Genomic DNA, 144,179 nt, shown 5'->3' with positions numbered 1-144,179 from the left:
TTTGAAGTGGGATTTGACTTGTCATCAAGCTAATTAAGGAATATGAAGTGTTAGAATATGGATTAGAACATGTTGGAATTTGAGTGAGATTCTTAAATTCTATAGGGAATACTGGATTTTTAAGTTTTAGAGGTATTGAATGGATAATAATTAATTTAAGTAAGTGTATGCAAATTAGGGATATGAAAGGAGGTGAATTATGTAGTGTTGAGGGGATTATGAAGGGATTTCGTGCTAAAAATAACATTTCTGGGCTATGTGTATCGATGCACATTCAATGTATACCAATGCATCAAGGGTAAAATCTCAAAAATTGTTCAAGGTGTATCGATGCACATGAAGTGTATCAATGCACTCCTTTAAAATAAAAACATTGAATGCCATCAGTGTATCGATGCACAAGTAGTGCATCGATGCACCCCCTTAAAATACAAACATCGAATGGGATATACCGATGCATAGATAGTGCATTGATACACCCGTCAATGGATGCATCGATACATGGTGTAGTGCATCAATGCATGTCTTCATTAAAAGATGAAAATAGCTTTTATTTTAGCCTAAGAAATGATAGTTTAGAATATATTAATTAGTATACTGATAAGTATCAATGAATTACTATGTAGATACAGAGCCTAAACAAGTTCCAGAATAATTGCCCAGTAAGATCGATCGAGGGAAAGGCAAAGAAATATAGGTGAGTGCATATGCATAACATGATTTTCGTAGTGTATCCAGTTCTAGACTTGTGATAAGTCTAGATTCAATACATTGATGCATGATTCATTTCATAGTGTGAAGCATGATATGAATTCATACTTATGTAACATGTTTTAAATGAATATGTATGCAAAGTTATATGAACTATGATGAAGGTAAGGAAAAGGATATGTCTATGTGATATACTATGTAGATTGAGAAAAGCCCATGTTATGTAGATGAGAACTACACGTATAGTTGGCATGTCAAGAGTAAAGGGTTTACGCGGTCCTGCGGGACATATATGTATTCCTTGGAACATGTGTGATGTCTTTTAAGACACGTACTTGATCATTGGCATATGTATATGATTTTTAAGGGATTTTCTACGTGGTCCTTAGGGACATCTTATATGTGCAATTCTACACGGCACTTCGGTGTAATTCTACGTGGCACTTCGGTGCATTTATATGAGCTGTGGTGATAGCATAGTGCACAACCTCACTGTACTCACATACCTTAGGTTCTCAGTATGGTATCATGGACCAATAAACTTATTAATACGAATTCATAATGTTAATCTAATATGCTTATAGGTAAGGAACATGATGATATAAATTGCATTGTTAAGTATAAGATTTCATCTCATTCCATCTTATTATGGCATTTTTATTATATTTCCTTGTTGTTATTATTATTATATTACCTCACTAAGTCGATGAATTAGCGTGTGAGTGTTTCATACGTAGGATCCGAGAAAGTAGACGAGACAGGTTAAGCAGCTGGACAACATTACTCCTGCAACTATCAGATCAGAGGCAATTTAATCAGTAGGTCATTTTGTTATGTAAATGAATGTTGGCATGTAGTCAAAGGGTCAAGTTGTGTATTCTCTGAGTATTTTGATAAACTTGTATTAACATATGTATATTATTGTATTTTAATAAAATAAGTTCAAATGTTTTATTGTTTTTTTATAATATTGTTTTTTATAGTCAATGTGACATCCTGGACTCGTATCCGGATCGGGTATGGGTTGAGGGTGTTACAGTATCGATACCAAGAGTACTGATACCATAAGGTCAGTATCAGTACCCATTGCTGTAACAAGGATTTTGAATGCAAAAAGGGTATCGATACCCAGGCTGGTATCGATACCACAGCTAGGGAAGTATCGATACCCTACGGGGGGTATCGATATTACTCCAAGTAAAAAATCGAATTAAGCCCTTCTTTTGGTCTAAGAAATTAAGGATCGAATTATGATATTTAAAATGTTGATATGTATATAATATGTATGATTGTGTAGATATCGATCGAGAACAAAGTTCGGACAAGTCAACAAGTAATAGTCATCAAGAAGAGATAAGGGATCGGTATTGACTAGTGAGGCCAGGTGAGTGCATATTAGATAGTATATGATGTTTAATGGAAATAAGACTTGCGACAAGTCTATTTCCTATAGTAGTATGCATGAAGTCATGAACATGAGCATGTGTTTGATATGAGTATATGTGTTATATGTGATTATATGTATTACATGATTTGTATGTATGCATGACAAAATAAATGTGATATATAAGAATGTAATGTATGCTACATATAAGTAGTGAGTCATGTAGATATGTGTCTATGAGAATATTTAAGAGAACAAAATATAAACCATAAGATAATGAATTATGAGACTCTATGAGAATAATATATAAATTAGGGGACATGAACATAATGATGATACGAACCTACAGGATAAGTGCTATAGGAAAGTTTTATATACTTAAAGGAAACTATGATATATGAGTTATAGAATGAAGAACTATAAAACCCTATGAGAATGTTATAGGAGTTATATGAAACTGAATTTAAATAAATAAAGTAAGCTAGTATTTAAATAATATGAGATAAGTGATATAGGTTATATGTTATTGTAGAGGTTAGTGTAATAAACCATATAAACTGGTATAAAGAGAAATAAGATAAGATAAGTAGCACTTACCTATAAGATTCATATAAGATTATATGAATATGTAGAATAAATTATATAAGGAAGACTTAGGTGTTATATGATTTAAACATAGAAATGAACATAAGATATAGTCAGGTGAAATTATTATGTGATATGAGTATATAGCATTACTATAAGGTATTGATAGGACATATAAGATTATATGTCTGTGTGCTAACATAAGAAAGTGAACTAAGTTCAACGATATTGAACTATGTAAGTTTAAGTAAATGTGATATGTAACATGTGACAATGAGATATATGAAAATAAGTAATGTGCTTACATAATCACAAGATATGAGATATGACATGAGATATATGAAAGAAAGTTTATGTTATAAGTTATATGATATGTGAAAGTGAACCATATGTCTATATGAATATGGGAAATTATATGAAAGAGAATGCCCATGTTATGTGAAATGAGAGCTAAAGGTATAGTTGGCATGCCAAGAGTTGAGGATTGCCTATTTTCTTCAGGACATATAGATAGGTCCTTCGGGACAGGGTTACCTATGTTCTTCAGGACATATGGATAGGTCTTTAGTTCTCACATGTGTACATGGGCTAACAAATAGATAACAATAAACATATTTCGTGTGACGTAAATGCTTTTGTGATAGGAAATGTGTTACAGAAATTATATGATGATATGTATATGTAAGTATTTATGTTTTGATGCATAATGCATTCTATAGTTTATTATGATTACATGAAGTGTGCATACTAGGAATCAGTAATGATATGTTATAGTAAGTTTATTTATGCCTCTCTAAGTCATACAATAAACATATTTCGTGTGACGTAAATGCTTTTGTGATAGGAAATGTGTTACAGAAATTATGATGATATGTATATGTAAGTATTTATGTTTTGATGCATAATGCATTCTATAGTTTATTATGATTACATGAAGTGTGCATACTAGGAATCAGTAATGATATGTTATAGTAAGTTTATTTATGCCTCTCTAAGTCATTGACTTAGCGTGTGAGTGTTTCACACGTATGTTCCGGAAAGCGATAAGAGAAACTAAGAGGAGCAAGACAGGTCAACATCTCCTTTACGAAGTTCAGATCAGAAAAGAAATGGATATGATTATGTATTTTGTTATATTGAATATAGTTGGCATGTACTATTAGAATTGAGTTAAATATGCTCTGATAGGTTTATTAAAATCAATTGATTTTAATTAATGAAAAAAAATCAGTTTCTTGAATTGTGAATTTAAATTTTAACCATTTTGTAAAGAAAAACGTTTAAATAGTTAATGTGACACCTCGGATTCGTATCTGGGTCAGGTATGGCTTTGGGGTGTTACATAATTGGTGGGGAAATTTAGTATTTAGGGTTATGTTTGAGGTGTGATCATTTATATAATTTACCCTAACGGTAGTGAAATGGCCGTTACGTCGGGGACCATATTGCAAACGAACTATATGTTTGTTGACTATATTACAAGTTTTAAAAGTTGTGCAAGCATCTGAAAAGTTCAGTGACCATTTATATACTTTACCCCTTTTTTAAACCACTCAACATAATCTATGAACATCTTTATTACAAATAAAAATAAACTTGTATATTAACTATATTAATAATACATATAACTGTTTTTTATACATTAACAAAATATTAAAATGTAAAATGTAGATAATGAAATGAAACGGGTTTTATAAATTTTCTTATAAATATTTTTCTAATTTAATATTAAAAATAATTCAATAAAATGTATTTTCAAATAATCCTATATTATGTCGATCAAACCAAGTAATTTTCATTCCTCCTTGAGAAATAATCGTCTTTACATTTTTAAACTAAAAATCCATAAATCAAACACGCTCTAAGACCACCACCTACGCCTCTAACGGGATAGTACCTAAAAGTTTGGGTTTGTCTTGCGTCAGGCAGGGACGAGCAAAAACGACGCCGAATTTATGAATCAGTATACAACTTGGAATCCAGTCCATTCTTATATTCTCGGGTTAGATCTCTCTTATCTTCTTCTCTTTATTCTCATTCTCATATATATATTAGTCACCCAACTATTAGGACACGTTCATTACAAGGTAATAAATTTGAAATGAAAAAGAAAAAAGCATGGGTAAACTAATCCAACTATTAGGACACATTCATTTTTGTCACCCGATTGCTCAAACAGCACGCGGATGTTTTTAACCAAAATAAAGCAGGCAAAATGATGCCAAGGAAGTTCCAAAATCACACATGCCAATGCAGTGGATATCAAATCAAATAGTATGTAAAACATACGCTAAGCTAGTGGTACTAACAGCAAAGAAATAGCTTAACACACATTAAAAGGAGTTCGTACTACGGGGATTTTGCTGCGCCTAAATATTAGAACCTCAGAAAGCAAAACTATAATAGCTATGTTTGGGCGAGAAAGAAATTTTGCAAACATGTAAGCAAAGACAATTATTGTAATGAAATCTGCAGTTCCTGTTCTTCCTTTGAACATGGAAAACACTGGATATCTGGCGAGGGGATGAGATCAATAACCCTTCATGCTGCAACTTCTGTTTTGGCTTCCTTCTTCCTGCCTTTTCTTTGGCTGCCACCTTGCTCTTGCTCCTCAGCTTTCTTTTGAGCTCGAATCAAGGCTCTTCTTGCACGAGGCCTCATTTCTCGTACTTTTCGGGGAGGCATCACATACGGTTCAACGGGCCTATCACCAAAGGGGTGCTCACTATCAGCAAAAATCCTCAATTTTCGATCTCTATCCTGCATTCATCAGAAGCAATCAGAAATCCAAACCATGGCAAACCATTTTTTTTAATGAACTAACTGAATTAACATGAGAATCTGAACATCACAAAGCAGAAGTCTGTTTCTAGGAAGCATGCATAGCACAGCTTGTTTTTGCAGGTAAACACAGGTCATAGTCTAATCAGGTTCAAAATACTTACATCCCGCAGTTTGTTTCTAGGAAGCATGCGTAGCACAGCTTTGCGTATGACTTCTGTAGGATCCTTTGCCATCTGGTCCTTTAAAGTTCTTTCTTTAAGGTGGCCGATATAGCTGGAGGAGAAGTATGATTCATAAATAGAAGTATATTAGAACATCACCAACTGAAGCATCCAATCTAAAAAACCAAATATATAGGGACTGCTAAAGAACTAGAAAGATGGAAGCTCAAAGCGTATGCGTGTTTTGATAACTGTAGTTCATAATAACAATCTTAAACTCAAAAAGGTCAGTAATTTTCATGTAATTGCACTATGCAATCAAACTTCAAATCATTAAAAAAAACAGCTGAGAACAGTATTACTTGCCCTGTATGCCAGTAATAAACCTTGTCTGTAAGTTTTCTCCCTGTAACACATACATCCTTCGCATTGATCACAATGCACATATCCCCATCATCATGATTTGGGGCGTAAGTAGGCTTGTCCTTTCCCTGAATTACAGTAGAAATTTGGGAAGCTAATCTTCCAAGAACCTGTAAAAATTTATACGCAAGTTATTCTAGTTACTTTCAACCTCAAGCAGAAAAAAACTGTTAAAATAAGGGGTTCAACTTTACTATAAAATATGTAAATGAGAATTGTATTGAAAACCCGGAGTTTGTTTTATCATTATAGCTTCTCACAAGAGAGGTTCAGGGATGGAGGGCTTCCAAGCCTCGCATCTCTGGTTACCAGAAAACAAGTTTCACAAACTAGGTGCTCTCTTTGCGATACAAGAAAGACTTCTAGATTAATTATCTCTAAAATAATCTGGAAACGGATTAAGATACCTGGCCTTTAGCATCAAAAACCCTCCATCTCAAACCTTCTAGATTAATACGCCTCAGACCAGAAAGTGCTTTCTGCACAAGTTAAAACAAAATTTATAAATAAAAGGTGTAGGTAACAACAGATATGGTGCAGTATATCAATTTGCATTGACTTCAATCAGAAATCTTCATCTAGAATGTAGGAATACAGAAATTTGTAAGGACATTTTTATATGTTTATCATATAAAAGTTAACGACTACTGGATTAGAGTAAACCTCACTCCATGATAGGAGGTAAAAAGCTCGAGAACCTGAAATAAAAAGTCCCCAAAATTACAAAACCACTCATTCATCTAGAACTTTTTGCATAGTTGAGAAGTTAATGGGACCAGTGCAAAATATCATTAAATCCTGAAACATTTTTTCATGTTTTCTCTTCGAAGCATATTTACGCAACTAAGCACACTCTATTTAAGTTGAAAACATGACAGTGAAGGTCCTCTCTTCCATCCATCACGTCCATACACCACTTACATATAAACAATCACAATAAAGTCGGAACTTTTGCAAACCATAACTCGAAATAGCTAAGCACATCATGTTTCCAAAGTAAATGATAACTAAGTAAATTCTACAAACAGTTAGTGTGCACTGCAATCGAAAACTAATTTATCCTTTACATGTTGATGGGTTATTAGATTGAAAAGGAAAGGATTAACCAATATATGAAATGGGTAAATTTGAAAAGATGGAAGAAAAAACTAGCCTTTAAGTTCCCACTGAAAGTGGTAGCTGCTGCTTGGGCTGCCATTTCTGTGTAGTTTTCACTTTTCTTTCCTGTCAACCAAAAGAGAAGATCTTGTTTGGTAAAATCAAATGTGTAATCGAAGAAGAATCAAGAGAGGGAATTTTAGATGAAAAGGAAATCTTTAAACCCTGATCTAGGGTTTGTGTTCGAGATGACAAAGACGACGGGATGTTTGCGTTTGGGATGACAAAGAGGAGGTGATGCGGAGTTGTTACATATTGGGCTAACGGGTTTGACTTGGACTATAAGATATATTTTGCCCAATTCTAATTTCTCTATGTGACAAAATTCATTGAATAAAATAAACATGTATGACAAACTTTAATTATTTATGATTAAATAAAAAAAGACTATAAGGCGAGATCGAAAATATGTTTATGTTTATTTACTTTTAATATAGGTTTCTTCGTAAATCTAATTGGTTATTTTTAATTACATAAATCAATAGTTTAAACCGTATTCAAAGATCACGGGACTTTTCGAAATAAAAATAATAACTCTATTTTTATTTATTATTTTAGGATTAGAAATTAGAAATTTGAATGAAAAATACAAAAATTCAGGCTTCTCCCACATTTGAATTATCGAGACAATAAATTTATGTGCAATTTATTTCTAAAAATGCATGTATAACCAAAAGTGAACTGTAGACACCCCTTTTTATCCGGGTCTACACAAAAATATTTATTTATTATTATTATATTATTATTATTATTATTATTATTATTTAAACCAACCACCAACTCCACTACCCCACCATTATCTCAACCACATTACATACCCACTAAACCACTATCACCACCTCGCACGTATGTTTGCTTCCTTTTCTCGCAAAAAAAGGGAAAGTGAAAATCTGGCCTGGACTTTAAATAAAGTTGGGGGGCCGCGTGAATGGGGGACCTGTACAAAGAAAGGATACAAAAGGGGGTCTTCTTTTTGGAAGATAAAAAACAAAGTGGTTTTATCATTTACATCATTCAAAAAGGTGTTTATCTACTAAAACGTGTTTATTAAACCAAAATAATTTGCATTAATTGATAAAGGGGTTGTAATACAATAGGTGAAAAAAACACAGAGGTCTGACTATGGTCAGGGAGACAATTTGCTAGACAATTCAACCAAGAAGTCGTGGTACCCGCAATCGAAGTATATGCCACTCTGATGCATTATAAAGGATTCAGATCAAAAGTCGACATTTTGAGTTAGTAAAATTTGCAGGGGCAAGACGAGAAAAATGCTACTGACTTGGAGAGTCCTTTCAAGGACAACAAGAGTAGGATGAAAAAACGACAGCTTAAAATGGAGGCTATTGTTGACGAATTCAAAAAACAAGCAGATAAACTTTAATGGAGGGCTTAAATTGTGTCTCTGTCAGAGAACAAGTTCAGCAAATGATGAAAGCCATAGATGTAGTCATTCGATACTTTTGGGAACAAGTACAAAAAGCAACTCAACACTTGCACGGTTCAGCCAGAGAGGCCGGAGCGGTTCGACAGGGTATTCAATCAGTGATAGACAAAGGCAGAGGACTAGTCAACCTGTTAGAAGTCGTTCGAGGTCTAGAGGATTTAGTCAGAATATACCTTTGATATTTTTGTCTCTTAAAAGATAAAACACTTTTGTCCCAATAAAGATTTTTTATAATAACATATATGTTTTCGGATCAATGCCTCGAACATTTCATGCATTTTTTACATTTTGCATCTACATTTCATTTTCATAAACATGAATTTTTTTCATGGAGGATTCAATGAAGTGGTCTTAACCACATGACACCACATGAAAGTAAGATTTTAGCAATTAAAGAAAAGCTGAAATTTGTACAGTGAGAGCCTGATCAGCTGGTTGTAGGATTAAGCATACCAGTATGATCTGAGAAAAGAGTATCCATATCCTAAGGGCTACGACGTTGAAGTTGTGCGCAGTTGCCACATAGGAAGCTCCAGACATTCCTATGAGAACTGTAAGACACTGAAGAGCACTATCCATAACCTGATGGTTTCAGGGGCATGGACAATCGAAAAAGGGGGCATTGCACCTACCATTTGCACTAAGAGTATTGTTTTGTTTGAACGCGTTTTTAATCTTTCATGATTGATTAATCTTTAAAACGACTGAATTTATGCTACCTTCTTAAGAGGAATATTTGAATGAGTTTTAATCTTTAGTTCTTCGAATATTAAATGAATTAAATATTCTTTTAATTCTTCAAGAATTATAGATTTTTGACATATGACAAGATCATACCTCTTGTATCATGTCAAAAACCCCAAAATAAAATACCTTGATTCTTTACTCAAAATGCCAAATTTGGACATTACCTCCCTTTGAAACTTTTAAAAATTGTCTTTATCTTTTATATACACAAAGAGTCATACTCATGCCTTTCTTTGTGTCAATAAAGTCACACAATTGTATTTTTAAACTCAAAATTGACATTTTTCCAATAAAATCTAAGGCATTGAGTTGTTCATTTAAGCATTCTTCTAACACACAACTTGGGGCATCTCGCAAGGAGCCTGAACATTGAGACATGTTGGGAACAAGAAGCAGAAAGAAGAATTCATTCGAAACAATTCTATCATGCATTAATTACACTGTTTTCATGTGAATAAAATTAATCTTGAAAATATATACCCTGGGGATACCTCTTCTATGAGGACTTTTGTGTATGATATGATGAACGACTTTGTTTCATTTATCCATATATGTATATATGTCCCTTGTTGTCCCCTATTGAGCCTATAATATTTTTCTTCTGATTCAACCCTAACCAAGGATCACCCTCCACACGAGGGGGCAAGGTGGAAGAAATCTGCTCATATGAGTGAAGACATCAATCCAAGGAGATACCAAAAGGTGAACCAAATGCCAAGTGTGAAGATCCAATAAGAACAAAAAGAGAAAAAAAAACAAAGAAAAAAGTGAAGTAAAAAGAAAATGAGACACATATGCAAAGATTCTCTCCATTCAAATGACGCGTAGAGATTCAAAGTATGAGATCGATCAAGCACAATCATTCCAGAATCACTTCACTCGAAGATCATGGAGCATCCAGAGAAAATCAAGAGGAACACATACGAGCAGATTCAAATTGATCAAGACAAGATTGAAGGCTTCAGAATAAATTGATCCTTGGTTTAATACCCTAAAACCCTTGTTTGGGCCTATTTATCATTTTCTTTCATAACCATGAACCATTTCCTACATTACGTACCTTAAAAGTCCCTTCTAATTATATATGGATTTCTGAACATAAGAGACTATCTTCAGATTTCATCCCGCCCATCAAGATTAATCTTTATTTGCAAAAAGCTTTCTAAAATCTTTAATACATGATAGAGAAAAATAACAAAGGGGGGTTCAAGACGTAAATTCTGATTACGCCTTGAAACCAAAAGAGGATTCGAGTTGAAAACCTGAAAAGGCAGCTCGAATATAAAAAATGTGCAGCTAAGACGATCGCACAAATTCCTTGATAAGGCACCACACAATCCGAGCGTGACCATGAAAACTGGGAGTCGGAAAACACTTCCAGTAGAGGAGCATACAAGCTACCCCATCAAACCATTGAACATCAAATAAATAAGAAGGCCAAACCATTGACCAAACACAATAACCTGAGACTTTTTTATCCTTTCCTTACTTAACCATTTCCCAAATATAGCTTTGGTCTTGACACTTGTCAAATAGCTATAATTTATTGAAGGATTAACAGTGTAATTAATTCTTTAATATCTGATGAACTCTAGTTTTATGATTCGTCTCAAATATGAAATCGAGAAAGGGGCAATATTTTCAAAACTTTTTTATCAAACATTTTTCAAAACTCTTCTAATTGATATTTTCATATCTCGAAAATAAAAGAAGAAGAAAATTACTTTTCAAACAAGACAATCTCTCTAGAGTGGATCTTGGTATTTGACATGTGACTCTCAGACATAAAACTTATGCTTAGAATCAGTGATGAAGCAATAGATGAGGAACGATGAGGGCATTTTTGAATCATCAAATGTTGGGGCATCTTTTGAGATTCAACATCGAATATCGAGGCATATTTGGGAATTCAATATCCTGGTACGAATTATCAGATCTTCTGAAGGTCTTTCATTCATATGCAGGAACAAGAAGACAAAGCACGAGACTCCACCCAGGAGATAAAACAAGAGTTAATTCATATTGCATGCATCTTAGACATATTTAAGAGAATCACATTCATCATTTTTGCATACATAATCTTCTTCAGCTTTTAGAGTCAATTTCAACTTCACAACGAAGGATATTGGACTCAACAAACAACATTTCAGTTTTATTCAGAGTCAATTTCAATTTCAGAGCGAAAGATATTGGACTCAACCAACAACTTTCCAGTTTCATTCAGAGTCAATTTCAACTTCACAACGAAGGATTTTGGACTCGAAACGATGCCATTTACTAGAGATTGGATTTCAATTTCATGACGAAGGATATCCAATTAAAAGCTCAATTTCACAGCGAATGAGCCATCCAAATTTTAACTTCACAAAGAAGGATATCGTGCCCGATGAAGTGATTTAGTGTCACATCAAACATGTCATCCACAGATTTGACTTCTTTAAGTCAATGATTAGAGCTTCTGAAATGATTTCTTTAACAAGCAAGAACGAGCATACTTCGATCGCCTCTGAGATTGTTTCTCTCGAAACAAAGTGTCGTCTCGCTAAAGATAACTTTTCTTGAAACATATTTTGTCTCGCTTGATACAATCTCATTTAATACAGAGGATTTATCTCATTTGAGATTGTTTTTCTTAAAACATACTCATTTAAAACAAACTTTGTCTCACTTGACACAGTTTTTACTCGAAAGAAGACATTTCATTTCACGCAAAATTATTTTTTAAAGAAAGTTTTGTCTCCCTTGAGACAGTTTCCCTTGAAACAAAATTTTGTCTCCCTTGAGACAGTTTCTTTTGAAACATAAACTTTGAAAATGTTTCCCTTGAAATGAATTTTGTCTCTCTTGAGATAGTTTCCCTTGGAACGAATTTTGACTCTCTTGAGACAGTTCCCTTGAAACAAATTTTGTCTCTCTTGAGACAGTTTCCCTTGAAATATATTTTGTCTCACTTGAGATCGTTTCTCTTGAAACAAATTTTGTCTCCCTCGAGATCGTTCTCATGAAACAACAACCAAACTTTGAGATGTTTCTCTTGAAACAAATCCTATTATTTTTTAGAGTGTTTCTCATGAAACAACAAATATCTTTGAAACCACTTCCCTTGAAATGAATTTTGTCTCTTTTGAGACATCTTCTTTCGAAGCATCATCTGTGAGTCGATTTCTCTTGAAACCATTATCCCTAAAGATGGCTTGTCGTCCTCATCACGTAGGAACCATGTCATCCCTCGACCAGATATCCTCATCACATATGAGTCGTGTCATCATTTTTTAAGATAACCGGTTGTTCTTATCACGTAGATATCGTGTTATCTTCCTTAGACGACCCGAACTCTTCATCACGTATGAGCAGTGTCGTCCTCCAAATCAAACACTATCAAGTCTCAAAACAAAAAAATGATCGGACAAAAACTGGTTGTCTTTTTCGTCTTTTCCCTATTCTTATTAACACAAAAATGTATAAAGAGGGGCAGCTGTAGACACCCGTTTTTATCTGGGTCTACAAAAAAATATTTATTTATTATTATTATAAAAATAATTATTATTATTTATTTTTAAAACCAACCACCAACTCCACTACCCCACCGTTATCTCAACCACATTACATACCCACTAAACCACTATCACCACCTTGAACGTATGTTTGCTTCCTTTTCTCTCAAAAAAAGGGAAAGTGGGAATCTGGCCTGGACTTTAAATAATGTTGGGGGCACGTGAATGGGGGGATCTGTACAAAGAAAGGGACACAAAAGGGGGGTCTTCTTTTTGGAAGATAAAAAACAAAGGGGGAACACTGGGGTCGGTTCTTCCATATTCTCCTTGGTTCCTCCATTACATTGCTGCAACAACTGCAACCATTGCCATCGTTCCTCTCCAAAGTTCCCTCTTCCATACTAAAAGCTCTCAAAAACCATTTTAATGGAAGTAACAAAATTCCCAGCAAAGATACCTTGTCATCTCCATTTACCCTCACCAAGAGAAGCCTTAATTCCTCAACTTTATCCCTCGTCTTCATTAGGTTTTCGCCTCGCAATCAGGTGGATTTCATTTTCCAACCCTTTTATCAAAAAACACCTTCAACTTACGTAACACCAGTCTTGTATTTCTCCTCGTATCATTTTCTTAGCTTTAACTTTTGCAATCCCACGGTTCAGGTTCTTGCCTAGTTTCCATACAAGTCGTGAGACCTCTGGAACGTTGGAATGGATAATGGATCTGATGACCTCTTGAGATCACCCTGCTGAAGCATTTAATGGAAGTAACAAAATTCCCAGCAAAGATACCTTGTCATCTCCATTACCTCACCAAGAGAAGCCTTAATTCCTCAACTTTATCCCTCGTCTTCATTAGGTTTTCGCCTCGCAATCAGGTGGATTTCATTTTCCAACCCTTTTATCAAAAAACACCTTCAACTTACGTAACACCAGTCTTGTATTTCTCCTCGTATCATTTTCTTAGCTTTAACTTTTGCAATCCCACGGTTCAGGTTCTTGCCTAGTTTCCATACAAGTCGTGAGACCTCTGGAACGTTGGAATGGATAATGGATCTGATGACCTCTTGAGATCACCCCTGCTGAAGCTTCTAATGTAAAACCTCCTGCTACCGCAGATTCAACATCACATGATGCACCATCTTCTCTTCAGCCATATACTGTCTGACACGGGGACACCAACAGGAAATGCGGGGACTTCACCAACCGCACAACATGTTTTGCTTTTGAAACAATTACAAATTGCATCGTCAACACATCTAAAAATGTCGAGGAAACTGTACAGGTCGAGTCTCGGCATGTTGTTTCAAAGAACAAATTGAGAGTCCTTTGCAGCATAACAGCCTCGATTTCTCCATCCAAACACCTGCAAATCACTCATACAAAGCTGGCGAGGAACATAAAATGACTACAAATTATACTTTAGGGTTCATCTTCATAGTTAAGTTCTTGAGCTTGTTCTTGATCTTTGGGATTGTTGGTTCGCAGTCAAATGATGAATATTGGAGAACAACCCATGCAACTTTCTATGGTTATATGAATGGGACAGAAACACTGTATGATGCTTGTGGTTATGGTGATCTTATACAACAAGGTTATGGTCTAGCAACGACAACATTAAGTATTGCTCTCTTCAACGACGATTTAACTTGTGGAGCCTGTTTCGAAATCCAGTGCTATAACTCGAGACAGTGGTGCCTAAACCAGATCATTGTCGTGACCACTAGCTTCACCGACGTTAAAATCGATTCATTCCAGAAATCTCTCGTTGTTTCCTCCCTCGGTGCTTTCATTTGCGCTCAACAGGTACTTCCTGAGATGGTGGAAAGTCGAAGGGGAAGGATTCTTTTCACTGGTCGGTCAACTTCACTCCATGGCATCGTTGGTTTCTCTTAACTATGTTGTGTAAAGTTCGCCCTCAGAGCTTTATCTCAATGTCTGTCGAGAGAGTTCCAGTCTCTTGGTGTTCATGTTGCTCATATTATCATTGATGGGGTCATTGGTCAATCTAGTATTGAGTGGGAGTTTTCTTTTCCTCTCCGCAATTCATTCTCAATGTGGCCGATGTTTACGGTTTCTTCAATGGCAACGATCGGTAACGTGTCTTTGGTTGAGATCTTTGATAGTATCGGATTCTTTCGCTACGATCGCTTCTTTCTCGGTCTCTCCGGCCTCGCCACTGTTGCTCAAACCTTGTATCAAAGGCTTGTATTTCGGCACAAGCAGTACCAGCAAAGAGAAGAAAGGGACATGAAATCTGAGACTTTTGCTCACCTTGTTTCTGTTATTCTTTACGAGAAAAGATTTGGTCCATACTTCTGTCAACCTGTAATTGCTGGATTAGGAGATGAAGACAAACCCTTCATTTACACCATGGATTCCACTGGAGCCAAGTGGAAGACCAGTTTTGCTGCTAGAGAGGCGGCGACATGAGGGCCTAGGGACCCTAGGTTTTTTTTTGTTATGATCTTAATTTTGTTTATCTTCATTTATTTATTTATTTTATTCCCTTTTTATATTTATATATTTCATCATTTAATATTCATCTTATTTTTTTAAGGGAATCCAATTAATCAAAGGTAAGCAATTCGAGTTAAATTTTTAAATTTAAATTTAATTTTTCGCAATTAAGACAACCGACAAATTAATTGGTACCGAAAGGGCAGTACAAGGGTACTAATCCTTCCTTAACTGTAATCGACTCCCGAACCCGACACATTTAGGGTAAAACGCATACCAAATAAGGTATCATGTCAACCTATTTATTTTTAAATAAATGATCGGTGGCGACTCCTAATCCATTTTCCTAAGTCGAAGTCCAATTCCGGACCCACCCGAAAGACGGTTCCGACATGAACCACACCGAAAAACGGTGTGACAATGGCTTTATTTGTGATATTTTTATCTATTATTTTAAAGATTTATAATTCTCTCGTTTTACTGGATGTAATTTCACTAAATTAGATACACAAGAACCATGAAGTTTTGAGTCGGTCTTGAAGACCTCTCATAACGTAGGCCTTCACACATTGCAATATAAATGATTAGTCCATCAAATAGCAGATAGTCTAGGACTCCAGAATATCGAACCTTAAACGAAAAAAGACGTGTGAATCAATATTTATATTTGAATATCATATTAAAAAAAAATTAATTATTATTTGTTTGTTATTTATAAATAAATTTCTTAATTATTTACATAATGTTAAATTATATGTTTATGAATATTATCATATAACATGTTCTTAAATACTAAATAAATATGTTCATGAGCATTAGACAAACAAATATATATTTAAATAAATTAACAAACACATGAACATGTGTTTACTTGTTCAGACTTAATTCATTTATAACTCCGCTACAATATTCAATTGTTAATTATATTTGTACATATGTGTGTGTGTTAAAATACAAATATGGATAAAAATATTATAAAAATCCGATGAACATGGCATTCTTCTTCGGCAAATTTTTGCACCCATCTTTACTTGTCTCTGATAATACTGTTACATGGTGCCTGTCAATTCATAAATCAAGTGATTTGAATTCACGTGCCTTCATAACCAAATCATCTAGCAGAAGCGACGAAACAAATGAAAACCCAAAACTGAGAAGATTCAAAAATTACCAAACAAGCCCCCATCCCATGTTAACAAATAACAACAGTTATTTACAAAAGCTTTTCACCACCATTTATTCTATGTATAGTTTGTTATATGTACATAGAATAAACCTTTAGATTTATAAACTATACACAGAATAAACCCAGCTTGTTGATAGGTGCAATGCCTTGGCTGGCCTCAACAACTCAGGGACTCAAGAGCAAGGGCTTTCTTGAACCAGTATTGCTTAAACCTCTGTCTTGCATACTCCTGGTAGTCAAACTCTATTTTGTTCACATGACCCTGCGCACACAACACCGCCGAAATTAGTCCACCAAAAAACTCTCAAACCTGGAATAAGATAATCTAAAAGATGGTGCTGGAAAACTTACCGAGATAATTCCCCATAAGCCCCAGAACAGATGATTAGCAAGAGTGTATTTCTCCGCATCACCAAGCAGTTGCTCCACTTCAGCATCACTGGGTTCATTCCCTGCATTCAAGTATGTTAAAACCAGTTACAATATGTAATTGTACCCAATGCTCTTTTCCATACACAGAGATTGACATAATTAACCTGGAGATGCTATATATGCACGGATGAATCTTCGGCGCTCCTCTGTATCTGTTGTACAAAATGCAGAAGGAAGAGGTAAGGTTAGACCCTAAAATGGCGGATGTTTCAAAGTCAATGAACGTGAGTTGGTTCTACATTGAAACAGTTACTGACCAGGGTATAAGGTGTAGTCCAAAATATGGGGTGTGTCAGAATGATAATTTGCTGCCATTTCACAGAAGTGATTTGCAAGATCATAGGCAACAGGATTGTAACTTGCATACTCATAGTCCTACAAGAAAGGAATAAATAACTCCTTAGATCATGCATAGTCAGTGCGAAAAATCATTTAACTATCCTGCAAATGTCATTTTTAAATAACAATATGGAAGTGAAACAAGATAAGCTAAAATTATGTGAAATATATCAACAGCAAAGAACGTGTCTCGAGCGAAGCAAAAAAAGGGAAAAGATTAGAGGAGAGAATCAGAAAATCAGTACTATAAAAGCACACCCCCTTGGCTTCTCATCTTTTGCTTTTCTTTTTGCTTCATATACTAAGTGGAGTTGAAGCATCACCCCATGCAGACCTCATCTGCAATTTCAGTTTACAAAAATCTAGAAAATAAACCATGATTTTAAGATAGATACTAACTTGATGTTTTTGAAACATGAAGTTAAGAAAGAAGAACTGCTCAATTGACTAATTTCAACTTGGCTGACCAGTATACACAATGACCAGTTCAGAGATGTCAATCAATCGAAGCAGAAATATTGCCAAAGAATGTACAGACATAAAGGTGGTGGGTTATAAACTCAATTCATATGCAAGTTTTAGCATTCTCCCTTTTGACAACAGGCCAAACAGCAAGAAAGTCGATACCGAAAGAATGATATGGTAACCTCTAGAACTGAAAGTGCTGTATAGAAGTTGCATTCACAAAAGATAAGAACCTAATCAGATACTCACGATTAGGGTGATCGCTCTTGTTTCTTCATCCATCATTATGTTACCATATTGCAAATCATTGTGACAAAACCGGATTTCCTGATAGCCCTGCGATAACTCTTTCTCCAGGATGTTGATTTCATCTCCAAGAGCATCCAAGCCGACTTCTTTTGCAGCTTCCGGGGAACACAATTTCTTTGCTTGACCAAGCCAGGTCCTGGTAAAGAACAAAAAGGGTTTAGATCTTTCAACTCAAGAGTATAAAAGCATTGATATTAAATATACATATTAGTACCTCAATCGCTTCCAAAGTAGTACATCCTTGGGACCAGGCATGTCAAGATTGTGGAACTCTCTCAATTTAGCTGCTACAAGGGGAGATATTTCAGGGTCACGGAGGTCTGCGGCGGAGAGTGTCTGGTAAAGACCGAAAAAAGAAACAGATCAAAAATTGCAAAAATTAAACCTCAAAATGATAAAAGAAAATGACTTTGTTAAGAGAAGTTATGACATACCCTGGCATGAATGAACTCCTCAATCCTTCCATCTGGAAACCGACCAAGAAGCTTAGGTCCTTGACCATTCTTGGACATGCACTCAAAGGTCCTAATCTCTCATCATACCTGTCGAAAAACACTTCCACGCCTTCACCATAAACCCGGACCAACACTTTCTGATGAAGATCGCCGTGTGTTGTCGGCCAGTTTATCTGATAAACCTCGTTAGTCATCGCTCCCTTCAATGGAACCACATGAAATTCTTCCATATCTTTTATCACGTCTCCCCATTCGGATGCCACTGCTTTCAAAACTGCCTTCAGTTCTTCTGGTGCAGAGCTTGGGATGAACCCGTGTTTCTTTATGGCCATTTGTTTGTGTATCAATTGAAAGATCTCAAGATTGACTAGTCTTGACCTGTAACCAAAGATTACTACTCAGTCAAGAATTGAGAGAAAAATTATAATGGAATTATATTCATTGGAAAGAAAGCAAACAAACAATTCAACCAAGAAAGAAAACAGAATATGACCAGAAATATTAGAACAGAACTCTAGCGGAAAAAGTAAAAAAAGCTACAGGGATCTAAGCAAAGATGATCTAATGGAAGTGTTTTCCAAACAACCTTAGAGATCCAATCAAATCAAATCTTTAAGCATCGTCATAAACAATTAATGGAGTTTTTCATTGACCACCAATAATCAAAGAACTCATTTCAAGGGGAAAAACCTTAAAACAATTGACGAGAAAATAACACAGAAATTCCCAGAAAGAAACATAAGAAAAACCCACCAAATTGACATAAACCTCCAAGAAAAACAGCTGCAAACAGACACTCCAAAACTTTCCAAGAATCTTTGGAAGCAAACAAAGCTAATGAAAACTGGGAACGATGGTATGCGTTTTTTTTTATTGCGGCGAAAACCGTAAAATCGTTTACTTTTTCTCTTTGTGTGCTGTATTGGAAAGCGATTGCGCGGAATCTACACAGGATGGGGACCCTTCAGAACAGTCTTCTATCTGTCACGCCCTTGAAATGCGGAAATTACACGGACTAATTATCGGTGGACACGTGGAACAACCAGCTGGAATTTGACCAGTTTAGTCTTCTCTCGCTTTTCTACTCGTGTGTTTGAAAAACTGGTATAAATTGCGAGCGTCATGGCGGTTGGTTTTATCCTTTGCTCCCTAACTGGAATATGGTCAGTTCATCCACCTTTTTACTGCAATACGGCTAAGTCAAAGTCTCCTTTTTCTTTCGGTTCAAAGGTCAACTTAATAAATCAAAAACACGTTCTCGGTATTTTTACTTAGATAAATTTATCTATTTTTAAGAAAAATTGTTAGATAAATAAATGAGCTAAGACTGTTGTTCTCCGCTGCTTTAAAAGAATATTTTTAAAATAATATTTTATATAATACTCAAGTCATATACATAAATACTAAATTTATAATGATATAATAGGATAAAGTATGCAAATGGTCCCTCGACTATAGGATAATGCTTTGTTGAGTTCGTCGACTATTAAAAGTTATAAAATGGTCCCTCAACTATAGGGAGTTGCTTTGTTGAATCCCCTGACTATTAAAAATTACAAAATGATCACTCGACTATTCATTATGCTCCAAACTTTTACGTTAAAAATTTATCAGTCGTTTGAGCTTGATGTTAACTTGTTGACTGAGATATGATAGTCGTTTGAGATTATTATATCAGATTTTATCATATCTAGACAGGAAGTTAACGTTCAACTTAGAATGTCGTCAATTTTTTAACTGAAAAGAATGAATTTGGAACATAATGAACAATCAAGTGATCATTTTATTACTTTTAATAGTCGATGACTCAACAAAATAACTCCCTATAGTCGGAGACCATTTTATAACTTTTAATAGTTGATGGACTCGATAAAGCAGTATCTTATAATCATGAATCATTTGCATACTTTACTCAATATAATATGATTTACACATAATAAACATAGAACGTTGAATCATAATTTAATTAAAGTACACTCCAAAACACGTACAATAACAAATAAAATAGTTAAATATGTGATAATAAATATTATTATTTAAAAACAAACAATATAATAGCCTCCAAGGTTGGTGAACTTCATCCTAATCCGACGCGAAGCTAATTTCGTTGCTGATTTCTCAGCTAAAATGACCCCAAACACCGATGACTCCCCACATACTTTTCAAGCTCCCTCGCAGCAGTTGTGACCTCCTCTCCAAGGACTGTTATGGTCCCCATTACTTACGACACTAGCTTTATAATTATTGCTGCAATTCAATAATGCATACATGATCTTCACTCCTTTTCTTTTAAGTCCATAAAATCTTTACCTTTATATATATATATTTTTTAAAAACAACATTCATCACATGTTAGTAATATTTTTAACACCAAGCATTTAAATTAATTAGTATTAATTGTTTTAATTTAATTAAGGCATTAAATTTTTAAGAATATAACAATATTAAATGTTTATGAAAGACTTTTATCATTTTATAATCTAATCTAATTTAATAAATTTATTGTTATCTAAATCGTTAAAAATTAATAGATGAAGAAATGCAAAATTCACATAAAACTTGTAGAATAATATTAATACCGGAGATCATAGGCATCGGTATTTAATATTTTCAGTATTGATAACCGGAATTTAAATAATTTATTAAAATTTATTGACTTGAGACGAAAAGGTAATTAATTAAGAAACATATTACCTACTATAATTATCGCATAAATTAAACCTTAGATAGAGAAAAATATCTCTTGTTAATTAGAGATAAAGATGGAAAGCTGGTTGTCAGGGATAAATCGAGGGGATGGTCAGATCAGGGTCAGGATTAGGACGTTGGAGGTTCTGGGATAAGACATTAGAGGTCATGTGCAAATTCTTAAAAAGATGTCTTTTTTTCGTAAAGTGAGTTAGACAAAAAAATGAGATAAGCTTTACAGCTATAACGTAGTACTAATTATTGATATTTCTCATATATTCATTGGAACAAAGCTTTTTGGGCTCATTTTTTATAATTTAATCATCTACGGTAATACCTGTGAACTTTTTGAGGCCCTTGTTATTCCGAGGCCCTGTTCCATCGCGTACATTACGCATGCCTACCCTCGCCTCTGAGTCAGATAATTATTCTTTGAAAATTTTAAATTATCATATATTTTAGATATTTTTTATTTTTTATTTATAATTTACTTTAAACCCCTAAATATCTAAAATTTTAAAATTATTTTATAATATAAAATCTTACGTCAGTCATGAGAAGAAACAACAAAAGTGTACCATTGGCTGAAGTCGTAGCTGTTGAGGATTACGTACGTCGGTCGGTAGTATTATAGCCGCATGTAGCTCAAGTTGGTTTCAAGTTGAAGCATTGTCCGAAAATGCACTGCCCTTTGGAATTATTGATTGATATTGTTTTTTGCACATAGGTCCCTTTCTCAATTATTCAAATATATTCCAAGTTTTCTTGTACAACTTGTCAATATACAAAATATGGCCGAAACAATCATTCAATCCTTCAACACAATAAAGAGATTACATCCTCACGTTAAACTAAACTTGAAATAAGAGAATCTTTACGTTATAATCAATGACGAATTTTAAAATATTTTTTAAAATAAACACAAATATAATAATAATATAAAATTTTATGTAGAAAAGATACAATTAAAATCACATAATAGATACTATTAATAAAATGAATAAGTAAAGTAAAAAAATAAGATTTCAGAATAGATAATTATCCACCCTGACATATACATAAATCCGCCTGACTCAATTTAAACCAATCATTAATTATTTGATTAAAGGTGTTGAATGAAGAAGAAATATGGGTCCAAGTTCATGAATGGTCAATCACCATCACCGACTGCAACTACATCCGCATCCACTGCTTTTACACGGAAAGCTTTATTTTGCACCCCACGATATTTTCTGATGATTTATTTATCATATTTTTGTATTTATAGTAGTAACTTTTTGCTATTATATGATCCTTTTGCGGCTTATAATTTATTCAAATTAGATTTGTTCAAAGATTCCTTCAAGTTCATCTTTTGAAATTTGTATTCAATGTTTGGTCCACTATAGATCCCTAAGTTATATGACTTCATTGTTGAAAATTGGGGGGGGGGGAATAATGTAAATTTCATTCGGTTTTGTTATTCTAAACAGATACCAGCCTAATTTACCCATCTAAGAAATGTTTTAGCCCAACCCAAAAGTTTGCACAAGTATCCATGCTATTGTCTTGAAAGAAAGAAAAACACATGAACCTATATATATTATGTAAATAAAATAAAACATTCCATAATAAATACTATTTTATGAGTGTTAGATTATTTTAAAAAATTAAAAAAAAATTTAAAAAAAATTAACATCTCTAAAATTCTTTAAAAAGAGCTATATTTTAATAAATATAAAATAGATGAAATTAATAATACACAAACTCTAGATCTAAAAATTTCAATAAAATATGTATTATTGTCTTAAGGGAGGAAATTGACTAATATTTAAAAAAGGAAGAAAATGATATTCCCGAGAAAATACTCCAAAATTACTATTGTAGGGAATATTTCATTATCCCATGAGGGAATTCTCTTAAACTAAACGTGGCTATGTGATTCCGGAAAATATTATTCATTCTGGTAATCATCTTTTAAGTGAACCAAACACCTCCTCAGTAGTTAATTTATCGTGTTAATGATTATAGAAAAATATTCTTATTATCTGTTCTAATTTACAATTATAATTGTAAACTTTCATTATAATTTAAATATTTTTTTAGATAATTCCATTTCATTACCCAAGAAAAGTAGGAAATCTGATACATAAACAACAATTTAACTCCATCCATTACAAACAACAAAGGAAACAACCATTACAAGTGGACCCTTCTAACCTTAAGAAATACCCCACTCCACAGTAAGGAAATCGTTCCTAGGATCAGCTTTGCTGATATCCCATCCTTTCAACTGAATCTAGATAGCTTCCTTGATATCCTTCAACACATCACCCACCAATCTAGCTTTGCCCCAAAAAAATCTAATAGTTCTCTCATTCCAAATGCCAACTCCCTTTAAAGCAAGCTAAACACCCTCACATAGAGATATTTCCCTTTAAAGCAGTGAACAGCCCATGCCAACTCCCTATCCCAACAACTAACCCTGCGAGTTACACCACACAAAGTAAGAATATCACCCCACAATTCCCTCACAAAACCACAATCAAAGACCAAGTTATCCCTAGTCTTAGCCTCAGCACCACAAAACACACACTTATCATTCTCAATGCTTAATCTCATTCTCAAAAGTCTTACTTGGGTAGGAAGCCTATTTAAAATAACCATCCACACAATGATATTGTGTTTGGGAATACGTCCTGGAAACCAAACCAGGCTATGCCATGGAACCTTTGGAACTTTAACACGTAAATCCTCCCAAATCGGCCATGTTTTAAGATCACTACCTGAACAATAAATAGATGAGAAATAACAGGCTTTAGTTTCAAAATGCTCTTAAAACTCCAACTGGAATTAATATGAATAACCATCTGCCAAAAATCTGCATTCCTGATTACGTATGAATGAATCCAAGCCACCCAGAGGGAACTTCACTAGCCAAAATGCTTATAATTAACTGCACAATACAATCTCTATTCCAGTCGCCAATATCTTTTACACCCAGCCCTCATTCAGATCTTAATAAACAGACATGTCTCTAGTTGACTCGAGCACCCCTAGCAGTCAAATTAGAACCCTTCCAGAAAAAATGAGAGCATAATTGTTCGATCTTCCTAATTACCAATTGAGGCAAAATTAATTGGCTACACCAGTAATTAGTTATACTGAATAAAACAGCTCGAACAAGTTGCAATCTGCCAACAAAACTAAGATGACGATTAGCCCATAAATTCAACTTTAACTTTATCTTTTCAATAAGACTTTGGCAATCCTTTTCAAGAAGTTTTCTAGTCACCAATGGAACACCCAGATATCTGATAGGGAGATTTCCCAACTTAAAACTAGTAAACTCCTTTATAGCAATGCACTGATTAACAGAGACACCAACCATGAATATCTCACATTTACTAGCATTTAATCTCAAACTCGACATGAATAAAATATATCTAAAATGGATTGCACCCTAATAATAGAATCAATAGTACCCTTGCAAAAAATGAGCAAATCATTAGCAAAACATATATGCGTGAGACCAATCTTCATAGTTAGGATGGAATTTAAAAAGCCCCTTTGCAATAGCCACATTAAGCAGACTAGAAAGAATGTTCATAGCAAGAACAAAAATATAAGGCGAGAGAGAATCCCCTTGTCTTATACCACGAGCACCCCTAAACTAACCAACTAGACTACCAATAAACACCACATAAACCTGGGATTTGTAAAGCAAACCAAATCCATCCAATGAATTTCTCAGGCAACCCCAAAGCAAGCAAAATGACACCCACAAACTCCCAATTAAGAGAATCAAAAGCTTTTTGCAAATCAATTTTTAAGGCACGCCTCGGGGAAATATTATTCCTAGCATAACCCCATACAATCTCTTGAGCAAGTAAAGTGTTGTCTACTATACTCCGCCCTTTCACAAAAGCAGTCTGATTCATGGAGATCATACCAGGAAATACAATAGACAATCGACTCACTAAAATTCTTGTAACAGTCTTATAAATCACAGAGCAACAAGATATAGGCCTAAAATCCTTAACCATACTCGGGTTAGGAACCTTAGGCATAAGAACTACAGTCGTTGCATTAAAAGTAGAGATAATAGAAGAATCGGCAAAACAAAGCCTGATGGCAGTCTTAAAATCATCACCCACTTTAGGTTAAGCTCTTTTGAAAAATAGAGTTATAACCATCATGTCTAGGAGACTTGTTATTCCCCTACCCCTAAATGGCCTCTTTAATCTCAACATCAGAAATATCCATGCATAAAGCATCAACAACACCCATAGGCAAGGAATAACGAAGAATGTCTTCTAGCATCACAACCTTGCACGTCTAGATCAACCACACCCAACTAATTTCTAAAGAAATCAACCACCTCATTAGACATGCCATCAAAAGAATCAAGTCTAGTACCATAATTATCATAGAGAACCCGAATAGTGTTATATTTCCTTTTACTAGCCACCATATAGTAAAAAAACGAGTCTTTGATCACCATCTCTAATCCAATTCACCTTTTTTTGCTTATAGAAAAACAACTCTGTATCTTCAAGAATTTTCAAGTCACATTGCACTTGCAACTCAACATCAATACTGCTACCAGCAATATCTGAATCCAAATTAGCCAACTCCTCTCTTTTACTTAACCTGACCCAAAATATCACTAAATTGAGCCCTATTAAGCTCCTTAAGACAGCTCTTCAATCTTTTAAGCTTTTGAAATAACACTTAAGTCGGATTACCTATAGTCGGGGCCTGCCAAGACTCCTCAACAACAAACATAAACTCAAGATGCAACATCCAGAAATTAAAGAATTTAAACGGCTTAGGTCTAGCCACAAGAGCTTCTTTGTGCAACCAGACTAAAGCAGGGCAATGATCTAAGTCACCTAGGGCTTGGAACTCTACAACTGAATCAGGAAATGCTCCAATCCAATTCGAATTCACAAGAACACGATCTAATTTATGAGCCAAATAAGACACTTGCTGCTTGTTCAACCAAGTAAAAAGAGGATGAGTAAACAGATGATCAAAAAGACATAGATCCTCCACACAACTTTGAAAATCATGAATATCAGCATTTACACCAACACCAACAGGGACCGAACTTTCAGCAGAATTCAAGTTGACATTGAAGTCTCCCCCAATCAACCAAGGCAAAATATCCACCACACTTTCCACAGAACGCAACTGATGCCAAAGCTTCCTACGAGCACAACCCTTATTAGAACCATACACCGCAATGATCCAAACATCCTTTCCACCAAAAAAGCCTTTGATAGAAACACTTTGGTCATACACAAAACAAGCAGAAAAGCTCAAACCCTTCTGCCATAAGACCCAAATATGACCATTTACAACATGACTATAATTGCAACAAAATTCCCAATCACTAAACCTATTATTCAAAATCTCCCCTGATTTGCCCTCCTTAACCCTTGTTTCAAGAAGACACAAGACATTTATTTGACAACTAACAGCCCAACATAGCACCCTAGCCTATTTAAGATGATTATTAAATACCTTAACATTCCAAAAACAAACTATTAAATCCCCTAACATTCCAAAAACAAACTAACATGACAAAACAATAGAGGAAGATGCACCCCCAATACCCAGGCTACCATCCAGCTTTTTAACTTTATCAACATGCTCATTCTTCTTCAATTTCATATCTTGGACCAATTTTGCCACTCCAAGAGAAGAGCCTCTATGCTTTCTACCAGAACTATCAGTATGCATCACCACCAAACTATAAGGATCGACAGAATTAAAAACCTCAAACTTATTCGTCGATCCACCCAAAACAACTTTACAACCATATTTAGCAGGTCTCTCTCCATCTCCTATGAGGAGGATTACTTCCTTGCTCAGGATTCGAAGTGACCACCTCAACAAAATCATGACCAGCCACCCCACCAGAACAACCCACATCCCCACCAGAGCAAACCACTACAGCAGAAACATCTACTACAATAGTAGAAACATATTCATTACTTAGAACATCTTGCACAACCTCACAACCACTAGCAGGAGCACCCAGATTGACCTCCTTCACAACACCCTTAACCCTCCAGACTTGTTCAACCTTTTTCCCCTGAGGACAATACTTCCCTATATGGCCAAATCAACCACATCAATACAGAAAACATGCATCCAAGGCACAATAACCTTAATTCGAACCACTGATCCATCACACAAAAGAATATCAACATGATCCAGGATCTTAGAACCTGCAAAAACCTCAATGCAAATGTGAGCATATTCAAGTCGCTCTCGTGTAGTTGTGATCGAGTCCATATGAAGAGGCCTACCTAAGGCACTTGCAATGTAACTAAGTCATTTATTCGAAATAACTCCAAATGAACATTATACAATTGAATCTAGACTGGAATTCGAACCAAATCAAAATGTAACTCCTTCAAATTTGGCTCCCACTTCCTTATGAAAATTGGTGTATGCTGAACATGCCAAGGACAATTCTTTAATGCCCAGTCCCGAGCAATTGAATTGACAAATGAAAAAACAAACAAATTTGAACCAGCTAAACTGACCTTAACCGGAGAAGACTTACCCCACATTAGCTCAATAATCTTCTGAAGAGATCCAAAATTCGGAGCCAAGCCAATGAATTGCCCAACCAACGCATATCTCCACTCTGAAATCCCTTCCTCAAACATAGATTGTGGTGGCTTCACCACAATAGAACCTTCAACCTCCGACGGAGGAAAAAAAATAAGCTCCTGCTCATTCCCCTCCGCAAACAACTTCCTCCAATCAACAACTACCTCACCAGACATAGCCTAGCAAAAATCCCCAAGAAAATCACACTAGAAATCAACAGAAAAAATGCAAAGAAAGAATAAAAAATGACATCGCCTTCAATCGCTATTAGCCCAGCTAATAAACCGAGAGAGAAGACTTAACGTGCACCATTTTTCTAATTTAATTTAAATATTTTAATATTAAAAAACAGTTTTTATCTTATAAAAAAATTAATTTTAAAAAATATAACCTGTATAAAATTAGAAGTTTCGAACGGCTCGAGGCACGTTGGTTTACGGTATTTTTTACCGTCTCTAATTGAGGTTATAATATTCAGTAACTTCAGAATTTTATTAATTTTTATTTTGAAATTTTCATTATTATCCTGAATAAAACACGTGTCTACAACCAGACAAAACAAGGGCGATTCCATAAATTCACTCATTTTGTAATAAGCCCCAGGGAAAACCCTCTGATCAGTAGCTTCGTTTCTCCCTCGTTGCCGGTTGCCCAGTCCAAAACACACAAGCAAACCTATCCATTGTTATCGCCGCCACTGAAAAAGTTGTCAAATAAAAGCAATTTGAGCTAATGGATCCTCAATCTCTATCGTCTAACGTGTCAACTTCTCACAAAATCTCATCTGGTTACTCTTTTCTTTTTAACTATCTTCTAAATCTGAATTGTTTTGTTATTTGTGTTTTTTCGTTTCTATTTCGATTCTAATTTATCAACGATAAGTTCAGATACTTTAAGAGTACTCAAATCAGGAAATTTTGTTATCTTTTGACTATTTGTTTTAATTTTCATTCTGGGTAAGTTCCTATTTGATCAATGATAAATTTGAATCCTCTAAGAGAACCCAGATCAGGGAACCTTGTTCTCTTCTTAAAATGTGTTAATTTTTCATAAAATCTATTTGGTTTTTATGACTTTTTAAGCTGTTTGTTGTTTTGCTAGTTTTGAAACAAATGTTATTGTTTTGCAGATGGATTGAAATATAAGAAATGTGATTTTCCGAAAGAAGAGAATAGGTTGTTGGATTCAGTTCGCGCAAGAGAGGAGAATCCATTTGATATTGTTCGTGTTTTTTATGGTAATCCCGATCGATAATTACTCATATTTTCTTTGGTTGTTGTTCCCAGTCTCTTTTAATGCTTGAGATTCATCAATGTGTGCTACTGTTAGAACTTCGTCTTAAAGCAAACTGTAATTGGTGCTCTTTCAGACACGTGTTGTAATTTATAATTAGGAAAGTAAGGAAAAGTTGTTCAAGTGGTTCGAAAATTGAAACATGAATGAGGACGAATGTAATTTCTTTCTAAACTTTAAAGCCAATTAATCTAAGGAATTTTTTGTATATAAAATGCTTGCTATAGAACTTTCTTCCCACTGACATTAGATGTTGAATTGATTAAACCAACTTGCATTTAGTTCAGAAATACCAAAAAAAAGTTATGAGATTGAAATTTAAGTGCAAATAGAATTTTGATTAGTAAATTCTCTCGTCCTATAGAAATATTCAGATATATTCTTAAGTGGGAGATAAAAAGCATGGTTTTTTTTCATCTATGGATGATAATCGTAGGACTATGCTAACCAGTGAAAGCGATTTTGAGATCCATAAATATTGTCCTGGTAGTCGCAACTCTACTGATTTAAAAGTTCCGATCCTTTGTTTTTGTCTGGTTACATTTCTACAAGGGAATGGAATTACTAGATTGAATACACTACTGTATATGGAAACTAAAATTATTAGCTGTTTACAATGCTCTTGGGAAGTCTAAATGATAGTCTAATCAAACAAAAGCTATTTTTCGTGCTAGTAATTTAGAATGATTTGCTCATTTTGGCTCTAAGTTATTTAGAATGAAAGTCTAAATGAAGTTCTGCAAATAAGTTACTGTAGTTTGCTTATTTTTCATGATAATGCAGCTTCTTTATAGCTAGCCGTTGCTAAGCGGTCGAACTGTTTCCATGAAAATATAGATTGTTAAAGAAATCATCTGCAATGCAATTTTTGGTTTTAATGGAAAAGCACGGCATTCATTTGTCCCATTGGCAATATTTTTCTTGAAAATTTGGTCAATATTTTGTTTTCTGTTTTTGAGAAATCGCCGATTGCTTGTTCTACATCTTGAGCTAGTGTCATGAATTCCTTCTATGGAATTGAATCTGGTCCCTGCATTGCGGGATTTTCCCCAACTTCTTGGTCAGTTGTGGGAAACACCCTTATTTGTTCTTAGAGAAAAATCTTTCTTGAACTTTAGCATGGTTGGAAGCAGATCTTTCTAAAGATTTTTTATGCATTTTTGCAGAAAGTATCATAGCTGGAGCTACTGCTGGTGTTGTAGTGGAAGCAGCTCTGTACCCAATTGATACAATAAAAACTCGACTCCAGGTAAGTTGACTTAATGGTTCATTATTTAATCATTTCCTGCATTTGTTGTGAGACAAATCCTCATTCATATTTTCAAACTATATAAACTTTTGAGGGGGAAAATTATATCTTAACGCTTGATTATGAAGTTATAGGGATGGTACTCTTGAAACTTAGCCATTCTTTAACATCTTAGTCAATCCAAAATGTCTTATAGTGCTAATGCTTGGCTGTTAAATACATGTTCTACTTAATAATTTTGAATGGTGAAGCACCATGTCTTCCATATTTACTGTTTTATTACATAAAGTTGTTTTGTTTGACTGTCTATTGCTATGACTCTAGGTTTTACTTTACTGTAAATTTTTAATTTTTTTCTTTGGAATCGATTAGATAGAGAATAATATCAAGGGCAGAAGACAAAAATGGTTTTTATTTAAGGACTGTTCTTACATGATGTTTTTCCTTAGTTTTTTGTCAGCCTTCCTTCTGTATTCTCTTTAACATCTGGCCTTACTTATTTAACGTTTACTTACAACACCTGTTTCCTCTTTGAATACCTGTGATTAAGTGTCCGTAATCCACTGTTCTTATGGTAGGCAGTCCGTGGCGGAGGAAAAGTTATTTTAAAGGGTCTTTATTCTGGATTGGGTGGAAACCTTGCTGGCGTTTTGCCGTAAGTATCTTTGTTGCAAATTGTATAATCCTTGTTATTTCATGCACAAAATGATTGTTTATGTTCCACATACCATATGTACTTTGCTAGTGTAGTTCCGTTTACATTTCTTGTGAAACTAATAAATGCTTTGTCAGGTAACTTCAACTCAACAAACCTTGATTCTACAATTCCAGAAATCTTTTTTCTCCTAATGGATTCGCCACTTTTGCACTCTCAATTTTGCAGCTCTTATTAGCTCTCAACTGTTCTCACAAATTTATTTTTGGTTGACTGACATTTGGCTGATAGACTTTCTTATCCACAGGGCTTCCGCTATATTTCTTGGTGTATATGAACCTGCAAAGCAGAAATTGTTAAAAACCTTTCCTGAAAACCTGAGTGCTTTTGCTCATTTGGTAAGTTTTATTATTAACAAACAGCAAATTGGTGGATGAGTACCAGTAAAATTTGATTCACTGACTCCACAATTTTAAACTGTTTTTTTGTTCCTTTGAGGTAATTTCTTTTAGCTTCTTTCTAGTTTTTATAGAAAAAAGTACTATAGAACTATTCTTCTTTTCCAAAATCTTCTCCGCTAACTTTTCTTATCATGTTATATATATCCTTACTTGAAATGTATACACCTGCATTGGGTCCATTATTCTTATGCAAAAAGGGGATTTGGAAATATCAGAATAGAAAGAGATTCAGAGGTTGGGCTTCATGAGCTACTTTGTTAGTCCAATGTTGAACTCATCTGCTGCCAACATCTTTGCAATTTTTTTTAACTAACCTTCATGAATTGGTCTGCCCGGTACCAATATATTCCATCTAGTTGCTTAATGGGTGGTATGGAATGTAACCAGCCCACATTGCCCAATATTAGACCCTTTCTATTTAAATATTGAGGGTTATCAGATTTTGATCTACTGATGGTGCCTTTTTGGTACATAAATTGTTGAGAATTTATTCAGACTGCAGGTGCTCTTGGAGGTGCTGCTTCTTCTCTTGTTCGAGTTCCAACAGAGGTAATTAGTTTCACTTATTTCTCACCATTCAGTTCTCTCTCTCTCTCTCCAGCTCATTGGATGTTTTCCAGGTTGTTAAGCAAAGGATGCAAACTGGGCAATTTGCTTCTGCCCCTGCTGCTGTACGTCTTATTGTTGCCGAAGAGGGATTTAGAGGCCTATATGCGGTATGGAAGCTTATTTCTCATATTAAGCATCGATCTTGAGATTCAACTTGAAATGTCATTCTTAAAGTTTCAGCTATGCAAAGGTTGTGATGTTGCAAATCTATTATGAAGAGTGTTTCCTAAGAGTTGTTTGATATTGTGTTTTGATGCATTGCAATTATTGGTTTCTAAGGTTTTTTGTATCTTCTATGCATGTGATGGTTGCTTGCTGGTATCTAGTTGTTAATCTGATGTACATACAATATTCTGTGGGTTGAGCTTAGTGTGTATGTCCTGACCTTGCTTTCTAAAATTTTAGGGATATGGATCCTTCTTATTGAGGGATTTGCCGTTTGATGCAGTCCAGTTTTGCATCTATGAACAACTCCGGATAGGGTATAAGTTGGCGGTGAGCACTATTCTCTTAGAAATTCTTATAAAAAGTGGATACTTCTAAATCTCACTCAAAGTAAGTACAGTTTGCAAGAGCATCCATGTTTTAATGGAATTCCATTATTGTGTAACTGAGGACACCATCTCTCTGCAAAGCAGGGTTAAAGGTGAAGCTGGGAAACCCCAATGCTGTTCTGAGTCTGACACTGAAATATTACTCTTACTCTTAGAGCTTCAACAACTTCATTTTACTCTTCATGTTCTTTGATTTCTATCATTCTTGGTGTTGTTCAAGTCATGCATCTAGATGCGCTTAGGCAATGTGCCTTAGACAACAAATGCACCTCATATCATTTAAAACAAGGCACGTGTATCATGTGCACATCTAGTGTGCCTATGCTCCCTTTTATATTAAGCGATAGGCGCAGCTAGAAAAACCTCGTTTGATTGAAGTTCTTTTCAATGATTTTTTATTATTAATTGTACTTCAATAGTGAAAAAAGGGACAAAATCAAACTCTCTACTTCTCAGTATTTACATGTTTTGTTCATTATCATAAATATTATACATCCTGAGCTTATTTTATACGCACAAACTCTTGTACATATTGCACCTTATTTGGGCAATTCTAGCGCCTATGATCTTGCGGCCATTACAACTCTGATTATTTTGTTTCTGATCAGCATTGACTAGTTTACCCGATTAAGCATCCTTTGTCGTTTTTCACTTGTGGTGAACTATTTTGAAAAAAAATTCTCTTTACCTTTTACAGGCACAAAGAGACCTGAATGATCCTGAGAATGCCATAATTGGTGCTTTTGCTGGTAAATTGTATTAGCAGAGCAGTTGAAGATATCTATTTTATTATATTTATATTTTAAGTTGTCTTACATTTAGAGTTGGTAGTAGGCTATATTATTACTGCCAGCTTGGAGTAGATGTTGATCATAATTCCAGAAAACATACATTCTTATTTTCTTATTGCTAGAATTATGATGTTGATCATAATTCCGTATTCAGGTGCAATAACTGGAGCTGTGACGACCCCTCTTGATGTTATAAAAACTCGATTAATGGTCCAGGTCAATTACCTTTTCCTTCTTGATTGGTGAAAGGCATTCGAGTTGCATTCTACTTCAAATCTACACCTCTCTTTTTTATTCTTTCAGGGATCATCAAAGCAGTATAAAGGGATTCTTGATTGTGTAAGGACTATAATGCAAGAAGAAGGAAAGCATGCATTTTTTAAGGTTTGACATTTATTTATTCCTTTAAATCATTTATCTTTCCTTTTACTTTTCTCGTCCCTGCACCCTGCTGCGCCTAACAAAACTAACAATCTTTTCGTTAACAAACACTGAAAGATCATGTTGGAGTCAAAATATAATTGTCTTGGCGACCGGAATTATGAAAGCTGCAGCATATTCACTTCTATTTCTTTCTTGTGTTCTGCCATTCGTTTCGTGCAGGGTATGGGACCAAGGGTATTGTGGATAGGGATTGGTGGTTCTATTTTCTTCGGTGTTCTTGAAAAAACGAAGGAAATGCTGGCCAAAAAGCGCCCGGAAAATCAGAAGCCGTTTTAACTCTAGCGATATAACTTCGTCTGATGGATATGCATCATTTTTGTGTTGCCTAGGTGACTGCTATAGTATGTTGATAAATTTGTCCAAATTTTTAATCTTTTACTTTATAGAATGCTCCACTTAATTTTTTTTTGAAGTGCTATGCAGTGACCCTATCTTTTTCACTTCTGATTGTCATTTTGATTAGAGTAATATAATTCTATCTTGACCTTTTTAGAAAGAAGATGAATCCTACCTTGACCTTTTTAAACTAGGGTTTTCTTGCCTTTCACGCGCTTTGCTCCTCTCGTTCTCATCCATGATTGCTTACGTGACCTATGCTTTAGCCCTCATTCCTGTTGTCTGGTCGATGGTTTTCAGGGACGCGTGTCACGTCCTGATAGGTGATCCCTTATGACGTAAATTTGGTTTTTTTTTTCTTTTTTAGTTTCTTCTAATTTAATTTAAATAATTAAATATAAACAAAGTTTGAGATATACAAATATACCAAAATAAAATCCTTAAATCTTATAACAGAATAAATAAATAAATATCCATCTCGGTATATGTAATAGCAAATACTCCTATGGTTCTATATAAGAAAATTTATTTGTTATACAAATCTATTTATTTTAACGATATGTGTCATGTTTAGTGTTTAGGTTTTGAGATTTAAAATTTAGCATTTTAGGATTTAGATTTCAGTAGTTTACCTTTAATACAAAAACAGTAAAATCTATTTTCGTATGTCATGGGATAAGGAGAGGTAGATAATAGGTTGTTCTAACACCAGATTAAGAGTAACTTTTATGAAAACCTCCGATAATAAAAAAATTAAAAATAAATATAAAATACAATACATATGTAAATAAATAAATGAATACATAGTAGTTTGTTTACCTTTAATATATATATATATATAGAAGGAAAGAAAAAAAAAACAAGCCAATTAAAAAAAGCTGCGCTTCGAAGTATCTAGACAAGCTCTCACCGAATCTCCGCTCCTCTTGTCACATGGATGCGATGTATTCATGTATGCATTCGTGGATGGGTAATGGGGGAATAAAACAAAATGGCATTTGGCAATCATAACATGTGCTGGGACCCACAAGATAAAAGAAGGCGGGCAAGGCAGAGTGGGAATAAGAGCACGCTATTCTGCCACGTGTATAGATCTATTGCTTTGTCCTCATTGGCTGGTTCGGGTTTGGTTTGATCTGATTGAGGAACACAAAAATATCTAGAGCTGGTCCGTCTGGCAGCCAGATATTTTCGGATCTGCCCGTTGAAGCTGCCCCTTAAATTTTCCACCACCGAAACATTCACGTGGCTTATTCCTAATGGTCCGATGGTTTCGGGCAGTATCTACACTAGAGAGCGTTTGATTTTGAGGCCCCACCTTCGATGGAATCTGAATTCTGAAGTATCTGATTTGCTTTGGCCTTTGCCTCATCTTTTATCTATCTAAATCAGTGAATACAACTCGGTAATTCGGTTTTATTCTACTCAACTCAACTTGATTGTTTTCTTTTTCATTTTATAGCTAGTGATGCAATGCACAAAGTGCATCTTTCTACCTCCATGTTGATCGACTCCCACAACAAAGAACTTATATTTGAAAACGAAATATTATAATGCAAATATAAAATAAAAAATTAGTTGTAATAGGCTTTTTTTAATTGAAATATCATCATCAAAAAACATTTTTTGAATTAATACTCATTATAGATTAATTCTTAGATTGATATATTTTTGATAAAGGCGTATCATATAAGATGTGTTTTTTTATCGTTTTTACTTACGTGACATGAAATCAGTTAAAGTTTTTAAAGATTAAACCAAATGAAAGAAATGTAAAAAGGGTAAAAATTAAAAATTATATGAATTATGTATATAAAGAAAATACATGTAGTATGTGTCAAATACACGTATTTGCACAAACACGAACCAAACAACGACAACAACACACGTGCATGGATAAATTATACAATGATGTTATGTAAATAATTATTTTAATAAAAGTTAAATAAGATTAAAACTTTATTATATAATATTTAAAATAAAATTTATACAAAACATTACATATTTGATAAAAGTTTATATATTATTTTATATTTTTAAATAAAATCATAATGAATGTGAAATTACCGTATAAAGCGAATGCAATGGATCAGTGTCAAGTGGGCATTCAATTGGGCAATGCTTTAAATTCATTAGCAAAAGGAGGAATAAAGTCCAAAAGTGGTACCTATCATATTAACTAGTTGGTTTAAGAATTATTGCTTAGATGAAAATTTATATTATTGATCCATCTAACAATTTATTAATTTATAAATGATTGTAACACATGATTATTCGTATATGTTTTATGATTTAGGGTTTAAAATTTAGTATTTATAAATTATTGTAACACAAGATTATTCGTAGAGGTTTTATGCTGTTAACTTTTTCCTCTTTTTTCCCGTTTGCCTCTTGTTTTTATGATTCTAACAGTTCCTCATCGATTGCATGTCGATACTCTAATGTCATGATGTTCCATGACAAGTACGGTGTAAGAGAGTGTTTTAGGCTCTTTAAGTCGTGTTTTGGTTCGGCTTGTTCTTAGCAGCTTAGTATGCTTTTGAAAGGTGTGGTTAAAAAGTACTTTTTTGAGAGGTACGTTTGGATTATTTGATGGAGTTTAAAAGTTTTTGAAAACGTAAATGATTATTTTAGATATGATGTTATAAATTAAAAATATCTTTTAAATACTTTTTAAATTATTTAATATTATAATATATAAAATATATCAACTTAAATTTGATAATATATACAAATCTTCTCGTTAATTAATAAACAAAATTTAATAATTGTACGTTATTCTATGAAAATATATAAAATTTAATTTTTTATAAGAAATTTTTACTTGAAAAAACATAAAATTTTAAATTCATAAATAATTTATTATAATTATGTATTGATAAAAAGTTACAAGTCTATAAACTATAAAAATAAACACATCATATGATATGATAAAGGAATGTTAAAATTGCAATTTGACCCCAAAAACTACTTTTCTAAATGCAAAAGCTATAAATTTTAGCTTCTGGGTTTAAGCTTAAAAGCATTTTTAAAAAAAAATAATTCTGATAAAAAATTTCGAACTACTTTTAGAAGATGTTCAACGTTACTTAGAGATTAAAAAATGCTTTTGACCTACATGTTTTATTCAACCCTTAAATTATTGTTGATTTGTCAAAGGTCAACTACATGTTTGAAAAAGTTAAAATGATCATGGTTAATGATAAATCAGTTTAATGCATGGGTACTTTGAGGTTTTAGGCTCGAAATTTACATTGTATAAATATTATGCATATATTATCAGTTCAAACGTATTATAATTTAATTTTTATTATCAGCATGTTTCTTACATTGTAATTATTTTTTTAAATTAATAATTGATATCCGATTTATTGATTGATTAATCGATTTGTTTCATTCACAAACATAAGGGTTAGAACCCTTAACCCTAATAAAGGAATATAATATATCATATTGATTGAAACTGACTATAATAATATGAATTTATTAGTTTCACTTATGACTTAAAAAATTTAAGTAAATCGTTTTTATTTTTAAATTTAAAATAGTATTTTTTTAACCCTTAAATCCTTTCTCTTCATCACAAAACATATTACGTATAGAATTTATGAACAAAAATATGTCCCTAATCCTAAACGAATCACTTAGATGATTAAGAAATGTATGTAATGAAATAATTTTATAAAAGTCAAAGAACAAATTCAAATCAATTTTAGCCTATCTCTACTAAAAGTAAAGTAAAATTTAAAAATTAGGGAAGTGTGTAAAAGATAAAATAAAGTTGACCAATTATTTTATATTTAAAATAAAATTGTATTATAGAATAAATATTTTTTTTGAAATTTAATGGTTTGGATACTTTATAGGGATGATGAGGGAGGGTGATTGATATAAATTTTAAATTATCATATATTTTATATTTTTTAATATAAATTTAATCGATAATTTATTTTAACTATATAAAATTTTATAAATTCGTATCTCCTAAAATTTTATATATTGACATTGACATAAAATTTTATAATGGTCTCATGCACCTTTCAGCTGATGAAATATAGTAATTATATTGAATTATTATAATTTATATGCTATGATGTTATAAAATAATCTGGGTGCACTTCCCACTTAATGAGTGGAGTGATCATTTTCTCCCCGTGCTTTTAGCATTGGAAGAAAGTCAACTAGTGCGTTTCTAACTTAGTAACTTACTAGTAAATTTTGAAAGATTTTAGGAGTAAAAATATAAAATTGTAATTGAGATTTACAGATTTATCGAGAAATATAAAATTGTTAATATCAGATTTAATATATTAATTTGATAAAACTTAACGAGAGGATATCTATTATGATAATTGGAATTTTATGGATATTATATTTAGAATTAAACGTTTATATAATTTTATATTAATTAATTTTTCATCAAAATATAATATTTTATTTAGTTTTTTTAATCAAATACTAATCAAATAAGTACGAGGAGAAATAAACAAAATAATTGAGAAATATTAGAACGAATTAATTAAAATGATTTTATAATCGGGAGAGAAAAAATAATTGAGAGGAAAACAAACAAGTAGGGCTCCAATGGCAGACGTACAGCACAACAAGACACCTCACCAAACCCTCCCAAAATATCTTCCGACCAAACTATTTTAAAAATCAAAGCTTTCAACCAAAATATTATAATAATTTAAAGTCGAACAATCCACCGCCATTATCTTTTTATTTTATATTTTTTAATCTTCCGACTTCAACACGTGGAAAGGCTAACAAAACCTCGGGGCCTGCCTTGTCCCTTCTCTTTTAATTTAATTAAACCTCTTTTTAATCGTTATTGTTATTATATATGTATATATATGCATGTATGTATGTATGATGATGTCTCATGCTTGGATGGTGACATGACATAGGAGTCTGCGAGACAAGAGGAAAATATCATGCCAAGTCATCAGCATTCTTAAGTGAACGCCCTTGTAAAGATCTCATCTAAATCTCTCTCTCTCTCTCTCTCTCAAACACACACACACACCAAAAGCTGTACCACTCTTTCAAATTTTCCAAAAAATTAGATATTTTCTCCTTTCAATTTACTGTCATATTTGTCTAAAACAGAGCGTTAAATCTAAATTAATTCCGGGAAAAAAAGAAACTCAGGTATTTACGGACTTTCCAAAATTGGAAATTTTCGTTCTGTTTATGCATTTTTACAATATTTTTAGAATTGATCTTGGGATCTATCTTAGTTTTCCTTTTTGTTGATTTAGTGTGTTTTTCATTAATCTTTTCATTTTTATCTTAAAATAACAATTGGCTTTTACCTTATTTTCTTCTATTATTTGTAAGTTTGAGGATTTTATTCTCTTTTTTTTAAGTACTAACCATCAAGTTCTTGTTTTTATCTGAATCTTTAGGTAGGTGTATCGTATAGACGATGTTCTTAGCTTTCGTATTAATCCATGTTCAATTGATTTTATTTTTTTCATATTTTCAAAATAAAATATTATGTATATATTTTAAAAATCTGTTTATTGTTTTTCACTTTGTTCTGTATAGTTGCAAAATCTGAATATGAGTTAAACTATAGTTGTATTACAAGGCTTTAGATAGTTAAAAGCTGAAACTTTCAGGAGACTAATATACTGTTGTAAAATTCCAGTCCTTCTTAGAGAGAGATGCAATAGTTTCTCTTGTTGAAATTTTCTACAAGTTAAATTGTTTTCTATTTTCTTATATTGACATATATATTTGGGGAATCTGAGGGTTGCACAGGGTTTTGATGTTGAATTACGAAATCTTGATTCTTGACTGGTAGCAGTTGCAGAGTGGAAAGCATAGGTTCTGGAGATTGATTCAAAAGAGTACCTTTGGAGGTTACGTCTTGTTTAGTCTAAATGGCTAATCCATCTAAGAGGTGGATTGATGGTCTTCGGTTTTCATCACTGTTCTGGTCACCACCACAAGACCCTCAAGAACGAAAGGTACGGCGTCGTCCTCATCCTGTGCACGAACCTTTCTGGATTATTAGATACTTTTTGCATCTTTAAATCATTTTAATCGCCTCCTTGGTTTACCTGAAAACTTAATTAGTGAAATAGGGTGCAGAAGTTGAATATGTTACTGGATGTTAGCCGTAGTAGATATTGAGTGGAACATGCGTTCTGATATGGTACAATTTGAAGCAAAGAGAGGAAAATTAGTTCCTATGACTGCAAGGAAGAAAGCCAGTTTGCAATCTCGTTTATTCTTATTAGATTTTTAAAAGATATATTTAAGTGAAATTGCATACAATTTAGAACTAATATGAATCGAATTCTGAAATGAGCAGATAAGCTCTGTCTATTACTACTTTAATTCATAGGAAAGTTTGCTGCTTAAAATTCCTGGCATGGTTGAGGCAGATACTCGTGTCATTTTACAAATCCATCACGTGTAAGACATTGTATTTGCATTCAGATGTGGTTTGAGTTTGGGTCATTTGGTGTCCAGGTTATTGGCTTCACAAGTTTATTCTGGTTGGACATGTCTAAAAGCCATACATCATGTTATCATATCAAGATTCTTGTAGACCTCTTAACTAGGATAAAAAGTTCATTTTGGAGATAGTGATCTATCGAACAAGGAATATAACTTGAAATAGAATTGAAGGATTGTGCTAGTGGTATTTAAAGAGTATGATAGAATTGGCTTTACAGTTGGAAGAGGTTGACGATCTATGAATATTTTTGCTATATAAAGTTTTTTTTGAAATGTGCTTGAGGGATCATTACAAAGTTCATGTACATAAAACGTCATTTTGGTTGAATCATATCACTTGAAAAGCAAGCATGAATGTGTTTTTAAATTGTGTTGATCAATCCATGTCTTTCTATTCCTTTCAATTTACATGTTTATCTCTTGCTAATATAAGTTCATATGCTTTATTATGTTCCCCCTTGCTTAGATTCAAATTACTGCTTATGTTGAGTATTTCGGGCAATTTACATCAGAACAGTTCCCTGAGGATATTGCTGAGGTATGTTTGTTTTGTACAACCATTTCACCCTTGCAGACTGTGAAGGAAAATATGCTTAACTAATTTGTTTAGTATCAATTTTTCAACGGAGGAAAGTGTTTGATGGTTAAGGATTTATATATCTAACAGAATTTTGTTGTTCTTGTAATAGCTTATTCGCAGCCGCTATCCATCGAAGGAGCAACGCCTTTTTGATGACGTTCTTGGTACTGGCTCTTTCTTCTTCTGCGCTATTGTTCAATCCATAATGATTAAACCTTTAAATTAATATACTGAAAAGATATTACTTATGGTATGTGATTGAGAATGATCAATACTTTAAAACGATTGGTTTGCAGCAACTTTTGTCCTTCATCATCCAGAACATGGGCATGCGGTTGTTCTTCCAATAATTTCAGGCATCATTGATGGTACGCTGGTGTATGATAAAAGTACCTCTCCTTTTGCGTCATTCATCTCCTTAGTCTGCCCAAGTAGTGAGGTATTATACTTAAGTTTTTCATTGAACAAAGAAGATATTTGCTTCACAAACTGCTTTTTATTTTTTCCTCCTGTTTTTCCTTTTAGATATTAGGTTTGCAATGCTCTTTTTATCTACTTTTTTTTCTCCCCACCAAATAAGGAATCATTGAGGCTGACCGAGAACATATCTATTGCATTTGTCTTTTTTCACAGAATGAGTATTCTGAACAGTGGGCTCTAGCATGTGGAGAGATCTTGCGAATTCTGACTCATTACAACCGCCCGATATATAAAATGGAACCACAAAATAGTGAACTAGATAGGAGCCATAGCAGCAGCCAAGCCACGACAAGTGAACCCATAGATGGGGAACCTTCCTTTCATATACCTTTGATGCAACAGGAGAGGAAGCCTTTAAGACCTTTGTCTCCTTGGATTACTGATATATTGCTTGCAGCACCTTTGGGTATCAGAAGTGATTACTTCCGTTGGTGAGTGCCTTTACTATAGTTTTATATTGTCTTTTCCTTTGGTTAGTGCCTTCTCGATTTTTGAAAATATTTTTGAACTCTTTATTAATTTTATAGTGCAAGTGATGGGTGTGTTTGAGCCTCTTAGGTTATTAAAAGTAAGGAAAAGTGTATGAAAATTTGCTTTTTTTTTAGGATAAAATATAAAAGAAATTATATTTAACTAAATTATGTTATAAAATTTTTAAGACTATTTGCATGGCGGTATCTTTTTTCGGACACTTTTTATCGAACTCTGCGAATCCAAAAGTTTCAGAAAATAGCAAGTGTGACAGTTAGATACGTACTGATATGAGATACCTGTACCAGAGTCCATGAAACATAGCCAATAAGTTGGCAGTTCATTCTGGTAAATTTCTGTTGTGATGATTTATGCTCCAAAAAATTGAAAAAGGCATGTTGAAAGTTGAAAATATTTCTTATGAGAATTGTTGGTATATCCTTGGTCTGCAATTATTACAACAACTCCACTGTCACAAATGCTTGAAACAGGTTAATCATTGGAATTATCCTAAGGATTTGTTGAGAAAGAAGTATCATTTTTTTGTGGATAGGAGCTGCTAATTTCACTTTTCATAATTTTTTCAACCAGGATATAATCAAACCACTTGTTTATTATATTTTAAAATACGGATGTTGGGTGACTTGTTGATTTAAATTTTTGTTTACTGGTAGATACATATATACAGATAAGCATCTTGGATACATTTCCCATTGTCTACCTTGGCTATCTTTCCCTTTTGTCGATGCTACTGGTTGTTCACATTCTATAGCATGCATTGCATTTCACAAGCATTATGATTGGTTCCAAATGTGAGCATTTCTCTTAGGACTGGTTGTAGGTCTTCTACTTTCTCCTCTAAGCTTTTTGCCTAGACTTGAATAGTGGGCTGAGGACTTTTATTTGCTCATCTACAGAAGATATGCTTATGAGTTTTAAGGTCAATCCTAAGTAATTACATAGTAGTTGAATTTATCATATAACTGTCATCGACTTTAAGTTCCCTTGTGTGATTCATCCTGTGAGTAGACCTCACCGCCTAGAACTCTATGTGCCTATTTCTGAAGCTGACTGGGATTAAATGTTAACAGGTGCAGTGGTGTTATGGGAAAATATGCAGCTGGGGACCTCAAGCCACCTACTACTGGTTAGTTTGATATTTTGTGCTCGAGTATATGACATGATTATAACGCTGATGTGACCTGTAAGATGCAAGTTTGTTTTTAAAATATTAAAATCTTCTAGATTTTATCATAATAGACTAAACAAATATATGAGCAATAGATGAAGGTATCAGTAAATAAGTCGAGCCTTCAATTATTAAGTTGAAAAAGTTCTAACAGATTGAATAATTAGAACAGAGAGAAATACCAGATTAAGGCAAAACATAAAAGTAATACACACTTCTCTGCATATCATACATATTACATATATATGTTGCGAAAATCATCAATAAGAACAAGAATATGGATGTTTAATAGCTATGGCCAATCAAAATTTGGGTACAAGTGATAGGATATATCTCTCACTTCTTAATCGATCTAATATTACTTTACTGCAACTGATTTTATGTACTATATTTGTGGAGGGGCTCATCGAAAGAAATCCGTTTTCTAGAGAAGATGTGGTTTAGAAAATTCTTTCAAGGCAGTAAGGGATTATATTCACTTTTTTCATTAGGATTGATTTGCATGTGACCGGTTGATAAGTTGAAAAATTTTGTTCTCTCTTTGTTGGCAGTAAATACATTGATGCCAAGCCTGGGCAACATTCTGTTGTAAACTGACTCGAAATAAATATTCTTATTCCAATAGAAAAACTTGTGCAAGGAAAGCTTATTTTGATGTGCTTATTGCTTAGTAGGATCTTGTTTATGCTAATTTTTATTTGCGAACCGTGTATATTTCCTGCCTTATTTTGTCACCTTGAGGCTTAAGGCATAAGTAAGCGTTCATTGTGTGGTAAAATTATCATGGGAATGTCATAGTGGCCTTACTAGTTACTGTCTTGTTTTGATGTTTCCCATTTAATAATTTGATGAGGGAAATACTGAAATAGGCCCGTAATTAGTGAATGCGCCTGTGTATGTATATCAAGATAAGAAAATAGAAATGGCCATAAGTGATTTTTTTCCTAACCACAAATAATAAGATATTTTAGACCTGAGGACTCATCAATTGACCACCATTTTCCACAGCTTCTTCTCGTGGATCTGGAAAGCATCCGCAGCTCATGCCATCAACTCCAAGATGGGCTGTTGCAAATGGTGCTGGTGTCATTTTAAGTGTATGTGATGAAGAGGTTGCACGCTATGAGACTGCTAGTTTAACGGCTGCTGCGGTCCCTGCTCTTCTACTTCCTCCCCCAACAACAGCTTTGGATGAGCATCTAGTTGCTGGGCTACCAGCTCTTGAACCATATGCACGTTTGTTTCATCGGTAAATTGTTCAACCTTTTCTCTTGAACAACATTGCTCAAAGGTTTTCGTTCTATACTACACATTTTTCCTTGTACCCTGTGAACCAAGCAAAGCACTTCCAAATTTATATCAGAAATGTGGATTTTTGAGTAATAGTTTCTTTGTGTTCTTCTGAGGAGGGGAGGAGTGGGTTACATGGAAACTGCAGTGTTAGCATGCTGTTGTATATGTCTTCGACCCAAATTGCCTTCAACATGGTTTCTTAAAAATCCTTTTTGACTTCTTAACATTTAAATTTTAGGAATTTTCTGTAATACAAAGTCCTGATATTCTTAAAGCAAATATGTACCACAAAGTATATCTATTATGGATGTAGAAAAATATGATATGTTTGAAAGTAATTTGTTAGGAATTTGTTGGGATGTTTCAAAATGCAATGGAAAAAGTCTGATGTTTTTTTTTTCTTTCCAATTTTTTCATTTCTCCTGCTCAGGTATTATGCTATTGCAACTCCAAGTGCCACCCAAAGACTTCTTCTTGGACTTTTAGAAGCACCACCATCGTGGGCTCCAGATGCACTTGATGCTGCCGTGCAGCTTGTGGAACTCCTTCGGGCTGCTGAAGATTATGCAACTGGTATAAAGGTGAGTTAAATGCTTTTCACTGCTTGTATTTGAATACAAATTGACACTTTCCGGCATCAAACTTGAATTTCATGTGGACCTCACCTTCATTATCTTGAATTTTTTCAATCCGTAATTGTGAGATACTAAAGGAAGTTCTGAATTTAGCTTATTAGTGACAGTGCAAAGTTTGTCAACATAGATTTTTCAACCACATGCTAAACAGAATTACGTGAAGGTGCTGGCTAATCCTTATGAGATTAATATGAATAAGAAGGATATGGTCCTTAATAACAAAAATTGGCGGTTGTATCAAGGACTCAGAATTAAATATCGTCTTTCTAAATGTTTTTGGGGGTTTCCATTGAGACCCCCTGTTAGCCCAGCCATTAAAATATGAAAGGAAAATTTATATTTGCAGATCAGAGTTTCTCCATATTTATTCTTGACATTTCAGTCGTGAAAATGGGTTTTCGTCTCTAATGAAAACACTTGTGAAAATGGGTTGAATAGGTATTTCTAGATGCATGCGAGCTACGTTGTGTGCATCAATTCTTCATGAAAGTGTTCTCATTAGAGGTGGCTTCATTCATATAATTATATATTGAAGTTAAATTTAAGATGTCAAATATGGCTGTTGCTTGGATCCAACTTAAAAGCTGTTTGATGTGGATTTAGACACTACCATGAGTATCTGTCTTACAAGAAACTCTTTAACGTACCCAATATGTGTTAGCTCCTGTTGACAGTTGTGAAGCCCATTGTTCTTAAACACCTATGGCATAGACACTTTAATCTGATGGTATTTTTGGTGTGCTATCGGTCAATGTGGTGGAGTGCAATCTTGTGTGAATGTCAGTAAAGTGTGGAGCATATGCCGTAATATAAAGTTGTTTATGAGGAAGCATTCTGATCTGGTACCAAATGTTCATTCAGAAAAAAAACATATAATTATATTTTTCAAAAATGATGCAATAACGCTTTCTATTATCATCATTCCATTTGTCTTAGCAAATTGCTTTTATGGATGTTGCTGTAGCTTCCTCGAAATTGGATGCATTTGCATTTTTTGCGGGCAATTGGGACTGCAATGTCTATGAGAGCGGGTATTGCTGCTGATACTGCCGCAGCTTTACTTTTTCGCATACTTTCACAGCCTGCATTGCTTTTTCCTCCAATAAGACAAGTTGAGGGAGTAGAAGTTCAACATGAACCTTCTGGTTGTTATATATCGTGCTATAGAAAGCAGGTATTGCTGGTCAACTTCAAAATTTTGCATGTGATCTTCTATTCTTTAACTTTTTTGTTTCTCTTTGCATATAAGTAGTTAATATGCATGAATTTATACATACAATGATGCCTGTTCACAAATACTGAAAAAAAATCTCAACATTGTTCATCAGATTGAGGTTCCTGCGGCTGAAGCAACTATTGAAGCTACTGCCCAAGGGATCGCGTCAATGCTTTGTGCTCATGGACCGGAGGTGGAATGGAGAATATGTACCATATGGGAAGCTGCTTATGGCCTGATTCCCTTGAGCTCTTCGGCTGTTGATCTTCCAGAAATTATTGTTTCAACCCCGTTGCAACCTCCTGTATTATCGTGGAACCTATACATACCACTTCTGAAGGTCCTGGAATACCTTCCACGTGGAAGTCCTTCTGAAGCATGTCTCATGAAGATATTTGTGGCGACTGTTGAAGCAATTCTACAGAGAACTTTTCCACCTGAACCCTCCAGGGAGCAAACCAGAAAAACAAGATACAGCATAGGGTCTGCCTCAAAGAATCTTGCTGTGGCGGAGCTTCGTACAATGGTGCATTCCCTCTTTTTGGAATCATGTGCTTCTATAGAGCTTGCTTCACGCCTACTTTTTGTTGTCTTGACTGTGTGCGTTAGCCATGAAGCTCAGTTCAAGGGGAGTAAGAGACCAAGAGGTGAAGAAAGTTTTCCTCCTGATGAGGGCATTGAGGAATCACAGGCACAATCTGAAAAGCTGAAGAACATAAAATCCAGAAAAGCAAAAAAACAAGGCCCTGTAGCTGCGTTTGATTCTTATGTGCTGGCTGCTGTTTGTGCTCTTGCCTGCGAGCTTCAGTTGTTCCCTTTGGTTACAAGAGGAAATAATCAATCAACTTCTATAGATGTTCAAGCTACGGTCAACCCTGTAAATGTAAATGGATCTTCTATCGAGTATGGACATGGTATTGACTCAGCTATCCATCATACTCACAGAATCTTGGCAATTTTAGAGGCACTTTTTTCGCTAAAGCCATCTTCTGTTGGCACCTCGTGGGGTTATAGTTCAAATGAAATAGTTGCTGCAGCTATGGTTGCTGCTCATGTTTCTGAACTATTTAGACGGTCAAAGGCTTGCATGTATGCACTCTCTGTCCTAATGCGATGCAAGTGGGATAATGAAATCTACTCCAGGGCATCATCATTATATAATCTCATTGATATTCACAGCAAGGCTGTCGCATCCATTGTTAACAAGGCTGAACCATTAGAAGCACAACTGATATATGCACCTGTTAGGAAATCTTCCCCTTGTTTAGATGACAGAAAACAAAACAAGTGTTCGCGTGCCACTTGCTTTGATCCTGGACAGTCATCTACTTCAGAATTTGAAGATTCAACTCATTCAAACAATAATCTCAGATGTGAGAGGCTGTTAGCATCAAATGAAGGCTCAGGAAATTCCTTGGGCAAAGGTATCACAAGTTTCCCGATAGATGCCTCAGATTTGGCCAATTTTCTCACAAGGGACAGGCACATAGGATTCAATTGCAGTGCACAAATTCTTCTGAGATCAGTGCTTGTGGAGAAACAAGAGTTATGTTTCTCTGTTGTTTCACTACTGTGGCACAAGATGATAGCAGCCCCTGAAACACAGCTCAGTGCTGAAAGCACATCTGCCCAGCAAGGATGGAGACAGGTATTCTTCACTTGTTTATATAAAAAGATTCACCTTAACTGATTCCTTAGAATTTTTTATTATTTCTAAATAGAAGATATGGTTTGTGATACTTGTGTGGATTAGTAATGTTCTGTTATGCATGTAATTGTCCTATGTTTCATCTGTAAATTCTTTCATTGAAATATATTTGTCTGACTTGCCTACTTGGATGGAATTAGGTGGTTGATGCATTGTGCAATGTTGTATCAGCTTCACCGACAAAAGCAACTACAGCAGTTGTACTTCAGGTCCAAACTTTGTTCATCTTGTGAATTTTAGTCTATATATATATATATATTTAAAATAACAGGTTCTAGTGCTTTTCTTTATGTCTGCTGATTTGAACACAATGCCTTTTGTAAAAGATGATATCAATTTGTAATCAAGGTAATATTTGTGATAAAACATTTGGTTTAGCTTGCGTGTCCAAGCCAGCAGCCATAAAATTCCTTGTTTAGCTTTTGTGTTTTTTTAAACTTTATTTACTCTGTTTGGTCACTTTCATGGCCTTGTGTTCTTGTCAGGCGGATAGGGAATTACAACCTTGGATTGCCAAAGATGATGATCAAGGTCAGAAGATGTGGAGAATCAACCAGCGGATTGTAAAGTTGATCGTGGAACTGATGAGAAACCATGATAGCCCAGAATCATTGGTAATTGTAGCAAGTGCTTCTGATCTACTTCTTCGTGCTACAGATGGGATGCTTGTTGATGGGGAAGCTTGTACTTTACCGCAACTGGAGGTACTCTATCTGATTATTGTTGCTTATAGATGGTCATTTGCCAATCACTGCATCTTTCTATTGAACATTTGTGTGAAGTCGATGGCTATTGTCCCGCATTTGTTAATTTTTGGGTTTCGTATAATCTAATTATATTCAAGTTAAGCCTCTTCACTTGCATCAATCGATTTTGGATTGGACGCTTAACATGGTATTAGAACTCGGGTATATTATATTCTTCTTCCCTATTACCCCTTCGAAGGTCTTCTGTGTAAAGACCCTTGTAAAGCTACACATATTGGAGTGTTAACGGGTCTTATCTTGCAAATAAGTCAAGTCAAATGCATTTGAATTTGTTTCAAAGCTTGGTTAATGTCTTCAATCTTTTTTATCCAGCTGCTGGAAGCAACAGCTAGAGCAGTCCAGCCAGTACTCGAGTGGGGAGAATCTGGACTGGCAGTGGCAGATGGACTTTCAAACCTGTTAAAGGTGAGCAAAATGCCCTTTATTGGCTTAGTCAATTCGTCATATTCTTAAGCTTAAAGTCTAAAACATGCTTTGAACTTGTTATTTATAAATACCAATGTCCATTAACACGGAAACAATGGTCTCCTTTCGTAAGCTGATTTAAGCCCTTAATCTCTGTATCCATGCAGTGTCGTCTACCAGCTACAACTCGATGCCTTTCTCATACAAGTGCACATGTTCGAGCTCTCAGCACATCAGTCCTTCGCAATATTTTGCACATAGGTTCGATCGATTCTAAGTCTAAGGTGGAACTAAATGGCTTGCATGGCACTTCTTATCAATACTTCAATATAGGTGCCATTGACTGGCAAACTGATATCGAAAAGTGCTTAACTTGGGAAGCTTATGGTCAGCTTGCAAGAGGAATGCCTATACAATCTCTCGACACCGCCGCCAAAGAATTAGGCTGTAATATATCTATATAACATCGATTAACTTACGGATTATCAGTATAAAATACCCTTTTCTTTCTAAAAAACTGAGACTACAAAGAAGAATTAGACCCTCTTCAAATTGCTTGAGCCACACTGAAGGATGCCATGAAACTGTTCGAGCAGGGTAGTGCTATATGATAGGATGCCACACTGAAGTTTCATTTCATTTGTCTAATCTTACTTTGCGTTAAGCTTTAGCTTTGTATGATATTTAGACCCAGGTTTCGATTTGTTTGTCGGATTATGAAATATAATTTCAGTTTAACTTGCACGGTTATTCCATTACAATGATGGAAGTGGCTGTATGATTCAGTTTCGTTTAGCATATCAGTTGATAAAATATTTAGTTTTCTTTTTCTGCCTGCTTTATTTAATTGATCAACTGTCTCAGTTTTGTTGTAGGTAGGTAATTCGAATATTTAGTTGTGTTTTATTTTTTTTAATTTAACGCGATCTTGTTTGCAAATGGATAAAGATTGAAATAAATTTCGAGTATTTATTTGTGATTTTATCAATTAAAAAACCCTAAATTATAAGTAAGAATACATAATGTATAATTTTAAAATTATTACACCATTTAAAAAAATAAAGTGCTTAATTATAAAAAAAATATTGAATATGACATTGTACCTAAATACCTAAAAAGATTTTTATCTTAATTTTTAAAAGTATTTTTCAGTAAAAAATACAGTTAATTTTTAAACCAAGAAAAAGAATGAGAAACTATAAAATTTAAGAAAATAATAGGTCAAACTTTATGGTTAATTCTTATACTATGCATATGTTGTAGATTTAATCCTTATACTCTAATTTGATTAATTTGAATCATGTACTTTTCAAAATTTAAAATCCTATTCCTAACTCAATTAGTGCATTGGTAATATTATTGAATTATAATATTTAAAATCATCAACAGTTTATATAAAATATAAGTATTAAAAATAAAGTTTAATTTGACATATTTTACAATTATTATTTAAATTAAGACTAAAATTTAAAATCTGAAACAAATTTCAGGAGTTAAAAATGATCAAATTAAAGTATTTGGACTAAATAAATAGTCTATATATAAAATAGGTATTAATATAGAATTTATCCAAATAATAAAACGTAAAACTAATGACCCTTGAAAACGAAGAATCGTGAATATATAAAACCCTACTTTACCTACTTTCGTTACTCTCTTCAGCAAACCAGTCTTCCAGAGGCTCTTGTATTCTCTCTCCTCAGATCTCATTCCTCACGAAATGGTATTTTGTATTTTTTTTCCTTTTCTTCTCAATCCGTATCTTTACAATTCTCTCCATTAATTGATTAATTCTTCTTTTCGCAGCTTTTTATTTTGCTTTATCTAATTCAGTTTCTGATCTAAATTTACTTCATATATATTTGGGTGGAACGAGGTTTTTATGAGCGTTCATTAAATGTCTTTTACTTGATTTAAGTTCAGATTTTTTTAAACAAAAGATTGCTGCTTTTAACAACATTTTAATGTTTTCCTGTGTTAAATAATAATAATAATAATAATAATAATAATAATAATAATAATAATAATAATAATGTTTTCCTGTGTAGTCTCTGGTGGCCAACGAAGATTTTCAGCACATTTTGCGTGTGCTAAACACCAACGTTGATGGAAAGCAGAAAATTATGTTCGCTATGACTTCCATCAAGGGTATTGGAAGGCGTTTCGCTAACATCGTTTGCAAGAAGGCCGATGTAGACATGAACAAGAGGTTTGCTTTTTGTTTCTGGAATTTTTGTACAATGCAATGCAATTTTATGTCAATTTTAGGCTTAGTATGGGGATGAATATGATGCTTTATGGCGTCTAAGATTAGATGGATGATAAATGTTTTGGTTATAGGGGTTTATTGTTGAGATGATTATGCATAGATTTGTATGGTGATTAGTTTACTTTAGATTAACTTATTTGCTAGGCTTCTATTATGTACAGTAAAGTATAAGTTGTGAGGGCATGGGGATTTTTTTAAATGTTCAGTTTGAGTAGTTTGTCAAGGACATGTTATTGATTTATTTCTTGTTATAAGGGCCGGTGAATTGACCGCACAGGAGCTGGACAACCTCATGACCATTGTTGCAAACCCGAGGCAGTTTAAAATCCCCGACTGGTTTTTGAATAGGCAGAAGGATTATAAGGATGGAAAGTATTCCCAAGTTGTGTCTAATGCTCTTGACATGAAGTTGAGAGATGATTTGGAGCGCTTGAAGAAGATCAGGTTAATTCCTTTTTTTCTTGCTGTTTGTGCTGGAGTTGATCTTGTAACTTCTTTTGTATGTGCCAACCATGTGATGCTTTAAGAGATACAATCAATCCAACTCTTTCTAACATGACTTTTAGTGTTCGATTTATGTTTGTCTCAGTGTTATAACATATCCTTCACTATTAGCATTTTCTGACGTGAGAAAATAATTTGGGCTGTTTATTTGAGGCATTCTCTTGTGCAGCATCATACTTGAGGCAGAATAATACATGTTTTGATGTCTTTCCGTTGGGTTATTAATTTATTATGTAAGTAGGCAAGTTTGTTGGAATGTCTCAACATTTGGGCTGTTTCTTACCAGCTTCGAGGCTCGTTGGTAGGCAGGTTATTGTTGTTATGTGAAAAATTAGTCTTTATATTATCTTGATGTTTGTATAAACGTTACCTAGCTAAAAGTACTCTCCTGTACCTTCCTCTGTTTGTCCTTGTTTCGTTTGCTGTATGATTAAGAAATTCTTGAGAGAAGTATTTGTCCTGGTTTGATTTGGTTTGGTTTTATGGTTAGTTTCTGTCTATTGGGGAATGAGTCTAGAATAGATGGCAGCTAACAATTTATACACTGTCTTTCAGGAACCACCGTGGTCTGAGGCACTACTGGGGACTTCGTGTCCGTGGTCAGCACACCAAGACGACTGGTCGCAGAGGGAAGACTGTTGGTGTGTCTAAGAAGCGTTGAAGGCTTCATATATATTTAAACAAAATATATATTCTCTCTCAGTTTATTTCCTTGCTTGTAAGCATTGTCTGCAGGAGGACAAATTTTGGGTGTGTTTTTCCCTTGTTTCAAGACAATTAGAGTAGTGTTTGAATCAAATTTTGTTTAATAATCAGTGCCTTGCATTTGTGTTAACCTTTAGCTCGTAGTTTATGTTTGCAATATGTTCAGCTCAAGTAATTTTCCAATAAAAACATCAAATAAACTTTGGTGGAGAATTATGGGGAAGCAACTAATAAGATATCATAACCATTGTTGATGCAAAGAAGATTTGTGTTATATCACAAATAGTATGAACTATACATCTTTTCAAACCAAAAAAAATTCTGCTTAATTTGATCGAAGATACCTCATTGTATGTTGTCTCTTCGATGAACACTGATTTGAACTAGTAACTCATGACCTAAATCTTACAATAGAATGTAAGGTTTTGAAGTAGTTGAACAGAGGCATGAAAAAATTGTATATAAATTATATTCCTGGAATGGAAAAAGAATTTTTTTATCGGTAATCCTTGCACAAACAGAATTGTGGATTCACTGAACAACGCAAAGTACTCAGATTTGAGCTTAAACAATTAAATACTCGAAGTTTCTTGAATCCAAATTAGGTTAGTTTATAGGCGGTTTGCAATGACAGACAAAAAATATGAAGCGATCCAAACGGGCTTTTTCCTATCAATGGCCCAACTGCGATGCCAAGATGTGTCCCTTCTTCAACCTTCCGCTTTAGAGCAAGTATATATAAATGAAGCCACCTTTCTCTCTATTCTTCTTCAGAAGCTTGAAAGTTGGAAAATTTATAGAAAAATGAAAAGGTGAAAATTCTCTCTTTTCATCGATCGCCTAAACCAACTGAAAACGTTGTCGATCGCAGGAGAGAGGGAATCAGGAAATATGGGGAAGAAAAGGAAGTCGATAGCTACGAGCCTTGATGAGGTGGATCGGACTATATACGCCTCGTTTTCCAGCGGCGCTAATTCCTTGTCTCAGCTTTATACTCAGGCCATGAATCAACAAAAACTCTCCTTCCAAGCCGGCAAACGCCATGGCCTTGTAATCTCTCTCTACATCTCCACTCCCCCACATATAACAAATATTCCTTTATTTTTGGGTTTTTTTATTTGCATGAAACCTTAGCTTTATGAATTTTTTATATCCGTTTTTGCATCTGGGTTTTGCGTCTTATTACGTATCTATCTTCGAGAGGCTCAAAGTTAATGATTTTGATCAATCACGCTTAAGATTATTAGAGAGAATAAAAAATTAGCAGGCAAGGCAATATGATAATTGATAATGTTGTATTTTGTGTTTGGATGGTTTAGCAGAAATTTAAGATTACTATTAGAATGCATATTTGATCAAATTAACCTTATTATATATTTATTTTTTTAACAAGTTAGAAAATATTTATATATTTTTTTAAAAAATTTAAATTCATAAAATTTATATAATTTTTTTTACAAAATTAAAAATATAAAAAGGTTTAATGAAAAATTAAAATTTTATTTTAACACCTAGATTTCATATAAAATTTTAATTATAGATTTTTTTTTGTAAATTTAAAATAGTTTAAGGATAAATTTGTAATTTAACTTTTGTAGAATTTTTATTATTCAATGACATAAAATGATATTTTTGAATAAATTTTTTTTAAGGGCATTTTAGTTCAAAACGCAGGTAATCCAACAATACCTAAGGGAAGGAGTAATGACATTCCCGATAATATGCCCAAAAAATCTATTATTGGTAATAAAACATTACCGGGAATGAGCTTACCGGCCAACCAAACGGGGAATTTGGATTCCATTCTTATGAGAATTCCACATTCTCCGAACCAAACAGTCCCTAGGGGTTTAATGATTTGGATTAAATTTATTAGCTCACTATTTGCTTGTGTGTTCTGTATAGCATTTGTGTGTGTGTGTTACCTTTTAACATAGTGTGGTGCATTTTGGTTTGGATGAAAAACCTAAATGATATATATATATAAAGAAGAAATGCTATTGTTTTCTTATGTTGTGCATTTATAAAAGAGTGGAAGTGATTGGTACAGGATGCTTGTAAGTCATGGTAAATTAATATCGACAAAAGGATTTATTTATTTATTTCCAGCTCAATACTCGCTAATTGCAGTGCCTCAGCTGTGAAAATTCATATTGTGCGAATCAGATCATGTTTTCATCCTTGTTGAAGGATAAGATTATAGTTTTCTCTTCCGTAGGCAGCATAAAAGTGAAGCTAATGAAACTAATATATTTCTTCCTTAAGCATTTTCCTTTTGAACGCTTGAAACTTGTTAGCTACTGATCATGCAACCAACTTCTTAAAACCCTTACTAGGGATATTGATGTTAAACTTTTCTAGTGTTAATGAACGTGATTGAAAATTGGAGGGGTGTACTGCCAGCTTGACAGTAGCTAATAAATCTTGGTGAAGTCAACTCACTCGAATATGCTCAGGCCTGCTTTAGAATCATAATTCGATTTGGAAGTTTTTCCAACGAGGACTTTTGATGTCTTATAAATTTTTACTTATTCCTTTGTCAAGAGTAAAGGTCTTTCTTAGTTCACACAGCATTCGAGTGTAAAACGAGGACTTTTGATGTCTTGTAAATGTTACTCATTCCTTTGTTAAGAGAGAAAAGGTCTTTGCTTAGTTCACACAATATTGACTGTAAAATCTACCGAATTTTAAATTTTCAACTGTAAAGTTTTCTTTGGTATCTATATGGCTGAATTCCAGCCTCTATTTGTCCATTGGATTTAAGGGGAAAAAATCTACCGAATTTTAAATTCAGCTGTGAAATTTTAGGAGTTCTGCTAATACATTTATCCCGACTTGATTTCAGGAAAAAATTTATCAGTGGATCTGGAGACAACAAGAGGGAGGATCAAGAGTAACAACACTGGATATCGTCAGTTACCTTCAGGTTTGTTCGTCTTTGAATATTTTTTAATCTTTACTCTATGAGTGTGTGTAAGCTAATGCTGTTTTAGTTTTAATGTATCTCATGAAAATTTGATCCTAAGTATTCATCTCAAGGTTGAATGAAATATCCCTTTCTCTTGGTTGTTTTTTAATGACATAGCTCTTCCTCCTTTCTCTGTGTATTATACATTTTACGGTATTTACCATGTACAAACTTGTGATATTTAGATCCATCTGGTTATCATTCTATCTAGTATCTAAGACTCTTATCAGAATATAAACAACATTTGGATTAATTAATGCCTGCGTGCTTTTTCCATTGTTTCCAAATTATTTTGCAAATAATTTTGAGTTTTGACCAATAGTAAACATACTTTAAAGTTGGAAATTAGACCTTGTGCATTGCACTGTACTGCTGTTTAGACATTTAACTTTTTTGGAAGCGATGAGATGCAATGTGTGATGAGAATTGTACCGAGCATAGGTTTTTTCCTTGTTTACAAGGAAAAAGGAAATTATCTATATTTACTTGTTTCTTGGTTCCATTGCTCGGAGGAGGTGTTTTAATATAGTTGTATTTAAGTTAGTCAATTCTGAGAGTATGAAAGTCTTCCTTGTTGCAATAGGGTACTAACATGGAGCCGTATAGTTTTGAAAACCTCGGATCCCGTTTTGCATATTTTTTCTGATTAATGATACAACCTTCAAATTTATTTCATTGATTTGTTAAATGTGAATATTTCTGCATATGATTAAAATAAAACAAAAGACCCTGTATCTTCATAATAAGTTTCAGTTGAGTTCCCGGGTCTTCGGAATTGGGTGAATTCATTGTTTTCTTTGTTTTTGATTCTTAGCACATCAAATAAGATTTCCTTATCTCACTTTGCTTTAGTAATTCAACCAACTTGCTCATTGAAATCCTTTATAGGACTTATATTAGAATATGTCACATGCAGCATGCTGATTTTCAGTAATTTTTCTTAACTTAGGTTGATAATGTTGGCTGGTTAAAGGTCTTCTTTTAAACTAAGAAGAACACTTATAGATCAATGACTCTCATGAAGAGTTGCCATTACAGCTGCAAACACAGAACATAGACATGCAGGGACCTTTTGATATGTTCTTGTTGATTCTCTCTCCTTTACAACATGGTATACGCGATTGTATTAACCTAAAATTTAGTAGGCAGTGTAAGTTGTCCAAGTGTCTCTCAACTGCTTATATAAATAAAATAAGACAAATAAACAAGACAATGTTCACTGCTGTGAACAGAAACTTTAATATATTTACTGCACATTAAATAACAAAAAGTATGTTATTCATATGTTAGAAACCTACACATTTACTTAGTTATGTCTCGTATTACAAATCTTTTTTGTTTAGCTCTCATATTTTGCATCAGAAAGAGTGAAAGGCTTTACAAGATAGATTATGTTCTTCAGTAGTTGAGTCTGCACCTAATCGACTGGATGCCAACTATCCTTGAGTGACATCATTATCAATTTATCATAATGGTGAAAAGTAATGTTTGCCTTGTAATAGGGCAATTGTTAGTTTTTGAGTCTTCTAGTGCCTTTAAAGGTTTGTGCAACCGCTAGTATTTTTGTTGCAAAGATTGCAAGGATAGCTCCTCCTTTCTGGAATATGGGAATCTTCTTATGAACCTTTTAGCATGACTAACCCTTTGTGTGCTTTCTGATCCTTTCTTTTTGTGATAATGAATAATTTATCTTTATAATATTCTGCCTGAACATCATGCAATCTTCTTGTAGAATGACTAGACTATGGTGAAGAGCCATCAATGTCACCTAGAGCACCAATCCAACAGCTGCATCCCCAACCTACGATGCAGTTCATGAATACAAGTTTCATGGTGTCTTCAGGTTCATCTGGTCAAATTGCTGGGCAGGGAATTCGCCCTGACCAGTGTGATCAGCAGTCCAAGAATTTAGTTTTCTCAAATGCTTTATCAAGTCCCGTCCGTCGGAGTCTCCAGCATTACCATATTGCTCAAGAAGGTTACTGTCCCAACAGTGGTGTTCCTTCAGGAAATGGAGCCAGGAATAATGAAACTAGCTTTCTCCAGAACCAAACTAGAGATTCTAATCCTCTCAGCTCCAGTGACACCTTGATGGACATGCATTCCGATATTCCATCTCATGAATCTACTTACTGATAATGCAAGGTAACTCTTTTTGAACCCCAACAATTAAAAGGTCCAGAACGGCTGTTGGTGCATCACCGTATTGTTTGTCGCTGCTGCTGAGGTAAAGAAAGCTCTAACATAAAGATGGCATTACACTAAAATAAAGCCCATGGCACAGGCGACTGACTAGCCAAAACGCATTTGAAGAAGAATAGTGGTGTGTGGCCTGCTTGTGTGTTCGGTTCTATTTGCTTGGAGGTCTTAGATTTCATGGCAAAGATTTTTGTTCAATCAGAATTTACTTTCAAGGAAAAAGAAAATTCACAGGGCTTGTTAAAATTCTCTAAATATAAGACTTGCTTATGATTTGTTCGTATTGTTTCTGAATGATTCGCTCTATGCTGCAGCATCTATATAGACTGGTTTGATTGCCCATCATTTGACTCACTCGTATGGTATGTGAAAGAGAGAAAATATACTTTCTTCCTTTTATTGCTTGATACCATTTCTGTCTACCACATTATTAAAACCAATATAATCAGGAACATGGATCTGGCATCACTCTGGAAAATCAAGTTCTAGAATATTAACTTAGAAGAAAAACATCTTCTTTACCTATAATTTTGTTTTTTATTTTTTTGCTAATATAAAATCAAAATAATCATTTTTATATAACATTTAGATTATTTAAACCTTTCTATCTTTGAATTGAAGAATATTAAAAGTTTAAATATATTTAATTATTTTATAGTTTTTATAAAATATATTAATAATGACGTTATTGAATTAAATTTAGTTAATAAGTTTTACAGTTTATCGACAAAGTTGTAATATTTATTTTATGGTGTCATTTTTAATCACTTTTGATATCAACGGATTTATTTTATTCTCTCATCGGAACAGTCTTTCGGGTGGGCTCCTGAATTGGTTTCGACTTGGATTAAATGATTAGGAGTCGCCACAGATAATTTATTTAAAAGTAAATAGGTTGACCGAATACCTTACTTCTTACTTAATTTGCGTCTTCAATGATATGTCGGATTCGGGAGTCGGTTACAGTCAAGGAAGGATTAGCACCATTGAACTGTCCTTTCGGTACTATGTAATTTACAGTTGTCTTAAATTAAGAAAAATTGAAAGTTTAAATTGAAAGGTAAAACTCTCATCCTAATTACTTACCATATATTGATTTGAAATTTATACCCTTTAAAAGTGAATGTGTTAGAGTAAAGAAAACAAATAATATAAATAAAATAAAATAAAAGGAAAAAGAATAAAACGAGATAAGAAAGAGCAAAGACAATATATACATAAATAAATGAATAAATAAAAATGAGTAAATAAATCAAAGATAAAGGAAATAAAAAAAATAAAGAGAAGATAAATAAATAAATAATAAATAAGAAAAAAGTAACAAAATAATATGTACATATAATACTATTTGAAAAGGAAAATATGTATATACATCAAAATACAAATAAAACATGTAAACTATATATATATATATATAATAAATATTTAAAAGAAAACCTACCCCATCACTTCACAAAAAAAGGGGGGGGGACTTTAGTAGAAACCAAACAAAAAAAGGGACCCTCTATAATATAATATTTAATAATTAAAAGAAACAAAGAAAATATATATATATACACACACATACGTTTCTGTCTATATGCAGAGATTTTTTCGCAGGATTTATTTGCAGGGATTACTTCCCATTTCAAACGCGCATATAATATTAATGATATTTATGACTGCATATGAATATTGTTCAACTATGTATTTATGTATTTATTTATACATGCTTTGCATTTTATCTATATTTTTAATTTTCTGACTGCCGGAGGTCTTCTACGGAAGCTACTCTCAACCTGGCGTTGGGGGCAGCCTACTACCCTACCTCCCCCTTACCCCATTGCATATGGGAATTGGGTTTTGTTGTTGAGGAAAACCAAGAAAAAAACAAAAGAATATATATATATATATATATATACACGATAATAGTAATAAAAACGAGGAAAAAAAGAAAAAAATAATGATAATATATTTATACGTAAATAGTAAATAATAATAATAATAATAATGATATTAGTTATAAACATATATAATGACTTATAAATAAGGTATATAAAATAATAGTAATAATAAGTATTTAAAAATACTAAAAATGATTAAATCGAAAGAAAAAATAAATAAATTCAAAGGGCATTTTAAAATTAAATTTAGATCTTGAAACGAAAAAGGGGTTATATTGAAAGGAAAGGCAAATCGAGTGGCCAAATTAAAAGGGAATTGGAGTTTGAAAAATTGATTTTGGGGGTCAAAAGGGGGCGTTTTAAAATTAGAGGGACTAAAAGTGAAGTTTACCCCATTTAAAAAAAACACGCGGGTCTTTAGCACCAGGGCCGGGTCGCGTGCGGGTCGAATTAGGTCAACAGGCCGAGTATATATGTTAAAAAATTATTTAAAACTTTCATTCTCTTCACTTGAAAACAAAAGAGTCCCCCCATTGTTCATGTTTTCCTCCCTTCAGTTCATCCAGGATGAACACACCGCCGTCTGGTTTCCAGATTCCGGCCGTTGGCCACCCCAAGCCGTCTCGCCACCGCCGTTCTTCGGCGGCAAATCCCAAAAAAAATTCATTTTTTAAAGCTCTTTGAACCCCCATTTCGAAATCCAAACATTTTTCAAAGATTATAGACCTCGGGGGCTAGATCTACAAATGAAGATCTCGAGGACGCCCATCCGTTCATCGGTCCAAAACTCATTTTTTTGGGGGTTTGTAACAAAGAAAATAGAATGCATGCAACAAAAGCCAACCGAAACAAAGGTAAAGAAAAAAAGAAGGAAAATATACCTATTTTATTTCTTTTTCGAAATGCTCTACAAGTGCTTGGACCTTTGTGTTTGCTATGGTGAATTTATGTGTATTTCCTGTCAATCCCCCCATATTCGTGTGTTGCTAGCATTAATTTATAGTACAAAAAAACTCTATTTTTAGACTCCTAATCGTACTAGAAATCTAATGATAGTTGGTTGCTTTGGAGTCCTGCTAACACACATCCTTCGTGCTTGTTGAACTTTGCGAGAAATGGCCGTGAAAAGCAGCACAATGAGAAGCGTGGAGCAAGAGGGGTCTCGGGGGGTAAACGGTGCTGGTGAGGCTTGGAGAGATTAGGGCTGCTTTACTGGTCACGTGGGACTTGGGTTTGGTCCATGTTGGGCCCTGAAAAGGAAAAAAAGAATGTGAATAAATATATAATATAATTTATAATATAAATATATATTATATAATATAAGGATGAAATTTAGTGTCTTCAGCTGCCCCTCTTTGCTCATTATCGAGTAACGAAAATAGAGCAAAGATTAAAAGACGCAAATTTCGGTCATATCGAATATCATCTGTCGTAGAGTTGAAACTCGATATTCGATTGGTTGAACTGAAATATGAAATGACTCCCTCGTTGTGAGGTCAAGTTAAACTGAAAGCTTCTGAGCACATATCCTTCGTCGTGAAGTTGAAATAGGATTCAAAACACTTGGCGAGTGGTCTTTGGATCGTCTTCTGCTCAAGATACTTTGACGTGAAGGTGAAACTTGACCTGAAGACTTCGGTGTGGCTGTGTTACGATGACTCCTTCGTCATGAAGTTGAGTCAATCTGTTAGTGAATTTGGAATTGTATATGGCCCCTTCGTCGTGAAGTTGAGCCTGGGAATTGGATATCCTTCGTTGTGAAGTTGAAATCCAATATAGGCTGCGTTGTTTCGAGGCCAAATCCTCCACCGTGAAGTTGAAATTGACTCTGAAATTGAAAAGTTTATTGACAGACATTCCTTCTTTGAGTTGGATATCATTCGTCGTGAAGTTGAAATCTAATCTAGAGATGGATGCTGCTTGTGTGTACGATTCCCTTCGTCGTGAAGTTGAAATCGTGGGTGGCCCCTTCGTCGTGAAGTTGAGCCTGAGAATTGGATATCCTTCGTCGTGAAGTTGAAATCCAAGTATTGTTCTGAGTTCAATATCCTCCGCCGTGAAGTTGAAATTGGTTCTGGAACTGGGAAATTATTTGTTGACAGTCAGCCGCCCCTTCGCTGTGAAGTTGAGCTTGTGTGTCTTGAGTCTAATATCCTTCGTTGTGAAGTTGAAATTGACTCTGAAAGTTGTTTGTTGACAATCAGCCGCCCCTTCGTCGTGAAGTTGAGCTTGTGTTGCTTGGTTCCAATATCCTTACTGTGAAGTTGAAATTGGTTTGAAATTGGGAAGCTCATTCTTCGTGAAGTTGAGCCCCGAACGGCACGATATCCTCCGTCGTGGAGTTGAAATCGTGGATGTGTGGGTACGATATCCTCCGTCGTGGAGTTGAAATCGCGGATGGCCCCTTCGTCGTGAAGTTGAGCCTTGACTTGAATATCTTTCGCCGTGAAGTTGAAATCCAAGTAATGTATGTTGCGAGTGGACACGATTCCCTTCGCCGTGAAGTTGTAACCATGGATGACCCATTCGTTTTAAAGTTTGGCTTCGAGTCAGATATCCTTCGTCGTGAAGTTGAAATATACTCTCGAGCAAATTGTGTCGTTTCGAGTCCAATCTCCTTCGCTGTGAAGTTGAAATTGACTCTAGCTAAAACCTGAAAAAGTTATGCATAAATGTGATGCTATGAATGCAATGCTCTTAGGTGTGCCTAAAATGCATATGCAACATATATTATTTTGGGATTTGGAGAGAAATCTCGATCTCCGGTTGCCTGTCGTTGTTGACTCTTAATTTTGAAATCTTGAAGTTCTTATCCTTGATCTTGAATTCTTCAAATGTTTAAATCTATGTGCACATTCTATTTGTTTCTTGATTTGGGAAATACTTCCCGACCATCTCAAGTATGTGCATGAGCCTTGATCAGCTTCTGGGTACCTGTACTTTTCAATGAATCTTTGTATAGTAATATGCGATTATCTTTTGCATAAGTAGATAAATCATTGAGTTTAAGTTCAATTCAAGATGCTCAAAAGGAATTGATTTAGAGAAAAGATTGTCTTTATTCATAAGGGAGAAAAAGAACAAATAATACATGACAAACATTTTGGAAAATGAATTCATGATGAAGTATGAGATCTCGATAAGGTGGGCACTTCTGAGCTGAAAAAGTTGTCAGGTGACTTTGAACACAGCCTTTGCCAAAGAATCTTTGAAAATGCGACAACGTTCTAGAGAGTGCAACCTTTCTCCGTCTTGTTGAGTTTGTAGGAGATTCAGATGATGGGATGCATTCACTGTCTGGATTTCTTGAACTGACATCCAAATTGCCCTCTCGGGTTTTCAATTTGGACCCATCCTTGGTTACAAGACGCCCTTTTGCGGGTTTTCATCTTGAACCCACCTTATTTTTCTTTTCTTTTTTCTTTTGTTCTTTTTTCTTTTTCTCTTTTTCTTTTTCTTTCTTCAATTTAGGGCGCCCTTTCGGGTTTTCACCCTAAACATCTTTTTCTTTTTTTCTCTTTTTTTTCAACTTAGAACGCCCTCTCGGGTTTTCATCCTAAGCGAAGTACTTTTTGATTGAATCCGAGTTGATGGGATATGGCAGTTCAGGCCCGTCTATTTCAGCCAGGACAAGGGCTCCTCCGAAGAAGGCCTTTTTCACGACATAAGGTCCTTCCCAATTTGGCGTCCATTTTCCTCGAAAATCTTTCTGGACTGGCCAAATTCTTTTTAGTACCAGATCTCCTTCGCAGAATATTCTCGGGTGCACCTTTTTGTTATGTGCTCAGATCATTCGTTTCTGATTGATTTGACCATGATGAATGGCTTTCAGTCTCTTTTCATCTATCAGGTTAAGCTGATCATATCTGGATTGTACCTATTCTGCATCATCCAGTTTGACCTCTGTCAAGACCCGGAGTGACGGAATCTCTACTTCAATGGGTAGCACTGCTTCCATTCCGTAAGCTAGTGAAAATGGTGTTGCCCCAGTCGAGGTTCGTACCGAGGTTGGATAAGCGAACAAAGAAAAGACAACTTCTCCTGCCAGACTTTGTAAGTTTCAGTCGTTTTCTCCACTATCTTCTTAATGTTTTTGTTTGCTGCTTCTACTGCTCCGTTCATCTTTGATCTGTAATCAGTAGAATTGTGATGCTTTATGTTGAACTGCTCATAAGCAGCATTCATCATCTTGTTGTTCAAGTTTGTAGCATTATCGATAATGATCCTTTCAGGTAGACCATACCGACATATAATGTAATACCCCAAATTTGGACCAGTGATTAAAATATAAGTTTAGAAAGTTTAGTGGCTAGAGTATAAACTTTGAAAAGTTTAGGACCCAAAATTTATAATTTTTAAAAGTTATATATATTTTATGTCTGTAAACAAAAGTTTGGATTAAAACAGAGATTTTAGTGAGGATCATATTTTTGGTACGGAATTGTGATAAAAGCTATAAAGCAGTAAATTTCGGTATTGAAATCAGATAATCGGATCGAACCGAATTTTACAAAAATTTGAAGGATGTTATAAAATGGTTGGAAATATTATTTTCATATTTTCGATCAGAGAAATTTGGCTCAGAACAGTGTAATTTTTCAGATTTGACCGAACAATGGAATTTTAGTGACTAAAATGCAATTTTTGAAAATTGCATGGTCAATTTCGAAAGTCAGAGTCAAGTTGTATCATCTTTGAACAAGGAATATTTTAATGGAAGATAATACAATGACATTTAGTAATTTTCAAGATTTATTAAGGGCAATTTTGGTATTTGGTCCAAAAAGGAATAAAAAAATTCATTTAATTAGTTTTAAAGGTTAATAATTAGAGATATTTTTTGAGAAACATCGTGAAACTCTTCTATCTTCTCCAACTAGTTGCTAAACCCATAGACAAGGTGAGTCAATTTGTTTTCTTCTATTTTTGATCAAATTTAGTGAGTTTTGGGATTAAATTGTGAAATAGGAAATTGTTCTATCCTATTTTCTCTACAAGATGATATAATTATTTCTTGGTTTCATGCTTTAATGTGAAGATGGGTATTTATGGTGGATGAAGGGGAAGTGTGATTTTTATGATTAAAGATCAATTCTTGATATTAGAAGTGTTGTAAGAATTGAAGAAGAACCAAGGATGCAAATTAATGAAAACAGTTTAGATTTTCGAATTTGGCAGTGAGTTTGAAAGTTTACCAGAAATTCTATAAAAATTATTTGGAGATTATTTTTATATATTATGTTCATATATCAATATAGTTTTGTTTAAAATAAACGGGGATCAATTTCAATGTGTATACAAAAAGATATGAATTTTTAACTGAGGAAATGTCAGAAAAACAGGCAGTATATTCTGCACAAAACAGATTCTGTTGGTCAACTTTGAAAATTCACCATAAATTGTACAGAATGAATTAGAAGGAGTTATTTATATGGATAGATTCGTATTCGAGTCTAGTTTGCAATGGAAGAAACGAAATTAAATTCCAGTGTGTATATCAACACAGAATACTGATGCTTTAAAGATAGTATAAGTTGTTTGAATATGTAAATTTTAGAATTTAAGTTGAAATGAAGTAGAAGATGAAGAGTAATGTTTAAAGGTTGAGTATATTTTTTAATACTTGGAATTGAAGTTAAATGGCAAGAGACCATTTTGAATAAATTGGTAATGTTGAGAAGAATTATAAAAGAATTCATTTTAATGGTTAGATGGTGGAATTCGAAAGGTTCCAAAACTTTGGTGGACTTGTTTGCAAGTTCTTAAATGAAGAAGTATTATTTGGGTATTTTATTCAAGTGCTGGAACTTTAGTAATTAATGTACAATTATCATAATGGTGAAGGACCATTATGAATTAAAGGAAAAGTTGAGTTGAATTCTAGGAAGAATTTAAAATATGTGGTTAGATTTTATAATTCGTAAAAGTTGAAGAATCATATTGGAAATAATTATTTATGGAATTGAATAAGTGTCTCGATAAGTTTGAAGTTATAATGGAGTTATGAGTTCATGATTTAAAAAGAAATTTCAGGTCTCAGTGAAGAAATCGACTTGGATAAGTTGGTTTGTCAGTTTAATGTTTTAAGTTGAATTATTTTATTTATGTTTATGATAAATTCAGATTTTACTCACCCTAGATTATTACTGCCTCACTAAGTTATACTTAGCGCGTGATGGTTTTCATGCGTAGGTTCTAATAAGGATAAGTACGATCAGTAAGGAGCTATCGGAGCATCTTTCTGGAAAGACATACATATCATCAGTATCAGTAAGACATCTATGATGTTTCTTTTGACTTATAGTGGCATGTATAATTATGTTAGTAGTTTCTAATTATCGTATTTATTTTAAATAAATTGTAATAATAAACTAGAACTATTTTAGTTTATTTTACTTAGTTTAGTTTTATCGGTATCTATGAATGACAATAATTTATTACATTATTATGTTTTTAAAAGATTTTACGAAAAGATATGATTTAGTAAAATTACTGAATAAATAATGAATTTATTTTCCTAAAATAAAGAAATAAATTATAAGTTGAAATATACTTTAAAATATATTTTTAAAGTTAGAACCAGAATGTTTTCAAAAGAAACATATTTTTACGGAAATTTTAATTCAGTAAATGTTTTCAAGTTGATGTGACATCTTTGACTAGTATATTGAGACATATACGGGTTAAAGGTGTTACATTTATTGGTATCAGAGCTACAGATTTAGCCGATTCTCGGCCTAAACCGAGCCTATAATATGTCGGAAATATGTACATGCCACTAGGATGTCGAAATTACTGATATGGTATGGTCTGATGATTTTATTTATGATGCTGCTCCTTATTAACGTAAATTTGTGCTTTTGTTTAGATGTCGGGTTCGGAAGGCATAAGACAGGCCACCGACCAAGAGGTTCCTGAGGGAACCGGTAGTGGGAGTAATAACGAGGTAGAGCACGTACCCCAACGTCAGGGAGAGCAGGTACCTCAGGAAGTACCCGCTCCAGATCAAGGAATATTCTTACAAGCTCTAGAGGCTATCTTAGCTCGATATCAGCCGGCAACAACACCTTCCCTTCCTCCACCACCACTTCCTCCTCCAGTTCCAAGAATATCGGTTTCGAAAGAATTAAAAAGTTTAGGAGCTGCAGAATTTAAAGGTGAAGCAAATGAAGACCCAGTAGTGGCAGGCATGTGGCTGAATGATGTAAAAATAATGCTGGACAATCTTCATTGTTCGGAGGATGAGAGATTGGGGGAGTAGTTTCATTGTTACGAGGTCAGGCTCGTATATGGTGGACGAACGTGACGACACGTGTTCCTCCAGATCAGATCACATGGCATTTTTCTTAGAAGCATTTCAGAAGAAATATATCGGAGAGCAATTTATTACTCAGATGAAGCATGATTTCTTTAATCTGATCCAGGGTGGTAAATCTGTTTACGAGTATGAATGTGAGTTTAATAAACTTGCTTGATATGCCTCAGAGATGGTTCCCACCGAGAGAGATATATGTTAGAAATTTATTCGAGGTCTCCGTCCCAGACTCAGAGAACTTTTGTTGGCTGCGAACTTAACCACTTTTCAGGAAGTGGTGAACAAAGCAAAAGATTTGGAAATGGCGCAAAATGAGAATTTTCTGATAGAGCGGAGACAACAATCTAAAAGATCAGGAGCATCATTCTCATCTCAATCTAAAAGAGGTCGAGGTTCAGGTCATCAGCACCATAGTAAATCCGAAGTTGGTGCACCTAGTCGTAGAGGATCCGAGGCTAAGGAAAAAGGGCGTCAGGTACAGACAATGGCTACAGGAGCTGGCAGATCAGCTCAGTCTCAGGGATAATACCCATTATGTCCACGGTGTGGAAAGTATCATTCTGGTGAATGTAGAGCGGATCAGGAGTTTGTTTTCGTTGTGGAGACCCAGGTCATTATATCAGAGACTGTCCAATGGCAGGAGAGAGATCTGTTCAAATGAGCGATCAGTGGCAATGCCTCCGAGAGGTGGTCGAGGTAGAGGTAGAGGTAGAGGGAGGGGATATTCTGAGACAGCCTCCCAGTCTGATGTTCGTGCTCCAGCGAGAATTTACAACATCAAGACTAATGAGGATCGTGACGATCCAGAGATCATAGCAGGTACTTTCTATCTTTATGATGAGCCTGCATTTGTTTTGATTGATCCGGGTTTACGCGTTCCTATGTTAGTTCAAAATTAGTTAAAAATAAGAATATTCCATTAGAACCCATCAATAGTGATATGATAGCTATAAATCCATTGGGTCATAGTGCTAGAGTCACAAGGATTAGCAGAAATTATCTACTAAAGATTCAAGGGGTTATATTCCCAACGAATCTTTTGGAGTTACCGTTTGAAGAGTTTGAGATTATATTGGGCATGGATTGGTTATCTCAACATTATGGTTGGGTAGATTGTCGCATGAAGCGATTACTTATAAAAGATACAGAGGGTAACGAGATAATAGTAATTGGAGAAAAAGCAGGATCTTTGCCTAATGTAATATTAGCCTTTACGGCAATGAAAATGATGGAAAAAGGTTGCACAACTTTCTTAGCAAATGTTCGATACTCGGACATCTGAAATTCGATTAGAGAATATTCCGACAGTTCGAGAATTTTTAGATGTATTTCCTGATAATTTACCCGGATTACCTCCTAATCGAGAAGTGGAGTTTAAAATTGAAGTTTTCCCGGGTACATCTCATATTTCAATGGCTCCATATAGGATGGCTCCAACGGAACTCAGAGAACTAAATACGCAATTACAGGAGCTATTAGATCAAGGTTTTATTAGACCGAGTGTATCTCCTTGGGGTGCACCAGTACTTTTTGTTAAAAAGAAAGATGGCTCGATGCGATTATGTATAGATTATCGTAAACTGAATAAGGTGACGGTGAAGAATAAATACCCTCTTCCGAGGATCGATGATCTGTTTGATCAGCTCAAGGGTGCTTCAGTATTTTCAAAAATTGATCTTCGATCAGGGTATCATCAACTAAAGATAAAAGAGGAAGATATTCCAAAGATGGCTTTCAAAACTCGATATGGTCATTATGAGTTTGTTGTGATGCCGTTTGGACTAACCAATGCTCAATCAGCATTTATGGATTTGATGAATCGAGTCTTTTAGTCGTATTTGGATCAATTTGTGGTTGTGTTCATTTATGATATTTTGGTGTATTCCAAGACTATGGAAGAGCACGACACACATCTCCGTATTGTACTACAGACGTTGAGAGATAAAAAGTTATATGCTAAATTGTCAAAATGTGAATTTTGGCTGTCAGAGGTTGCCTTTCTGGGTCACGTGATTTCAGCAGAAGGAATTAGAGTAGATCCCAAGAAGGTGCAAGCTATAGTGAAGTGGAAACCTCCGCAAAATGTTTCGGAAGTCCGAAGTTTCTTGGGGTTAGCTGGATATTATTGGAGATTTGTGAAGAATTTTTCAATAATTGCATCTCCACTTACCAAACTACTTCGAAATGATGTACCATTCGTCTAGAATGAAAAGTGTTAAGAAAGTTTTGAGAAGCTTAAAGAGATTCTGACTAAGGCACTGATATTAGTACAGCCAGAGTCAGGAAAAAATTATGTAATATACAGTGACGCGTCCCATAATGGTTTGGGATGTGTTTTAATGCAAGAAGGTAAAGTGGTAGCCTATGCTTCAAGGCAGTTAAAGACACACGAACGGAATTATCCGACACATGATTTGGAACTAGCAGCTGTAGTGTTTGCTCTAAAGATATGGTATCATTACTTATATGGTGAACGATGCTACATTTATACAGATCATAAGAGTTTAAAATATTTGCTCACTCAGAAAGAATTAAATCTAAGACAAAGGAGATGGATTGAGCTTCTCAAAGACTATGATGTGATTATTGATTATCATCCTGGGAAGGCTAATGTGGTAGCTGACGCACTTAGCCGAAAAACCTTTACTGCTTTGAGAGCATTAGATGCACAACTATCAATGGAAGATGATGGTGTATTAATTGCAGAATTAAGATTGAGACCTGCCCTATTGGATCGTATCAAGGATCTTCAGAATAAAGATAAGAAGTGTTTAGATAGAATGGAGCAAGCAAAGAAAGGAGAAATAACAGATTTTGAAATTAAACCTGATGGATGTTTGTATTATCGGAATCAAATTTGCATACCTGATGACGAAGAACTGAAGAAATATATTCTTTTTGAAGCTCATTATAGTCCTTTGACTATGCATCCAGGAGGAAACAAAATGTATCAAGATTTAAAGAGTCGGTATTGGTGGGCAGGTATGAAAAGAGCTATCACTGAGTTTGTTTCTAAATGTCTAACCTGTCAGCAGGTAAAAGTAGAACACCAAGTACCTTCGGGGTTGTTGTAACCTATCTCAATTCCTCGATGGAAATGGGAATGAGTTACCATGGATTTTGTGATAGGTTTACCTTTGACACCCAGTAAGAAAGATTCGATCTGGGTGATAGTGGATAGATTGACAAAGACATCACACTTAATCACAGTTCGAGAAGATTATTCTAAGAACAAGTATGCTGAGTTATATATTAGAGAAATAGTACAACTTCATGGAGTACCCATTTCGATAGTTTCCGATAGAGATCCGAGATTCACTTCGAGATTTTGGAAGTCTTTGCATGAGGCATTGGGAACTAGACTAAATTTCAGCACATCTTATCATCCCCAGACAGATGGTCAATCTGAAAGAACTATTCAGATACTTGAAGACATGTTAAGGGCGTGTGTTATTGATTTCAAAGGATCATAGGAAAAGTATATTCCTTTAGCAGAGTTTGCTTATAATAACAGTTATCAATCAAGTATCAAAATTGCTCCTTTTGAGGCATTGTATGGAAGAAAATGTCGAACGCCACTGAATTGGTACGAATTAAAGGATCGAGATGTAATTGGTCCAGATCTAATTAAGGAGGTGGAAGACAAAGTGAAAGTAATCCAAGATAATCTCAAAATAGCAGCAGATAGACAAAAATCTTATGCTGATTTAAAAAGAAAAGAGATTGAATATCAAATAGGTGATAAGGTATTTCTTAAGTTGTCACCTTGGAAAAAGATTTTAAGATTTGGACGAAAAGGGAAATTAAGTCCAAGATTTATCGGGCCATACGAGATTGTAAAGAGAGTTGGACCAGTAGCTTATCAGTTGGCGTTACCTCCAGAGATGAACAAGATTCATACTGTATTTCATGTATCGATGCTTCGAAGATATCGATAAGATCATTCACATGTAGTTACACGAGAGGAAATTGAGATTAAGCCAGATTTATCATATGAAGAGGAGCCAGTAAAGATTTTAGCACATGAAGTCAAAGAACTAAGAAATAAAACGATTCCATTAGTAAAAGTTCTTTGGCGAACCATAAAGTCGAGGAAGCAACTTGGGAACAAGAAGAAGACATGAAGAAAAAGTTTTCCTCATCTATTTAATTCAGGTATGTAAATACATATGGAAAATTCGAGGACGAATTTTATTTAAGAGGGGAGGAATTGTAATACCCAAATTTGGACCAGTGATTAAAATATAAGTTTAGAAAGTTTAGTGGCTAGAGTATAAACTTTGAAAAGTTTAGGAACCAAAATTTATAATTTTTAAAAGTTATATATATTTTATGCCTGTAAACGAAAAGTTTGGATTAAAACAGAGATTTTAGTGGGGATCATATTTTTGGTACGGGAATTGTGATAAAAGCTATAAAGCAGTAAATTTCAGTATTGAAATCAGATAATCGGATCGAACCCGAATTTTACAAAAATTTGAAGGATGTTATAAAATGGTTGGAAATATTATTTTCATATTTTCGATCAGAGAAATTTGGCTCAGAACAGTGTAATTTTTCAGATTTGACCGAACAATGGAATTTTAGTGACTAAAATGCAATTTTTGAAAATTGCATGGTCAATTTCGAAAGTCAGAGTCAAGTTGTATCATCTTTGACCAATGAATATTTTAATGGAAGATAATACAATGGCATTTAGTAATTTTCAAGATTTATTAAGAGCAATTTTGGTATTTGGTCCAAAAAGGAATAAAAAATTTATTTAATTAGTTTTAAAGGTTAATAATTAGAGATATTTTTTGAGAAACATCGTGAAACTCTTCTCTCTTCTCCAGCTAGTTGCTGAAACCCATAGACAAGGTGAGTCAATTTGTTTTCTTCTATTTTTGATCAAATTTAGTGAGTTTTGGGATTAAATTGTGAAATATGAAATTGTTCTATCCTATTTTCTCTACAAGAAGGTATAATTATTTCTTGGTTTCATGCTTAAATGTGAAGATGGGTATTTATGGTGGATGAAGGGGAAGTGTGATTTTTATGATTAAAGATCAATTCTTGATATTAGAAGTGTTGTAAGAATTGAAGAAGAACCAATGATGCAAATTAATGAAAACAGTTTAGATTTTCGAATTTGGCAGTGAGTTTGAAAATTTACCAGAAATTCTATAAAAATTATTTGGAGGTTATTTTTATATATTCTGTTCATATATCAATCTAGTTTTGTTTAAAATAAACAGGGATTAATTTCAATGTGTATACAAAAAGATATGAATTTTTAACTGAGGAAAGGTCAGAAAAACGGGCAGTATATTCTGCACAAAACAGATTCTGTTGGTCAACTTTGAAAATTCACCATAAATTGTACATAATGAATTAGAAGAGTTATTTATATGGATAGATTCATATTCGAGTATAGTTTTCAATGGAAGAAACGGAATTAAATTCCAGTGTGTATATCAACACAGAATACTGATTCTTTAAAGGTAGTGCAAGTTGTTTGAATATGTAAAATTTAGAATTTAAGTTGAAATGGAGTAGAAGATGAAGAATAATGTTTAAATGTTGAGTATATTTTTTAATACTTGGAATTGAAGTTAAATGGCAAGAGACCATTTTGAATAAATTGGTAATGTTGAGAAGAATTCTAAAAGAATTCATTTTAATGGTTAGATGATGGAATTCGAAAGGTTCCAAAACTTTGGGGACTTGTTTGCAAGTTCTTAAATGAAGAAGTATTATTTGGGTATTTTATTCAAGTGCTGGAACTTTAGTAATTAATGTACAATTATCATAATGGTGAAGGACCATTATGAATTAAAGGAAAAGTTGAGTTGAATTCTAGGAAGAATTTAAAATATGTGGTTAGATTTTATAATTCGTAAAAGTTGAAGAATCATATTGGAAATAATTATTTATGGAATTGAATAAGTGTCTCGATAAGTTTGAAGTTATAATGGAGTTATGAGTTCATGATTTAAAAAGAAATTTCAGTCTCAGTGAAGAAATCGACTTGGATAAGTTGGTTTGTCAGTTTAATGTTTTAAGTTGAATTATTTTATTTATGTTTATGATAAATTCAGATTTTACTCACCCTAGATTATTACTGCCTCACTAAGTTATACTTAGCGTGATGATTTTCATGCGTAGGTTCTAATAAGGATAAGTACGATCAGTAAGGAGCTATCGGAACATCTTTCTGGAAAGACATACATATCATCAGTATCAGTAAGACATCTATGATGTTTCTTTTGACTTATAGTGGCATGTATAATTATGTTAGTAGTTTCTAATTATCGTATTTATTTTAAATAAATTGTAATAATAAACTACAACTATTTTAGTTTATTTTACTTAGTTTAGTTTTATCGGTATCTATGCATGACAATAATTTATTACATTATTATGTTTTTAAAAGATTTTACGAAAAGATATGGTTTAGTAAAATTACTGAATAAATAATGAATTTATTTTCCTAAAATAAAGAAATAAATTATAAGTTGAAATATACTTTAAAATATATTTTTAAAGTTAGAACTAGAGTGTTTTCAAAAGAAACAAATTTTTACGGAAATTTTAATTCAGTAAATGTTTTCAAGTTGATGTGACATCTTTGACTAGTATATTGAGACATATACGGGTTAAAGGTGTTACATATAATCTCTTTTTTCAGAAACTTGCAAATAGTGGACTGAGTGACACTGGCATATGATGCAACCTCTACCCATTTTGTGAAGTAATCAATTGCCACGAGAATGAAACGGTGACCATTCGAAGCCTTTGGATGAATTTGCCCGATAAGGTCCATTCCCCACACTGAGAAAGGCCAGGGCGACGTCATTACATGAAGTGGATGAGGTGGAACATTGATTTTATCTCCGTAAATCTGACATTTATGACATATTCTCGCTTAGTTGATGCAATCACTTTCCAGTGTGGACCAAAAATATCCGCATCTCATTATTTGTCTTGACATCATATGCCCATTTGCATGTGCTCCACAAACTCCATCATATACTTCTTCCACTATCATTTTTTCCTCTTCAGCATCGACGCACCTTAAAAGGACTTGATTATGGATCTTCTTGTATAAGACCTCTCCGTCAAGGACGTATCTAGCTGCCATCCTTCTAAGGGTTTTCTTATCGTTTCGATGGCTTCTTCTGGATAACTCCGATGCTTAATATATTGCAGAATGTCGTAGTACCAAGGCTTAGTGTCTTTCACTTCTTCAATTTGGTAACAATGAGCCGGTACTCATACGACTGCATGTTGATTGACATCATTTCAGACTCCCCGCCAGCCTTGAATGTGGCTGCCAAGGTAGTTAAAGCGCAGCTATTTGATTTTCTTCTCTAGGCACGTAGTGGAAAGTGACTTCATCGAATTCTTCAAACAGACCCAGTATAAGCCTCTGGTATTCCATCAGCTTTGTATCCTTGGTTTCCCATTCTCCGTGAAGCTGATAGATTACTAACGTTGAATCCCGTATATCCGCAAGGTCTTTATGCTTTGTCCCAGTGCAGCTCGGATTCCCAAGACACAGCTTCATACTCTTCATTTTATTGGTGCAATCAAAGTTCAATCTACTGGTAAATAGGTAGTGATTTCCTTTGGAGAAATCAGGATTGCCCCGATGCCATGTCCTAATGCATTTGATGCACCATCAAAATGCATTCTCCAGGAACTGTCCGTTGAAGTACTTGTTTATTCTAAGGATATAGCCATCAATTCTTCGTCTGGGAAGTCAAAGTCCAAAGGCTCGTAACTCTCATCGGTTCTACTTGCCAAGAACTCCGATATGGCACTTCCTTTGACTGCTTTCTGGCTCACATACTTGATGTCAAATTCAGACAAGAGCATCTGCCATCGGGCTAACCTTCCAGATAGAGCAGGTACACCCATCATGTACTTAAGGGGATCTAACTTGGAAATCAGCCAAGTGGTATGATACAACATGTATTGTCGGAGTCTTTTTGTAGTCTAGACTAAATCAATACAAACTTCTCGATAGGAGAATATCTGACCTCGCAATCGGTGAACTTCTTGCTTAAATAGTAGATGGCTCTTTCCTTCTTCCCGGATACAAGAATGTGGAAAGATACAAGAACAGAGGTTTGCCCGGGATAGGGGACATCAGGACAGGAGAGTGAGACAAATACTCCTTTATTTTCTCGAATACAATCTGACATTTTTCATCCCACGCTCCAGGGTTGTTCTTTCGGAGAAAACGGAAGATTGGATCACACTTGTCAGTTAACTGAGATATGAATCGTGCTATGTAATTCAATCTACCTATAAAACTTCAAACCTCCTTCTGTGTTCGTGGGGAAGGCAGATTTTGGATAGCCTTGACTTTATCGGGATCGACTTTGATGTCTTTTCTGCTGACCACGAAGCCTAATAGTTTCCCGGATGTTACCCCGAAGGTGCACTTGCTAGGGTTCAATCTTAGTTGGAACTTTTTCAATCTCTGGAAGACCTTCCTCAAATTCTCGACATGTTCATTCTCAGTTTGTGCCTTGACAATCATGTTATCGACATAAACTTCGATTTCTTTATGTATCATGTCGTGGAATAGGGTCACCATAGCTCTCTGATATGTTGCCCCAGCATTCTTCAGTCCGAAGGGCATCACCTTGTAGCAGAAGGTTCCCACATTGTGACGAACGTAGTTTTCTCCATGTCTTCAAGATGCATCTTGATCTTGTTATATCCCAAAATCCATCCATGAATGAAAATAAAGCGTTCTCGGCTGTATTGTCTACCAACGTGTCAATGTGAGGTAGAGGAAAATTATCTTTAGGGCTCGCTCGTTAAGGTCTCGGTGATCGACGCACATACGAACCTTCCGTCTTTCTTCGGAACTGGCACTATATTGGCCACCCACTCTGGATACTTAGCTACTTGAAGAAAACCGCATCAAATTGCTTATGGACTTCTTCTTTGATCTTAAGGAGCATTTCTGGTCGCATCATTCTCAGTTTCTGTTGCACGGGTTTGCACTCTGGCTTAATTGGCAGTTTATGAACTACCATATCTGTCTAGTCCCGACATGTCTTGATACGACCAAGCGAACACATCTCTGTACTCCTGAAGTAAGACTATCAGATTTTGTCTTGCTTCAGCTGATAGAGTTGTACCGATTTTAATCCTTTCTATCATCTTCAGTGCCCAGATTCAGGATTTCGATTGCCTCCTCATGTGGTAGTATTTTCTTCTCTTCTCTTTCTACCATTCTCAATAATTGAGTAGGCAAGTTACACTCCTCTTCAGTGTCGCATTCATCAAATTCCCCGAGACAAATGGCCGATTCAAAATCCACTTTCGGATCAAGATCATCAATACCTACATTATCGTTATCTGGGGTCTGAAGAACAAAGAATATATGTGTGTGTGAGAGGAAATATCCCACACGGAGCAATCAAGAATCAAATTCGAAAGAAAAATGGTAATGAAGTGCTGAAATATAGAAAATAGACAATGAATCCAAAAAGAAATAAAATTTGTTTGCATGGACATAGGAAAAAATGCATATTTTATTAAAATTAATCCAAATGTTTATTCACCCTTACAAAAGATCACCTATTGCCCCAGGTATAGGCAAATAGGGATAGTTCAAATATTACTCTGAAAGGTTCTTGTAAACCAAGTAGTTCTTCCACCGACCAACTGCTAGGCACGAACCTAGGTGGCAGGGGGTATATCCCGGATCTGTCTTCGTTGTCAACATCTTCAGTGGTCACGGCATTAATGTTTAGATCTTCCAGAGCCACTTCTAAATCGGATGAGGTGGTCTCGAACACATAACCACCTGACTTGAATGTATGGTAAAGAGGCGGAATTTCATAGGCTTCCATTGAATTTCATTTCCAGTCAACCTGACTATCCTTTTATCCGTTCTTCTGGACTTCCTTCCTCTTTTTATGATAACTGGGCTAAAAACCGAGACCAAACTGGTCTAATTTTGAAATAGGAAAGACTGGACTAATCACTCCTTGCAAATATTTCCCAAAACCTCTCCCGGTCCTGGCGCCTTTCTCAAAGTCTGCACGATCTCCATTCTGGTATACTTGGAAAGTTGGGGTTTAGGGATTCTTCTTCCTTCTGCCACGAATGTGGCATTTACAAACTCTAGGGAGCGGAAGGAGCATTTCACTGCTTCTCGCCTACTTCGATATACGGGGCCTACATGGTCACACTTACCATAATATCTTCCTCAGCATTGATAATTAATAAGGCCCCGTCAATAATAAATTTAACTTTTTTGTGCAGCGTGGAGGGTACTGCACCTGCTTGATGAATTCATGGCCTTCCCAAAAGAAAACTATAGGATGGCATGATATCCATCACAAGGAACTCAACATCATAGGTGGCTGGTCCGATGGTAAAATGTACCTCGATCTTACCGACTACCTCTCGTTTGGTCCCGTCAAATTCTCGACCACGTTCTGACAGGCTCTCATATGAGAGGTATCTATTGGCAGTCTCTTCAATGTCACCAAAGGTATCACGTTCAGGGCTGAGCCGTTGTCGATCAACACACTGGGTAAGGCATGCCCCTTGCAGTAGGTAGTGATGTGTAATGCCTTAGTTCGGCCTCTTCCTCCGGATGGAATCTCATCATCTGAAAACGAGATGAGATTATCAGCTTGAATATTGTTCACTAGTCGATCCATCTTGCTGACCGGCCATGACCAGGTCTGAGAAACTTCCCGATGTGATTGCCACCAGTGCCCGAGTAAGGTGTCTTCAGGGTCTGTACAAAAAGCTTTCTAGTTTCCTTTTCATCCAAGGGTGGATGAACTTGCACAGATAAATCCCTCCATCGCTGTGCGTATTGTCAGAACTTTCATTGTGCTTCTTTTCCAGACTCTGCAACATAACTCGGTCTGGTCTCATATCATTGATATGTTTGTACTGCTCTAAGAAAGACTTGGCTAAGTCTTTCCACGTCTTGATATGAGTTCGGTTGAGCTGGTTGTGCCACCGGATAGCTGAACCGGACAGGCTCTCCTGAAAGCAATGGATCAGGAGTTGGTCATTTCCCCTATATCCCGTCATCTTCCGACAGAACATAGTGATGTGTTGAGGGGCAGCTATTCCCATCGAACTTCTCAAACTCAAGGACCTTAAACTTTGGTGGGAGCACCAAATCTGGAATTAGGCTTAGTTCCATTGCGTCCACTCTATAATAATCATGGTCTCCTTGGAACATCTTCATCTGGTCTTCCAACAACTTAATCTTTTCTTCTATTTTCTTTGCTTTGTCCTCTTCATCAAATCCGGGACATTGTAATCGTCCGGATGGTTTCAGGACATGTTGTGGAAGTTTGCACCTTCGTAGCAGATGATGCTTTCCCTTTAGTAGCGGAAGAGTTTTCTTGTAGTAGTCCAGGCAAGATTCCAGGTGAAATAACCAGCTGTGGGGTCAGAGAAATGGTTACCCCCTCAGAAGCACCTACTCTGGGTGCACTTGCTTGTGGTTGTAAACCAAATAACTTAGCAACGATTTGGTCAACTAAGGATTCTTGGCTTTTCTTGATGGACTCCATGGTACTTTGACTGTTCTGAGCCATTTTGTCATCCACTTCTTTCTACAGTCTTGCCATGTTCTCTTCGATCTTTCTATTCTAGCCTTTTATCTCTTTCTCGCTCGAGTATTGTGCGGGTGATGCATATCTAATATTGCGGTGGTAAGCTTGGTGTTTGAGACATGTTTTGTTAGTTAATACAAATGTAAAAACATGGAAAATATAAAATAAAAAAACAAACATGAAGTGTAAAATGCAATGTATGATGTATGTAATTTGGAGGCATTGATCCAGAAAAGTGTTCATTATTATAAATAATCCTTATTCAGACAAAAATGTTTTTTCTTTTAAGAGACATAAAAACAAATTAAAGGTACATCTAGACTAAATCCTCTAGACCCCGAATAGATTCTAGTAAGTTGACAAGTCTTCTGCCTTCATCTGTCACTGGTTGAATGCCTTGTCGAACCACTCCTGCTTCCCTTTCCAGGTCATGAAGACGACGGGCTGCCTTCTGTACTTGATCTAGGAAATCTCGGATGGTTGCGTCTCTGGCCCTCACCCTTCGCTGTGCTTACTCCCAACGGAAACGCCACTGTAAGCCTCCGTCGAAAGGCACTATATGAAACTCGTTTGCCTGCCTCTTGAACCCATCTATAATAGCTTCTAACTCAGTTATTATCTTTTCATCATTTTCATGTTGTTTCTCTAAGTCAGCTACTCGGATTCTCAAGCATTGGTTTTGATGTTGACTATCTGTCAAGCGTCTTTGAGCGGTCTTCAACTATTCATTCCAAGCTCTTTCATCCGGTCCCTCGAGTTTTCTTTTTTAGACTGTGAGCTTCGTCTTTCTAGTATTCAGAGGTTACCTTTAACTTGGAGTTATCATTGACTTTATCTTGATACCCCTTTCTCAAGTCTTCGAGCTCAAAACGAACTCTTTTCTGCTCTCTTTCCAGTTTGTCTGCTCTTTTCTGCTCTCTTTCTAATTTGTCTACTTTATCTTTATGAGAGTCGGCATCTAGCTTCCACTGATAACGTTCAGCTTCAAGTTCTTTAACCTTCTGCTTCAGCTCGTTATTCACAGCTTCAAACTCTGCCTTGACTATCTCAAGTTCAGAAGGGACAGACCTGAGATGTTCCTCCATGGTCCGGGTGTCTTCACAGTATGGCACAGGGATGTTGTCATTTTTTTTCAATCTTCGCCACTCCACATAATCCGGAGTAAGCATGTCTCTGGCAGCTACAACATCCATCCGGAATACTTTCTTCCATGAATCGGATGCTTCCTTGATCATTTTCTTATAGCTGTCACCGTGATATACAAACTCTAATCTAGCTAGTCCACTTGTTGCTGGGACAAACTGACGTACCCCATACTGTCTAAGTGCTAACAGCGGAGCATACCCAACTGTACCCCAAAGTCCAAGTAAGGTCATAGTGTCAGAATCCTTGCACCGAAAAAGAACGTCACCGAGGAACAACCAAGGGGCTCTCCAGGTAATATCTCGATCCTGAAGAAGTGTAAAGACTTTCATCCATTTTTCTTTTGAAGCATCTACATGCCATTTCCTAGTTATGAATTCTCCCAAAGGTGAATAAGTAGTGCTGAATCGGTGGTAGGCAACCCCGTTAGTTTTCCAGAAGTGATTGTGAATCCAGACTTGAAGGAGCTGAACACATCCAATGAACCTTCCTCCACCAACTCTTCTGCAATGATTGAGAGACCGAAAGGTCTCGGCTAAGATGGCCGGTGCTGGGTTGACTCGCCTTGGAAGTTGTTCAAATAGTTCCACCACGGTTGCATCGATGCACCCCAAAGTCTTTGGAAAGATTACCAAACCGTACAGACCTAGTGCAAAAAGGTCTATAGTCTTCCATTCATCAGGGTGGTTCTTCATTAGTTGCCTTATGTGGATCCACTCGATTTCATCCCTGCTACCTTTGTGTCGGAGTCGATCAGTCACCCATTTTTCATCAACTCCTGCAATCTTGGCCAGTCCATTCTTGAAAGACTGACTCTTGATGTGTTTGATATATGCCCTCTCTAGTCTGATGTTTTCACAGTGCAGTAGTATAGTGTACTCTTCGATAGTGGGCACCATGTCCTCCCAGTTAAAGGTGAAGCAACTGTATCCCGGGTTCTATAATTAAACCAGGGCTCTGATTAAGGGCTCATCAGTCTTAACATGAAGTAAAAGTGCAATGTCACCATATCGTTGGTTGAACTTCTATTTCCGGTCATTCTTTCAACTTCCCAGATGTCTCGAAGCTCTTGCACATTATTTTGTTTTAGGCTGATAGAGGCGTAGTTCACCAGCTCTGACACATAACTTCCTTGAAGACTATCTCCTTTTTTCTTCTGAGTCTTCTCGGACCATAGTCGTGCCTCAGCGTTTTTAATCTCTTGTGTTACAAGACCTTTGTCCATTAATTTGAATTATTTTGTGTATAACAAACGCTTTTTTAGGGATCAATAGCCTCTCGTAATGATGCAAATGCTAAAAAACAAATACAAAGGCAAACAAGTCAGTAAAATAAAATAAATAAATGAATAAAAAATGAGGAAAGAAAAATAAGAAGATTAAGAAGTAAAAACATGGTTAGGGAAAAAATATCCTAGGATTTGAAATGGGGTTTTAGGGTAGGCTCTATTTCTCCATGGTCTCCCGGTTTAGGTTCTAAAAACGATACCCGAGTTCTTCTTGTTGGGGCCCCCTTGGGCTTGCCAGACCCTTAGTCTTAAACCCATCACAGGCTTGTGTGGACTAAGTTAAACTTGAGAGGACACATTCCCTTATGCCCGCACGGTGAATAAATTCACACGAAGACATAAGGTATATGAATCCCGAAGGCTACTTGCTAGGCCCACACGGTGAATAAATTCACACGAAGGCGTCACTTTCACCCTCACTTAAAATGGGTTCGGGCTCAGGTTTAGAGCCTTAAGTGAAAAATGAACTTTGATGACTGAAGAAAACGATTAGTACAACTATTTATTCGAAAATATAATCAAAAGTAAAAAGGATCGAAATGTTACCTTAAAATTTAAACTTACCTTTTCATTAAAAAGACAAATGAAAATTACCTTAGCCTGACTCACTTACCTTCTCCCCAGTAGAGTCGCCAAGCTGTCGGAACCGTCTTTCAGTGGGCACCAAAATTGGGCTTCAACTTGGATTAAATGATTAGGAGTCGCCACCGATCATTTATTTAAAAGTAAATAGGTTGACCGAATACCTTACTTCTTACCTGATCTGCGTCTTACCAGTGATATGTCGGATTCGGAGTCGGTTACAGTCAAGGAAGGATTAGCACCCTTGAACTGCCCTTTCGGTACTATATAATTTCCAGTTGTCTTAAATTAAGAAAAATTGAAAGGTAAAACTCTGATCCTAATTACTTACCATAGATTGATTTGAAATTTGTACCCTTTAAAAGTGAATGTGTTAGAGTAAAGAAAACAAATAATATAAATAAAATAAAATAAAAGGGAAAAGAATAAAACGAGATAAGAAAGAGCAAAGACAATATATACATAAATAAATGAATAAATAAAAATGAGTAAATAAATCAAAGGTAAAGGAAATAAAAAAATAAAGAGATGAAAAATAAATAAATAAATAAGGTAAGGAAAAAAGTAACGAAATAATATGTACATATAAAACTATTTGAAAAGGAAAATATGTATATACATCAAAATACTAATGAAACATGTAAACTATATATATATATATATATATATATATATATATATAATAAATATTTAAAAGAAAACCTAGCCCCATCACTTCACCGAAAATTGGGGGGACTTTAGTAGAAACCAAACAAAAAAAAGGCCCCCTATAATATAATATTTAATAATTAAAAGAAATAAAGAATATATATATATATATATACATATAATTAATCATGAGGAAAACCAATAAAAAACAAAAGAATATATATATATACGTTAATAGTAATAAAAAGAGGAAAAAAAAGAAAAAAATAATGATAATATATTTATACGTAAATAGTAAAAAAAATAATAATGATATTAGTTATAAACATATATAATGACTTATAAACAAGGTATATAAAACAATAGTAATAATAAGTATTTAAAAATACTAAAAATGATTAAATCGAAAGAAAAAAAATAAATTCAAAGGGCAGTTTAAAATTAAATTTAGATCTTGAAACGAAAAAGGGGTTAAATTGAAAGGAAAGGCAAATCGAGTGGCCAAATTAAAAGGGAATTGGAGTTTGAAAATCGATTTTGGGGGTCAAAAGGGGGCGTTTTAAAATCAGAGGGACTAAAAGTGAAGTTTACCCCATTTAAAACGAAAACACGCGGTCTTTAGCACCAGGGTCGGGTCGCGCACGGGTCGAATTAGGTCAACGGGCCGAGTATATATGTTAAAAAATTATTTAAAACTTTCATTCTCTTCACTTGAAAACAAAAGAGCCCCCCATTGTTCATGTTTTCCTCCCTTTGTTCATCCAAGATGAACACACCGCCGTCTGGTTTCCAGATTCTGGCCGTTGGCCACCCCAAGCCGCCTCGCTGCCGCCATTCATCGGCGACAAATACCAAAAAAAATCATTTTTTAAAGCTCTTTGAACCCCCGTTTCGAAAATCCAAACATTTTTCAAGATTATAGACCTCGGGGATAGATCTACAAATAAAGATCTCGAGGACGCCCATCCGTTCATCGGTCCAAAACTCATTTTTTTGGGGGTTTGAAACAAAGAAAATAGAATGCATGCAACAAAAGCCAACCGAAACGAAGGTAAAGAAAAAAAAGGAAAATATACCTCTTTTATTTCTTTTTTGAAATGCTCTATAAGTGCTTGGACCTTTGTGTTTGCTATGGTGAATTTATGTGCGTATTTCCTGTCAATCCCCCCATATTCGTGTGTTGCTAGCATTAATTTATAGTACAAAAAAACTCTATTTTAGACTCCTAATCGTACTAGAAATCTAATGATAGTTGGTTGCTTTGGAGTCCTGCTAACACACATCCTTCGTGCTTGTTGAACTTTGCGAGAAATGGCCATGAAAAGCGGCAAAGATGAGAAGCGTGGAGCATGAGGGGTCTCAGGGGGTAAACGGCGCTGGTGAGGCTTGGAGAGATTAGGGCTTCTTCACTGGGTCACGTGGGACTTGGGTTTGGTCCACTGTTGGGCCCTGAAAAGGAAAAAAAGAATATGAATAAATATATAATATAATTTATAATATAAATATATATTATATAATATAAGGACGAAATTTAGTGTCTTCAACAACTATATTAGTTTAGATTTTACCTAAATTATTTTAAGACTCATAAAATTCAACCTTAACTTAAATTTTGTGAAATCCCAAACCATTATGATTTATGATATCTATCACTTGTGATATCAACAGATTTATTTTATTCTCTCCTACAACTATATTAGTTTAGATTTTACCTAAATTATTTTAAGACTCATAAAATTCAACCTTAGACTCTTAATATGATTTTAGGGATGGAGCTAGCATCTAACATTGAGAGGGGCAAAGGTCTATTAAATATTTAAATAAAAAAATTTGGAGAGACAAATGTCTTATTTGATTAATATTTAAGTAAAAATACCTAAAATGCTATTATACCAAAATATTTGGGCAATACAAAGCATAATTTCGTCTTTGGATGCTTCATCATGAAATATCAACAGGATTTGAAACTATGAATTTTTTTCACAAACAAATAAAGAAAATTTTAGAGTTATTTCATAATTTTTTAAAAAAATGTCACATATTTATATCATTAAGTATTTAATGAAGTGATCAAAATATGAGTAAATTAAAAATTTAATGAATAAATTAAAAATTTTAAATTTTAGTGACCTATATAAGAATAAAGTAAAAGCTGAGTGATGAAATTTGTAGTTTATCGAACAAATTGGGATCGAAGTAGTTAAAGTTTTTGTATTGGTTTTTTTATATTTAAAGTTTACACCTTAATAATTAATTTTACTTATATTTGAATAGATATATATGATGTATTTATATTATTATTTATTTATTTTGTCAGGTCGCCATCCAGGTAAAATTTATATAAAAATATATCCAATCGTTTGTATCATGTTTATATTTATGTTATATCATTAAGTTAAAAGTATTAGAATACTATAAATTAATATATAATTTTTACATATTAAGAAATTGTTATATGACAGTTTGGAGTTGCATATGCATTTGTGAATTATTATTATATTATATTATATTTAGCTTATCATGGTGGTGCAATTCAGAATTTTTTTTATTATGCATCATATCTTAAATTATCTTATATTTTGTATATATTTTTTATTAAATCATTTTACAAATGTTTATATAATATTCACACTATCTTTTCGAGTATCAGAAGTATTATAAATTTAAATAAATTAATTTTATATTAATAATTTTTATATGACAGTTTGGAGTTGCGTATGCATTTGTGAATTATTATTATATTATATTATATTTAGCTTATCATGGTGGTGCAATTCGGAATTTTTTTTTATTATGCATCATATCTTAAATTATCTTATATTTTGTATATATTTTTTATTAAATCATTTTACAAATGTTTATATAATATTCACACTATCTTTTCGAGTATCAGAAGTATTATAAATTTAAATAAATTAATTTTTATATTAATAATTTATTTGATGTAAATTTTAATACATTTCAATATGTGTGTCCTGTAAATATCATTTTTATGATACTGTATATTTTAATTAGTTTACATATTTTAATTATGTCTTAAATTATTTTATATTTTCGTAATTTTTTATAATATTTTAATCGTATCCCTTAAAAGTTTCATAAGCACTACTTTCATATATTAATATGAAATATTACACTCAAAATTTTAATATACTTTTAAAAGCAATACAAAAAAAAACTTTGGGTAAAGTACGCAAATGATCCCCGATTATTTAAGTTATAAAATGATCCTTCAACTATAGGGAGTTGCTTTGTTGAGTCCCTCAACTATTAAAAGTTACAAAATGGTCATTCAACTATTCATTATGTTCCAAACTAGTCAGTTTTTGTTAAAAACAAATTAACGATCGTCTGAACTGGACGTTAACATGTTGATTGAGATATGATGATCGTTTGAGATTATAAGATAAGATATTATCATATCTCATTCAAGATGTTAACGTCCAACTTAGACTGCCGTCAACTTTTTTGATGAAAAATGACGAGTTTGGAACATAATGAATAGTCAGATGACTATTTTGTAACTTTTAATAGGCGATGGACTCAACAAAGCAATACCTTATAACCGGGGGACTATTTTATAACTTTTAATAGTAAGGAGATTCAATAAAGTAGCGTTCTCTAGTCAAGGGACTATTTGTGTACTTTACCCAAGACATTTATTTGTTTAATTATTTATAAAAATTTAAGAAAAGTATAAAAATAAAAAATTATTTATCTCACATTTAAAAATTAAGTATAATCAATAAATGAAAGGTATAGTTTAATTACAGACTAAAACTCAAAACAACCAAAACCAAGCTTTCCTCTTTTTATTTATATGTTTGTTTACCTTTCCAACACACAATTTCCTAACATATCTTACTTTTATTTTGTTTTTCTTAAAATATCCAAAAAATAATTTATAAATAATTTTGATGGGACCCATCTGCCGATGTCACTATCCTTATCATTCATTTGGATTATTTAATCGTTCTCTATTTAATATGAAATATAATATACAAATTTGATTGTTTATAATAATATAATAAATATACTATATTTTTATTTAAAAAATTAATATATATTTAATACCATATATTTACAAGGATTAGCAACTAAACATAGAATTCGCACAAATCCGTTCCTTTTATTTTCCCATACTCTAATATTTCTTATTTTCTTCAACTTTTATTTGTATTTCCCATTTTACCTCTCCATTTTCCAGGTCCTCGCCGATTAATTCTTACGTTAGCAACGATCGAACAGTCCGGCGCCCGCAATTTTGTCTTTAAGTTTCTTCTAGTTATGAGATCAGTTTAATCACCTTCAGGTCAATTCTAAAACTCCTTTTGTGATCTGTGTTCCTGGTTGTTTCTCGAGAAAGTGAAAGGAAATCGAAGCAATTTTTTTTGGTGTTCTTTTGATTTTAGATGTTCACTGTCACTCTGTTTATTACATTTTTAATGCTTTAACTTCAATCAAACAGACATCACTGTTTTGAGCTGGTCCTTGTTACCTTAAAAGAAAACAGATCTTAAATCAATCTTAAATTTAATTGTTTTCTCTTCGCCATCGATGTTCTTAATAGTTTCTTTTTTGAGTATTAATTACTGTGAGCTGGTCGAGTGTATAAATACAAACTCTTTTTCCCTTTTGTTTGTGTTTTAAAAATAATAAAATATTTATCTATTGAATTTAAATTATTTAATTAATAAATCTATGACTACTAACTGTGCGCGGTGGTAGTAAAACCTTTAATGAGGGTTGACCATGTTGATAATAATTAGAGTGTTTAGGGAATTCAATAGCTGTTGTGTCTGCAATAACTTTTGGTTACTTAGGAATTAGGATAGCACTTTATTAGAAACTATAGATGGAATTTTAGAGCTTGCCTGTTAAATTTGATTATTTGGGAAGGTTTGAAAACTTCAATGACTGGGAAATATGGTTTGATGCAGGAGTTAGGTCATGTTTGTTTCAATTTATTGTAACTTGAAGGTTGTTGACAAGAAAAACAAAGGTGTTTCTGGGTGCCCAGATGAAAAGAACTGATGTTATTGAGAGTAGAAGGAGGAGGGTTTTTCAGTTCTTCGGTGTCTGGGTATAGCAAGGGCTTGACCCTTCTTCTCTTGGGTCAGAAGCTCGAGGACAGTCCCATGAGAGTTTCGCCGTGGAATCATTACCAGTTGGACCAAGAATCTGACCCCGACCTGAATCAGCTGGCTTCCATCAAGAACCGGCTTTCCCGTGGGTGTGCCTCTTTTGTCTGCTTTGGCCGCACTTCCGCTGGCATTGATGCCCCATCGACTTTGAAAGTTGGCCCTGTTCAACTGCAGGATGTCTTGCCCGAGGCTCTTTTCTTGGATAAAACTAATGATCACACTACTCAACTTGATGATGGAAATGGTAATGTAAGAGAGATTGCCCTTAAAAGTAGTTTGAAGAAGCGACCAATTAACACTCCCGTTCCTCCTGAGGATGTTAAAGACCGTGAGGCAACAGGGGAAAAGGATGGTGATATTCCTAGTCATGCAGAACGCAGAAAGGTACGGTGGACGGATGCTTGTGGTAGTGAGCTAGCTGAAATCAGGGCATTTGAGCCCAGGTACAAGAAATTTCTGCTCTAAACTAATGTTCTGAGTGACGTTGATGCAGTAACATATTTGTTTTAAGTTTATATGCTATTGTGATATGTTTTGTTTGTATTAGATTATGTGTATCATGAAGTTATGTAATATTATGTGTCCAACAATGCTGGTAAGTTTGTCACACTTCCTTCTTGTCCTAAAGGTTGTTATGTAAAGGGGTTTTGAATATTGAATAGAATCTCCCATGACTCTGTGGACACTCATACCTCATAGGTTGTAAAAGTAGTGTTATTATTCGAATAATATGTTTCCTTGCTTAATAAAATACTAAAACTTTTATGCAAGCGCTGATGACACCCTTGCAATGTGTCATGACGTTAATAGAAAAGGTTGGTGCAATCCTAGTCTGATACATTGGTTTCCTCAACGAATGGTAACCATAGGAAAAATTGAGGTATTTCCTTCTTAGAACAGTAAAAGAACATGTAGTAAGGGCTTGAAAACTTGAAATTTGATTCGAGTGATGTGACAGCATGCCACTTAGATATGAACTGGATTTCTCTGTTAATGTTATATTTTGTCAAACTTTTGGTTGGTTTCTTGGTTATACATTTATAGGAAGCTTTGCCACTGGTGCTTGGTTATGGTTCATGATTGCATAGATCTGATTTTAGAGCAATGGCTCTCGAGTTTTGAAACTTGAGGCGTTGTTATTAAGAAAATTGTTTTCGCAAATTATTTTTATACTCCATAAAAATGTGATTAGGCAACAATATCAGAAGGGGATGTGATTGATATGCCTAACTCCTATTTAAGTTATTATTTGAATGAATTGAGCAGAATCATTATTTCCTAGTAGCGATAATATGTGTTACTACTATGAGTTATTTTAATTGCCCTACGAGATCATGTAGATGGAAATAAAGTTCCTTCGGACCAAAATATTTTATGAGAAATGCCAACGGTGTGGGGTTACTTCTTCATATTTCAGCTTCATTTGTAGAGAAGATATCAGGCTTATCATATTTGTGTTTTTTGAGGAACTTTTCCTCGTTGATTGCACTTTTATTTAGACTTTTAAGGTATGCACTAGTAAAATGTACATAGATATATTTTTAACATTGGGTTTTGGTGTTTCTCTGAAGTTCGTGTCTTGGTTTTTATGGTGCCTCGATATTCTTGTACCCAACACCTTTCTCTGTGAAGGAAACAATAAGACTGATCATATGGAGAAGCCTATTCTGTTCAGAAAAGTGAACTGAAAATTTATGAGTGCTTGCCCTAAGACATGTTTGTGTGCGCACCTCTTTGATCAGTTTCAGTGAGACCCCATCCTGCATAGTTGAGCTGTTGAATATGTGGTTTTGTTTTTAGATGCATGTCATGTCAGCATGTATTTTCCAGAATGTTAATATCGTCTTCTTATATAGCACTAGATAGATCACCATTTAGGGGTTTTTCTCCATCCTTAATTTTTTCCATGTATTCTGTCAGAAGACTTGCAAGATATGTGTGCATGGTTATTTAATTAGTAACCCGTTAGTTTTCCTTTCAATTCCTTATACCAAAACTGTTAAATATGTCATCAATAGTGTTCATTTGATTGATTTTGTAGTATTTTTCTTGCTAGGTGTCTCTTTTCGGATGGTGAGGATCCTAGATTTCTTGTTTATTGTTATTTAACTGTTCAAATAGCCTCCTAATTACTTTTATTTTCATTTTTTGCGGGCCAACTCATTGCTCTTTCTGTTTGCATTCACTCTTCCTCCCTTTTTCCTTTTTTATTTTCCCAAATTTCCTTGGATTATGCTGATGAAATTGTACCATTTTGTCCAATATCAGTGAAACAGGTGGACCAGACGATGAATTTGATAGCGGAAATGAAAGAACTCGTTCCTGTACAATTATGTAATTTGGGGTAATTTCTTGAGCTAAATGATGCATATCGGGTAAAAGAGCTTAATCTTGTTATATTGGTAACGTTCAATTGATTTTTGGGCAAAGAAGAAGCAAATGTTGTTTTGTTTTCTTGATTCTACTTGGAAATGGAATGCAACCAATAGAGGGCAACTTTCTTTCTGGGCCCCTTAGTAGAAGAAATTCTACAAAAAGAACCTTAATTTAAGGTAAAAAGAGAGCAAACTACCAAAAATGTTATCAAAAGATACGTAAGTGTGTTACAACATTGTAACATTACAACATAAATTGTTATAAAGTTTGTAACAGTTTAAATATATACAAAAAAGAGCCGACATTTGGGATGTCTACTAAAAAATGTTGTAAAGGGCACATCACGACATGTTTAAACACGATACGTATAGCATATGTATGGTATTGTTATGCAAAATCTTGATTTGTTTTTGTTTTTATATTTATATATAACAGAAGAAGAAGAAAATAAATCTACAACAGCAGTTTCTCTATTTTTGCCTTTGATTTTGATGGAATACCGAATACCCGATTGTTTTCTTTACTGAAAACATAACAATAATTGCGACCTCACACCGGCCTCGGATGGCATCTTAATTGATTGATTGATTCCTTTGGCTTACAGATTAATACATGTATTAGTTGAGAAGATGATCAATTTGATTTTGTTTACAAACTCAGGTATGGTTGAGTTAAAAAACCATCTCATGCCATTACTTGGTATTTCAAAACTTCTAATCGTAACTGTGCTTAAATTGGTTCAAGATTTATTAATTCTTTCGATAAATTAAGATAATCCAATTAACATTAAAAAAAACTCATTAATTGTGTGTATTAATTTATTTCTGAATAAATTAAAATAACTGAGGGATAACATCAAATTTGGCTAATCATTTTTTAGGATGACTAATCAAAATTTTAAACTAATATTAGATTTAAAATTCAATAACATTTAATGTAGTTTTTCCATTATTATTTTTATCTTTTATCTCGTATTGTCATGCTTTTGCCTTTTATTCTAGTTTAGTGGCGTCGTATCGAAATCGACAGGTATTCGTTGAAGCCGTCTGTCTGTTGAAACTTGGCGATGCCTTATCCACACACCCCACTTCTACTTTCTAACACAATCTTGAGCTTGTAAGAACATAAAAAAATGTACACAATCTCAAGAAAAACAATCCCCAGAAATTAGATAAACAAAAGAAAAAAACAATACTAATATGTCTATGGCAACCTCAATCACATGTCTGAAAGTCCCAAACCCTTGTTCACCTCCATGTTCCTCATCATCTTCTACTTTACCATCATCTTCCACCAGTTGCAGATTGTCTTCAACACCCAAGCCTTATGTTGTGACGATAAGGAGTTCTCAAACTGAAGGTCCTTTGAGAAGACCCGTGGCTCCTTTGAAACCGGTCCCGCCTTCTTCTCCTCCTCCACCGCAACCGAAACCTCCTTCTTCTTCCTCTCCTCCGCCGCCACCTTCAATGGCAGCTGTTGGGGACCAGAATGTGATCACTCTGGAGTTTCAGAGACAGAGGGCAAAGGAGCTGCAAGAATACTTTAAGAAGAAGCAGCTTGAGGAGTCTAGTCAAGGACCTTTCTTTGGGTTCCTCGGGAAGAATGAGATTGCTAATGGAAGGTAAATGGATGAATAAATATGCCCTTTATTCTATTTTTACTCATGTTTGACTGTTTTACCAAGGTTGCAGGCAGTTGTATTAATTTTATATTGCATTAAACTTGTAAAATCCTTGTCCCTGCTACTTGTAGATGGGCAATGTTTGGCTTTGCTGTTGGGATGTTAACGGAGTATGCAACGGGCTCTGATTTCGTGGATCAAGTAAAGATTATGCTCTCCAATTTCGGGATAATTGATTTGGAATGACTCTTCTGATCGTTTCTCTTGTATACCAACAATGTTTCTTCTATTCATAGTTTGTGATTTCTGTAAGTTATATATCTAATGTTTTTGTATGCAACTCTCCTTGAGCAAGTTGTTTACTATTCTTGTTGCTTCATCAATCAATTACGTAACAAGCTGTATCTCAACAATTTGCGTGGTTTTCAAGTTCTTCATTCTCATCTTTGTAGCCTTTTCTGGATATATGAAGCATGCAGTTTCAACCAATTAGTGATCTCTTTGTACTTGAAACTCATCAGAGTGTTTTACTATGGCGTAGCTGAAAACCCGAGATTGACGAATGAGGTCATATTCATATTAGTTTTTTATTTTTAAAAATGTTCAGTTAATTCGTGTTCGTTTATTTATTTTTGAAAATCTGTGTATTCGTTTGTTTAATGATTATTGTAAGCTAAAAATGGTAAAATTACATATATAGTATTTAAATTCTTTAAGCTTCATGTTTAAACTCTAAATTCATCATGTATTCAATTTAGTCTCTTATTCACCAATATTTAAAATATAAAAAATAAAAAGTAAACGAGTCTATAAACGAGTCATTAAATGAGATTGATCATGAACATAAATGAATGAGTCCATAAACGCGATAAACATGCTCTTAAATAAACTTATAAACGAATATTCGTGAACATAAACGAATCAAACATACTTATGTTCGTGTTCATTCGTTTATTAAATTAATATAAAAAATTTATTCATACTCTTTTATTTAGCTTAACAAACAAAAGTTATAAATTTATGAATAGTTGGCCAAATACTTTGTTGATTCACGCCCAGTTGTTTCACTATCCTCGTGGAGAATTAGGACTAAACAAATGTAATCTCCCACTCATTGATCTCACTACTCATAAATAGGTCTAGATTTAAATCTTCCCTCACCAGTTTTATAGGCATTTGCCTAAATGGTGATAAGCTATTTACAAAATTCAAATGATCTTAACCCCCATTCAAGATATGGCGGTGTACTACAACATTCTCATGGAAGAACAAGAAGAAAGAAAATTACAGTCTATCATCATGTCGGAATTTGATTCAAAAGCTCAACAACCTCTTTCATGGCGGGCCTTTCTTTCGACCCCTCGCTACTACACATACAAGCGATTCTAAAATACTCTTTAACCTCATCTTCGATTAATCCATCCCTGTGGATCTTTTCATATACCATTTCTATTTCTCGGTTTAGATCCCCATTCGCCGAGCCCACTCCACTAGCCCTATAGCTTTCCCCTCCAACTTCACCGGCCAACTGGGCCGGTTTTGGGTGGCGATCTCGATCATCAATATCCCGAAGCTATAAACATCAGCTACAACCGTCGCCGCCGTGTTCCCCTCACGGTACTCCGGCGGCATGTAACCCATCGTTCCGGCGACCTGCGTGGAAACGTGTGAGCGGGACTCTTGGATTTGCCGTGCTAAACCGAAATCAGAAATATGGGCATTGAAATTTTGATCTAACAAGACATTGCTGGCCTTAATATCTCTATGGATGATGGGCGTATCGAGTCCGTGCAAATAAGCCAGGCCATTAGCTATCCCACGAACTATCTTCTTCCTCGTATGCCAATTAAGTAACCCGTCGACCGAGTTTTCTTGACCTTCATCGTACATCAATTGGTCAAGACTCCCTCTCTCGATGAACTCATAAATCAAAACCCGATCGAGACCCGACGAGCAAAACCCGAGGATCTTAACGATGTTGTCGTGACGAAGCTTACCTAGTGTTTCCATCTCAGCTCGGAACTCTCGGAGGCCCTGAAAGGCATTGGGGTCGAGCTTTTTAATCGCTACGGTGACTCCGTTGGAGAGGGTAGCTTTGTAGACGTATCCGAAGCTGCCTTCGCCGATGATGAGATCGGAGGAGAAGTTTTTGGTGGCGGCGGCGAGTTCCTCCATGTCGAGATGGGTGAGGGAGGGGTCGAAGGCGGCGCTGTCGCATGCGGAGAGGGCGGCGGGGTTAGGGGTGGGTCGGGTTCGGTATAAGGAGCGGGTTTGAGGAGGATCAGGGCGGCTGGGTTTTTTGGTTGAACTGCAAATTAGTATGATGCAAATTAAGATTGAACATACTAAAAGGAAGCTTAAAATTGCTGAAACAACCAGGGTAATAACTTGATCCATTGAGGATAAAAAAACCCAAAATTCTAATTAAAAAAAAAAGAAAATTAATTAGATTAAAAGAAGAAGAAGAAGGGGGAGGAGGAAGCAGAGAGTGAATAAGAAGGCAGCCAATAGAAAATGGTGGGAAACGTCAATGGTAGCAGAGTCGTGGAAAGGACGAGTCAACGAAGGAGAAGGAAGGGATACAGTGTGGGTGATTTTAGCCTTAGCAGATTAAAGCTTAAAGCCTTCTTTAACCTTTAATACTACTTTTTTTTTTGTTCACTCAAATCTTGATTTGACTACATTTTGATTGGATTTTCTTTTTTAGAAAACTGAATTTAATTATTACATTTCTTTTATATGTTTTTTTAGCATTTTCTGAAATTTTTATAATTTAAAGATTATTTTAAAATTTTGTGATATTTTTAGAAAACCAATTTATTTATTTCTAAAATTTATAGATTTGAGAAGTAATTGCATCAAATTATTCTAACTATATTCATGCACATACACACCTTCAACAAGCTAGCATTAGGTCTTGTTTACGTAGTAGATAGGATTAAAATTTGGCTCATGAAACTTGTTAAATATATACTTGGGGAAAGAAGATTCATGAGGGTTGTGTATAAATATTGACTGTTAACTAATGAAGAAACTTAGAAAGAATAACAAAGAAAAGAGTAATCAACTACAAATGTATTGACGATCTCAAGTACACAAGTTAAGCAATTATTTAAAGTCTCCGAAGAGATAGCAAGAGAGAGGATCTAGTTGTAGCAAAGTTGGTTACAACTGATTACAACCAATTATCTCTTAACCTTTTACACTTAACTACTTAACCGAATATGGTTTAACATTCACCCTGCTTCTTACAAACTTCTTTAAGCTCAAAAACACAACTTGTTTGTGAACAATTCAAACTTGATCAAAGGAAGAGGTTTTGTTAGGATATCTGCAACTTGACTATTAGTTGGAACATAGTTGATTTGAACTTCATGTGATGCAACATTTTCTCGCATAAAGTGTAAGTCTAGCTTGATATGCTTGCTTTCTGCATGCAATATGAGGTCTGCAGCCATAGCTACTGCACTGGTATTATCACATCACACCTTAGGTTTTTCAGGCAGTGCAATCTTCATTTCATGCAGCACAGCCTTTATCCATACAACTTTAGAAGTGGCATATGCAAGACTCCTGTACTCAGCTTCTGCAATGGATCTGGATACTACACGTTGTTTTATCGAGAACCATGCCAGCATATGGTTTCCATTGTAAACATAGTACCCAAAAATTGATCTTCTGTCATCAACATCTCCACCCCAATCAGAGTCCGAGAAAGCATTAAGCACTACCAGTTTTTGTGCTTGAGCTGAAAACCAAAGCCCAATTTCTAGTGTTCCTCATAAATACCTTTAGATACGCTTGACAACAAGCCAATGTACCTCAGTGGGCTATTGCAAAAACTGTGCAGCTTTGTTAACTGCAAACGAAATATCTGGCCTCGTATGATAAATATACTTCAGTGCCCTAACTACACTCCTATACTGTTGTGGATTGCTTAGCACTTCCCCATCATTCTTACTAAGCTTGGTTGTCATTGCCATGGGAGTGGAGAGTGAATTCACATCCATCATTTGATTCTTTTGCAGCAACTCAGTGACAAATTTCTTTTGACTAAGAAATAAGCCACTATATGAACTTGCACCTCTATACCAAGAAAATACTTAAGCTGCCCAAGATCCTTTAAAGAGAACTTCTCATGCAATGCATGAATTATTTGGTCAATTTCCAGCTGGGAACTCCCTGTGATGAGAATGTCATCCATATACACAACCATGTATACCACTTCATGTTCCTCTTGGCGATAAACAATGAAGAATATACCCTTGAAGAATTGAACCCCAAGCCAAGCAAGAATTCTCTTAACTTAAGAAATCAGTTCCTTAGAGCTTGCCTTAACCCATACAATGCCTTTTTTAACTTGCACACCAAGGCAACTTCATCAGTGGATTGTTCTTCAAAGCCATGAATATGTTGCATGTAGACATCCTCACTTAAGTCACCTTTTAGAAAGGCATTATTCAATTCACTTGCCTTATTTTCCATTGACATGAAACAACTAATGAGATCAATATGTTTACTGTAAAAAACTAAACCACATGACTAAATGTATCCAAAAAATCATAACCTGGTATATGAGAGTACCACTTGGAAACCAGTCTAACTTTCAACCTTTCTACTGATCCATCAGCATTCTTCTTCACCTTGAAGAGCCATTTGCAACCAATGACTTTTCTATCAGCTGTAAGCTCCACAATATCCCATGTGTTATTATTGAGAAGTGCATTGTATTCAGCCATAACAACCATCCTCTAGTCATCATCTTTGAGTGCAACTTGAATATCTCCAGGCACATCTTTGCATTGAATGGAGAAAATTTTTGGCTTAAAGATCCCATGCTTGCTTCGAGTTATCATAGTATGAGTATTGCTCATTCTAGTACCTTGAGCATTTTCTTGATTTTGAATTTGCTCACTAGAAGCAGACTGTTCAGGATCAGAAAAAGCATAACCAACAGATTCATGACCATGAGAAGCACATCAGCCTCACTAGTAGATTCAAGATCAGGAGAACTAAAAGCATTACCAGGTACATTATTTGTTGTTTGCTCTACAGATTGCACATTTGGTTCATTGCATGTGGTTGTAGGTTGACCAATATTATTTGCCTTTAGCATTTGATCAGTATTGACACTTGATCTTTGCACAGACCTAACATGCTTGTGTTGACTGAAAACAACTGGTATGACTCTCGATCGAACCACCTCATTAGCACCTCTACTATGGGATGTTGTTTTGTGAGAAAAGGGAAAAACATTTTCATTATATACCACACTCCTTGATACATAGATCCTGCCATTGTCATTCATGCACTGATAACCATGATGCATTGGAGAATAGCTCAGGAAGACACATGCCTTGGATCGAAAATCCAACTTATGTGTATTGAACACCCTGAGATAAGGAAAACACTGATATCCAAATATTTTGAAAAACTATAGCCAGGAGACTTACCATACAACTTTTGATAAGGGTAGATATTACCAAGGATATTGGTGGGCATCTTGTTGATAAGATACACTACACTGAGAACTGCATTAGACCAGAATGTTAAAGGCATTGATGTTTGTTCTAGTAAAGCTAAAGCAATTTTCTACTATATGTCTGTGTTTTCTTTCCACTACCCCATTTTGTTGTGAAGTATGTGGACATGATTTCCTGAGCTTAACACCAAGTCAATGTGAGACAGCTTCCAGAATCGAAACTTTCCTCCATTGTCTTTTTGTAATGCAAGAATAGTTGTCTTAAATTGATTTGAAACTAAAACAACAAACATTTTGAAGGAAACAACAACCTCACTTTTATTTCTTAACAGATATACCCAACTATTCCTTGAATACAAATCTATAAAACTCATAAAATATCTAAAACCACTAGAAACAATATGAGCATAACCCCATACATCAACTTCTAACTCAAATGGTTGTTTATACACGGTTTGTGATACATAAAAAGGCTGAACTTTACTTTTTCCGATCTGACAGACTGCACATACTTCAGTTCTGTCTACATTTAGTCTTTTATTAAGAGTTGTCATCACCACATCAGCTGCAGGATGACCTAACCTTTTATGCTACAACCAATACTCATTGGTATCTTTAATGACAGTGTTGTGAACTGATGTTGTTTCTTGCAGAGCTTGGCAATCAAAACTATACAGTCCTCCATCAAGCTTTCTTTCCACCAGCACGACTCATGTTCTTTTATCCTTAACATAACAAACACTTGCATGAAACTCAAAATAAACCTAATTATCTTGAGTAAATTTTGAAACTGACAAGAGATTCTTATTAATTTTTGGAACATATAACATCTGATCAAGCAAAATATCTCTAGAGGCAGTTTTTAAAACGTTTCTACCAATATGAGTAATTGAAACAGTGTAACCATCTCCTAGATGAACGTACCACTGCCAGTGTAAGCTTGTTTGTTTGAGATAGTAGAGGTGGTACCAGTCACATGATGCGTGGCTCATGAATCAGAGAACCATTTAGCATAGGTCAAAGGACCATTACCCATTAATGCATTAACTTGTACATTACCACTTAGCTCGATGACAGATGAATCTTCATCTCCTGCACTTGCACTTACAAAAGGACTGTAATGACAGTCAGATGTATGAGGAAAGCATGAACAAACGTTTGTCTGTATTTCATTAGTCGAGGAACTTTGTTGAGCAGTTACACCTTTAAAGTTTTGATCAAACCTATGCCAGCACCTGTCAACTAGATGACCTATCTTCCCACAAAGTTGACACTGCTGCTTAGGCCTCCCCTTATACTTGTTACATGCAATATTGTTAGGTTTAGAAGCCCCACGATTCTTGTAGTGCTGAGCATCAGAGACCTGATTGGTACTATAGCGTGTGAAATTTACCCCTATTGGAAACCTCGATGAGTCATCAAGACGTGACTCAACATCAATAAGATCCGATAACACATTGTCGAGGGCAAATGGCTCTTTGCTTGTAGTGATCACAGCAACAGTTGGCTCATATTCAACTGGTAGACCATTAAGAATGATGGCGATGTGATCAATATCCGAAATAGGGCTACTACACGTGCCTAAAAGATCACATATTTCTTTAATAACCATGGTGTAGTCTCTCATAGAGTGAGAGCCTTTCTTCATTGACCTAAGGTGACAATACAAGGCCATAATTTTTTTAGTAGACAGCTTGGAGTACAACATGGTGATAGCATTCCAGACTGCATCTGTGGATTCAACACCAATTAACTGAGGTAGAATGTTGGTACTGACAGTAGAAAGAAGCCAAGAAGCCAAAGAGTTATCTTGCTTGACATAACGCAAATAAGCTGGATTGATAACCTGCTCACCAGCATCGTTAAGAACCAGCTTCACCGGAACCACCATGGATTCATCAAGAAAGCCTTCAAGTCCAAGCCCTCAGATCGTGAGAATCACTTGCTGCTTCCATAAGAGAGAGTTCGAATCTATTAAGCACACATTGATTCTTTTATTAGCAAAAGTATGCGAGCTAACATCTGTAAACTGCTCATCCTCAGCTATTTCTGACATCGACACACCTTGAACCATGATTAATCTCAAAGAAACAAGAGAACTGAGACCCAATAGTCAAGAAAGAAGAGAGAAATAAAAGAAAGAGAAACACACAGCGAAACTGTTTCAAGATCTAATGGCGAATGATACTGTAACACCCCTAACTCATATTCGACCCGAATACAAGTCCGAGATGTCATATTGACTTTTCAAACTTTGATTCTTAAAGAAAAAACCCCGTGAATTTAAAACTTTCATTAAAACACAATACTTTAATTTACATAAAAGAGACTACTTAATACAAAATCGATCAGAGCATTCATAATTAACCACTTATTACATACCAACACTCTATACACAACAAAATACCTACTTTGTCAATTACTTCTGATCTGATTTCTTAGTAATGTTGATGTCCGTGCCACTTCTATTCTGAATCTTCTTATTTCTTGGTACCTACGTGTAAATCACTTACACGCTAAGTCATAGACTTAGTGAGGCAATAAATGAATATGCAACAATATCTTCATGAATATGCATTCTTACCATTTCCTTCATGACATTTCAATATGTATGTATCTATTACACAATAACATATATAATCATATCATGCATGTACGAAACTTACCTTCTTGTACCACTTTCACTTTACTTTGTATTTCAATTGCCCATGTATATTATTGAGAATAGAGGTATGTGAGTACATGGAGGTTGTGCACTAATGCTGTCACCACAGCTCGTATCAATTCCCTTATGGGGCACCGAACCTTAGTTCAGTATTCATCCCGAAAGACTGTCATATATGTCCCGTAGGACCACTACATCCCGAAGGACTATTATACCCTCGACTCTTGGCATGCCAATTACACCTATAGCTCTCATATCGTATACTATGGGCATTATTCTTATATTTCATATGTTCATGTACTCATGTCATTTCCCTTGTGATCATGTAGCTCATGTCACTTACTTCATGTCATGTTCTCACATCACATATCATATCACATGTGTATTTGAATCTATTCATATATATACATCATTTATCCAATCACATGAACATATATATGTCTTATGCATGTATTATAATAATTATCATGTATGCATGGTCACAACTATTGTACTATGAAAATCAATATAGGGATTAGACTTATCACAAGTCTTATTCCATTATACTATACATGTAGTATGCACTCACCTTAGCTTTGCTTTGATTCGATTCTAATCCTTTGATCGTTCCAGAATAAGCTTACTTTTAATATCTACATAATCACACATGGATCTATATCAGTATTATAGCTAATATACTCTAATGGTTCACTCTTTAGATTAAGATAAATGTCAATTTCCTCTTTTAATGAAGGTATGCATCGATGCACTACTTGTGCATCGGTGCATAAAATGCATTCGATGTTTTATTATTAATAGAATGCATCGATGCATGCCTTATGCATCGATGCACTAATTGCATTCGATATCTTTATTTGAAAAGAGTGCATCGATGCACTACCTGTGCATCAATACACCTTCAAACAATTTCTGGGTTTTAACCTTGATGAATCGATGCACTATGAATATGCATCGATGCACTCTGCCCAGAATCCTCTTTTTGAACCCGAAAATTCATTCATTTTGGATTAAATCCTTCATGTTTAATTCCCTTTTTCATTCTTAACTCTAGTACACATCCTTAAACCAATTTATACTCATTTATTTCATCTTAAACCTCCAAATCCTATCATTCATATGTAATTCAAGAATTACATCAATAATTCAACATGTTTGAATTCCACTTTTAACACTTCGTATATCTTAACTAGATTGATGACAAGTCAAATTTAACTTTCAATTCTAGTTATGAACTCTATTTCAAGATTTCATTTAAGAACTTCAAATCTTAAATCTCTCTTAACTCTATCATCCTTTGATGTTAAGATAACTTAAGCTTTCCTTAAGCTTAGTTATCATCAAATAATCAAAAACCAATCTTAAATTTAACAAGAAACTCAATAATCAGAAATCTTACCTTTGCTTTGGTTCACACGCACAAGGAAGAAAGAAGAAGAAGAGAACTCTGGAAGCATTGGGTGTTTTCTCCCCTTCCACCCATGTGTATCCTTATATAAATATACTTATCATTTTTTTAATTATTTTTCCTTGCAATTACTCTATTGTCCTTCCATTCCTTATTCCTTTCAATTTCATCATACACAATAATTTACATGTAAATCTTTATACTATTCATTCATTTTATTTTAACCACCAAATTCTGAGACTTTACAATTTAGTCACTAACCCGGTATTGAGGATGTTACAACTCCCCCCCTTAAGAAAATTCGTCCTCGAATTTTCATTATGCAAAGAGGTAGGGTACTTAATCCTCATGTCCTCTTCACGTTCCAATGTTGCTTCCTCTACTTTGTGATTCATCCACAAGACTTTAACCAATGGAATAGTCTTGTTCCTTAGTTGCTTGACTTCGTGACCTAATATTTGAACAGGTTCTTCCTCATAAGTTAAATATGGTCGAACTTCAATTTCTTCTATAGTCACAATGTGGGATAGATTAGATCAATATTTCCTAAGCATTGAGACATGAAAGACATTGTGTATCTTTTTCATTTCAAGTGGCAAAATTAGCTGATATGCTACTGGTCCTACTCTCTTAGTAATCTCGTAAGGTCAAATGAACTGAGGACTCAACTTTCCTTTCCGTCCAAACCTCAATACTTTCTTCCACGGAGACACTTTCAAGAACACTTTTTCTCCGACTTGAAATTCAATCTCTTTTCTTTTTAAATTAGCATACGATTTCTGTCTATCAGCTGCAACTTTCAAATTATTCAGAATTACTTGAACTTTTTCTTCCGTATTCTGAATCAACTCAGGACCAATAACTTCTCGATCCTTAAGTTCATACCAGTTCAAGGGCGTTCGACATCTTCTTCCGTATAGAGCTTCATAGGGAGCCATTTTGATGCTTGAATGATAACTATTGTTGTACGCAAATTCAGCAAGTGGTAAATACCTTTCCCACGATCATTTGAATTCAATGACACAAGCTCTTAGCATATCCTCCAGAATTTGAATAGTTCGCTCGGATTGACCATCGGTTTGAGGATGAAATGATGTACTGAAGTTCAACCGAGTTCCCAATGCTCCATGTAATGACTTCAAAAACCGTGATGTGAATCTAGGATCTCGATCAGAAACTATGAAAATAGGTACACCATGCAAATGTATAATCTCTCTAATATACAGTTCCGCATACTTATCTATGGAGAAATCAGTTCGTACCGGAATAAAATGGGCTGACTTAGTCAATATATCTATGATCACCCAGATTGAATCCTTTTTGTTCGGAGTTAAAGGCAACCCCGTCACAAAATCCATCGTTATGTTTTCCCATTTCCGTTGAGGAATTAAAATTGGTTGTAACAATCCTGACGGAACCTGATGCTCAGCTTTGACTTGTTGACAAGTCAAACACTTTGATACAAATTTCGTAATGTCTTTTGTAACATCCTATGTAACGGGTTAGTGACTAAATTGTAAAAATTCAGAATTTGGTGATTAAAGTAGAATAATTATATAGTTTAAAAATAATTGTTAGTAAATGTGAAATGAATTTAAGGACAAAATGGTCATTTCAAGGAAAAATAATAATTAAAAATTTTATGGGGTTATATTATAACCCACGTGGGGCTTGAGTAGGAAACAAATGTTTCCAGATTTCTCTCTTCTCTTCTTCCAAACGTGAAGACCCAAGTATAAGGTAAGAATATGAACCTTGGTAGTTTCTTTGATTTTTAGCTTGGAAATTGAAGTTTGGATGTTATATAAGCTAAAGGAAAGCTTATATGGCATTAAGACAACAAGATAAGTGTTTTAGAGATAGATTTGGAAAATGAGTTTTTAGATGAAATTTTGATATTGATGAGTTTTTGAAGTTTGAACAAGATTTTTGACTTGTCAATAAGTTAATTAAGAAGTATGAAGTGATAGAATTAAAATTAGAACAAGTTGGAATTTGAGTAAGATTCTTAAATTCTATATGGATGATTAGTTTTTTTAGTTTTAGAGGTATTGAATGGATAATAATTAGTTTAAGTAAGTGTATGAAAGCTAAGAGTATTAAAGGGAGTGAAATATGAATGTTTGAGCTGAAATGAGATGATTTTCGAGCTCAAAATAGGATTTCTGGGCTAGGGGAATCGGTACCCATTCAAGGGGAATCGATACCCCCTCAACGTATATGAATTTCCAGAATGCTAGAGGGGAATCGATACCCCTAGGGGGGAACCGATTCCCCCATATAAAAAAAAGAGAAAGACTAAACTATTAATTCCTTAAATTGGTAGGCTATTAAAGATTAATTTCAAGACATAGACATCTGATAATCATCTTGAAAATTATGTTTATGTAGATACTGAGCCTACACGAGTTCGGGAACAATCTACAAGTAGGATCGATCGAGGAAAAGACAAAGAAATATAGGTGAGTGCATATGCATAGCATAATTATAGAAATATACTCAATTCTAGACTTGTGATAAGTCTAGATGTTATATCTTGGTACATGAGCATATTCTGTATTATGAGACATGACATGAGTTCATATAAAAATGCATTATATGACATGAATACGCGGGAAAAGTTATGAGCTATGTGAAAAGGTAAGAATTTACATGTCTACGCGATATAGACTACGTGAAATGTAAAATCCCATGTTATGTAGATGAGAACTATAGGTATAGTTGGCATGCCAAGGGTAGAGGGTCTACGCGGTCCTTCGGGACAATATTCTACGCGGTCCTTCGGGACAATATTCTACGCGGTCCTTCGGGATATATATATATATATTCTTTGGAACATGTGTGAAGTCTGGTGAGACACATATGTGATCCCTAGCATATGTATATGATTCTTAAGGAATTCTATGTGGTCCTTATGGACATTATTATATGGCACAACGGTGCAATTCTACGCGGCACTTCGGTGCATTTATACGAGCTGTGGTGACAGCATAGTGCACAACCTCACATTACTCAGATACCTTAGGTTCTCAATATGATATCATGGGCCAATAAACTTATTAATACAAATTCATGAATGTTAAAGTAATATGCTTACAGGTATGGATATTGATGATGTAGACTACATTGATTAAGTACATGCTTCCATCTCATTTCATATGATTATGACATTTTCATTACATTGCCTTGTTATTATTATTACATTGCCTCACTAAGTCGATGACTTAGCGTGTGAGTGTTTCACACGTAGGATCCGAGAAAGTAGACGAGACAGGTGAAGTAGCTTGACAGCATTACTCCTGCAACCACCAGATCAGAAGCAACTTAATCAGTAGGTCATTTTGTTATGTAAATGGCAAATTGGCATGTAATTAAAGGGTTAAGTTGTGTATGCTCTGAATATTTTGGTAAACTTATATTACAATATGTATATTATCGTATTTTCTTAATATAAGTTCAAATATTTTGCTATTATTGGTTAAGAGTTATGTTTTAAAAGTCAATGTAATATCTCTGACTCATATCCGGGTCGGGTACGGGTTGGGGGTGTTACATCTTTCTTCATTCCCGGCCATCAATATCGACTCTTGAGATCCATATACATTTTGTTTCCTCCCGGATGCATTGTCAATGGACTACAATGAGCTTCCGTTAATAAATCATTCTTTAATTCATCATCACCCGAAATTACCAATCTTTCTCTATAATACAAGTTCTCAGCAGACTTAATCTCATAATCCGTACCCTCTCCATTCTTTATCTGTTGTATCTTCTTTAAACACTTTCCATCTTTAGCTTGCAATTCTTTAATTCGATCTAGCCATGCTGGCTTGACAGTCAGTTCTGCACAGATTTCACCATCTTCTCTTAACGATAATCTAGCATCAAGATCTCGCAAAGCTGCAAACGTCTTTATACTCAAGGCATCAACTACCACATTTGCCTTTCCGGGATGAAAATCAATCACAACATCATAATCCTTGAGAAATTCCACCCAACTTCTTTGTCTTAAATTCAACTCTTTCTGAGTCATCCTGTATGGTGCCATTGCAATGGGCGCTGTTCCCGGTATTATCTCAATCTGGAATTCTACCTCTCTGTCCGGAGGTAAACCTGGCAACTCTGCAGGAAATACATCGGGAAATTCTCTGACTATAGGAATTCCTTCAATCCCTTTCTCTTTGGTTCTAACATCCAGCACATTAGCAATGAACCCTTAACATCCTTGTAGCAATAACTTCTTCGCCGACATTACTGAAATTTCATTTCCCAATGGATTCCATCATTCACTAAATACCACCACATCTACCCCTTCTGGACTTCTCAACGTTACTCTTTTCAACCTACAATCGACATTAGCGTAATAACGATATAACCAATCCATTCTCAATATTACTTCAAATTCGTCGAAAGGTAATTTCATCAGATTAGCAGGGAATTCAATTCCCTGAATGACTCACCATATTTACCCGAGCACTGTGTTCTAACGGATTCGTCACTATCATCTCATTGCTAGTAGTTTCTAACAGAATGTTCAATTCTCCCACTAAATTACTTGTAATGTATGAATATGTAGACCCCGTATCAATCAATACAATAACACCTTTGTCAAACAATAGAAAGGTACCTGTTATAATATCTGAGTCATCACAATCCTCATTGGTCTTGAGGTTGTACACTCGAGCAGTGGAGTGTATCTCCTGTTGAGCAGAGGAATCCGATTGACTTCTTCCTCTGCCTCTACCTCTTCCTCTCTGGCCTGCAGAAATAGATCTTTCTGGATGTGTAGATTCACTGGTTAACATTGGACAATCCCGAACAAAATGCCCAGCGTCCTCACATCTAAAGCAGACTCTAGAAATCATCCGGCATATCCCTGAATGATTCTTTCCACAATGTGGGCATTGTCTGGCTTGACTCTGATTAGATCTCCCAGCTCCAGATCCCACTGACTGAGTTTGTCTACCTCTCATCTGATTTGATCCTCTAGCGGAGGATGCCACTGGCTCTGATCTAACTTAGGGTCAAAAACCAGCATCTCTATCCCTTTTTAATGGTGCGAAACTCGAAGAAGCACCCGTTCTTTTGGCTGTCTGAGCTCTCGAATTTTCAAACCTTTCGTTATGAGCTCTTTCCAGAGCCTTAGCACGGTTGACTACCTCTTGAAACGAGGATAAATTCAAGACAATTAACATTTCCTTCAACCGAGGACGTAACCCCTCTACAAACCACTCACAAGTATCATTCTCTGTAGGAACTAGCTCGGCAGCAAAGCAGCTCAACTTATTGAATTCACACTCGTACTCATATACAGTGTGATTCCATTACTTCAGATTTATGAACTCTTGCTTCATTTGACGAACAAATTGATCTCCGATGTACTTATGCTTGAATTCTTCTAAAAGCAATGACCAAGTTACTTGGGCGTTAGACATCCTCAATGTAACATTGATCCACCAGATCCTTGCTTTTCCTCTCAATAAGGAAATTACTCCATCCAGCTTCTCAACATCACAACAATGAAGTCCCGTAAGCATGACCTTCACGTCATTAAGCCAAAGGTCCGCAGTAACAGAACCTTCATCGGCTTCCCCTCTAAACTCTGGAGCTCCTAATCCCTTCAACTCTTTCACAACATTCATTTTTGGAGTTGAAGTAACAGGAGGTTGGAAACGCGTCAATACCGCGTCTAACGTTCTAAAGAATATATCTTGATCATTTACAGGCATTCCAGAGGATGTCTGTTATTCACTCTGCCTGGCCAGGGCAGGTGAATTACTGCTTTCAGCGGGTCTATCATCTCCCGCTTCATTCCTAGAACTACCTCATCCGGACATCTATAAAAATACAACCATATAGTTCTATTAGCAAAATAACATACTTACTATCCCATCAGATCAGAAGTTTCCACTATTTTGTTGGTATGTATACATTATCAAACACTCTAGACTCCGGTTTATACCGAGAATCGACTAAACCGTAGCTCTGATACCATTAAATGTAACACCCCTAACTCATATTCGACCCAAATACAAGTCTGAGATGTTCAATTGACTTTTCAAACTTTGATTCTTAAAGAAAAAACCCCGGGAATTTAAAACTTTCATTAAAACACAATACTTTAATTTACATAAAAGAGACCACTTAATACAAAATCGATCAGAACATTCGTAATTAACCACTTATTACATACCAACACTCTATACACAACAAAATACCTACTTTGTCAATTACTTCTGATCTGATTTATTAGTAATGTTGCTGTCCGTGTCACTTCTATTCTGAATCTTCTTATTTCTTGGTACCTACGTGTAAATCACTTACACGTTAAGTCATAGACATAGTGAGGCAATAAATGAATATGTAACAATATCTTCATGAATATGCATTCTTACCATTTCCTTCATGACATTTCAATATGCATGTATCTATTACACAATAACATATATAATCATATCATGCATGTACGAAACTTACCTTATTGTACCACTTTCACTTTACTTTGTATTTCAATTGCCCATGTATATTATTGAGAATAGAGGTATGTGAGTACATGGAGGTTGTGCACTAATACTGTCACCACAGCTCGTATCAATTCCCTCATGGGGCACCGAACCTTAGTTCATTATTCGTCCCGAAGGACTGTCATATATATCCCGTAGGAATACTACATCCCGAAGGACTACGTCCCGAATGACTATTATACCCTCAAATCTTGGCATGCCAATTACACCTATAACTCTCATATCGTATACTATGGGCATTATTCTTATATTTCATATGTTCATGTACTCATTTCATTTCTCTTGTGATCATGTAGCTCATGTCACTACTTCATGTCATGTTCTCACATCACATCACATATCATATCACATGTATATTTGAATCTATTCATATATATACATCATTTATCCAATCACATGAACATATATATGTCTTATGCATGTATTACAATAATTATCATGTATGCATGTTCACAACTATTGTACTATGAAAATCAATATAGGGATTAGACTTATCACAAGTCTTATTCCATTATACTATACATATAGTATGCAATCACCTTAGCTTTGCTTTGATTCGATTCTAATCCTTTGATCGTTCCAGAATAAGCTTACTTTTAATATCTATAATCACACATGGATCTATGTCAATATTATAACTAATATACTCTAATGGTTCACTCTTTAGATTAAGATAAATGCCAATTTCCTCTTTTAATGAAGGTATGCATCGATGCACTACTTGTGCATCGGTGCATAAAATGCATTCGATGTTTTATTATTATTGTAATGCATCGATGCATGCCTTATGCATCGATGCACTAATTGCATTCGATCTCTTTATTTTAAAAGAATGCATCGATGCACTACCTGTGCATCGATACACCTTCAAACAATTTCTGGGTTTTAACCTTGATGAATCGATGCACTATGAATATGCATCGATGCACTCTGCCCAGAATCCTCTTTTTGAACCCGAAAATTCATTCATTTTGGATTAAATCCTTCATGTTTAATTCCCTTTTTCATTCTTACTCTAGTATACATCCTTAAACCAATTTATACTCATTTCATCTTAAACCTCCAAATCCTATCTTTCATATGTAATTCAAGAATTACATCAATAATTCAACATGTTTGAATTCCACTTTTAACACTTCGTATATCTTAACTAGATTGATGACAAGTCAAATTTAACTTTCAATTCTAGTTATGAACTCTATTCCAAGATTTCATTTAAGAACTTCAAATCTTAAATCTCTCCTAACTCCATCATCCTTTGATGTTAAGATAAGTTAAGCTTTCCTTAAGCTTAGTTATCATCAAATAATCAAAAACCAATCTTAAATTTAACAAGAAACTCAATAATCATAAATCTTACCTCTACTTTGGTTCACACGCACAAGGAAGAAAGAAGAAGAAAAGAACTTTGGAAGCCTTGTGTGTTTTCTCCCCTTCCACCCACGTGTATCCTTATATAGATATACTTATCCTTTCTTTAATTATTTTTCCTTGCAATTACTCTATTGTCCTTCCATTCCTTATTCCTCTCAATTACATCCTACACAATAATTTACATGTAAATCTTTATACTATTCATTCATTTTATTTTAACCACCAAATTCTGAGACTTTACAATTTAGTCACTAACCCGGTATTGAGGATGTTACAGATACAATGTTAACTATGGAAGAAACTTAGAAAGAATAGCAAAGAAAAGAGTAATCAACTACAAATGTATTGACGATCTTAAGTACACAAGTTAAGCAACTATTTAAAGTCTCCAAAGAGACATCAAGAGAAAGGATCTAGTTGTTACAAAGTTGGTTACAACCAATTAACCTCTTAACCTTTTACACTTAACTACTTAACCGAATATGGTTTAACACTGACCATGTTCTAACATATTATCATTGTTCTCATAGTTAAGACTTTTTGGTGGGTGAAAAATAATGAGGGATTTTACAACCTTGCTTGACTGTATTATTAGGCCGCCACTTATGGGGATGCACCCATGCTTTAATCTCATCTCGAATCTCCGGTGGTAATTCATCAACCACCAATAGATCAATTTCATCAATTTTGTAACTCCATGCTTCTCTTCTTCCATCACCCTTCTCTTACTGTAACTGCTACCACTACTATTCACTGGCTGCTCATTTCCCACTTTTTCTGTTCTGCAAGGTTACGATCTTTTGACTCGAAACCTGCACCCAAGTTTTAAAAATTCAGAGAACTAAATGATTGGTAATTATATAAACCCTAAAAGTGGAGTCTCAAGATTTACCAATGGTCAGTCAGGTATCACTGCCTTCGATAGTTTTCTTGAGCTCTTGGTACAAAGAGGAGCCGAAGGGGTTGGGATTGTAACTCTTAAAAAGTTCTAAAATTGAATGAATTCCCTGTCAAGTGACAACATGTTGACGGAAGCTAAGACTGTCTCCAGAATACGAGAATGAACAAATTTGAATATTATATATCAACGATTAATGTGAAACTGAAAAGCCGTCTAATAACACCTTCAAGACATTAAACCCGTTTTCTCAATCAAAGCAAAACAGATCGTGATAAGTATTCTCAGGATAGCAGTGTAGAACATTAAGTAGCAAAAATACAGGAAGAGATAAATGAAAGTTCATAATTTGAACCTTGTCTTTCAATCTTTTTCCTTTTCGCTCCTTGTATTCTAACTTAAACTGACCTTCATCCTTAGTTATATCTCTTTGTTGTTTATTCTGGTTCTGTTCCAAGCACCCTTCATTTCCTCAATAAACACAATTACAAAATCAGAACTAGGAAGGGCAGTTACGGAGCCAATGGAAACAACAAGTACCAGAAGATATCACCTAAGAGTAAGGATGGTGAACTATCCTGGGCGAACCCATCTTACATCTTTGATGGAGAGCTAGGTAGATCCTGCAGACAGAATAAACTTGTAATCTGATACGTTTATAACCAGAAACATAAGAATAAAAAGATATCGAAGTGCAAGAAGGGAGGGTGGGTAAGCATGCGTTGTCAGATATTCAAAATAGTGTTCAAGCATAGGTCTTGTACTCATCACAAGGGGAGCGCACAATTTTCGATGGGCGGTTGGAAAGAAAATGGGTTTTTCAAAATTAGTGGCAGTTGACTTATGTGCAGAGGAGACAGTTCTGGGTGATGTTCAGGGACAATAGAGAAGGTTGGGGGCTGGTATAGAAGAGAGAGAATGGGTGGTTAACAGGGTTGAGGTCTCCTTGGGGCATGATAATGCTGACCATGTTAATGGGCTTAATGGTACTATGGGTAGGGAAGAAGATAATGAGCCCGTTCAGGGAAGTCCAAATTCAAATAGGGGTGGTTACAAGCCTGATGAGTTAGTTAATAATAGGGGGAATGTAGAGATCCTCAGAAGACTGTTTTGGAGGGTTCAAAGATGGATTTTGCAGCAGTTCAATTTGGATCTAATGGGGTACAAGTTAGTAAAGTTCCTACAAGGAGGTGTTATTCTTCCCCTCTAACAAATCGTGTTTGGTCTCATAGTGCTGATACCATCTTCTGTGATAGAGTTTATAGCAAATCTAATAAGAAGAATAAGAGAGGTGAATCGGAGAAGGGTTTCTCAGCAGTTGAATTTTCAATGGATAAAGACGAAATGGAATTAACTTGGCAGGTCAGTCAAATGTTAGGTGTTAACTTTAAGGGGGGAAAGAAGGATTTTGCTGAGAAGTTTTCGGAGTCCAATTCGGCTAGGAGGGAGAGCGGTGGGTATTGACCCTTAGTTGATTGAAGGTTTTTAACTATTTTTTATGGGTCGAGTATCTTATGTCACTTGGAATATTAGGGGTTTAGGTAGGAAGAAAAAGGCTAGGGCAGTGAGGAAGATAGTTGTAGATAAGAAACCATCGTTTCTTTTTCTGCAAGAAACGAAATTGGAGGTGGTTAATATAGGTACGAGGAGGAAGTTGGGGGGTAAATATCTAGGTGGGATGGTGGAGTCTTCAACAGTGGGAGCATAAGGGGGATTGTATACTCTTTGGGATGAGGACTGGTTTTTACCTCAGTTGGTGAAGATTTCTCCAAGGTTTATAGCGTTGAAGGGTATAGTAAATGACAAACAAGAGTTGTGATGTTTTATTAATGTCTACGGGCCTTCTGTTGAAGTTGATAAATAGGCTTTTTTTGAGGAGTTAACCTGTTTTATTTCTACATTGGGATTCCCATTATGTGTTGCTGGAGATTTTAATGCTCATTTATCACAGGAAGAGAAGTTGGGAAAATATATGAATGAAAATTCAATTGCGTGGTTCAGGGAATTTCTGTTTCAAGCAAGTCTGATGGATCTGTCTTTGGTGGGAGGGAGTTTCAATTGGGGTAATAATAGGGAAGACCCTACGTTCGTGAGGCTGGATAGGTTTCTTGTTTCGGACGACTTTTTAGGATTATTCCCGGATGTTGTTCAGTTGTTATTACCTAAATCAATTTCAGACCATAATGCTATGGCTTTGGAATCCAGTAAGTTAAATTGGGGTCCTAAACCCTTCAGACTGTTTAATTATATCATGGAGGAGGAGAGATTCAAGGAAACAGTGGAAAAGAAAATTTCTGAAGTTAAGAGTAGGAAGGGGCTGAGCATTGAGCAGATACTTAGAGAAACAAAGATGAAAATCAGGAATTGGTCTAATGAAAGAAGAATGCAACTACAAAGATTGATAGACAACAAAGAGAGGCTATTCTCGAATCAAGAAATTCAACTACAACAAAGGAATTCATTCGTTTCTATGGTGGATATTGCAAAAGAAAAAAGTGAATTATGGTCATTGTATAAAAAAGAAGAATTAGTTTGGTTCCAAAAATCAAGGGCACAGTGGATTATGGATGGATATCGAAATTTAAGATATTTTCATCAATGTGCTACAAATAGAGGGAGGATTAATGCTCTTAATTCTTTGGATACGAGTGGTAATTTGATTGAGGAGCCGAGGAAGATAAAAGCTGTTGTTTTTTTATTTATTTCAAGAACGCTTATAATGCCATTGCGACGGTTGAATTTGAGAAGCTGGAATTGAATTTCAATAGGCTCTCGGACGATCAAGTTGTACATTTGGAGGAGAATTTTTCGGAGGGGGAAGTTTGGGAGGCAATAGAGTCTTCGGATAGTAACAAAGCTCCGAGTTCGGATGGATTGGATATGGGATTTTTCAAGAAATTTTGGCCGGTATTGAAAGGAGATACCCATAAGTTTTTCGAGGATTTTTATGATGGAAAGAAGTTAGGGAAAGGTGTCAATCATTCTTTCATTACTTTAATTCTGAAAAAGCAGAATCCGATTGGTATTGAGGATTACAGACCAATCAGTTTAGTAGGGGGTCTTTACAAAATACTGTCTAAATTTCTGTCTAGTACGCTAAGGCTGTGCATAGGAGGGCTAATTGGTCAATCTCAGTTTGCTTTCATCCCGGGAAGACAGATTTGTGACTGCTCCTAAATTGCTAATGAAGCCATTGATTTTTGGAGGAGGAAAGAAAGGGAAGGTCTCGTCTTTAAAGTGGATTTTAAGAGGGCTTATGACACTGTTGATTGGAATTTTTTAATTCAAATTATGGAGTGTATGGGGTTTAACAGAAGATGGAGGTCGTGGATTTATAATTGCTTAAGTTTAACTTCTATTTCAGTTCTTGTTAATGGTTCTCCTACTGAAAGTTTTAAAACATCTAAGGGGCTGAGACAAGGGTGTTCTTTATGCTCCTATTTAATCTAGTAGGCGAATTTTTGAATCTGTTGTTGTCTAAAGCAACAGGGTTGGGGTTGTTCAAGGGTTTTCAAATAGGTTCTGATAATGTTTCTTTAATGCTGACTCGCTTACAATTTGCAGATGACTTGATTATTTTTTGCAAAGCATCTAAAGGACAATTGGCAAATTTGAAGAGGGTTCTAGTTGTTTTTGAGATGTGCACAGGGCTACAGCTGAATTTAGTGAATAGCAGAATTTTTGGTATCAATTTACAAGATCAGATTATTGGGGAGTGGGCAAAATCTATTGGTTGCTTAAGAGACTCCTTTTCGACAGAATATTTGGGATTACCATTGGGAGCAAAGAGAAATTCTATTTAATTATGGGATCCGATTATGAATAAATTCTATCAGAAATTGGCAGGCTGTAAATTATCTACTCTATCCATAGCAGGTAGGACAGTTTTGATAAAATCTGTCCTGAATGCACTCCCTAATTATTATATGTCACTTTTCAAATTGCCAGTGGTTGTGAGGAAGAAACTGAAATCTATTATGGCCAACTTTTTGTGGGGTTCTTCGGCTGAGAAGAAGAGGTTTCACTGGGTTAATTGGAATACTATTTGCAAAAATAAAGAGCTGGGGGAATTGGGAATTTCGGATCTGAAGCTAAGAAATAGAGCTTTATTGGGCAAATGGGTATGAAAGTTTGGTTCAGAGAAGGATTCTTGGTGGAAGACAATGATATGTTCCAAGTATAATGTGGGGATGAGTTCTATTGTTCTAGATGATAATCTGCCCTCTAATGTGTCTTGGATTTGGAAAGGTGTTGTTAATAACTTTCGGACTAATGATTATTTTGAGTTATGCTTTCGGAATAATCTTGTGCTTCAGGTGGGAAAAGGAGATTCAATTACATTTTGGCATGATTCATTGATTTCTAACTATTCTTTGAAGAGTATGTTTCCAAGAATCTTTGCACCTAAGGAAGGGGTTGTGGCTGATTTTGGGTGTATGTCTAATGGGAAGTTGACGTGGGATTTACAACTTAGGAGGAACTTAATGGATAGTGAGTTTGAACATTGGATGGAAATGATGGTATTGTTGGATAATTTTCAACCTCTGTTGAAGGGTGGAGACTGTTTGGCGTGGAAAGGTAGTGGGGATGATGTGTTCTCGGTTCAATCTTGCTCTAGATTGGTGTCAAGTTTATCAGACTCAGATAATTCATGGTTGGAGATTGTGTGGAGGGGTTTAGTTACACCAAAAGTGGAGATTTTCCTTTGGCAAATTATTAATCAGAAGCTGGATGTCAAAACTATTTTAATGAGTAGGGAAGTCAAAATTATCGATTCCCCCTATGTGTGTTCTGTGGTGTGGAACCAGAATCGGTCAGTCATTTATTTTTTTTGTGCGTCCAGGTTTGGCAGATTTGGGTCAAAATCCTCCGTCTGTGGAAAATTATCTCAGTTCTTCCTAATAATCCGAAGGGCTTCTTACTTTCATGGGTGCAGTTAAGACCTAACTCGGGTATTTGGAGATTTATTCCATGAGCTATTTTGTGGTCTGTCTGGTTGTGTAGGAACCAGATTGTTTTCGAGAAAGGCAAGTTCGATAAAGCTAATTTGTTTTTCTTGGTGAGGTATAGGGTGGCATCATGGTTTTTAGCTAAAAACAAGGATGTGTCTATCCAAGTGGACAACCTTGTGGGAGATATTTCTTTGGCGGATTTTCATAAGTCCCCCTCCAACTTTCGATTGTCAAGATTAAAATGGTGTCCTCCTCCTACAGGGTATTTTAAGATGAATGTTGATGGGGCTGTTAACTTTGATTGGAGAAGAAGTGGTATTGGTGGAGTTCTTAAAGATGCTGATAAAAACAAGTTGGTTTCCTTCTCTAGAGCATTAGGACCTTGTTCTCCTATTCTTGCTGAGATTTTTGCTATTAAAGTGGGGTTAGCAATGTTTTTTGAGTCAGTTTGGAGGGATAAAGGTATTCTGATTTTGGAAAGTGACTCATTCCTTGCTGTGAATTGGATCAATAGCCCGGAAATTTGTTCGGTTCACCTTGTTGATTTGATCTCAGAAATTCAGAAGACAATTGTTCAGTCTAATATTATTATTAAGCATATCAGTAGATGTATTAATGTGGAAGTTGATTGTCTAGCTAAGTCAGGAATTGGTTAGAGAGTGAGGAGTTTGTTGTTTTGAGTAGTGGTTATGGTGTTTTATTTTGGTTATGTTTCTATGTTAGGTAATTTTATGTAATGGTTGGTAATCTTATGTAATTATGGGTTATTAATATATTAAGGCACTCTTTTCCTCCTTCCTTTATTTGTCTCTTTACAAGAGACAACTATGAGGGAGGTTTTTAATGAGGCCTTCTATTCCTATAAAAAAAGATAGTGTTTACTGTAAACAGGTTGGTACTTCTCACAGAACACACATTATACTCATATCATGTGGCTTACGGTTTATATATGTAGAAACTCTAATATCTCGCTTTCTAAAATGAAGGGAAAATAACAATAGTATAGAGGTCTATGTTCCTTGCATCACATAATCATATTCCAAATTGCAAAACCAAATCACTCGTCAAATTGCAAATTTTAAATACAATTCAAAATTAGCAGCGAAACCTCAACGAGAAACTCCTAAATATTCTACATAAGCCCTAGAACCTTTGAGTGTTTTCATTCTTTTGATAACCTAGTCATCTTAGAACTGCAACTCAGAAAAGAATTTGCAAAAACTAAACAGTAAGAACATCATCTTTCAATAAATTTACTCTGTTCTTGAAGTTCCAAATCAGGCACTCTATCCTCGATCCAGCTTTCCTTGGGAAAATGAACTTCTGCTTTGGGTGAATTCACCTCTGAGTAGCATTTACTACCTGAATGAAAACCAAGCCCCATTCTTATGGTGAAAATGCATTACAATCATAAGCAAGGTCAGAAAATGATCAGAAAAGCAAGAAGACCTGGAGGTAGTGAAACTGTTGCTTCAGCATTAAAGTTATCCAACGGTTGCATTGAAGAAAAGTGGGATGTAGATTGGCCATGAAAATACTTATCAATTAAACATGTTCCCTGTCAAAAATATCTAAAGTAAACACATAATACAAAATGTTCGGTTGTCCAAAAACCATGTCAAGGTCATCATTTACTACAAACAATGTACACTAGAACTTACAGATGGTATGGGAACAATTTTACTGGCTAAAACAGAAAATGATGTTATTCCCCATCCACTACAAAGACTTCCTTGAGTCTTAACACCATAACTTCCAATATATTCACGTAATCCAGCTTGAAATAGGTTGAAGGCATCTTCCTGGATCTTGGCAGTCCCATACCTTATTGGATAAGATTTTGACGGGAACTTTTTCTGTGAATCTGAGTCACTGGACTGCAGAAATACTCGTAATCAGCAAAACTAGAATGCTGGAGTTAGCACATCCTATAGGAAGAATATGGATTTCTTAATAGAAAGAAGCTGTCACAGGCACATAAAATTGTTGAATAAAAGAAAAAAGATACTTTGTATGCTCTAGCATGTAGACTTAAAAGTGTGCGCCATCCTTTTGTTTTGGTCCAAGTCAGAGCAAAGTCTTTCACTAAGTTATTCACAAAGCTGATTAAGCCAGTGTTGCACCTAGTACAAACATATAAAGAGGCAAGTTACAAAAGAAAATGAACTTCAGTGACAGAGTTGCTAAATGTCCCAAAAATGCTTCTAGGGAAGACTACATGATCGAAGCAAGTAAACAATTGATATAAGAGCGAGATAACAAATGCAGATGCAAAATAAATTGAGAAACAAAAGCATCAAAGCAATATGATAATTTGTTTTTACACAAATTCATTATAGAGAAAAACTGTCGCTCCAACATCAGCACCTGTTTTTGCTGCCAAACTTTCCATTAATCACCCCTTTCAAACATCCCTCTAAACAACGATCGTGACTCGCATAAAGAACCAACTTAGCATTAAGTCAGCACAGGCATTGATGTTGATAAAGCTATGGTCATTGCACAATAGATCTACAACTATCATTTCTTAACAGCCTTTACGATAATTGGAATGTTTTCAACAACTTTAGCATGTTTGGCATGCACCATTATCGTATGCCACAATCTTGTGCAGGCATTGAATAATTAGAAAGCACTGTGTTGCAATTTGTACCATCATTTATAAGTTCAAACACTTGCAAAAAATCTACACGCTAAGATGATCACACAGGATATTAACACAATGACTTCATGACATGGAAAGATCATAGTGCATTTTTATTAAGACAAAACTCTTACAGCAGGAATTGTCTTTAATGCCCGAGGGCCAGGAAATGTCTTTCCAGAACGATGGCTTTTGGGGAGAAGGCGTCCCTCAACTGCTTCTCCACGGATTCCTCTTGCAATGTTCCACATCCAAGTACTAGATCCCAAACAAAACATGTGTATTCAGGAACCATACTTAGATAATTGTTCAATGAATCAGCAAATGTTAAAACACATCTAGAAATGGCACTTTCTTCTGGTGGATCTTTATCACATTAAGATTAAAACAAGAAAACAACAAATAAAAATAAATTTGGAAAATGCTAGCCTGCTAGGTAACAACCCTTTATTTTATGTAGCATAAGTCATAAACTTTAAGAGGAGAAGCTGCAAAAATGATCAGAGTAATATAAGACAAGTGCAAAAGCACTATTAATAAAAGTTATTGACCCAGTATTTACGCCATAACATTCTTGTAGCTTCTCCTCTGGAAACTGCAATAGATCTCCCCCAGTGTTCACACCCATGTCATTTTGTAAGGAAATCCCCAGCTTGCCTCCAAGCTGTTTCCTGGAAAGAAAGTTTTTTTGTCAAAGTAATGTGCCACATGTTAGGAGAGAAGCTGACAAGGTATATACTGCTCTGCTGATGATGTTTACCTATCATTCCTCAAGGCATGTAACTAATTCTCACTTAACATTTCAATTAAATCCAGAAATTTTAGAAATGTACATTTTCCTTATTGGCAATGTATTGATCAATGCATTTACAGATGAGGAAGGCACAACAGTTTGTTGTGCAGGTTTATTCATACCGCTAGCAAGTTTTGCCAACATCTGGTAATAAAGTCAGTGTTAGGATGATGACATAGGTTGGTAAAAGCTAGTTTTAGACAAAACCTTACAGTAACTGCTGAAAGAGTACAGAGGAGAGAAAAAAACTTTCTAGCTACCTTATTATGAGCAATGCCAGCAGAACAAGTGAATTCTGTCTCCTTTTTTTTTTATAAGAATGGAAGTCCTTGTTAAAAAACCCTTTCTTGATTAATGGAGCTTTAAATTAAGCTCCTTAATCAGCGGAAGGAGGAAAAGAGTGCCTTGAACTTTTATTGATACTGAAAAATTACATAAGATTTAACAATTACACTAAAATTCAGTACATAAAACTTAAACACTCCAACTGCCATAAAATTCTTCTCACTGGACCAAAAAAACCACAGTTGAACCTATACAATCAACTTATCCCTTTCTTTGCTAAACTGTCTGCCTCTCCATTGCACGCCCTTGGAATTAACCTCACTGAATGAACCTTTCCCGTGATAAGGTAGAAATCTGATAAACTAGATGCGATAAAAAAACTAGAGCCAAAATCGGGGACTGAATCCATTCCACTGCAGACGAACAATCACTCTCAACGATCAACCTACCAACAGACTCCTAACGTGACGACAAAAAAATTTCAATGCCTCTTTTAATAGCTTTTAATTCAACAAGTGGAGGAGTTCCTTGACCAACATTCTCTGAAAAAGTCAAAAGGGTACAACAATTACAATCTCTTAATATTCCTCCACCCGAACCATCAAGCCTAACAGCTCCGTCGACATTCATCTTTAGGAAATCTATCGGGGGGGATCCATCGTAAGACATGACGATCTTTAGCTTTAAATAGTGATACTCCATATTCAAGGGATGGATTACCAATCAATACATCCTCCTGAATAGTTATCTTAGGAAATTTGGCTAGGAACCATTTAGTAAGCCTGAATCTAATAATGAAGAACAACGACATTCTGTCAAGAAGAGATCCTTCAAAAACCATTGCATTCCTAACTTTCCAGATTGACCAAAAGATGACTCCCGGAATAAATTTCCAAATTACCCAATGAACTAAGAAGCGAAGGAGGATCATGTGGTAACACCAACGATATGTCCCAGAAACTAGCTATTTTGTTCCATAATTCCCAAACAACATTACAAGAAATAAATAAATGTTGCACTGATTCCTCCTGTTTCTTACACAAAGGACACAAAATATCATCTCTTAGGGGTATACCTCTCTTAACCAACTCAACTTTGACTGCTACTTTCTGATGTGCAAGCTGCCAAAGGAAAGCTTCCACCCGAGGTGGAGCAAGACCCATCCAAACCCCTTGTATCCACAAAACACTACCCCCAAACTCACTGGCAAGAGTATTTCTGCAAGATTTGACCGAATATAAACCATCTCTACTAGCAGACCACGATAAAAAATCTTCCACCAGCTCTGATAGTTGAATATCCTTCAGTTTAGACATCAAATCCATCCATTGAACCAATTCCCAATCATACAAATTCCTTCTAGTTTGGACATTCCACACCCAACCGCTCGGTTCAAAGCTTCCAAACTCTACAACCTTCCCCTATTTATTAGGAGAGAGCACAAAAATTCTAGGGAAAAGAAATTTTAAAGAACTCTCATCAGCCCATGCATCATTCCAAAAAGAAATGGACTTTCTATTTCCCACTTTCAACTTCGAGTTTGATCTAAGACAATCTCCTACTGAATCATTCTTTAATTAATTATTAGCAATTCCTCTCAAAATCCAAGAAGATTGCGGATAAATGACCTCCCTAATAGACATATTATTGCAACTAACCTTGTGTTTACTGCACAACACACTTTTCCATAGGAAATTTTTATCATTGGTAAATTTTCACACCTACTTACCCAATAGAGCCCGATTGGTGAGACTCAAATCTTGGACACCTAGACCGCCTTCATTCATGGCCTACAAACCGTACTCCAATTCACCCAATGAATTCTCATCTTTTCCTCTTTATCGCCCCATAGAAAATTGGCCATTAACGAATTTAACTTCTTACCAACTTTGCAAAGCATTTTAAACAAAGATAAGAAAAAAATTGGTAAAGAAGTTAGCACTGACTTCAATAATACTGTCCTACAGGCCAATGACAGATAGGAAGCTTTCCAACCAGCAAGTTTGGCACTAAAATTCCTAAAAAATGGATCCCATAAAGCCTCTGAATTTCTCTTAGCACCCAGAGGAAGACCCAAATACTCTGTTGGAAAATAACCTACTGAACAACCCACTTGTGATGCCCAATCTGCTAATACTTCATCCTCTATATTAATTCCAAACAGCTTGCTCTTCACCAAATTTAGATGCAAACCTGCCATAACACTAAAAATCCTCAGCATTCTTATGACATTCTTGATCTGAGTAAGATTTGCTTGGCAAAAAATGATTAGGTCGTCAGCAAACTGCAGGTGAGACAATCTAGTAGAATTTTCAGCTTTCCCAATAACAAAACCTTGAAACAATCCCTTTTCGACTGCTTTGGATAGCATCAAATAAAGTATCTCACCAACAATGTTAAACAAGGGTGGCGAGAGACTACAACCTTGTCTTAAACCCTTGGCCATAAGAACTCTTCCGAAGGAGACCCATTAACAAGAATCGAAACCGAGGCTGCCGAAAGGCACTGAGAAATCCACAAGGACCATCTATAACCAAAACCCATCTCTGACATTGCTCAAAATAAAATTGGCCATTCTACAGTATCATAAGCTCTACGAAAATCGACTTTTATAACAACCCCTTGCAACCCCTGTTTTCTCCAATAATCAATTCCTTCATTCGCAATAAAAGCGCAATCCAACAGTTGTCTCCCCGGTATGAAAGCATATTGGGACTGACTTATGATATCTCCAACACAACAACTCAATCTCTTGGATAACAATTTAGATAAGATCTTATATAGACTGCTCACAAGACTAATTGGTCTAAAGTCCTCCACATTATCCGGATTAAGCTTCTTCGGAATGAGCGTAATAAACGCATGATTAACCCCATGTTCCCACAACCTACCATAGTAGAAATACTGAAAAAATTTCATTACATGCTCCTTTAAGCTAGGCCAACATTTCTTGAAAAAACCCATGGTGAAGCCATCCGGGCCTGGTGCTTTAGAACTGTCCGATGAAGCTATCGCTTACCATATTTCATTTTCTGAAAACTGCTCCTCTAGTTTTGAAGATTGGTCCCTTGTCAGCTTTGCAAAATCCAGAGATAAATCAGCCACTTCCAGAGTTAACTTAGAATTATAGGCTTCCTTAAAATAATCTGCAATATGCAACTTAATCGATTTCGGATCAGATACAACAGAGCCATTAAACTTCAAACTTGTAATTTCATTTCTTTTACTCTTGTTTAACACAGACAAATGAAAGAATCTTGTGTTTCTGTCCCCATCTTTGATCCATCTAGCCCTTGATTTCTGGAACCAAATACATTCTTCAATTCTATACAGCCTCAAAAGATTCGATCTGAACTGTATCAGCTGATCCCACGCCTGTTGGGAGATAACACCACTTTGTGCTTTAATTTCAAGATCATTAATCTTCAATTCTAAATCTGTAATTGACTCAGAAATCCCATCAAACTTTCTTCCATACTAGTTTCTGATAGATTTTTTGGTTCTTTGTAAAAAACTGAAGATACCTCTTCTCCTCTTACTCACCCGCAAATTATCCAAGAACGATTTAACCAAGTCCTCAAAACCTTCCTCCTCTAAAAGATAATTAAAAAATCTGAACGATTTAGGACCCCAATCTACAGATGTTTCCTCCAATGCAATGGGATTGTGATCAGATAAAGACCTAGGTAACATGCTCTACATAATATTCAGAAAACATATAAGAAAATTCCTAGAAATTAGAAGCCTATCAAGTCTGACCCAAGTAGAAGCTTCTCTATTATTACACCATGTAAACTTTCCCCTTACCATAGGAAGATCAATCAAGTTAGTTTGGTTCAAGAAATTTCTCAGAATATCAATAGAGAGCCAATTTTGAGACTTTCCCAACGTCTCTACCGGATCAAGGTACACATTAAAATCCCCCCAATACAGACTGACACGGTTTGAGCAGCAACAAATTCCAACAATTCCCTGAAAAATTCAGCCTTTTCAGAATCAATGGAAGGACCATACACATTAATAATCACACACTCTTCACTTGAGTTCTTAAACTTCCCAAAAACTGCTATGAATCTACCACTTAGGTGACTATTGAGAACTTCAAAATCCTTATCATTCCACAAAACCATTAAACCACCTGCAAACCCCACTGCTAGAACAAAAATTCCTCCATTCAGAATACTTTCACCTATCCTTCTTCTAAGAGCCTGAGAACAATTTTCTAACTTTGTTTCTTGAATGAGGAGAATGCACGGTTTGTACTTCTTGACCATACTTGCTAAAGCTCTTGATTTTTCCTTCTTACCAATACCCCTTACATTCCATGAAATAATCTTAATCTTTATCATGAAGACTGTTGTTAAACCAAAGCCTCAGAGCAACAAAGCATACAAAAGTTTTTTCCCCCGAGTCCAACCTTACCCTACTTTCATCCAAACCTTCCTCAAAATTTATAATTTTTCCAAGAAGGCCTTCCTTCCCTCTTTGAATATAATCCCCAAAATTTTACTGACTTCCCATGTTACCAAAACCTCCTTCAAAAATACCAAGAAATTTGAAAAAGATGCAGTATAGAGACTGACCACATCCAGAGCTTCCCTGATCAGAAGCCTTCTCTTTCTTCTTTTCTCCATCCTAGCCACTGGACCAGACTGATAATCTGTTACAACATCTTTTACACTCCTAGCCACTACAAAAATGTGCCTTGAACCACCTTCCTCCACCACTCCCATGGATCTTCCCTCCACGATAACAGGAAGAGATTGATTACTCAACATAGGCTCAATTATAGTCCTGTTATGATCAGTCATCTCCAAAGATTACAATGCTCCTTCTTCTCTGCTCGGGTTAAACCACACCTTTCTGTCTCTAGTTCTTTTATACAATCTAGAGATAGAGCCGCTATTCCACCTTCCTATCGATGCATTCCTTATATGTAGACTTCTAGACAAATGATCTAAAGGACTCCAACTCCTTAGACCATTTACAAGAGACTCCTTATATAATCCTAACCCTTGGTTACTACCCATATGAACTTGCCTTGCTTCCCTTACCACCTCTGTTGCTTCCGCTCTACTATCTTCATTATCCTGGACTGTTACTTCCTCTAACCTTTCCTCCTTTGACTTTTGGAGCCCCTCTGTCAATGGCTCCACCAGAATCGAAATTGAGATTAAGTCTAACGGAACATTAGCCACATTCTGTGTATTTGTTTCAACCGAACCATGATGTTGCTGATCTCCTAATATTTCCACCTGAGACTCCTTATAATTACCATAGCCCAATTTAAATAAATTAACAGCTGGCCCAGAAGGGGAAATTTCAGTGTTTTTTGAATTGGGCTCACTCAACTCCCCTAATTGGGCTTTATCCCTTTCATTGATGATATCATTCCTTAAACCAAGACCCCGATAATCCCCTTTAAAATTCAAATCTTCTTTTGAAAAATCTGACATCTTTCCACCACTAAGTTGACCTTCTCCATCCTGCAACATTAAATGCTGACTTTCACTGCAGTCTACCACTGTTGTACGGTCATCCCCTACCAACCATCTGTCTACTGTGTCCCTAGAATCCTCAGCTAGCAACTTTGAGCTACCTACCCCGCCTGAAAACCTATCTTCTTTCTCCTCCGATGAAGCTTCATCTCTGGACTCACCATCACCGGCCACCGTAAAATTTGCTACTGAAGAGCTATCATGTTTTGTACTAACCGATCCCACATTAATTTTTACCTTAAAGGATCTCCCATACGAGCCCAATGTAACAGTTTCCTGTATATCATAAGGACTGGTCACCCTCAACAGTGCCCTTGCCACCACCAGATCCTCTCTTCTGACCGTCGACTCATGAAAACACACCAGTTTCCCCCACCTTGAAACAAGCTTTTCCAGAAAAGGAACATTCCAACATAGCAAGGGGACTCCAACCAATTCCACCGAACAAAAAGCCATCGGGACACCATCCATACTCATAAGTGGATCAAACCAATCAAACCGAAAGAACAGTTCCTCCCTTCTGTTCGACCACGCCTCCTCGAACTTTTCCTTCGAACCAAAGGTTAAGATACAAGAGTTCCATGAATAACCCCATTTAGCTCCCTTGACCTTGATCCCATCACTAGCCAGCCCCTTCACTACTAGCTCCAATTCAAAATGGGATTTGATAATCCCTGTTAATGATCTTTTCACCCAGTCATATTCATCTGAGGGAATATGCATCTCCCACACATTCCTTAGACCTGCTTCCTTTCCTGGATGACCCTCCCTTGTCTCTTTACGCACTGGAACTTCCCTCTGCCCATCATAAGATACTAATGCATCCTTATATGATCTGTCATCCCTCAATCGATTGAAAGACTCAGATCCACCTATTCTTCTCCAAGTCATTCCCTTCTTCAACTTATCTTCTTCCCTTCTGACATTACTACTAACAGCTTGCCTGAGCCTCTACTTCTGATATTTAGCTACTCCTACCGATACTTTCTTTCCATCTATCCAAATACCATTGACATTTGCTATCGCCTTCTTCAACCCATCTTCCTTTGCAAACTGAACGAAAGCAAATGTATGATAATTTGGCTTGTTAGAACTACTCGGAATGTAAACGCGCAGAACACTCCCCTGTTGTTGAAAAATTTCCTTTACTGTTCTCCAAGTTACCCTTTTACTTAAATTGTCCACAAATATCGTCCAATCCTCGCCGGAGGACTGATCGCCTGAGGCCCTCTCTCTCTCTCCCACTCTCTACAGCCTCTGGTCGATGGAATAATGTAGGCAAGGGAAGTCGGCAAAATGGATCCGTAACCTCGGGAAAAAGATTGGCTTTGAGGGCTCGGCACGGGGTCCCAGTCTCGAACCCGTCGACTGCCGGTGCACTGCTCGAGCTGCTCCCGCGGCGAGAGTAGGTCGCCGCGTGTCGGCCGGGGGACGGACTGGGAACGGCTCCTACGGGGGCCTTCCCCGGGCGACGAACAGTCGACTCAAAACTGGTACAGACAAGGGGAATCCGACTGTTTAATTAAAACAAAGCATTGCGATGGTCCCTGCGGATGCTCACGCAATATCATTTCTGCCTAATGCTCTGAATGTCAAAGTGAATTTTGTCTCCTTAAAAACCCGCATCCTGAGTTCAGCAACAATGAGGATCCCACAAGCTAGCAATTTATCATGGTGATCAGCGTTGTGCCTATTTATCCACTTCCTAACATTTTCTTTAACACCACTCCCATCCTGCATTGTCGCATATATAGTATAACATCTTAGATGCAAAATCTTACTGCTGCAAAAATGCAAAAAAAAAAGTACAAGATGATCCCAGTAGAGAGCAAAATCAAAGGCATGATATAAGTCTATTGGTTTTGTTGTCTAAGTAGCAATAAAGGCTTCCAAGTTCCAAGAACTTTGCACTCAAGCTAAGATCACATATTTTGGCATATGTCTATCAACAGAGATGCGATACTGCTAATTCATTCAAGATTAACTCCAATTCACAGCATTATTGAATCTTACACTAGACTATCCAAAGCATGGCTACAAACCTCATAATTTAGCCCTATAATATGTGACTTAAGAGCTTCTTCATCTATTGTTTCCAAGCTTTGAGGAGGATTTTCAGCTAGCATAGTTTCAGCTGCATCAATAAGATCAAAATACACTTCATCGATGGAAGCCCTTTCACATCTGCCACTCCTTGAAAGAATAGATACCACCTGCAAATTTAGTTAAAAATTCAGTAATAAGATGGTCTTCTAATGAGTTACTAACAATATACACTTGAAACAGTATTAATGTTGTCAAATGTCAACCACCTCAGAACCTGCATTCCGGTATCCATTCAAATCAGCTTTACCACGGAATACAGACACTTGAACCAACTGAATTTCGGGGCAAACCTCCTTCGCTTCAGCACCACGCATTGAACTAAAAACCACACACGAGATAGAAATGGAAAAAATAAGGAAACATAGATCACCAATTGAGAATCCCAAAAATGAATACATTAAAAGATTGTAACTACCGCTTAACCTCGAATTTACGAGCCTCATAGCTGACTGCAATCAAAGCCCCTCTTTTTCATTCATTGTACTGTACAACAACAGTAGGTAAGCCCCGCAATTGTGGCTGCTTTCTTTGCTCCACTACAGAGTGTAATGAATAAAGACATAAGTTACGCCTGAACTTAAAGATTTTGAGAAATTGGGACAGAATATAACGAAACGGAAAATACAGAATTGGTCGAAAACCTAAGTAACATAAAGATGAAATAAATAAAATCGCATAAAACAAAAAAAAAACCTTGAACATAGAAGCAGTCCATGTTGACATGAGCAATCACCCTGGAAACAGAAACTTCTGGTTTTGCCACTGGCATCGTTCCCTCTCTTCTTTTCCTCCAATTCTTGACCTTTATCACTCAACGAGGAGAGCGAAAGTTTGAAAAGCAATTTATAAGACTTCCTCGAGTGCCCGCCCGCTCCAATGTAAACGACATCGTTTTACAATAGCGGTTCGTTGCCGTTTTGGTCATGTTCAAGTTTTAACGCCCACCTTTCCTATTTTACTAATAACAATATTTGTTTTTTATACTCTATTTCTTTATTAATTTATACTTGCATTACATTTTATCTTTATTTTAAAATTTTTTGACTGTCGGAAGTCTTCCACGAAAGCTGCTCTCAACCATACGTTGGGAATACCCTACTACCCTACTTCCCTCTTACCTCATTACATATAGAAATAGGGTTTTGTTGTTGTTGTTGTTGTTGTTTATTAGTTGAATCTTTTTAACTAATCTACATGCTATTTTAAATTTTTAAAAATAAATTTAATATTAAATTATAAACAATATTAATTTTACAAATTATAAAATCTTAAAAAAATAAATCTATAATAATCAAAACCTAAAAAGAATCAACAGAAATTTATAATCGAAGTACTATATTGAGATATTTTTTTTTTAAAAAAAAGTTAAGATTGGATCAATTTAAAAATAATATTAGAATTTAATTAATTCTAAAATGATTCAACGTCATGAAACTCTAATGCCATTTGATATAACCAAAACAAATCTGATATAAATCTAAACTCAGTAATTGTCATATCAAACCATCATTAACAATAAATTAAATGCGAAAGCATAGTTGAATCTGTCGCTAATTATAATACCTCAAATTTTGGTGTTGAAATTCTTAAATATTTTATTATGATATTTCAAATTAGCACACAAATATTTTAAAGAAAAACAATCTCACAAATATGAAAATGAGATATTAGAAAAAATAATTCATGTTGTAATTTGAATATCATAATCCTAATAAATAAGCTAACACAATAACTTTAATTTGTAATCATCTTATCATCAATTGAAAATGAATTATTTGAATATTTATGCATATATAATTCATACTTTTATTTAATTATTGAAGTTTAATTAATTTTTATTGTATTAGTTAACTTTAATATGAATTAATCCTTTAATGATAGTAAATTATTATAGCCTTCAAAGGTAAGATTATAGTAAATTAACTTTTACCTCCTTATTCAGCTTTATCTATGGTTGGTGAGTTGTGCTTATTCATTTAACGGAGGATGAAAAAAAAAACTGAGAACATTAGTGATAAGTTTATAATTTTATAATTTTTTATAATTAGGTGATCAAAAGAAAAAAAAAACTCATAATTAGGTTATAGTGACATTTAATGCTAGTGTCAGACCTACGGACATGATGATTATTTGTAGGTTGGTAAGATGAATAGACTAGATTAATGTTTAAACTCGTGGACTTGCCAAAATTCAATTGTTATTGTATGAATTATTCATTTGAATTGTAACTATACTTTATTTTATTTATCTAAATAAAATTATGAATCATCAAATTTAATAGTTATAATGTTAATTGTATTTTACGAGTCAATTCAATTTTTAAAAGTTACGTTTATTATTGATTTTGAACTATTTTAAGATAAAATGCACTTGGTTACTAATTGATTTTAAATCAATTTACAAGATTAATGATGAAATCATTTATTTCTGATCTCTTTTCTGTTGGACTGATCTTTAAACATTTTGCTAAAAATGATATTGAAGTATTGACGTTATGCATTTATTGGATTGCGTAGGTTACAATTAAATTAAATTTCTTGAAAATAATTGAATTGTGTCTCTTTAATATTTTTTACAAATTTTAATTGAATTTCTATCAAGTCTTCTCTACATATTTTAACATTTCTTTATAATTTTTTATTGAATTTCTATTAAGTTTTGAATGGGCTAGATATAAATGCATTATTTGTAATAAATAAAATTAATGAGAATATCTTATTGAAAGAAACAAAAAAAGAGAATTGTTATAACTAATATCAAATAAAAATCAACAATTAACCGAAAGAAGTTGATCATAATCTAATCTAGGTATTCTAAAAGAAGATCAAACTTTTTCGTCCATTTCATGGCTTGGGAAAGCATTGTCGTCGTCTACATACTTGCCCCAATAAGGGTGGTTCTTCCAAACAATGAACATTTCTTCAATGGGGACTCCCTTTGTCTCGGGCGATAACTTATAGATGAAAATGCTCATACCCACCACACAGAATGCAAAGAATATAAACAGTCAAAACTTCAAGTTGCAAAGCATAGCCGTAAAGACTTGAGCAATGGCGAATGTGAAGATCATGTTGACTGCCACCGTAATACTTTGAGCAGCGGGACGGATTTCAAGTGAGAATATCTCACTAGGAACTAACCAGCCCAAAGGACCCCATGAATATGCAAAACCGGCTATGTAGAAACACATTGCTACCACAACCACAACTGAGAATCAAAGTGGAAGTTGACCCGGATTTCCACTCGTACCGAATTTGGAAGCGATTGAAATAGTCATCACAAGCCGCAGAGAAGTGAAAAAGAATGAATTTCGTAAGCAAAATCAAAATACTTAAGTGTTGGTGAATGGAAATAGTGATTATTACCTGGAAAAGAAACATTTGAAGGCCACCGGAGAGGAAAAGAGTCCTCCTTCAGTACTTGTCGACGGTGGCAATGGAAACAAGTGTTGCACAAAAGTTAACAATGCTAGTGATGAGTGCGGACATAAGGGAAACGTTGTTTCCAAACCCCATGCTCTTGAACAAAACAGGAGCGTAAAACACGAACACGTTCATCCCGGTTAATTGTTGGAATAAGGGTATCAAGATTGCAAAGGTGAGCTGAGGCCTGTACTTTCTGCTTACAATATCTCTCCAAGGGCTTTGAACCAACTTGGCTGCCTCACTGGCCTTTGCCAAATCTTTGAACTCTTCATCAACATTTTCGATGCCACGGATCTTTCTCAGCAGATCTTTAGCCTCTTCCAATTTGTTGCATTCGAGCAACGAGTTCGGTGAGTCCGAGAGGAAGAGACAACCAAGGGAAAATATCAAACCAGGGACGACGGCTCCACCCAAGCTTACTCGCCAACCCCATCCACCATCGATCTTAGCTGTGAAGTAGTTCAACAAGTTGCAACTAATATACCAATGGTGATTGACAATTGGAACATAATGTTCAAAGCTCCTCGGTATTTGAAGGGAGCTATCTCAGATAAGTAGATCGGAATGGACTGCAAGTAAAATTCAGATATAAACAAAAACAGATATGATATCCATAACAAAACAAAACAAAAACTATGGTGATAAGTACCTGATTGGAAAATCCAATGCCAAAACCCAGCAGCACACGGCCAATAATAAGCATGGGTACGTTTTTAGCAAAGCCGTTGAGAATAGCGCCGATTGTGAAAAGTAAACCTCCGAACATCATCGTCTTCTTCCTCCCAAGCCCTCGGGTTATCCGAGATGCTGTCATGGATGACAGAAGAGCAGCCAAATATAACGACGATGTAAACAACGTTAATATTTGGCTGTCAAACTTACAGTATTGATCGTCCGAAGGTTGGACAGATACTTCTTTCCTATAAACATGCGGGAAGAACTTTTCTAGAAAAGGATCCATGGATGTAACTCCACCTGCAAAATTTATCAGTTCGCCGATATTATTCCAAACAATCTTTAATGATAAAAGAAAAAGCCAAGAGAGAATGTTTTTTTACCAGAAATCCCAAGATCATAACCAAAGATTAATCCACCCGAAGCCGCAACAGAGCAAGCGAAAAAGACCTTTGAAGTAAAATTTCCATCGTAGCGTTTTCCGGCACCGGAAGAGATACCTCCACCGACGGCCATTCTAATAACTGAGAAGAAAAAGGAAATCGCACTGGCACCAAAGGCGTGAGGTAAGTAGAAAGATTATGATAGGAACTTTGGCTCTGTTTAATCTGTATATATAATGTATATGTAATCCTATTTCCACGCTTACTCCTAATAATACTACAACTAAAACTCTATCCATTCATGTCAATATTAACTTCTAAAACATGATTATATTGACGTTAAGACTTTGATTTTCTTTGTACCTATATTTTACTGTAACTATTCACGTTAGCTATATTAATTATTATTACTATTTCCCTTACTAATATATTTCATTTAAAAATATTGAAGGATTAAGACATTCTTACTGTCTTAAATTTAGGTGAAACTTTAATTAATTTTCTATTTTAATATTTTAATTTCATTAATTCAATAATAATTTATTAATTTAATTTAATATTTCACTTTATAACAATTAAATGATTTTTTAAAGTTATAAAATTAATTTTTAAATCATTTTAATTTTTCTATCGTATGGATATGGTATTTTGATTATTTAACTATTATTATCATGATTGGTATGTTTATTATATAATAAAATCTTTAAAATATTATTAATTATTCTAAATTTATGTGATCATTATTATTGTAGGAACAAATCATGATGCATTAATTTAATATTTTACTTTGGAACCAATTAAATAATTTTTTAAAGTCATAAAATTAATTTCTAAATCATTTTAATTCTTCTATCCAAAGAAAAACAAAATTACTAAAATTCAATATACAAATAGCTTATTTTTATAATATACAAATATTTTTTATTTTGTGATTTAAAATTAAAATATTTTTGAATATATAATATCTTTATTAGAACACTTTAAACGAATTATCATTCAAATACATATTTTACCATTTTTTTCTAATTCAATAAAAATATTATATTTATAATTAAACCATTGTCACAAAACTATGTGATGAGTAGGGGTGGGCATAGGTAGAGTAGAACGGATTTCTGGTCAACCCGACTCGATCCGAAAATTATACATCCTCCACCTGAACCTGATCTAACCCGAAAATATACACCCTCCATCTAACCCGACCCAAAATAATATATTTATTAAAAGTATTATTGTTATTTAATAAAAATAGGGATTTAATTGAAAAATAATAATATATAGAGGGACGTTATTTCAATTATCCCTAAATATAAAGGTAAAATTATATGTTTTTCTCGCGTTGGGTCATATCCGATCAGATATTTTTCACCTTAAACTCAAACTTGAACTGTCCCGAACACAACCTTTAAAAAAATTCGACCCAACCCGAACCCAAATTTTTATTAAAAAATTGGCGAGATCGAGTCAGGTTGGAACCCGTCGGGTCTCATGCCCATCCCTAGTGATGAGACACTAGAACCGGAAGTGTGTCTCAACTGTGTATTATCAGACACCAGTTGGGAAACCAGTAATGTTTCAGACATGACACATTCGATCTTGTTTTGCATGTATTTTTTATTGGCAAAGCAATTTTATTAGAAAACAAAATACAACGAACTTGGTTATATGCCTCGTTAAAAACTTCTCTAATCCCAATTAGAAAAAAAGAGTACATATAACCATGCAAAGAATGAAACACCAAAAATCCCTTACACCAATATCACAACAATCACCTAATAGAGACCAAAGAAAGAACCAATCGAGAAGAGCTCCCGAAATGCCAAACGCAAATATAAGAAAAATAAACTACGACTAAGCCAATTACTAACTTTTTTACTCAACTACCTAAGTACGATCTATTAGGCAACCAACAACAGTAAAAAAAAAGTGATTGACATTCGATAGAATCAGTCAACAACTAAACCCAACACATCCCCAAAAGAAAGAATCAGGCAGCCACAACCCACAACATACAAACTCCAATAAAGGGTCCAGGAAGCCATAGGACCAAAATTAGACCAAACAGCTTCCAACGATGGATAAAACACGCCTAACAATTGGGCAAAACTTTCACCTTGAATCAGAACTACGCAAACAACCAGAACAGCCAACACAAAAGAAAGGAGACCAACAAGATTGAACAAAACTACCACTACACCTTGAAAATCTCAAGCCTCGAAATACCATCATTAGCCTGCTGATAACTTCGTAAAAAGACTACTTTTAAGGTCGTTTTCACTTAAGTTATTGTTTGTTTAAGGGTTCATATAGGTCATTTTAGATTCATATAGTTGCATGTAGTTGCATTTGCGGTGTTTATGTTATTTTTTCTTTGTTAAGGAGTTATATGATGGGAAATGTGTAATTGGTTTGTGATGTACAGGAAATAAGGAGCATAGGGTGAGTTGAGAAGAATGTCGTGGCATCACATGTTCCTGAAGCAAACTGCAATGCCTTGGCATTTCTAGCACAGAAAAGCACAAAGAGATATTTTCACAAGAGGACAGCTGTCAAAGCACGTGTTGCTGCTTGTAACCGCCTGAAGGGGTCTACTGCCACCTGTAGAGATAAGTTTCACGCCCAAGGAATGAATTTGGTGGTATGATGGGTATTTTGAGTGCAAAATTCCCAAGAATACCCTTATATATTTTTATTATAAAATGACACCTCACAAGAGAGAAAAAATATACATCATCATCTTCTCCATTTTTCTCCACATCCACAACAGTTTCTTCTTCCATTTTTATTGGTGTTCCTCTATTAGCAAGCTCGAGGGAGTGGCGAGCTAGGTATCCAAGAGGAGCTAGCAAGCTAAGGTGGTTCGTGGTGGCTGAGGAAAGCTCCGACAGCGGGCGTTGAAGGATTTTCCTCCATCCCTTTGTTGTTCTTTCTCACTTATCATATTCGGGTTGTAAGGAATGAATGAATTTTATGATTTATTTTTTGGGTTATTCGAACCCCACAATGAACTAGTTTTATTTGGTGGGAAGTCACTATGGATGCTTAAGTTTTTTCTTTAATGGATGGTTATTTTTCTTTATGTTTTTATTTGTTTTGTTTATGACACTTAATGACTTAAGGTTGTAGGAGCTATGAAAGTTGTCATTCCTTAGGAAAATACTTAGTGTTCGAGAGAAACTAAGTAGTTTATCTTTAGTGTTTAAGAGAAACTAAGGAGGATCAACATAAGCAATGGGTTTTAGATAATAACTAGACCTAATCCACCATTAGACATAAGGCTAGGATTTCAATCGACTAAAAGGAGTAGTGCTCGGTCGAGAGGCTAGATGCTAGTGCTGACGTGGAGTGGTATTACCGTGAAATATTTTGTTGAACTGATGGGATCCTACATCTGCTAACACTGAGAGGTATTTCCATTGCATTCTCAACCTGTCGAGTCCCTTAACTAGAGATAGTATAACACCTTTAGTAAACTCTGTCGGGAAAGTAAGACATAGAAGTAAGACAATTATGAGAAGATAGACTTAAGTTTCCTAAGTGACTCCTATAATTCATTCCCATAGTAGCTTGTTGTGCGAGGATTATCAAGTTATTTTATTCAAATCCAGTGTTTACATTTTGTTTTGCCTTTACATTCTCATTTGATTACACTACACACAATCTATTTTGTCACGACATCTCCATTTGCTGTCGCATCACACTATCATTCCATCCCCACCAACATACATTTAACCTTGCCTCGACATTTACATTAGTACATATTGTAACACCCTCAACCTGTACCCGACCCGAATACGAGTCTAAGATGTCACATTGACTTTTCAAACTTTGACTCTTGATAAAATTCAAGGAAAATTTAAAACTTTCATTAAAATAAAAGTAATTTATTTACATAAATTGACCAAAATAACCAAAATCGACCAGAGCATTCATAACTGACACTTTTCTTTCATGCCAACACACTATACACAACAAAATACATACTTTATCAGTTACTTCTGATCTGATCTTCTAGCAGTGTTGCTGTTCTTGCCACTCCTATTTATGTTCTTCCCGATTCTTGGTACCTACATGTAAATCACTTACACGCTAAGTCGCAGACTTAGTGAGGCATAACATAAATATATATATATACATATATAACAATGAATTCATGAACATGCATTCTTACCATTGATCATGACATTTCAACTTGCATGTATCTATTACACTATAACATATATGATGATAACATGCACATATATAAAACTTGTATTCTTATGCTAGTTTCACTTTAATTTATCTTTGGATAGCCCATGTACATTATTGAGAACAAAAGATACGCGAGTACACTAAGGTTGTGCACAATGCTGTCACCACAGCTCGAATAAAATCGCACTAGGGGCACTGAATATTTATCCCGAAGGACCACTATGTCCCGAAGGACCACTAATAATCCCTCGACTCTTGGCATGCCAATTATACCTACAACTCTCACATTAAGTAACATGGGCTTAATTATAATACAATTATCATTTCATATCTCTTCTATCACTTTTCATATAAACACATAATTCACTTCATATGAGTATACATGATCATTTTCATTATTTCCCGTACCTGAATGGATTCTCATATAATTGCATTCATTTTAATAAGTTCATATTAAAGCAGGAATAAATTATGCATGAAATCACTATAGCATTAATACATATATAAATATGCATTTACATGAATGTGAAATCATAAGTTTAACTATAAGAGATAGACTCATCGCAAGTCTTATCTCAATACAATTTCATATGAGATATGCACTCACCTTAGCCTTGCTTTGACTCGATTCTAATCCTTCGATTATTCTGGAACAAGATTACGTTCTATATCTACATAGTAATACATTGGTACATATCAGTATACTAATTGATATATTCTAAACTATCACTTCTTAGGCTAAAAAGAAAGATATTTTTATCTTTTAATGAAGGTATGCATCGATGCACTACACAGTGTATCGATGCATCCCTTAACGTGTGCATCGATGCACTATCTATGCATTGGTACATAAATCTCATTCGATGTTTGTATTTTAAGGGGGTGCATCGATGCACTCCTCCTGCATCGATGCACTGATTGCATTCGATGTTCGTTTATTTAGAGTGCATCGGTACACATTGAATGTGTATCAAAGCACACAACCCAAAAATGTTATTTTAAGTATGAAAATCCCTTTATAATCCTCTCAACACTTCATATTTCAACTCCTTTTATGTCTCTAACTTGCATACAACTACTTAAACTAATTATTATTCATTAAATACCTCTAAAACTTAAAAATCCAACCCTCTATATAAAATTCAAGAATCTCACTCAAATTCCAACATGTTTTAAATCTAATTCTAACACTTCATATCCCTCAATCAAGTTGGTGACAGGTCAAATTCAACTTCCAATTCTCATTATGAACTTTATTTCAAAATTTCATTCAAAAACTCCTAACCTTTAATTCTTCCTACACCTTTCATCTTGTTGTTTTAAAGCAAATTAAACTTTCCTTAAGCTTAATTAGCATTTAATGATCAAAACCAAACTTAAATTTCAACTAAGAATCAGCTTATGAGAAATCTCACCTTTGATATGAGTCTTCACGTGTGGTGAATAGAAGAGAAGAAGAGAACTCTAGAAGCTTATGTGTTTCTCTCTTCACTCCACGTGGAAACATATATATAACCATAACAATTAAATTATTTCCCTTGTCAATGACCATTTTGTCATTCTATTCATTATTCTTTTCAATTTGATCATACACTGCATTTTTCATATAAGTCCTTAACTATTCAATTATTATACTTTAATCACCAAATTCTGAAACTTTACAATTTAATCACTAACCCATATTGAGGATGTTACAAATCTCCCCCTTAAGAAAATTTGTCCTCGAATTTTTATTACACGAAGAGATGGGGGTACTGATTCTTCATATCCTCTTCATGCTCCCATGTTTCTTCCTCTACCTTGTGATTCCTCCATAATACTTTGACTAATGGAATAGTCTTGTTCCTTAGTTGCTTAATCTCATGAGATAAGATTTGAACCGATTCTTCTTCATACGTCAAATCCGGTTGAATCTTGATCTCTTCTGGAGTCACAATATGGGAGGGATCAGATCGATACTTTCGAAGCATTGAGACATGAAAGACATCATGAATCTTTTCCATCTCAGGTGGTAAAGCCAGTTGATATGCCACTGGTCCAACTCTCTTAACGATCTCATACGGTCCGATGAATCTAGGACTAAGTTTTCCCTTACTTCCAAACCTTAAAACTTTCTTCCATGGAGACACTTTTAAAAACACTTTATCTTCTACTTGAAACTCAATTTCTTTTCTTTTTAAGTCTGCATAAGATTTCTGTTTATCAGCTGCAGCTTTGAGGTTATTCTGTATCGCTTGGACTTTTTCTTTCACTTCCTAGATCAACTCAGAACCAAGAAATTCTTTATCTTTAAGCTCAAACCAATTTAGAGGCGTACGACATCTTCTTCCATAAAGAGCTTTATAGGGAGCCATTTTAATGCTTGATTGATAACTATTATTGTACGCAAATTCAGCAAATGGCAAGTATTTCTCCCACGATCCTTTGAATTCTATAACACATGCTCTCAGCATATCCTCCAAAATTTGGATTGTTCGCTCGGATTGCCCATCGGTTTGAGGATGAAACGCTGTACTAAAGTTCAACCGAGTTCCCAATACTCTATGTAATGATTTCCAAAATCGTGAAGTAAACCTAGGATCTTGATCTGAAACAATAGAAACATGTATACCATGTAGACATATAATCTCCCTGATATATAACTCGACATACTTATCCATAGAAAAGTCAACTCGTACCGGAATAAAATGAGCTGATTTAGTCAATTTGTCTACAATCACCCAGACTGAATGTCTTTTATTCGGAGTCAAAGGTAACCTCGTTACAAAATCCATTGTTACATTCTCCCATTTCCATTGAGGAATAAACATAGGTTGCAACAGTCCTGACAGAACCTGATGCTCAGCTTTGACTTGCTGACACATCAAACATTTGGATACAAATTCTGTAATGTCCCTCTTCATTCAAGGCCACCAATATCGACTCGTGAGATCTATATACATTTTGTTTCCTCCCAGATGTATAGTCAATGGGCTACATTGAGCTTCCGTTAACAAGTCTTTATTCAATTCAACATTATCAGGAATCACTAGCCTCCCTTGATAATATAGGTTCCCATCAGTCTTCAATTCATAATCCGTAACCTCTCAATTCCTTATCTGTTGTAGCTTCTTTGAACACTTTTCATCTCTAGCTTGTAATTCTTTAATTTGATCTAGCCATGATGGCTTGAGTGTTAACTCTGTACATATTGCACCATCTCCGCTTAACGATAGTCTGGCATCCATAGCTCGTAAGGCTGCAAACGTCTTTCGACTTAAGGTATCTGCTACCACATTTGCTTTCCCCGGATGGAAATCGATGACTACATCGTAATCTTTCAGGAATTCCACCAATCTCCTCTGTCTTAAATTTAACTCCTTATGAATCATCAAATATTTCAAACTCTTATGGTCTGTATACAAGTAGCATCGTTCACCATACAAGTAGTGACGCCAGATCTTAAGAGCGAATGCTATTGCAACCATCTCCAGATCGTGCGTTGGATAGTTCTTTTCGTGCGGTTTTAATTATCTCGATGCATAAGCCACCACTTTACCTTCTTGCATTAACACGCATCCCAAGCCATTATGAGACGCATCACTATACACTACAAAGTTCTTGCCAGACTCGGGTTGAACCAACACGGGAGCTTCTGTCAAAATCTTCTTTAACCTTTCAAAACTCTCTTGGCACTTAGAGTCCACACAAATTTTATCTCCTTCCTCAATAATTTAGTTAGGGGTAATGCTATTATCGAAAAGTTTTTAATAAACCTTCAGTAATAGCCTGCTAAACCCAAAAAACTCCAGACTTATGACACATTCTTTGGAACTTCCCACTCTAAAATGGCTTAATCTTTTGGGGATCCACTCGAATTCCTTCTGCAGAAATCACATGTTCAAGGAACGTCACTTCCTTCAACCAGAATTTACATTTAGAGAGTTTAGCATAAAACTTCTTTTCTCTCAAAATCTGTAGAACAATCTTTAAATATGAATTGTTCTCTTTTCTGACTTTGAATACACTAAAATATCATCGATGATCACCAATACGAATCGATCCAAATAGGGTTCAAATATTAGGTTCATGAGATCCATGAAAGTAGTAGGTGCATTGGTTACCCCGAAGGGCATTACTATGAACTCATAATAACCATATCTCGTTCGAAAAGCTGTATTCGGAATATCTTTATCTTGAATCTTCAATTGATGGTAACCAGAACGTAAATCAATTTTTTAAAATACTGAAGCAGCCTTTAACTGATCAAATAAATCGTCAATTCGGGGGAGGGGGTACTTGTTCTTGATGGTCACTTTATTGAGTTGTCTATAATCAATGCAAAGATGCATGGATCCATCCTTCTTTGACGAACAAAACTGGAGCTCCCCATGGTGAGACACTCGGTCTGATAAACCTTTTGTCCAGTAATTCTTTTAATTCTTTTGGGGTAATTCAGTATGGTGCCATGGCAAATTGTGTAGTTCCTGGCATTACCTCAATCTGAAATTCTACCTCTCTATCTGGAGGAAAACCCGGTAATTCTGCAGGAAAAACGTCGGGAAACTCTCTAACTATAGAAATTTCTTCAATCCCCTTCTCTTTAGCTCTAACATCCAACACACTAGTAATAAACCCTTGACATCCATGTAACAATAACTTATTTGCCGACATCATTGATATTACATTAGCCAATGAGTTCCATCATTCACTAAATACAATAACTTCTATACCTTTTGAACTTCTCAACGTTACCCTTTTCAGTCTACAATCAACATTAGTGTAATAATGATATAACCAATCCATTCCCAATATCACCTTAAATTCGTCAAAAGGTAATTCCATTAGATTAGTAGGGAATTCAATTCCCTAAATCCGTATGGGACACCCTCGACACATCATATTGACTCGAGCACTGTGCCCTAACGGATTAGTCACTACCACCTCACTGCTAATAGCTTCTAACAGAATATTCAATTCTTTTACTAACTTACTGTAAATGTAAGAATAAGTAGACCCCAAATCGATCAGTACAAACATATTCTTGTCATACAACTGAAAAATACATGCGATAATCTCTGGGCCATCTCGATCCTCACTAGTCTTGAGATTATACATACGAGCTGTAGAACGTATCTCTTTTGAAGCTGAGGACTCTGACTGACTTCTTTCTCTACCTCTACCTCTTCCCCTCTGGGTAGCCGAGGCAGATCTTTCTGGCTGAGCAGATTCACCAACTAACATGGGACAATCCCGAACAAAATGTCCGATGTCCCCACATTTAAAGTAGGCTCTAGAAATCATCCTACATATCCCCGAGTGATTCTTTCCACAATGTGGACATTGTCTGACTTAACTTAAGTTAGATCTCCCAACTCCAGATCCTACTGACTGTGTCTGTCGACCCTTCATCTGATTTGATCCCCTCACAGAAGATGCAAATGAATCTGATCTCGCTTGGGGTCGAGAACTCACATCTCTGCCCCTTTTTGATGGTGCAACACTCGATGATGCACCCGATTTTTTTAAAGTCTGAGCTCGGGAATATCTGAACCTCTCATTTTGAGTTCTTTCCAGAGCTTTAGCACGATTCACCACTTCTTGAAATGAAGATACGTTCAACACAATAAGCATCTCTTTTAAACAAGGACGCAATCCCTCTACAAACCACTCACAAAAATCCTTCTCTGTAGGAATTAACTCAGTAGCGAAGCGGCTCAGCTTGTTGAATTCACACTCGTATTCATAAACTATACGGTTCCATTTCTTCAGATTCATGAAATCTTGTTTCATCTGTCGGATAAATTGATCTCTGATGTATTTATGCTTGAACTATTCCAAAAACAAGGACCAAGTTACCTGATCACCATACATTCTCAATGTAACATTGGTCCACCAAATCCTGGCTTTCCCTCGGAGCAAAGAGACCACTTCATCCAACTTGTCAACATCAGAACAATGAAGTCCTTCAAGCAAAAATTTCACATCATTAAGCCAAAGGTCCGCATCAACAGGACATTCTTCGGCTTCATCTCTAAACTCTGGTGCTCCTAAACCCTTCAACTCCTTTGCAACATTCATTCTCGGAGTTGAAGTAACAGAAGGTTGAAAACGCGCCAATACCGCATCCAGTGTTATGAAGAACATGTCTTGATCACTCACAGGCACTCTAAAGGGTGCTTGATCTTTACTCTGCCTGGCCAGGGCAGGTGAATTACTGCTTTCAGCAGACCTATCGTCTCCCGCTTCACTTCTATAACTACTATGTCCAGACATCTATATAAAAATTAATCATATTGTTCTATTAGCAAAACATCATACTTTCTATTATATCATATCATAAGTTTTCACTATTTTGTTGGCATGTATACTTTATAGGACACTATAGACTCCGGTTTATACCGAGAATCAACTAAACCGTAGCTGTGATACCATTAAATGTAACACCCCCAACCCGTACCCGACCCGAATACGAGTCTAAGGTGTCACATTGACTTTTCAAACTTTGACTCTTGAAATTCAAGGAAAATTTAAAACTTTCATTAAAATAAAAGTAATTTATTTACATAAATTGACCAAAATAACCAAAACTGATACTTTTCTTACATGCCAAAACACTATACACAACAAAATACATACTTTATCAGTTACTTCTGATTTGATCTTCTAGCAGTGTTGTTGTTCTTGCCACTCCTATTTTGTTCTTCTCGATTCTTGGTACCTACGTGTAAATCACTTACACGCTAAGTCACAGACTTAGTGAGACATAACATAAATATATGTATATACATATATAACAATGAATTCATGAACATGCATTCTTACCATTTATCATGACATTTCAACTTGCATGTATCTATTACACTATAACATATATGATGATAATGCACATATATAAAACTTGTATTCTTATGCTAGTTTCACTTTAATTTATCTTTGGATCCCCCATGTACATTATTGAGAACAAAAGGTATGCGAGTACACTGAGGTTGTGCACAATGCTGTCACCACAACTTGAATAAAATCGCACTAGGGGCATTGAATATTTGTCCCCAAGAACCACTGAATATTTGTCCCGAAAGACCACAATATCCCGAAGGACCACTATGTCTCGAAGGTCCACTGATAATCCCTCGACTCTTGGCATGCCATTTATACATACAACTCTCACATTAAGTAACATGGGCTTAATTATAATACAATTCTCATTTTTATATCTCTTCTATCACTTTTCACATAAACACATTATTCACTTCATATGAGTACATATGATCATTTTCATTATTTCCCATACCTGAATGGATTCCCATATAATTGCATTCATTTTAATAAGTTCATATTAAAGTAGGAATAAATTATGCATGAAAGCACTATAACATTAATACATATATAAATATGCATGTACATGAATGTGAAACCATAAGTTTAACTATAAGAGATAGACTCATTACAAGTCTTATCTCAATTCAATTTCATATAAGATATGCACTCACCTTAGCCTTGCTTTGACTCGATTCTAATCCTTTGATTATTCCAGAACAAGATTACGTTCTATATCTACATAGTAATACATTGGTACATATCAATATAATAATTGATATATTCTAAACTATCACTCCTTAGGCTAAAAAAAACTATTTTCATCTTTTAATGAAGGTATGCATCGATACACTACACAGTGTATCGATGCATCCCTTAACGTGTGCATCGATGCACTATCTATGCATCGGTACACAAATCCAATTATATGTTTGTATTTTAAGGGGGTGCATCGATGCACTAATTGTATTCGATGTTCATTTATTTGAGAGTGCATTGATACACATTGAATGTGTATGGATGCACAGCCCATAAATATTATTTTGAGCACGAAAATCCCTTCATAATCCTCTTAACACTTCCTATTTCACCTCCTTTTATGTCTCTAACTTGCATACACCTACTTAAACTAATTATTATCCATTCAATACCTCTAAAACTTAAAAATTCAATCTTTCATATAAAATTCAAGAATCTCACTCAAATTTCGACATGCTCTAAATCTAATTCTAACACTTCATATCCCTCAATCAAGTTGGTGACAGGTCAAATTCAACTTTCAATTCTCATTATGAACTTTATTTCAAAATTTCATTCAAGAACTCCTAACCTTTAATTCTTCCTATACCTTTCATCTTGTTGTTTTAAAGCAAATTAAACTTTCCTTAAGCTTAATTAACATTTAATGATCAAAACCAAACTTAAATTTCAACTAACAATCAGCTTATGAGAAATCTCACCTTTGATATGAGTCTTCACATGTGGTGAATAGAAGAGAAGAAGAGAACTCTGGAAGCTTATGTGTTTCTCTCTTCACTCCACGTGGAAACATATGTATAACCATAACAATTAAATTATTTCCCTTGTCAATGACCATTTTGTCATTCTATTCATTATTCTTTTCAATTTGATCAAACACCGCATTTTTCATATAAGTCCTTAATTATTCAATTATTATACTTTAATCACCAAATTCTGAAACTTTACAATTTATCACTAATCTTGTATTGAGGATGTTACACATGCCAGCATTAACTATACTTAATAAAGTAGTTCTTTTCTTTAATTTAATTGATAAATTTCCTCCAATCTCTGTGGATACGATACTTACTCATCACTGTATTACTTGTTCAATTGTGTATACTTGCACATATTTCGCGTCCATATTAAGTACTCACAAAATGCAAACAAGTTTTTGGTACCGTTGCCTGGGATTGGCAACTGAAAGTTAATTAGTTTTGTCATAGCATTTTTATTTTACTTGTTCATTTTTTTGTATAGTTTTACTTGTTATTTTCCTTGTCTTTTTCAGGTTTTTATTAGTGTATGACCTGAGAACATCCCAAAGACCACTACATCCAATTGAACCTGAGATTGAATGACTTTTTAAACAAATGAGACGTAATCAACGTGATCAAGTAAACATGTATCAAATTGGAAATCAAGGTATTGGTCAAGAGGAATATCAAAATGATGAGGTAATTCTAAATGTTGGGAATGCATCTAGGCCTTGTACTATTTGATATCACTCAAACCCTAACCTAGACTACCTAAATCCTGTAATTGTGACACCTAAGATTCAGGCAACATGTTGGACAGTTTGGTAGTGCTCCTCATGTGGATGCAAGGCAACATGTTTGGGCATTTGTGGAGGTATGTGACTCATTTTGACAATA

At 35.1% G+C, this 144,179-nt stretch overlaps 11 protein-coding genes, 1 long non-coding RNA gene and 3 pseudogenes across 15 annotated transcripts; 7 read left to right on the top strand and 8 right to left on the bottom strand.

Annotated features, from left to right (window-relative positions):
• Positions 1-5,042: 5,042 nt before the first annotated feature.
• On the bottom strand, positions 5,043-7,429 carry LOC120129895 (50S ribosomal protein L13-like). 2 transcript variants are annotated; one of them, XM_039147290.1, is made up of 6 exons: positions 7,286-7,429; positions 7,202-7,247; positions 6,456-6,527; positions 5,992-6,158; positions 5,626-5,737; positions 5,043-5,440 (listed from the first exon to the last, which is right to left on the bottom strand). In XM_039147290.1, the coding sequence occupies exons 2-6, from the start codon at positions 7,244-7,246 to the stop codon at positions 5,222-5,224; spliced, it is 615 nt and encodes a 204-aa protein (XP_039003221.1). In that variant the 5' UTR covers position 7,247; positions 7,286-7,429; the 3' UTR covers positions 5,043-5,221. The 2 variants fall into 2 exon arrangements, with proteins under 2 accessions (XP_039003221.1, XP_039003220.1); XM_039147289.1 differs by having other exon boundaries at positions 5,045-5,440; positions 7,202-7,412.
• Positions 7,430-16,520: 9,091 nt separating this feature from the next.
• Positions 16,521-24,890, bottom strand: LOC120130067 (annotated as a pseudogene).
• A 3,557-nt stretch (positions 24,891-28,447) lies between these two features.
• LOC120130068 (S-adenosylmethionine carrier 1, chloroplastic/mitochondrial-like) lies at positions 28,448-34,301 on the top strand. The gene is made up of 12 exons (XM_039147414.1): positions 28,448-28,623; positions 28,966-29,073; positions 30,296-30,378; positions 30,957-31,033; positions 31,341-31,431; positions 31,990-32,043; positions 32,115-32,210; positions 32,509-32,598; positions 33,355-33,406; positions 33,603-33,664; positions 33,752-33,832; positions 34,052-34,301. Exons 1-12 carry the CDS (start codon positions 28,569-28,571, stop codon positions 34,166-34,168), a joined length of 966 nt encoding a protein of 321 aa, XP_039003345.1. The 5' UTR covers positions 28,448-28,568; the 3' UTR covers positions 34,169-34,301.
• LOC120130072 lies at positions 33,549-39,936 on the bottom strand. The gene is made up of 3 exons (XR_005516798.1): positions 39,808-39,936; positions 37,119-37,122; positions 33,549-33,559 (listed from the first exon to the last, which is right to left on the bottom strand). It is a non-coding gene; the product is annotated as an uncharacterized LOC120130072 (long non-coding RNA).
• A 123-nt stretch (positions 39,937-40,059) lies between these two features.
• Positions 40,060-50,187, top strand: LOC120130064 (protein GIGANTEA-like). 2 transcript variants are annotated; one of them, XM_039147412.1, is made up of 14 exons: positions 40,060-40,206; positions 41,169-41,240; positions 41,392-41,446; positions 41,579-41,721; positions 41,916-42,193; positions 43,325-43,380; positions 44,431-44,671; positions 45,146-45,296; positions 46,315-46,524; positions 46,679-48,214; positions 48,415-48,483; positions 48,760-48,978; positions 49,354-49,446; positions 49,614-50,187. In XM_039147412.1, exons 1-14 carry the CDS (start codon positions 40,120-40,122, stop codon positions 49,908-49,910), a joined length of 3,507 nt encoding a protein of 1,168 aa, XP_039003343.1. In that variant the 5' UTR covers positions 40,060-40,119; the 3' UTR covers positions 49,911-50,187. The 2 variants fall into 2 exon arrangements, with proteins under 2 accessions (XP_039003343.1, XP_039003344.1); XM_039147413.1 differs by lacking the exon at positions 48,415-48,483.
• Positions 50,188-51,100: 913 nt separating this feature from the next.
• Positions 51,101-74,603, top strand: LOC120130071 (40S ribosomal protein S18). 2 transcript variants are annotated; one of them, XR_005516797.1, is made up of 6 exons: positions 51,101-51,169; positions 51,495-51,655; positions 51,971-52,159; positions 52,775-52,921; positions 64,875-64,886; positions 74,590-74,603. XR_005516797.1 is itself a non-coding variant. In XM_039147417.1 (4 exons), exons 1-4 carry the CDS (start codon positions 51,167-51,169, stop codon positions 52,878-52,880), a joined length of 459 nt encoding a protein of 152 aa, XP_039003348.1. In that variant the 5' UTR covers positions 51,101-51,166; the 3' UTR covers positions 52,881-53,026. The 2 variants fall into 2 exon arrangements, 1 of the variants encoding a protein (XP_039003348.1); XM_039147417.1 differs by lacking the exons at positions 64,875-64,886; positions 74,590-74,603 and having other exon boundaries at positions 52,775-53,026.
• On the top strand, positions 53,692-58,158 carry LOC120130005. Its single transcript, XM_039147368.1, has 4 exons — positions 53,692-53,974; positions 55,770-55,850; positions 57,236-57,271; positions 57,630-58,158. Exons 1-4 carry the CDS (start codon positions 53,816-53,818, stop codon positions 58,026-58,028), a joined length of 675 nt encoding a protein of 224 aa, XP_039003299.1. The 5' UTR covers positions 53,692-53,815; the 3' UTR covers positions 58,029-58,158.
• A 12,094-nt stretch (positions 74,604-86,697) lies between the features above and the next one.
• LOC120130069 lies at positions 86,698-90,193 on the top strand. Its single transcript, XM_039147415.1, has 3 exons — positions 86,698-86,856; positions 87,485-88,131; positions 89,957-90,193. The coding sequence occupies exons 2-3, from the start codon at positions 87,578-87,580 to the stop codon at positions 90,024-90,026; spliced, it is 624 nt and encodes a 207-aa protein (XP_039003346.1). The 5' UTR covers positions 86,698-86,856; positions 87,485-87,577; the 3' UTR covers positions 90,027-90,193.
• A 962-nt stretch (positions 90,194-91,155) lies between these two features.
• LOC120130070 (light-harvesting complex-like protein OHP2, chloroplastic) lies at positions 91,156-92,122 on the top strand. Its single transcript, XM_039147416.1, has 2 exons — positions 91,156-91,685; positions 91,817-92,122. Exons 1-2 carry the CDS (start codon positions 91,264-91,266, stop codon positions 91,929-91,931), a joined length of 537 nt encoding a protein of 178 aa, XP_039003347.1. The 5' UTR covers positions 91,156-91,263; the 3' UTR covers positions 91,932-92,122.
• Positions 92,123-92,805: 683 nt separating this feature from the next.
• LOC120130066 lies at positions 92,806-94,110 on the bottom strand (annotated as a pseudogene).
• Positions 94,111-111,024: 16,914 nt separating this feature from the next.
• On the top strand, positions 111,025-115,641 carry LOC120130004. Its single transcript, XM_039147367.1, has 8 exons — positions 111,025-111,200; positions 111,290-111,395; positions 111,985-112,506; positions 112,743-113,196; positions 113,598-113,765; positions 113,880-114,154; positions 114,350-114,846; positions 115,038-115,641. Exons 1-8 carry the CDS (start codon positions 111,025-111,027, stop codon positions 115,639-115,641), a joined length of 2,802 nt encoding a protein of 933 aa, XP_039003298.1.
• A 726-nt stretch (positions 115,642-116,367) lies between these two features.
• LOC120129944 (DNA polymerase eta-like) lies at positions 116,368-118,722 on the bottom strand. The gene is made up of 7 exons (XM_039147328.1): positions 118,683-118,722; positions 118,463-118,566; positions 118,181-118,300; positions 117,764-117,887; positions 116,994-117,108; positions 116,647-116,862; positions 116,368-116,543 (listed from the first exon to the last, which is right to left on the bottom strand). The coding sequence occupies exons 2-5, from the start codon at positions 118,564-118,566 to the stop codon at positions 117,076-117,078; spliced, it is 381 nt and encodes a 126-aa protein (XP_039003259.1). The 5' UTR covers positions 118,683-118,722; the 3' UTR covers positions 116,368-116,543; positions 116,647-116,862; positions 116,994-117,075.
• An 833-nt stretch (positions 118,723-119,555) lies between these two features.
• Positions 119,556-121,153, bottom strand: LOC120130003. Its single transcript, XM_039147366.1, has 2 exons — positions 120,665-121,153; positions 119,556-120,128 (listed from the first exon to the last, which is right to left on the bottom strand). Exons 1-2 carry the CDS (start codon positions 121,151-121,153, stop codon positions 119,556-119,558), a joined length of 1,062 nt encoding a protein of 353 aa, XP_039003297.1.
• Positions 121,154-125,373: 4,220 nt separating this feature from the next.
• On the bottom strand, positions 125,374-126,980 carry LOC120130002 (DNA polymerase eta-like). The gene is made up of 5 exons (XM_039147364.1): positions 126,735-126,980; positions 126,518-126,629; positions 126,248-126,418; positions 125,767-125,939; positions 125,374-125,695 (listed from the first exon to the last, which is right to left on the bottom strand). Exons 1-5 carry the CDS (start codon positions 126,752-126,754, stop codon positions 125,374-125,376), a joined length of 798 nt encoding a protein of 265 aa, XP_039003295.1. The 5' UTR covers positions 126,755-126,980.
• Positions 126,981-129,135: 2,155 nt separating this feature from the next.
• Positions 129,136-130,927, bottom strand: LOC120130001 (annotated as a pseudogene).
• Positions 130,928-144,179: the final 13,252 nt, after the last annotated feature.

The sequence above is a fragment of the Hibiscus syriacus genome, unplaced genomic scaffold (genome assembly GCF_006381635.1).
Source record: "Hibiscus syriacus cultivar Baekdansim isolate YM2019G1 unplaced genomic scaffold, ASM638163v2 tig00110505_pilon, whole genome shotgun sequence".
Lineage (NCBI taxonomy): Eukaryota > Viridiplantae > Streptophyta > Magnoliopsida > Malvales > Malvaceae > Hibiscus > Hibiscus syriacus.
Note: the sequence above shows the minus strand (reverse complement) of the source record. Positions and strands in the feature narration are given on the sequence as shown.

What these genes read in the sequence shown, in the direction of transcription:
- LOC120130068 (XM_039147414.1), top strand. Translation starts at nt 28,569, where the DNA reads ATGGATCCTCAATCTCTATCGTCTAACGTGTCAACTTCTCACAAAATC. An exon ending in AAACTCGATTAATGGTCCAG is followed by an intron (nt 33,665 to 33,751) that starts GTCAATTACCTT and finishes TTATTCTTTCAG; the next exon opens with GGATCATCAAAGCAGTATAA. An exon ending in GAAAGCATGCATTTTTTAAG is followed by an intron (nt 33,833 to 34,051) that starts GTTTGACATTTA and finishes CGTTTCGTGCAG; the next exon opens with GGTATGGGACCAAGGGTATT.
- LOC120130069 (XM_039147415.1), top strand. Translation starts at nt 87,578, where the DNA reads ATGTTATTGAGAGTAGAAGGAGGAGGGTTTTTCAGTTCTTCGGTGTCT. An exon ending in ATCAGGGCATTTGAGCCCAG is followed by an intron (nt 88,132 to 89,956) that starts GTACAAGAAATT and finishes GTCCAATATCAG; the next exon opens with TGAAACAGGTGGACCAGACG.
- LOC120130003 (XM_039147366.1), bottom strand. Translation starts at nt 121,153, where the DNA reads ATGGCCAAGGGTTTAAGACAAGGTTGTAGTCTCTCGCCACCCTTGTTT. An exon ending in TGTCATTGGCCTGTAGGACA is followed by an intron (nt 120,129 to 120,664) that starts GTATTATTGAAG and finishes CCTAATAAATAG; the next exon opens with GGGAAGGTTGTAGAGTTTGG.
- LOC120130071 (XM_039147417.1), top strand. An exon ending in GATGTAGACATGAACAAGAG is followed by an intron (nt 51,656 to 51,970) that starts GTTTGCTTTTTG and finishes TCTTGTTATAAG; the next exon opens with GGCCGGTGAATTGACCGCAC. An exon ending in GAGCGCTTGAAGAAGATCAG is followed by an intron (nt 52,160 to 52,774) that starts GTTAATTCCTTT and finishes ACTGTCTTTCAG; the next exon opens with GAACCACCGTGGTCTGAGGC.
- LOC120130002 (XM_039147364.1), bottom strand. Translation starts at nt 126,754, where the DNA reads ATGAGGCTCGTAAATTCGAG. An exon ending in ACCGGAATGCAGGTTCTGAG is followed by an intron (nt 126,419 to 126,517) that starts GTGGTTGACATT and finishes CTAAATTTGCAG; the next exon opens with GTGGTATCTATTCTTTCAAG. An exon ending in TTATAGGGCTAAATTATGAG is followed by an intron (nt 125,940 to 126,247) that starts GTTTGTAGCCAT and finishes GCGACAATGCAG; the next exon opens with GATGGGAGTGGTGTTAAAGA.
- LOC120130005 (XM_039147368.1), top strand. Translation starts at nt 53,816, where the DNA reads ATGGGGAAGAAAAGGAAGTCGATAGCTACGAGCCTTGATGAGGTGGAT. An exon ending in ATATCGTCAGTTACCTTCAG is followed by an intron (nt 55,851 to 57,235) that starts GTTTGTTCGTCT and finishes TTTTTTGTTTAG; the next exon opens with CTCTCATATTTTGCATCAGA. An exon ending in CAGAAAGAGTGAAAGGCTTT is followed by an intron (nt 57,272 to 57,629) that starts ACAAGATAGATT and finishes CTTGTAGAATGA; the next exon opens with CTAGACTATGGTGAAGAGCC.
- LOC120130064 (XM_039147412.1), top strand. Translation starts at nt 40,120, where the DNA reads ATGGCTAATCCATCTAAGAGGTGGATTGATGGTCTTCGGTTTTCATCA. An exon ending in CCTCAAGCCACCTACTACTG is followed by an intron (nt 43,381 to 44,430) that starts GTTAGTTTGATA and finishes CATTTTCCACAG; the next exon opens with CTTCTTCTCGTGGATCTGGA. An exon ending in CCCAGCAAGGATGGAGACAG is followed by an intron (nt 48,215 to 48,414) that starts GTATTCTTCACT and finishes GGATGGAATTAG; the next exon opens with GTGGTTGATGCATTGTGCAA.
- LOC120129944 (XM_039147328.1), bottom strand. Translation starts at nt 118,566, where the DNA reads ATGTTGGCAAAACTTGCTAGCGGTATGAATAAACCTGCACAACAAACT. An exon ending in ACATTGCCAATAAGGAAAAT is followed by an intron (nt 118,301 to 118,462) that starts GTACATTTCTAA and finishes CTTTCTTTCCAG; the next exon opens with GAAACAGCTTGGAGGCAAGC. An exon ending in TGTTATGGCGTAAATACTGG is followed by an intron (nt 117,888 to 118,180) that starts GTCAATAACTTT and finishes TTTGGGATCTAG; the next exon opens with TACTTGGATGTGGAACATTG.
- LOC120130070 (XM_039147416.1), top strand. Translation starts at nt 91,264, where the DNA reads ATGTCTATGGCAACCTCAATCACATGTCTGAAAGTCCCAAACCCTTGT. An exon ending in AATGAGATTGCTAATGGAAG is followed by an intron (nt 91,686 to 91,816) that starts GTAAATGGATGA and finishes TGCTACTTGTAG; the next exon opens with ATGGGCAATGTTTGGCTTTG.
- LOC120129895 (XM_039147290.1), bottom strand. Translation starts at nt 7,246, where the DNA reads ATGGCAGCCCAAGCAGCAGCTACCACTTTCAGTGGGAACTTAAAG. An exon ending in TTTTTGATGCTAAAGGCCAG is followed by an intron (nt 6,159 to 6,455) that starts GTATCTTAATCC and finishes AAATTTTTACAG; the next exon opens with GTTCTTGGAAGATTAGCTTC. An exon ending in GTTTATTACTGGCATACAGG is followed by an intron (nt 5,738 to 5,991) that starts GCAAGTAATACT and finishes CTTCTCCTCCAG; the next exon opens with CTATATCGGCCACCTTAAAG.
- LOC120130004 (XM_039147367.1), top strand. Translation starts at nt 111,025, where the DNA reads ATGGGTAGGGAAGAAGATAATGAGCCCGTTCAGGGAAGTCCAAATTCA. An exon ending in GGAATTCATTCGTTTCTATG is followed by an intron (nt 112,507 to 112,742) that starts GTGGATATTGCA and finishes ATTTATTTCAAG; the next exon opens with AACGCTTATAATGCCATTGC. An exon ending in GTGGTGTGGAACCAGAATCG is followed by an intron (nt 114,847 to 115,037) that starts GTCAGTCATTTA and finishes CTGGTTGTGTAG; the next exon opens with GAACCAGATTGTTTTCGAGA.